At 46.0% G+C, this 144,179-nt stretch overlaps 2 protein-coding genes across 2 annotated transcripts; one reads left to right on the top strand and one right to left on the bottom strand.

Annotated features, from left to right (window-relative positions):
- Positions 1-73,487: 73,487 nt before the first annotated feature.
- NOP16 (NOP16 nucleolar protein) lies at positions 73,488-108,987 on the bottom strand. Its single transcript, XM_078652816.1, has 5 exons — positions 108,753-108,987; positions 83,936-84,044; positions 81,896-81,965; positions 81,147-81,253; positions 73,488-74,121 (listed from the first exon to the last, which is right to left on the bottom strand). Exons 1-5 carry the CDS (start codon positions 108,851-108,853, stop codon positions 73,978-73,980), a joined length of 531 nt encoding a protein of 176 aa, XP_078508942.1. The 5' UTR covers positions 108,854-108,987; the 3' UTR covers positions 73,488-73,977.
- A 348-nt stretch (positions 108,988-109,335) lies between these two features.
- HIGD2A (HIG1 hypoxia inducible domain family member 2A) lies at positions 109,336-135,971 on the top strand. Its single transcript, XM_078652815.1, has 2 exons — positions 109,336-109,518; positions 134,022-135,971. The coding sequence occupies exons 1-2, from the start codon at positions 109,398-109,400 to the stop codon at positions 134,186-134,188; spliced, it is 288 nt and encodes a 95-aa protein (XP_078508941.1). The 5' UTR covers positions 109,336-109,397; the 3' UTR covers positions 134,189-135,971.
- Positions 135,972-144,179: the final 8,208 nt, after the last annotated feature.

Below are 144,179 nucleotides of genomic sequence, written 5' to 3'. Positions count from 1 at the left end.
GATAACATGCTTCTGCAGACCCTAAACATCGCTTCGAGTGGTGCAGCCAGCAAAGCAAGATGGTACACTGCCCCAGCAGCCCTGAGCGGTCACCTCCGAAGCCTGGTAGAGGGTTTTCTCGCACCTCTGCACTCGGAGCGACGCGATCAGGCGGCCATCTCCGCTGCCGTCCAAGCGACGCCCCCTAGCCCCTTCTTTTCAACTTGTTTCACCAGCTTCTTTGAATGAACTAGATTCTGTAGCAGCACTGGCTTGTTTGCGCATTCCTTCCATCTGCCCTAGCCTGGCAGGAGGAGGCCACCGCATGCAGTAAGTAACACTCCAGAGGGGCCCATTGTCATATGGCCGGGATGCCCGCCACCCCCTCCCAACACATATCCCCAAGGATGGGAAGTCGGACAATAGTTGAACTTTTGGAAGACGGGAGGGAGTCACCCTCCCGGCCGTATTCATTAAAATATGAAACAAAATTTAAAACATTAAATAAAAGTTTCATCATTATGCATTATGTACAATTTGTCATTTATTACATTTCGATGCAGTCATGTACTTTTGGCTAACATCCTGAAAATGCATACACTCTAATTCAAATTGTACATCCTAGCATTAAGGGCCAACGGCAAGGTCTTAACTGGTGTCAGATCCCTACTCCCAAACTCCCGCCCTCACTGTGTGAGCGGCGCATGCGCAGAGGGCTCTACCCTCATTGCCAACTGTAACTTCCCTTGTCGTGGTGGGGGCCCCCTTTCTACTCGACGCCATCTTAAGGGTCGTCCGAGTTCCCGTATGAGGTCTCTGTAGGAAGGACAGCGTGGACTCTCCCCCCCAACCCCACACTCTCTATCCGCCGTCGCGGATATCCGGCCCCCGGGAAATTAGTAAGGAGGGGCATATAACCGCCTCCCCCCCTGGGAGGGGCCCATGGCCATCTCCCCCTAGGCGCCCCATCCTTAGTGGGTGCCGCCTCCCCATGGAAGGGGCCAATGGCCGTCTTCCACCGGGCGCTCCCATCCCTTGTGGGTGGCGCCCCACTCTAGGGACCTTTAAATTACTGCTCACCGATCATGACCTTACCGCCCGACAAATAAATACGACAGTTGTTTACCTACTAAAAAGAAAAAAATTCACATCATCTTACTGTTATCACTGATCTTTCCTGCAAGAAGAAATTTCTCCAATGCAAACCAAATCTTTATTCTCAAAGTTCCTTCATTCACTCTACCAAGGAAAAAAGGCCAATACTTTCATCACTCCAAAAAATTTTATTTCTCCCAAACTTTTGCTATCAGGGGCTGGTGGGTGGGTCAAAATTGCTGCTTGTTCCGTCGAGGGCTCACGAGCAACGAGTGGGTGCAGCCTTCCGATCCGAGGAACAAGAGGACGATCTTCTGGATTCCCGCTCCTTTATCCTTCTGCGGGAGGGCGTGTACCCGTCCCCGATACGCCTACCGGGCGTGGTCTTCCATCGAGGTGTCTAGGACAACCCCTCTCGGGCGGGGGAAGGCGCGCCCCGGCTACGCCGCTTTGGGAATACCAGCCGGGCTACGCCCACCCCGCCCAAAATGGTTTCCCGGGAGGTTCGGGCACCCATCCATACGTTCGGGGGGACCGAGCGGTCGCCCCTTTCCATATGGCCGGGATGCCCGCCACCCCCTCCCAACACATATCCCCAAGGATGGGAAGTCGGACAATAGTTAAACTTTTGGAAGACGGGAGGGAGTCACCCTCCCGGCCGTATTTATTAAAATATGAAACAAAATTTAAAACATTAAATAAAAGTTTCATCATTATGCATTATGTACAATTTGTCATTTATTACATTTCGATGCAGTCATGTACTTTTGGCTAACATCCTGAAAATGCATACACTCTAATTCAAATTGTACATCCTAGCATTAAGGACCAACGGCAAGGTCTTAACCGGTGTCAGATCCCTACTCCCGCCCTCACTGTGTGAGATGCGCAGAGGGCTCTACCCTCATTGCCAACTGTAACTTCCCTTGTCGTGGTGGGGGCCCCCTTTCTACTCGACGCCATCTTAAGGGTCGTCCGAGTTCCCGTATGAGGTCTCTGTAGGAAGGACAGCGTGGACTCTCCCCCCCAACCCCACACTCTCTATCCGCCGTCGCGGATATCCGGCCCCCGGGAAATTAGTAAGGAGGGGCATATAACCGCCTCCCCCCCTGGGAGGGGCCCATGGCCATCTCCCCCTAGGCGCCCCATCCTTAGTGGGTGCCGCCTCCCCATGGAAGGGGCCAATGGCCGTCTTCCCCCAGGCGCTCCCATCCATTGTGGGTGGCGCCCCACTCTAGGGACCTTTAAATTACTGCTCACCGATCATGACCTTACCGCCACAGACCGGATAGTTGACCGACTATCCGGTCCCCCCAACTCCTCCTATAGGTCATGCTTCCTCAAACCTCTTAACCATGCAACAAAGTCTCCTATGAGTAAATCATTCCCCTCCCTGGACAGGTGAACCCCATCGTTCAGATACATATGGTCACCCCGGATACACCCATGTGGAATGACATGCAACTGTGCAGAACGGAACAATCTACCAATCTTATTATTGACCCGTTTAACTGAATGGTTCAGAGCTGACACCGAAAGGCCCCCCTGCCACCTCCTTCTAGGAATCATGTGGGACCAGGCCATCGTGCACCCCGGGACTCTTTTAGCCAACCAGCTAACAGCCGACAAGATTCGTTCAAGTAACACTCGTCTACCCAATGTCACCAAATCGTTGCCTCCCAGGTGTACTATGACTACGGATGGCGGTGACCTATGCCGCCCTAAAAGTCCCTCGAAAAATGACTCAAATTTGTCAAAAACGAGCCCACCTTTCCCATGGAAAGCCACTCTGAACCCGTATTCCCCAGGTGCGTGAATCGCGTCACCTTCCTTGAATACGTCCCCGGCGCGCCTCACGTATGAGTGGCCCACGACCCATGCCATCCTCTCTCCAGTCGGTGATCTCTGACCGCTGGTCTCTTGATGCAGGGTCGACCTCCAATTCCGCCCTGCATGGCAGGCTCGCGAAACTGCAAAGTAAACAAAAGACAGAAAACGTGAGTGCATGTCAATTGATCACTTACAACATGTGCAAGCGCACATACCTCTTGAAGCAATTCGAGGACCAACGGCCCAATTGTTTCACTTCCTCAGCACTCTGACCCCTGGCTGTAGCCTCAGTAGCAGCCCCTATCCTAAAGGAGTGGGTCCCAAAATCGCACGGGTCCATGCCCGCGTCAGCGATTCCCAGTGCCAGCACCCTCTGAAACTGAAATCTCGTCAGTGGGGTGCCATCCTTGTGTCGAAGCAAGCTCCCCCCCCAAGCGGCCGCTCTTAGCGCCAAATAGTCTTCCACACATTTCAACGGGCAGACGGGGGACCCACGCTTGCGCTGTACGACCACACTATCTCCCATAGCCCCCTGGTCAGTCTTGGACCTGGCTATCATGATTACCATCGAATCACCCATTATCTGGATGTGATCCCTGCACAAACCTCCCTCCATATCTCTCTTGTTCTTTGCGACAAGCTCGCTCACCCTCATGGCCCCATGGAATGCCAATGTGAACGCTGCCCGGAACAGAACTGTTTCGTAATGGGAGGAACACGTCTCATCCAGCTTTGCTAAAAGCAGAGACAGTCTGTCTAAGCCAATCGGGTGCCTCGTATCTTTCTTGCAACCCTCAAGGCGCTGCCAGCCGCGAAGGGCTTTCTTCACCAAAAAAGAACCTGTAGGGTCTTTTATGCCGTGTACCTGGGCCATGAAGGAAATGGCCGCCCTATGCCTACCGGCCGTTGCCACTGATCGGCCCTCCCTGTGTAGTGCTACCAGGTACCCCAGGACGGATTCCTCCTGACCCCAATTCCGACTCCCTGCAGGACCCAAATATGTGCAATAGGAACGAAACGCTCCTTCGTATGCTTTCCTTGTCCTGGGGGCTAGACTCACTGCCACGAGGTCTTGTAATCCGAGGCACCGATTAACCACATTGCTTCTGGGAATGGTGCTGCCTCTGGGTCTGCTGTGGGCAGATAACCCCTGAATGCCTGCATATGCGAACGAGAGAGTGCATCAGCCGCATGATTCAGTACACCTGGCACATGTTTTGCCCTGAACAGTACATTCAGTCTCATGCAAAGCAGCACAATCTCTTTCAACAATCTCAAGATCATTTTGCAGCGTGCTGCCTGTTGGTTAATGCACTCAACAACCGTCATATTGTCGGACCAAAACACCACTGAGCGACCCCTGAAGTCGTCAGCCCATGTCATCAGAGCAACCCAGATGGGGAATAACTCCAGGAACCCAATGTTACCTGTGAGACCGTTGGAGTGCCACCATGTTGGCCATGTTTGTGCTGACCATCGATCACCTAAGATGGCGCCAAAACCCACGCTCCCTGCCGAGTCGGTCCATAGACCTAATTCCTCCGAAGACTCTGGCGGGGAGCTCCAGACGACTCGACTGTTGAAGTCCGCCAGAAATGCCAACCAAATACGCATATCCTGGCGAACCTCTCCAGACAGTCTCGTACGGTGATGAGCCTCTTTGAGACCCCCCATAGCTTGCGCGATAGAGCGCGAAAACGGGCGGGCCATGGGAATCACCCTCAAGGCAAAATTAAGCTGACCCACTGTTTGTTGTAACTGGTGCAGGGTCACTTTCTCCCCCCCAAGGCATTGCATCAAGGAAGCCTGGAACTTGATCACTTTGTCTACTGGTAGTCGGAAACACCCCTCCACAGAATCGAGCTCAATTCCCAGAAACTCCAGTGAAGTAGATGGTCCGACCGTCTTACCTGGTGCCAATGGGACACCAAATTCATTCATGAGGATGCAGAAATCATACAGCGCCTGCGCGCAATTCGTATCCCCGGCTGCTCCCAAAAACAGAAAGTCATCCAGATAATGCATAACATGTCTATGCCCTGTAGCCTCGGTAAATGCCCATTCCAAAAAACAGCTAAACATCTCAAAATATGCACACGAAATGGAACAACCCATGGGCATGCATTTATCCATGTAATAACTTCCCTGAAATGCAAAACCTAGCAGGCGCTGATCCTGCGGGTGCACCGGAAGCAACCGGAATGCTGATTCGATATCACATTTCGCCATCCGCGCCCCAGGGCCTAGGTGGTTCAATATGGCCACGGCATCGTCGAACGATGCGTATCGTACCGAACAAACTTCTGGGTCAACGGCATCATTCACTGAGGAACCCCTAGGAGCAGAAAGGTTATGTATGAGTCTAAACTCCCCCGGATCTTTCTTCGGGACAACCCCTAACGGGGAACAGATGAACTCGGCCACCGGCGGGCAGGAAAAGGGGCCAGCCACTCGTCCTAAACTGACCTCTTTAGCTATTCTCTTTTCTGCCACGCCTGGGTTGTGCCGTACCGATAACTGGTTTCTACAAAAGGAGTTCCCCCGAACCTCCCCCGCCGGGATGTGGAAGCCATGTAAGAATCCCTTCCTCAACACCCCAGCGGATACATGATCAGGGTATTTGTTTAACCACGGAATCAAAACCATGAGATCAACGGGTGTAGGCAATCGGTTACAAAGTAATTCGACAAGAATCCAGAGCACACTTAGTATATCAAATCAAATTTCAATCTTCAAGTGGTCAAATGGCGAAGATTCACAGCCACATGCTGTGATGAAACACGTGTAGGCTAGAGTGACAGGCACAGTGATTCTGAGAAAAGAACACTGTTGAACAATAAAACTTTTTGAAAACTTATGTCTGTTTGATCTATCCCATTGGTTTGGCCATTTGACCACTTGAAGATTGAAATTTGATTTGATATACTAAGTGTGCTCTGGATTCTTGTCGAATTACATTAGAGAGAGGTCCTTTATCCTTTTCTCTTACAGAGGTTAAGGTTTTCCTCTGCCAAGAAGCACCTAATTCTATACCATGACATTGTAATACTTACCGTGATAAGCTGAGCGCCACATTTCTGAACACTTAAAAACCTGTTCACAGATTGTATAAACAATCGGTTACAAAGGTCTACCTCACTCCTGCTTAGGTCCACCGTTTCCTCCCGTCCCACCATTTTTTGATCTACATGCACTTTCCGGGTGTGAGGAATTCCCACAGCCGGCACACACATGCTTAAACTTGCATGTCCCCTGAGGTCTGTTACAATTGCCTCGATTGAAACCCCAACAGACCCCTCCTTTTCCGCCATTCCCGCCAACTCTAGGCTGATAGCCCCCACCTGTGCCTGCTCGAAAGGGCACCCCGGGCTTTTGGCGGACCACTCCGGACCCGCTCCCGCCTGGCGAGGACGTACCTGTCGCCCCTGGCAGGAGTTGCTTGTGCCATGACACCGAGTCCAAACAATCCCAAGACAAAGAAGCATCATATTCTTTTGCTTTACGGAACTTCATGTCATAGCCTTTCCATTCTTCCCCCTCATACATTGAATACAAATCCATAATGCGATTCTGATAGCAAACCAACTCAGTCATAACCTCAGGTTTACGTTCCCCCATAACTGCGGTAAATATAGAGAAGGCCTTAACCCAGTTCGTCACTGTCTCTTCCACCCTAAACTCGGCCATCTTGGCGCGCCAGACACTAGGGTGCCACAAATCTTTCTGCGTTTTAGCATACTCCATCTCACGATGGTCCGTTAACAATGAAAACATGTTGACATACTTGTCTCCCCACATTAACTCTTTCGTGGCCAAGGGAATGTGCTGTGCAACCTTTTCCCGCCTTGAGGGTATCGAGCCCTCCCCCACCATCGGCAATGCGAGCTTACCCGGATCGGCTGTTGTTGCCGCCGTCTTATCTTGACCAGCTGCTGGTACTCCCGGCGCCACCTGTGGGGGAACAAGAGGAACACTCGCCTTCGCGACATCTCTCGATTGCCGCAACTGCTTCATTAACACTCTGGCTTCTTCAGCCGGATCTCCCGGGGTCGCTGTGCCCCCCACCTTTGTTTTGAGCCATGCCGTCAACTGTGCGGCCAATTCTGGGGGTATTTCATCGTCCTCGACAGAGGTGATCACCACCGGGATAGGCTGGCCTACATCAGGGGTCTGAACCGGGTTATCGACCGGTACGAGGGGGGCGATGAGAGGTACCTCTGGAACTGGGACCCCCCCCGAAACCGCCCTTTCCTTGACCCGCTTCCCTCTTCCCCCGGGGACTATTCCCGGCAAAGCCGGGCCTATAACCTTTTTTGGCTGACCTGGGTCGTTCAATGCGGCCAATTGCTTCTTTACCTCCGCTAAACCTCTCCCGAGCGATTGAACTTGTCCGAGCTTTCGGTCCATACAAGCCATCCGATTCGACAACAGGCGTAACATCCTCTCTGTCTCGGAACCCTTTCCTGCTGTCTTGCTAGGCATGGTTTCGAGTCTTCCGCCCTTGGTCGATCCACGAGGTCCTGAAATCTGTGGGCCCTCGAAACTGAAAGAGAAAAAACAAGATTACCACATTCAAAATTGCTGCTTGTTCCGTCGAGGGCTCACGAGCAACGAGTGGGTGCAGCCTTCCGATCCGAGGAACAAGAGGACGATCTTCTGGATTCCCGCTCCTTTATCCTTCTGCGGGAGGGCGTGTACCCGTCCCCGATACGCCTACCGGGCGTGGTCTTCCATCGAGGTGTCTAGGACAACCCCTCTCGGGCGGGGGAAGGCGCGCCCCGGCTACGCCGCTTTGGGCATACCAGCCGGGCTACGCCCACCCCGCCCAAAATGGTTTCCCGGGAGGTTCGGGCACCCATCCATACGTTCGGGGGGACCGAGCGGTCGCCCCTTTCCATTCTGTATGTGGCAATCAGCCCCATACAGAGTGACAATAGGCGGGTGGGGCTACTTGTGCTCCGAGGAGGAGTGAGAGGCGGCCCCATCCGGGAGCTGAGGCTTCATGCAGGGAACAGTGCTGTTCCCTGCAATACCCAAAATTACGGACAAAAGGCGTCTGTAAAAGGGATCCTCATGGATAAAAAAATCATATCAGACATTCAATGTTCCCTCTAATTTTTTTCCTCTGTGTGCGGCAGTGGAGAGTCTCTGTGCGCTGCAACCATGGCTATGTGCGCCAGGAACCGAACCTCGCGTGTCTGTGGTGCCAAATGCCACTCGTTTTTGGTGCCCTCCTGCCCTCTGTCCCACTTGTTTTTGGTGCCCACCTGCCCTCTGTCCCACTCGTTTTTGGTGCCCTTCTGCCCTCTGCCCCACTCGTTTTTGGTGCCCTTCTGCCCTCTGTCCCATCGTTTTTGGTGCCCTTCTGCCCTCTGCCCAACTCGTTGTTGTGCCTTTATGCCCTTTGTCCCACTCGTTGTTGTGCCTTTATGCCCTCTGTCCCACTCGTTGCTGTGCCTTTATGCCTTTATGCCCTTTGTCCCACTCGTTGTTGTGCCTTTATGCCTTCTGTCCCACTCGTTGTTGTGCCTTTATGCCCTTTGTCCCACTCGTTGTTGTGCCTTTATGCCCTTTGTCCCACTCGTTGTTGTGCCTTTATGCCCTTTGTCCCACTCGTTGTTGTGCCTTTATGCCGTCTGTTCCGCTCGTTCCCCAGCCGCTGTAGCCTCTCGTATAAGTATTGCTGATAATCAGAGCCCATTCACGGGCTCCGATTAACAGCAATACTTAAACAAAATGCCACAGTCTGCCTTGCGCTTTACTAACAAAAGCGTTGACACTTTCCAAACACAGCGTGTACTTTAGCACACGCTGTGTTTGGAAAGTGTCTACGCTTTTGTTAGTAAAGCGCGAGGCAGACTGTGGGATTTTCTTTAAGTATTGCTGTTGATCGGAGCCCGTGAAGGGGGCTCTGATTATCAGCAATACTTAAACAAAAGGCCACAGTCTGCCACGCCCCCACACAGCAGTAAGCGCCGCAAGCGCCGCAATCGCCACCAGCCCCCAAAAGTGCCTCATGATCGCGCCGCTCGCTTTTTAAAAGCGGCGGGCGGCGCGACTCTCTAGGGACTTCCTGTGTGTGCGCTCCACGCTAGGTGGTGCGCGCTGACGTCAGGGGAGGTGCGCGCGCGCGCGGCCTAGAGGGAACACTGCAGACATTGTTTTAGATCTCTTGATAATTTCAAATCGGACGCCGGACAAAATCTGTAAGATAATGAGCACTTGTAGGTTTTAAGCTTATTACATTTCTTTGGCTTGAGCAGCAGAGTGCCAGTGCTTCTTGTGGACCTGGAGCCCCCGGATAGTTACAGCTTGTTTGTTAGGTAGATTGGGGTGTTGAAGTGTAGTGCTCTATGGGTCATGCAAGCGATCTTTAGTTGGATCCTTGCTTCAAAGGGAAGCCAATTGAGCGAGTTCAGGTCCGGCGAAATGTGGTTGGTCTTCTTAGAGCCAGTGATGAGTCTAGTAGCAGCATTTAGAGATGCTCTGAGGATGGCTAAATTGAGTTTCGGGAGTCCGCATAGAGTAGCACTGCCGTATTCTAGTCTCGAGATGACAGGTGCTTGCACCGCCGATTTAAAGCAGTCTTGGGGAAGGTAGGGTTTGAGTTTTCTAAGGATGTAAAGTTGGAAGTTTGCTCCTTTGGTTGATGATCTGATGTGGTCTTGCATGTTTAGGTTCTTGTCTAGCACAACTCCCCAATGATTAAGGGGAATCAATGATGTGGGGAGTGCAGTTGAGGGCAGTGAGGTTGCAGAGAAAATTCACAACAGTGGTGGATTGTCTAGTGGGTGCAATGAGGAGGAATTCGGTCTTTAGGGCGTTTAATTTGAGATGGTTGGAGGTTAGCCAGTTTAGGGTTTTGAGAAGGGTTCCGTTGAGAGATTTGAGGTCATCAACTTGTAGAGTTGGGTGTCGTCTGTGTACATGTGATATTGGATGTTGGAGGCTTTCAGAATTACAGTCAGTGGTTCATGGAAGAGGTTAAAGAGTGTGGGGCAGAGTGAGGATCCTTGGGGGACACCCAGTGTGCAAGGACTAGTGTTAGATAAAGACTGGTTGGATTTGTCTCGGTGTTCTGTTGTTGAGGAAAGAGGAAAACCATTTAAGGACCGTGCCCGAGAGCCCCATCCTGCGTTCCATGAGGTAGAATAGATTGTCATGTGTGAAAGTGTCGTACGCAGATGAGAGATCAAGCAGAATTAAAAGGCAAGCGGACGTCCACTATGGGAGTGATGGCAGTTTCGGTGCTGTGGCCAGTGCGGAAGCCCGATTGGAATAGGTCGAGAAGCTGGAATTGTTCAATATGGTTGCAGCTGTTCATGAACACATTTCTCCAGCAGTTTTGCCAGGGTGGGTATGTTTGTGATAGGCCGGTAGTTGTTCAGGTCAATGGGGTCAGCCGAGGATTTTGGGGAAAATATGGAGCACCAGGCCAGCCTTCAGGCAGTCCGGGATCTCACCTTGAAAAAGTGAGGTGTTGATCTTGGAACCAAAGCGGTATAAGTGATCCTATTATATCTTTAAAGAAGTTGGGGGGGGGGGTCACTGAAGTCATTTGAGGGTTTAAGGGTCAAGAGAATGGTAATGTCATTGAGGGGAGTGAATTGACTCCAAGAAGCACTGTTTTGGAGGGAGAGGCAATGAGGCAAGGTATGGGGTGTGGAGACAGAGGAGTCAAGAGAGGGTGAAAGACTGAGTGCAGCAGACCTAAGATCTGCTTCAATTTTGATTGTCTTATCAAGGAAAAATTCAGCAACCGCATCACGTTTTGTTTGCGGGCGAGAGAGGTGCTGAGATTGGGTAGAGGTGTTGTTGGATTAAGATTTAATCAGCTCAAAAAGACGGTTCGGGCGATTTTGGGCTCTGTCCAGTTGGTTTTGAAGAAGTTGGCTTGGTCTGATCTAATGAGTTTGGTATACCTACTTCTTTTGAATCTTAGAGTTTTTAGACGATCCGATGAGGGAGTGGATCTCCAGGTGCGTTCCGCAAGTCTTAGACTGTGTCTGTCCACATTTAGTCTGTCATTGAACCAGGGTTGGGAGTCTTTTATGGGGATTCTTTTTAGCTGAAGGGGGGCTGTGGCATTTAAGGCAGAAAGCATGGCGTTATAGTGTTGAGTGAGGCCGTGAACGTCGCACATTTGCATGCGGTGGAAGGGAAGAATTGCAGGGCTCTATGAGCTCATTAACGCTTGTATTATGGAAAGATCTTTTCCAGTGTTTGTGTTTTAGTGGTTGTGCACTTTTTGTGGTTCCAACTTTCAAGAATCAGGAAGTTGATATAATGGTGGTCAGACCAGTCACAAGGGAGAATGGATTCGAGATGGATGGAGTTGGGGTTGGAGATGATTAGATCCAGTGTCGAGCCCAAGTTGTGTGTGGGACTGTCACAGAATTGGGTTAGGGAGAGGTTGGTTAAGACGTTTTTGAGGGTTGTAACCACCTGATCATGAGGGTCATTCCAGTGGAGATTGAAGTCCCCAAGGAAGATCTGAGGGGAGTGTCGGCCAAGGTTGGAGGAGATGGTTTCCATAGTTTGTTCAATAGAGGTAGGTTATCACCTGGGGGGTGGTAGAAGATGTGAAGACTGCATAAAAGTCTGAGCGTGCTAGTGATATCGATGCATAGGTATTCACAGGATGAGAGATTGGCAGAAGGGGACTGTTTTGCTCTGAGAGAGTTGTGGAAGATACAAGCTAAGCCCCCTCCCGTTTTCTTGACTCGGTCGAGTCTGATAACATTGTGAGTAGGAGGGACTAATACATCAAGGAAGGGGACAGAGGAGTTGTTGAGCCATGTTTCAGTGAGGATAAGGAGATCTAGATTATGAGCAAGGATGAGATCAGCAAGGTCCGTGGCATGTTCCACCGCTGATCTACAGTTAAGTTACATGCATTTCAGATGTGATTTATGCAGGGTGTCTGTGAGCGCTGGCTGTGTAGTGGGGATCTGCATGAGGTCGTTAGTGTTTATGGAATTGACGTGTAGTCTGAGCTCTGTGAGGGTTGGGTGTGATGCTTTGGATAGGTATCCCATTACCATGTTTAGGGAATGTCGAGCTAGGGGAAATTAGTGGGGCTGCTTGTGAGGATCCAGTAGGGGCTGAGATGGCCGAATGAGGAGAGGTGTACTCAAGGAGGAGGGAGAGAATATCAGGTTCTGAGAGTGGGTTTTTGGATCTGGCCGGTCTAGAGGAGGTGTTGGGGTAGAGGGTGGTATTCCAATTCTGGCCAGGGGGTTTCAGTAGGATCAGAGGAGGGATCTCCTGTGACGTTCTGATGGAAGGATGAGGGATCTCCTGTGTGGACATGTTGGAACAGAGGTCAAGGGCTAGCTCTTCGGTGGACTTGAGTTTTTGAATGACATTTTTATAGAAGTTCATGGGTAATTTTCATGAGCTTGGAAGCAATATCTGAGTGTGGCTCATGGGACACGTGGAGAGGAGGCGGAGGATTGGTTAGTAGGGAGGGCGGAGAGGAGACCAGGGCAGGGATGGGGTAAATACGCTAATGGAGAGTTGACTCTTCGATATACAGGCGTGCAAGGAAGGTAGGTGGGGGAGGGAAGGGAGGTTGGATGAGTTACTGTTGGAGTGGGCAGGCCAGCTGTCGAATTAGGGAGTTATGTAGGGAAGGGCCAGTGGGAGCGGGGGTGGGTGAAGTGTCGGAGAGGTGGTCGGAGCGCGGCATAACAACTAATCTGTGATTACTGGCACTAGTTTCAACAGGTCGTGGGACAATGGGTGAATTAGTGGAGCCTGGGGTTGGAGGATCTGAAGTACTGTGTGTGTTGATCAGGGTGGGTGAGGCAGACAACAAGATGTGGGCAGTTAGCGAGGATTCAGGGATCTCCTGAGACTGGGTAGGGGGAAGACCATACCTAGATTGAATAGGGGAACCGCTAGTGACCAAAGATCTTTTAAAGAGGGCAAATCTGTCATCAAAGATGATCAGATTGCGATTGGTGGCCTGAATTAGTAGTCCCATTGTTGTAGAGGAATATAGTGGCGTTTTCTATGAATATGGGAGATTTCGTAGCCACAAGTCGCAGACCGTGAGGGAATTTTGTTGGTGGAGTTGATTCTGAGCAGGGAGTGGAATGTCGATATCCGCTGAGTTTGAGAAGTTGGCCTGGTATATGATGTTCACTATTCTAGTGAGCACCTTGCACCAGTCCAAACAACCCTTATGGTGATGGTTGTAAAGTCAACCTTATAGACCAGCTATCCTAGTGGTAGCATGGGCAAAGCAGTCTTAGGCTAAAACTTCAGAGAGCATGTGAAGCAAGCTGTTTTACCATATGTAACCCCTTGAATACCAAATGAAAGGACACCACACAGGTTATATATAAAATATATATGTATTTAATAGTAACACAACCCCTCTGAACTCTTTATGAGGTCAGAGGACAAAGCACATAACAAGTTACTCAATTATCATACAATAAGTTGCACAAAATACAGTTGAGCCCTAGGGGCGTTGCAAACCATATACTAAAATAGTGGTATAAGTACCACGTCACGAACAGAGAGTAGGCCTAGGGAATCGCAGGGGCTACACTGAGCTAACGGGAGTTAGGAAGCAGGAGGCCCACGGGATGCGTGTGCAGTGTCTATACACACACACGAGTTACCATAGGGATACAATGGGAACGTAAGAGTTAGAAACTAGTTGATTTAGGACACTTCCGGATGTACTAGGCGAAAGCTACTGAAAACTAGGACACTAGGATAGTCAATATCCACAGGAGCACCGGAGTGCCCGCGTTACCTCACCCACAGGAGCCGGGTGCATAGGTGTCAAGTTGTGTCCGGTTTCGTCGCTGAATCCTATGGAGACCTGTAAAAAGATGCTGCAGGCGACCAGGAGAGAAGTGTCCGGTTGGATCCAAGGGCGGATCGAGGATGAAGAGTACCTGAAAGCAGAGGGGACAGAGTCTGGGTCACTAGCCAGTGACCAGGAAGGAACCAGGCGATGTCGCGAAGCAATCAGGTGATGTCGTGAAGCTTGACTCCGCAGCCACATGGACCAGGAGGCGTCGACGACGACCAGGAGCTGGATACGGACTGTCCCACGAAGGATCTCGCTGTTGCCGGCGGCGGCTTCCGGATTGGAGTCAACAGGCCTTGGCAAATGCAACCCACGCAGGAATCGAATATTCGCTTCGAGTTAGACCAGCAAGGTCTAGGGGACTTCTCCTTTGCAGGGGTTCGTCGTCACAGAGGCCACTAGCCAACGGGCAAGTGACCGGACAGACGCGTCGAGCACAAAAGTACTAGCAGGCCCCACGCGGCACTCGGTGAGTGTGGAGGGCTGTGCCTCGGTGCAAAAGGTGCTCGGGGCTGGGGCTTCTCAATCCCCAATGCACAACTTCTAGGGTGCCTCAGAGGCTGCACAAGTAGCAATGAGCAGGTTTTTGAAGATGTCCGGTCCCACGTCTCTCGTCGCCTCCACGGGTCTCAACTGTGGCTGTGGATCGGGCTCAAGAAAGTCTGGAAGTCCAGTTCTTGTCAGGCTCTGTGCTCGGGCTCCGGCGGGAGCATCGACAAAGCAAACCGCAAACCGCAGATCGCTGGATGGTGCCTGTTTGCACAGGGTGGTCACTCCTTGACCACAAGGGAGATTCTTCAGTCTTCTAGTTGCAATAGAATGTCGAAGGTCCAGAGTTTGGTTTCAAGTTTCAGTTCAGGATAAATCTAAAGTCTCTTGACTCAGCTCCTACCTTTATACCAACCAAAGGGGCTGGATTACCTGCTAGGTACACCCCTTTCCCTTTGTCCAGTTTCGCGCCAGAGCTGGGGCTGGAGTGCCCAAGCAACTGGTTTGAACTGGACTATGCATGGAGCACCTTGTGTGCCCCAGGCAGTGTCTCACTTCATTCAGCCCTCCCTGCCCCAATACACTATGGCCTGTCTGGGGTGGTACTAGCACCTCCCAAGACAGGAAACCTATTGTCCAAGCCTCCCTCGCTGGACGGGCTCCCAGCAGCAGGTGGTCAGACTTGTGTCTGTGGCGGCAGCATTCATTTTGTGATGCTGAGGCTCTGGTTAACTTTAACCAGGATTAACAGGAACAACATGTCTTCTCCCTCTAGAAGGGTGGAATGCTACCCCCGTCGCCAGAACTGGCGAGGGGGTAGTATTCCAAAGCGTATGACACCTTACACGACATGTTTTGATAAAGCCAAACCAAAGTTAGCAATAACCGCGAGGATTATAATGCACTTAAGAGTATATGGTATGGCTATATCATAGAAGAGCTATAAGGACATGGTTCCGAAAGCTGCAGACAGGCTCAGCTAATGCTAGAGCACAATCTCACATAAAACCAAGAACTCTGCCTCCAGGATTGTTAAGGCCTGCCATAGGCGTGACTTATAGGTGCATATGTGTCTATATATAAGGTTATATCGAATATGCTACTTACCAGTATGCATCTGTTCTTGGCATGTAGGGCTGCTGACATTCATATCTTGTGCATAGATTGCCGCCTAGTGTTGGGTCCGGATGATTGCACATTGTTGTCCTGGAAGAGTCTTCGAAGTATCACGAGATAGGTGGCTCCTCCCCTGGACTACAGTGCGCATGGGCATCGACTCCATCCCCAGATTGTTTTTAGCCATTGTGGCAAAGATGGAGTGTAACGCTGTGAGTGATGACCATGCTAAGAGTAAATGCAAGCGCTGCAGCCGCTACAGGCGCCGGGGAGGAGGGTGGGCGATATGAATGTCAGCAGCCCTACATGCCAAGAACAGATGCATACTGGTAAGTAGCATATTCGGTTCGAGGCATGTGGGCTGCTGAATTCATATCTATTGCATAGAATATATAGCAGTCCCTCCATTATCGGCGGCCGCCTGTGCCAGCTGCAGCAGTTTGAAAAAGTGTTTTTAGAACAGCCTGCCCTACAGCTGCCTGCTGTTTGGAGTGCACATCTACACAGTAGTGTTTAGTAAATGTGTGTGTGGTAGACCATGTGGCTGCTCAACCTATGTCTTCTAAAGGAATATTTCCAAGGAAAGCCATGGAGGCCCCCAACTTTCGCGTGGAGTGGGCCCTTGGAGGAACTGTTAATGTGCGCTTGGCTTTTTGATAGCAAATTTGAATGCACTTAACGATCCACTTGGCTATACCTGCTGTGGAAATGGGGTTGCCCTTGTGCTGTGGCGAAAAGGCAACAAACAGTTGTTTTGTTTTCCGAAAATCTTTGGTCCTATCTATGTAGTACATTAGAGCTCTCTTGACGTCTAGTGTGTGGAGCATTCTCTCCGCCACTGACTCAGGATTTTGGAAGAACACAGGCAGTTCAATAGTTTGATTGATATGGAACTGTGAAACCACCTTAGGAAGAAACTTAGGGTTGGTGCGAAGCACCACCCTGTTGGAGTGAATCTGTATGAATGGCTCTTGGATAGTTAGTGCCTGGAGTTCACTAACGCGTCGCAGCGATGTTATCGCTATTAGAAAAGCCACCTTCCACGTTAGGAACTGAATCTCGCATGAGTGCAGAGGCTCAAAAGGTGGACCCATCAGCCTGGTGAGGACCACATTAAGGTTCCATTCAGGAGCTGGTGGGGTCCGGGGAGGAATAACTCGTTTGAGTCCCTCCAGAAAAGCCTTAATGGCAGGCACCCTGAAGAGTGAGAGATGCTGCCTGTTTTGTAGATAAGCTGCTATTGCGGACAAGTGTATACGAATGGAAGCATAGGCTAGATTGCATTTGTATAGATGTAACAGATAACAAATGATGTCGTGAGTAGATGCGTCTAGCGGGTTGATATTGTGGCCTGCGCAATAAATGACAAACCGCTTCCATTTTGCCACATAACATGCTCTGGTGATGGGCTTCCTTGCCTCTTTTATGATATTCATACATTCGGGAGGCAAGTTGAGGTAGCCAAATTCTAAGACCTCAGGAGCCAGATCTCCAGGTTGAGCTGTTGCGGATCTGGATGCTGAACGTCGCCATGGCTCTGCGTCAAAAGCCTGGGTGTGAGGTGCAGCCTTTAATGCGGTACCATGGATAGTTCTAGAAACGTGGTGTACCATGGTTGGCATGCCCACGTTGGGGCAACCAGGATGAGTGTCATCGAGTGTTGCTTCAGTTTGCGTGCCACCAGCAGTATTAGAGGTGCTGGGGGAAAAGCGTATGCAAATATGCCTGACCAGTTCATCCATATTGCATTGCCCTGCGACTGTGGGTGTGGAAACCTGGCGACAAAGCTTTGGCATTTGGCGTTTTTCTTTGTGGCGAAGAGGTCTATATCTGGATGACCCCACTGCTGAAAGTACTGGTAGAGTACTGATGGATGTATCTCCCACTCGTGCATCTGGTGGCTGTACCTGCTGAGCAGGTCCGCCATCTGATTGTCCTTGCCCAGGAGGTGTTCCGCCATGAGGAAGATGTTCCTTTGAATGGCCCACTTCCACATGCTCTGAGCCAGATGAGACAACTGTGGAGAGTGTGTACCTCCCTGCTTCTGAATGTAGTACATGGCTGTCATGTTGTCCGTCCGGATCAACACGACCTTGTTGCACAGATGTACTTTGAATGCTTTCATCGCCATGAAGATAGCCATCAGTTCTAGGAGGTTGATGTGCATCTTCTTTTGCTGCGTCGTCCATAGTCCCTGCACTGTGTAGTGGAGTACATGAGCTCCCCATCCTTGGAGAGATGCGTCCGTTGTCAGAATAATCTGTAGTACAGGCTCCTGGAACGGTCGGCCCTTGCAAAGGTTTTGTGGATTCCACCAATGCAGAGAGTTGTATGCACGACCGGTCACCAACACTAGGTCTTTCAACTGTCTGTGAGCCTGATTCCACTGACGTGCTAAGCACTCCTGAAGCGGACGCATATGTAGTCTCGCGTGCGGGACTATGAAGATGCAGGAGGCCATCATGCCTATCAACTGCATGAACACTCTTGCCGGAAGCAAGTGTTGCGGTCTGAATTTTTGTAGTAGCAATTGAATGCTGTTGATCCTCACTGAATTTGGCTGTGCTTTGGCTGCCAGAGTGTCTATTGTCGCGCCCAGATACTGCCGTATGTGGGCGGGCTGAAGGTGGGACTTTGGGTAATTCAGTGAGAATCCCAGATCGTGAAGAAGGTGAATGGTGTGGGACATGTGTGCGGCACACTGCTGGGCCGACTTTGCTTGGATAAGCCAGTCGTCCAGATAAGGGTATACATGAATGTTTTGTCTCCGTAGGTGTGCAGCCACTGTCGCCAGGCATTTCGTAAACACCCTGGGCGCTGTTGTCACTACGAAAGGGAGGACTTTGAATTGGTAATGTTGATCCTGAATGGTGAACCTGAGGTATTTTTTGTGTGACGGGTGTAGCGGAATATGAAAGAATGCATCCTTCAGATCTAATGTTGCGAGGAAATCTCCCTGACTGAGCAACGGCAGAACCTGCTGCAATGTTAGCATGTGAAAGTGTTCTGATAGAATGTACTGGTTTAGGGGTCTTAGGTCCAGTATGGGTCTGAGGGACCCGTCCTTTTTTGGTATCAAGAAGTACAGTGAGTACACTCCTGTGCCCCTTTCCTCCATAGGCACGAGCTCGATTGCCCCTTTTTGCAGCATGACGAGTACCTCTTGCTGCAATAAGTGCAAATGCTCTGTGGACATAGGACGGTGTCTTGGGGGTATGTTGGGTGGAGTGGATAGTAACTCCAGACAATAACCGTACTGGATAAGCTTTGTGACCCACCTGTCTGTGGTGATGGACTTCCAGACCGGCAGGAACTGTTGGAGTCCCCCCCCGACTGGTGTTGTATGGTCTGGGGGCAGTGACAAGGCGTCACTGTTTGGTAGCAGCGGAGGATCGGGAGCTGTTGTTTCCACGACCTCTGCCCTTGGCGCTGTTCCAACGATATCCACCTCTACTTTGTTTGGTGTATGTGCTTTGCGCGCCACCTTTATTGTACTGTGTGTGCTGGGACAGCTGGCCTCTGGAAACTCCTCTATTGTGTGAGCGACGAAAAGAACCACCCCTGAACTGCTGCGACTGGAGAGCTCCCATAGATTTCGCAGTGTCAGTGTCTTTCTTGATTTTTTCTAAGGTGGTGTCCACCTCAGGTCCAAATAAGTGATCAGAGTTTACAGGCTGATTTAGTATGGTGGTTTGTATCTCTGGCTTGAACCCGGAGATTCGTAGCCAGGCATGTCGTCGTAACATCACACTTGTATTAATGGCTCTGGCAGCGGTGTCCGCTGCGTCCAATGCACACTTGATAGAAGCATTGGAAAGAAGCTTCCCTTTCTGTATGAGCATCTCTGCTGCTTCCTTATATTCATCAGGCAAGTGTTGTAACAGGGTCTCAAGTGTGTCGTAATGGGCCCTGGCATATCTGGCTATGAGTGCCTGAGTGTTTGAAATGCGCCAGACATTGGCCGCTTGAGCTGCTACCCTTTTCCCTGATGCTTCTAGCACTTTCGATTCTTTGTCAGGGGGAGGAGCATCACCCGTTGTTTGGGAATTTGCCCTCTTCCGGGCATTGGAAACAACTAGAGAGTCCAACGGCAACTGGCCCTTGATGTAAGTAGGGTCCCCAGGCGCCGGTTTGTACTTCTTCTCAATTCTGGGGTTTAACACCCTGGCCCTCGTCGCCTCCTTGAAGATGTCACCAGCATGTTTAACTAAATTGCGTAACCCTTCATTGAGCGACGTCCCCTGGTCACAGCATTGCCCCCTTTGGGGTTGTAAAGTTCCACAAAATGTTTCTGAATGTGAAATTCAAAAGTGTTTCAAAACTTCTTTATTCTCATTTGGTTTTTCAAAGTTAATTCTTCAAGGTAAACAGTCCAAACTCAAAGATACATTGATGATTTGTCCAATGCATTTCGGCTGGGTCATAGCCTTCGTCAGGGACCATGTTCTACAAATTAAATAATCACAATTAAGGATATGCCAGAGGCTATAAGTCCCACACATAGTACAAAATTAACATGTCTAACAATCAAATCTCCAATAATCCAGTGGTACGATTCAAAATTCCTAGTGAGGGCATTCGGGTAAATTACCAGTGAGAAAAAATACTGAACGTGCGTTCTAAGGTGCATATACAAGTGCGTATGAAAGTAAATGGTCTCCGTGAAAATTATCTCAGTGAAAATAACTGACAAAGTTCGAGTGCGACGTGTGTGCGCCCCTTCACCAATTCGATTACGGCAAGATTATCGCGAAAACTTTAAGTAGAATTAAACCCACCGCAAGTGTGGCTCATTCCATGAGTAAAAATCATGCAAAGTGAAGCGCGCGCTTACCAGTTAAGTGTAGGTACAGTTCCTAAACGCCATTCCCCTAAAGGTGCTGTTTCCCGATCTGTGCCGGGCGTGCCGGTTAAATCGCCATGTTAACTCATGGGTATAGAAAGCGGACTAAGTCCGTAACCATAGTGTAGAGCGGCCATGATAGACAGGGGTGAATACGGTGATCACGAGTGAGAAAAAGTGAAGAATCAAACAGGTTCCAAAATGCAAAATTAGTCAAATTACGTTACGCGCAAAAACGAATAATGTAGTTTGATGCTATAAGACTTGAATTGGTCTTTACCAAGCATATAAATGATAAGTAGTGTGGGATTTCAAAACGTAAACAGAACAATCAATTACCATTGCAGTTAATATAAGCAAATGTAAAAGAGATCAATCTCTACAAACTAATGAGGAAACTACGCCTTAGGCATTTTTTTGATAATGTCATAACTGAAAGAAGCGTTAGTCAAGAAGATCAATTATTGGGATTGACACCGCATAGCACGTATGAAGCACCCGTATCCCATAAAACCTTAGATACATTCGAAAATTTGGTCAAAGCGGAGTTATCAAAATTGAGCTTTAAGGCAAAATCCAGACAACACAATCTCACTCAGAAGCAGGCTGATGCTCTCCGGAGAATTGCGAATAACCCAAACATCATTTGTCAGAAAGCTGATAAAGGAGGAGCTATTGTTGTCATGAATGTTTCACATTATGAACATGAAGTGGAGAAACATCTAGGGGACAAACAAGTGTATTTACTTTTGGATTACAATCCCACCGAGCAATTCGCTAAGGTATTGAAGGATATCATCAACAAAGCCTTTGATGATGGAACGATAAATGAGAAAACCAAAAGATTTTTGAGTACAAACCATCCGAGAAGTCCGATGATACACATGTTGCCGAAGATACACAAAGATTTGGTACAGCCTCCTTTCCGACCCATAGTGTCTACGGTTGGGAGCATACATCAACCAGTAGGTCAATTGTTGGATAGACATTTACAACCAAACGTAATGAGGATGGAAACATTTGTAAAGGATACGACCCATTTCCTGGAAAAATTAGGATTGATCCAGATGGAAGAGAATGAACAAATCACACTGTGTAGTATGGATGTTAAATCTTTATATACATCCATCCCTCACCAAGATGGCATTGAAGCAATTGAGCACACGTTGCTCAACACTGAGATGGATCTGGATTTCAAAGTGTTCCTTATGGAACTATTGCAGTTCACACTGTTCCATAGCTACTTTAAATGGAAAGAACAATTTTATTTGCAGCTTACCGGAACTGCCATGGGAAATTCGGCAGCTCCTGTTTATGCGAATTTGTACATGGAATATTTTTAAATGAAACACATTCTTAATCAAGAACCTTGGAAATCCAAAACCAAAATAATATTAAGATATATCGATGATATGTTTGTAATATGGACTGGCTCAGAGTCTGAACTAAAAATTGCCATCAATGAACTAAATACACGCGATGAACGCATTCAGTTCACATCAGAGATAAATGCCACGAAGATAAAATTTTTGGATGTAGAGATACGTAGAAAAGGATCTCATTTTGAAACGGACATCTATCGCAAAATGACTGATCGCAATAACTTGTTGCACCATAACAGTTTTCATAATGACCCCTTGAAAAAGCATTTGCCATATTCGCAAATGTTGCGAGTAAAAAGAATTGTATCATCACCGGAAACATCAGAGATTAGAATTCGAGAAATGGAACTGAGATTCGGAGAAAGAGGATATCCTCAGAATGTATTGGATGATGCCAAATCTAGATGCGCCCACAAAGACAGAAAAGATTTATTGGTCCAAGCCACCAAAAAGGAGAACACAAGGGTTGTGGTAGTATCAAAATATTCAACGAAGAGTAAAGCATTTAAGAGGATCATCAAAAGACATTGGGTGATACTATCTCAAGAGACAGAATTCAATGATATTTTCAAAGAAACACCTTTATTTGCCTATCAAAGGGGTACAAATTTGGGCAACATGATTAAACCCAAAACAGAGAACATCAGTGAAACCTTTCAGGGAACATTACCTTGTCACAACTGCAGTCACTGCAATAGCATCATTAGAGGAGATACCATCACCCATCCAAGTAAAGGTTTCAAGATCAGACTACGTGTGTCAGCAACCTGTGATTCTATGAATGTTGTATATCTGTTGAAATGCCCATGTGGGCAAGGTTATGTGGGCAAGACTGAGAGAAAGATGAAAATCAGGCTCAACGAGCATAAGTCGAACATTCGGAATAGACACACTAAATCGACAGTTGCAAACCACTTTTGTGAAGCTTCACACAACATTAGTCAACTCACGTTTACCATCTTGGAAATTGTGAAAAAGCGTGAGGGTGTTGATAACCGCAAGGCCTTACTACAAAGAGAAAACTTTTGGATTTTTAAACTGGATACTTTGAAACCAACAGGGATGAATGATCGGACTGAATTCAGCTGTTATCTATGATCATGGTTTAATACCTGAATGTTACCATAATATGTGATTGCATGACGTCTTATATTGCTACTTTGTTGAATTACTTCAATAATCAATATCATTTTACATTTGCTTATATTAACTGCAATGGTAATTGATTGTTCTGTTTACGTTTTGAAATCCCACACTACTTATCATTTATATGCTTGGTAAAGACCAATTCAAGTCTTATAGCATCAAACTACATTATTAGTTTTTGCGCGTAACGTAATTTGACTAATTTTGCATTTCGGAACCTGTTTGATTCTTCACTTTTTCTCACTCGTGATCACCGTATTCACCCCTGTCTATCATGGCCGCTCTACACTATGGTTACGGACTTAGTCCGCTTTCTATACCCATGAGTTAACATGGCGATTTAACCGGCACGCCCGGCACAGATCGGGAAACAGCACCTTTAGGGGAATGGCGTTTAGGAACTGTACCTACACTTAACTGGTAAGCGCGCGCTTCACTTTGCATGATTTTTACTCATGGAATGAGCCACACTTGCGGTGGGTTTAATTCTACTTAAAGTTTTCGCGATAATCTTGCCGTAATCGAATTGGTGAAGGGGCGCACACACGTCGCACTCGAACTTTGTCAGTTATTTTCACTGAGATCATTTTCACGGAGACCATTTACTTTCATACGCACTTGTATATGCACCTTAGAACGCACGTTCAGTATTTTTTCTCACTGGTAATTTACCCGAATGCCCTCACTAGGAATTTTGAATCGTACCACTGGATTATTGGAGATTTGATTGTTAGACATGTTAATTTTGTACTTTGTGTGGGACTTATAGCCTCTGGCATATCCTTAATTGTGATTATTTAATTTGTAGAACATGGTCCCTGACGAAGGCTATGACCCAGCCGAAATGCATTGGACAAATAATCAATGTATCTTTGAGTTTGGACTGTTTACCTTGAAGAATTAACTTTGAAAAACCAAATGAGAATAAAGAAGTTTTCAAACACTTTTGAATTTCACATTCAGAAACATTTTGTGGAACTTTACAACCCCAAAGGGGGCAATGCTGTGACCAGGGGACGTCGCTCAATGAAGGGTTACGCAATTTAGTTATTTACCTGTACTCGGAAGGAGGGTACACCCTGGAGCACGCAACAACTTTTCATACAAAGGGCAATCCAGAGTGCAAGCGTGACATTACCAATTTTACCAGCATGTTTAAGACACCCTTTAGCATTGGAAGAGTCTTGACAGTTTTTTCAGAGGTGGAAAAGGTGTCAAACAGAAAATCCACTTCAATCGGGTCAGCATGGAGCTGGACATCATGATTTTTGGCTGCCCGTTCAATGAGCGCATTAAATGCTGCAGAGTCTTCAGTAGGCGAGGTTTTTACAGCATACACCTGACTGTCTGGGGCAGTGTGTGGATCTCCAGGGTCAGCAGCGTCTGCCCAGGGTTCATTGTGATCTTCAGGATCAGTGTCTATAGGGTAGTTGTACTCCTCATCGTCACCTCCCCCTGACTCCCCATCTGAATAAGTGGGCGAGATAGGAGCAGTGTCTTGGCCACGTGGAGATATCGGTTCGACAAGAACGGGTGAAGTAGTGGAATCCTTCTTTTTTAATGGGATCTTATAGGACTCCATAGGCCGTTCTGGGGTGATCTTTCGTTTGTAAATTGAAAGTCTACCAGTGTCGGCGTCCATGAACTGTTCCGGCTGCTCTTGAAGCGGGGGTTGTCGATGCTTTGCGACCACTAACCCAAGCCCGGTCTTCTGTCCCGCTGGCGCCTGCTTAGACCCTTCGATGACCGTCTTAGGGGCAAAGGCCTCAGGCACCACCTTCGGCGGCAGCGAGAACTGGATGGGCGCCGGCGACTTTAGAGGTTTAGCAGCCGGCGTCGATGGAGAAGTATCCTTCGGACCGACAGTAGAAGCCTTCTGCTTAATTCGCTTCAACGACTCCGACACCTGCGTCGAGAAGAAGGGAGCCGGCTGCGTCGACTTGACAGGTTCCTTCGATCCAACGCCAGGCGTGGACTCGAGGGTCGTAGCGCTTTTGGCCTTGTCCGTCCGACGTGTAGGATCGAGACCTTCTGCGGTCCGAGTCCTTTGTCTGTGTCGACGCTTTTCGGCGCCGATTTTTTCAGGTCGACGTCCTTGACCTGTTTTTTGTTTGTTACAGTCTTTGGGTTGATACCCGTTAGCGACCTCACCGGGTCGATGACACCTTTAAGCTTCTTCGGCGCCGATAGTTCCGAGGACTTCGAGCCGACCAACGCAATACGCACTTTCGGTTTCGATGCTGCCTCCAGTGCTTTCGATTGCGTAGACACCGACGCTTTCTCTTTCGGTTTCGATTTCCCAACTTGTGGCTCCTTAGAAGTGTCCGAAGCCGGGCCTTGAGGCGAGGCTGTGGATCCCATTACAAGATCTTGGGTAGGGCCATGTGGCGATCCCTCGACCTGAGCATTATTAAGTCTTTCGGCCCCTGTATCGACGGTTGGGCCTAGCTCCTCGCCTGAGCTATCTTCTCCGGCCCCAAAGACCACCTCGTCGATGACGTTAGTAATATCGACCATCTCGACATCTGCGTCATAGTTGGAGTCGTTCTCTGATGCAGGATCAGACTCTCGAACTTCCTGCTCGACTCCCTCATCCTCTTCGGTATCGAAAATGTTCACCGGGTCAGGTGCCGTCTGCTGGCCTCCTGGCGCGCTGCGCGCCGAAGTCGAATCGTCTTCTTGGATCGGAAACGAGAACAAGCCATACAGCTTGCTTCATCGTGATCCGGCGACAGGCACTTGTTGCACACCGGGTGGACGTCGATATGAGGATATTTCGAATTACATACGGGGCACCTCTTGAAGGGCTCCGTTCCATGATGTTGCGTCGATAAGCCTCTGGCGACTGGGCCTTCAGCGCCGAGAAGTCACACGACTCCTCTGGATGTTCGACTCGAGAATTGAGTTGAAACAGACTCGGGCACCGATCGCAAGACAATACCGACGATATACTAAAGGCCTTTTGGCCAAAAAGAAAGTTTTATATATTTGAGGGAACAAATATGCATCCGAACCCAATGGCGGAAAAAAACAATCTGGGGATGGAGTCGATGCCCATGCGCACTGTAGTCCAGGGGAGGAGCCACCTATCTCGTGATACTTCGAAGACTCTTCCAGGACAATCTGGGGATGGAGTCGATGCCCATGCGCACTGTAGTCCAGGGGAGGAGCCACCTATCTCGTGATACTTCGAAGACTCTTCCAGGACAACAATGTGCAATCATCCGGACCCAACACTAGGCGGCGATCTATGCAATAGATATGAATTCAGCAGCCCACATGCCTCGAACATAGGGATACTATATCTAAAGCAAAGGGTGATTACACCACCTTGCCCCAGCTGAGTGATCAGCCAGTTGTGTCAATTTGGATGGCCAGCCAGGGGTGGCATAATTCATGCTGCAGCCCCTGGTAGGCCTTGGATGCACCTATGCCCTGGTACCTATGGTACACTATACAGGGGCTCACAAGGTGACCCAACATCCAATCAGGTATGTACCTAAGGTACATGGAGTCCATTTTATAGAGAGCAGATTGCCTGGGGCCCTGAATAGCAGGATCCCAGGCCAACTAAGTCGAAACCCAGATAAACACTAGGCAAAAAGTTGGGGGTAACCATAGTCAGATATCCATCCTGCTACATTGAGCTCTTCTTTTCGTGTAGAAGATCATGTCACTCACAATAGTGCCTTTTTTGGGACATAGGTAGGGGTCGGAGATCAGGGTTTCTGTGTTGGCTTTGAGGAGTCTGTTTCAGGGTTTTAGTCGTATTTTTGGAGAGGTTGGTCGGATAGATAATTGTGTAGCTGTTAGTGCCAAGCTTTTCAAGTCTGAGGTCCCTGCTGCACTGTGTGAGGGTGAACATGGACGACAGAGCTTTGTTTACATAGATTGGCAGTGGGGTGTGAATGATCGGTGTCCACAGAGTGCTCCTCCCAGAGAGTGGGTCTTGAGAGTGCACCTTAAATTAGGCACGGTCAGATTAGCTAGGTCAAGTATAGAGGAATCCCAAGGAAATGACTTAAAAGCGTCACAGAGGAGGAGCTCAGTGGGAAATCTGCGGGGGCAGTCTGCTAGTATTGTCTGGGGTAGCACCTTTGGACTGTGCATGGGGATTAAAGCAGTTGTCCATTAAAGTAGTCCTGATTAGGGGATCATTTGATACATAAATAAGTGTGACGGGGTGGGTCCGGGGTGGCCTGAGTCACCTGTCTCCCCTCTCTTTGTGCAGCATACCGACGCCTGGAGGAGCGCAGAAGACTCCGACGGTCTGGATCCCGAGGAGGCCGGAGAGTCCTGCTTCTTTAATTGGGCGGAGCTGGACAGAGAAGACGTCACCACTCACGCCCCCTTTGTGCAGGTAAATGCCGCCCACGACGCCACACAGGTGTGTTACACACCCGGAGGTGAAGACGGAGAGGCGGACGGTTGGAGAGGCGAGGACGAAGGCGAGAGGAGCACGGAGGTGGAGGAGGGACGAGAACAACGGAGCGAGGGAGGCATCAGAGCAGCGCGGAGCCGGGAAACCAAAGAACATCTGAGACCCGAGGCCGAGGCAAGAGCGGGAGAACGGAGGAGAAGCGAAGAGGCGGACCCAGTCGAGGAGAAGGCAGGAAGCACGGAGGGTCGACGTCGGAGGGGAGAAACCGACAAGCCAGGAGGCCACCAGGAAGGCGCTTCGCCCAGCCACACTTCAACCAGGGAAGTGTGGCTCCCAGAGGTACGTGCACGGCTTCCAGGCTGGGCGGGCTTAAAGTGGTTTAAACCACGAAAGTAGTTACACACGCACATCCTGCTGCACTACCCCTCCCTCACCTTTCACCACCGTAGTCCTTAGGAGTTGTGCAAGTGTGAGCCCTCACCCCCTTACCCGTGATTGCGACACCTGCAGTCAGCTGACTCGCTGTTCTTCTTTTCTCCCTGGGGCGGCGGACGACTTGTCATCGTGGAGGACGACTCCAGGACTCCCAGTCCCAGAACCCACCGGGACGTGCGAAGAGCTGCTGCGGAGAAACGCCTACAGAGACTGACAGAGGAGGCGGAGACCGCGCTGCCCTACTACAGAAAGACTGCACCTCGCAAACGAACATTCAAAACAATAAAACCTGCGTTACCCCGCATACCGGTCTCTGTGAGTCTGTTTGAGGGGGTGGTAGACCCGACCCCGACCCCCCTAGCCCTTCACCCCGACCCCGAGGCGCCACAAGTGGTGGAGAATGCGGGCACTATAGCCATCTGGGACACAAAGATGGAGGAGCTACTACAGCGACTGGTGAAAGGGCAGGAGCAGCTGGGCTGGGCCGTGGAACAGCAGCTTGTCACCGCCCAGGCCGACAGGGTCGCCCTCCGGGAAAGCGTGGTGAAGACCATCGAGGAACTGCAACCGCTGAGGACCGACCCAGCCGGGAACCCCGTGAGGGAAGTGGTAAGACAACACCCCCCCACCCCCTCCGGCATCTCCTTGCAAAAATATGTGGCGGGGGAAGACCCGGATGCCTTCCTGATTAACTTTGAGAGAGTCGCCCTGGCGTGTGGTTGGCCATTGGAGAAGTGGCCGTTCTTCCTTGCTCCGCTCTTGACAGGAGAGGCCCAGGCCGCGTATCAAGTGGCCAACGGAACGGGACAGACCCCCTATGCACAGATAAAGACTATCATGCTGGATCACTTAGGGCTGGATGCAGAGGCATATCGCGCCCGCTTCCGCAAGGAGACCCACACCGGAGATGAGTAGAGCGTTTAACACCCTCAAAAAGACCATCACCTCCCGACCGGTTCTCATATCCCCCGATTTCTCCCGTCCCTTCGTGCTGCACACTGATGCCTCCGACTTCGGCATCGGGGCGGTCCTGTCACAAGCGACTGAGGACGGACATGAGCACCCTATCCTCTTCATCAGCCGGAAACTGTTCCCCAGGGAGGTGAGGTACCCAACCATAGAAAAGGAATGTCTAGCGATAAAATGGGCTGTAGACAAGCTGAGGTATTACCTGGAGGGTCACACATTCACTCTGTACACTGATCACGCCCCGCTCCTATGGATGAGCCGCAACGCCTCCAACAACCCGAGGGTCATGAGGTGGTTCCTGTCCTTGCAGCCCTTTTCCTTCCAAGTACTGCACCGCAGGGGGAAGGACAATGCCAATGCGGACTTTCTCTCCCGGTTTCCTCTCCCCGATCGGGAGAATCTAAGGGGGGAGGGGTGTGACGGGGTGGGTCCGGGGTGGCCTGAGTCACCTGTCTCCCCTCTCTTTGTGCAGCATACCGACGCCTGGAGGAGCGCAGAAGACTCCGACGGTCTGGATCCCGAGGAGGCCGGAGAGTCCTGCTTCTTTAATTGGGCGGAGCTGGACAGAGAAGACGTCACCACTCACGCCCCCTTTGTGCAGGTAAATGCCGCCCACGACGCCACACAGGTGTGTTACACACCCGGAGGTGAAGACGGAGAGGCGGACGGTTGGAGAGGCGAGGACGAAGGCGAGAGGAGCACGGAGGCGGAGGAGGGACGAGAACAACGGAGCGAGGGAGGCATCGGAGCAGAGCGGAGCCGGGAAACCAAAGAACATCTGAGACCCGAGGCCGAGGCAAGAGCGGGAGAACGGAGGAGAAGCGAAGAGGCGGACCCAGTCGAGGAGAAGGCAGGAAGCACGGAGGGTCGACGTCGGAGGGGAGAAACCGACAAGCCAGGAGGCCACCAGGAAGGCGCTTCGCCCAGCCACACTTCAACCAGGGAAGTGTGGCTCCCAGAGGTACGTGCACGGCTTCCAGGCTGGGCGGGCTTAAAGTGGTTTAAACCACGAAAGTAGTTACACACGCACATCCTGCTGCACTACCCCTCCCTCACCTTTCACCACCGTAGTCCTTAGGAGTTGTGCACGTGTGAGCCCTCACCCCCTTACCCGTGATTGCGACACCTGCAGTCAGCTGACTCGCTGTTCTTCTTTTCTCCCTGGGGCGGCGGACGACTTGTCATCGTGGAGGACGACTCCAGGACTCCCAGTCCCAGAACCCACCGGGACGTGCGAAGAGCTGCTGCGGAGAAACGCCTACAGAGACTGACAGAGGAGGCGGAGACCGCGCTGCCCTACTACAGAAAGACTGCACCTCGCAAACGAACATTCAAAACAATAAAACCTGCGTTACCCCGCATACCGGTCTCTGTGAGTCTGTTTGAGGGGGCGGTAGACCCGACCCCGACCCCCCTAGCCCTTCACCCAGACCCCGAGGCGCCACAATAAGTAAATGGGTTTTTCCATGAAATCTATTTTGAAACCCTGAACAGTTTCCAGTACCCAAGGATCGTGTGTGTAGTTTATTTCCAGATGTGTAGGAAATGTTTAAGGCGGCCCCCACTTTCCCTGTTGAAGAGGAAGGTTGAGGAGAAAAGGTACTTACTTGAGGTGTTGGAGGAGTTAACGCCTCTGGATCGGAAGCCTCTTGAGCGGGAAAATGGTCCTTGTGGAGGGTAGAAAAGTGGTTGGTTTGGTCGGGGCGACCAAAACCTTTTTGCCTGAAGAAGGGTCTTTGGTAGGGACGGCTGGCAGAGCGACCCCTTCTGCCAGCCCTAGCAAAAACCTTGGATTAAAGAGTCTGCGGATGTTAGTTTGCGCCTTATACAAAGCCGTGAAGGTTGCCACGTATTTACCCAATCCCTTCATCATATCCTCTCCAAAGAGGAGCCCATTGGGATTCCTCGATGATTCTTTCTCAGCTAAGTCAAAGAGCTTGAGGTCGATTTTCGATAAAACAACTTTCCTTCTCTCAGTAATAATTGTAGCATTGGCATTACCAAGCAGGATTAGTGTTCTCTGGTTCCATCCTCTTAAGAGTTCAATGTTGGGCGAAGAACCATTAATGTAACTCCCTTTAATTAGGTCGATCATTCAGCATGAAGGGCCAAGCATGTCAAGCATGCGATCTAGACAGTTTTTGAGGGAGCGCTCCATCCCTTTCCTAGGATCTTTGCCCAATTTAAATCAGAATTTGATAAGTTCAGGGTCCAAATTAGGGGTGCGCAGAATTTATCTTGGACCACAGGTCTTGGACATTCTGCCTTCAGGATATTCCTAGTCTCTTTGTCAAGGGGGTTCTTAATCTGCCTCTTGATAAACTTGGCCATGTGTTTTTGGGACCACCATTGGGAACTCCTAGGGTGTTGAATAATAGGGTAGAACAAGTCTCCGCCTACGGGATCAAAAATAATCTCTTTTGAGGAGGAGGGAGCTCCTATTCCGAGAGATCAAAATCGTCATTGTTATCCACTTGGTCCAAGTCAAAAATATATTCATCCAAGGATTCATTTTGTAACATTTTCATCATCAGTTAAGAGGGGATCAGTTCGATCACTTGCATACTGTGAGCCGCTTAGGGCATCCAAATAAGTAGTGCTGTTATGGACACATGGTCTTTTTGGGGCACGTAAGCCTCACTTAGTATTTGAGGCGCTTAGTCCTCCTTCAGTTCGTGAAGTGCGTAAACCTCCCAATAGGTTCGAGGTGCTTGGACCTCCCAGTGTGCTCTCCTCTTGCAAATTATTGATTTTTCGTAATCTTTTACCCCCACACTTAAGTTCGTGAATGTGGCCTCCGTGGAGAGCAGTGGAGTTATTAGGTAGCTCTTACCGGCAACCATTTTGCTTATAGTCTCCGTCAGACAAGAATGCATCTCCTTTTGGATTATTTTCTTACTGAGCTCCACATTAGTACTAGGAGCGGGTTTCTGGGTCCGAGAGTCGTCAGATATATTAGAATAGAGAAAGGAGATTAGGTAAAATCAAGGAAAAAGGATCACAACCTCAAGATATATATAGGGGTTAAAAGGTGAAGGGAAGATTAGTTCTACGCTAAATATATGTCTTTTTAAAATAAAATTAGATCAAGGGAATCAGTTGAATTTGGAATGGAGCCAGGAATTGGAAATTAAGGCAAAAATAGAGCCAGAAGTAAGCTAACCCTGTCAACGGTCGGGAAGGTGAACAGCTGTTGAGGGGAAAACGTTGCTGGGCAACAATACAATATATTGAAGTGCATGAAGGACGTTGCCAAGGGTCCCTCCTCTAATGGGGGAAGAGCCCATGGCAGAAATGACGTAGCGTGCTCTTTCTGCTTCTATTTTTTTTTATTTTTTATTATTGCTTGATGAACAAAGGGGCGAATGGAGGAAATACAAGGGACCAGAGGATGCTGGAAACGATAGCCGCTCAACGCAACCCGCACTCCATAAATTGTAGATGGGAGGGAGGGTCGCGTCATGCCGAGGTTTCAAACCATGAGCTCCAAGCAGTCAGCGGAGAAGATGGCATATGTAGTGGACGCAGAGAGAAAAGTCTGCCGGAGAAGACGAATGCAGAGTGCCCGCCGAGTAACCAACAGGGGTATGTGGCATCAAAGGCCATAGCGGATAAAGCTCAGTATGGTGTAAACTCGGTATGCAAACTAGTATTGCTGAAGATAAAGCATTTCACGAATGGCAAAATAAAAAGAAGCACAGTAAGCTTGGAATGCGACCCGTGTGTTATGAAGATTAAAGCATTACATAAGCAGCATTATTAAAATAAACGTGTTAGGTCAGGTATTGGACTGAAATGGCATAAAGAGGCATTTAAGGCAAAAACGTTAAATAACGATAGAAAAATGTAGAGAGTAAGGTAGAAGTAAACTTATCTGCTCAAAGACACATTTAAAAATGGCAGATCTGTGTGTTCCTTGTTGCCATCGTTACACATGTACATTCTAGAGCTTTGCTTTGTGATGTAACTTTAAAATGGCTGCTTGAAGTTGTATTAAAAGAATAATGCATAATGGTAGCCTCCGGTCTTGTAATGAAATCTCTCTAGTCTACAGACCGCATCCCAGGCTGCAAAACGCCCAAACATTGGTCACGGTTAGTTGTGTAACCCAGTAATATTTTTAATTGTCTGGGATGCCGATCCCTCCATCATACACTTGAATCATTGGTTTGGGGAGGACTATGTGCTGCAGGCTCGTGTTCCATAAAAGCAGGCGGGGAAGAGACTCTGCCTTACGGAAGAATTCCTTTGCTATGTGATATGGGGTATTTTGTAGCACCTAAAGCACCCGGGTCAGCGTCATCATTTTAAACGTCGCCCCGCCCTACCCAGTAGGGAGAGAAGCAAGGCCCTCCAGTGTCAGACATCCACAGCTAAACGTTCCAGGATAGGAACTAGGTTGGAATTGTAAAAAAGCTGTGGGGTCCAAAGTGGCATGGATCCCTGGGTTTTTAAAGCAACCCAGGGACATGGGTAAGTGGATGATTTTCTTTTCTTAATAGAGAGGTGTTCTGATGTTAGACCATACCTTAAAGGGAAATCTTTGATCACTTCTAATAACTTATTACAGGCGAGTGTTAAGTAAAACTCCAGAGTTGTAATCTGTTGAAGTTATGTTTAATGGTAGAAACCAACGGAGCTCCTTTCCTCAGTCCTTCTCTCTGGTCGTCAGCTTGACATTATACCGTATGACCAGTGAGAACAACCGACAAGCAAGAATGCTCATGACAAGCAATAACATTCTAAAATGACATATAAGCTCGTGTGGCAACACGAGAGCACATTACAAAAAACATTAATCAGATGAACTATCACAAACAAAATCTTTTAACCATACTGGCTTGGATCTAATCCTCACAGAACGATCCACATTGACAATATCCTGAGATGCATCAAGAGAAGGTGTTAAACCATCTGGAATAGAAATAGGAACAAAGGCATCACCATTGACATCATTGTTTTGACTACTATTGACATCATTGTTTTGACTATTAGAAACCTCTACATTTCCCAACTCTTTGTTTACATTTTCCAACTCTTTGTCAACACCAATATTGTCTGATCCCAAAGAAGTTGATTCTACATTCCCATCTAAAGATACAGATGTAGCAACACCAACAGATGTAGCAACACCACTTGTACCACACATTCTATCATCTTGATTTTTAATGATGTCATCCTCAATGATAAAATGTTGAAAACCTTTTCTTGACAAACCTGGATCCCCAGTATTTTTGTACAGATTAATATCGCTTTTGAGAACTGCAATGCGCTTTAAATTCCACACTTTTCCATCACTTAAGCGGACTGCATTTCTATAGATTTTTACAACCTTTAAAGGACCTGAAAATTGACTCTCACCTTTTCTAACTTTCCATGGTATTTTAACTTTGACCCAAGAACCTATATCAATATCACAAAATGTTACATTGTGCTTCAAATCATAAATCTTTTTGTTCCTTAAATGTTTATCCTGAATTCTCTCTCTTAATTCTTCTAAAGGAATCAAAGGTTTTTCACAAGAAATAATCCATTCTGGATTACACTTCGTACGTACAGCTCTTCCTCTCATAACTTCAAAAGGTGAAGTACCTAAAACTTCATGAGGTGAAGTTCTATACGTCCAAATGGTCTTAAATAACTGTAACTCCCAGTCACAATCATTACTTACAGCACCTTGAATGGCATTTTTAAGTACTCTATTGAATCTTTCAATCATACCATTACCACTTGGATTATATAAAGATGTTGTGCAATGTCTTATTCCAACCTTCTTAAAATAATCCTTGGCAATATTAGAAGTGAACTGTACACCGTTATCACTAATCAATAATGCAGGTAGACCTTCCCCAACAAAAACACAATCCAGAAAATTAATGACAACTTCTGAAGTAATTTTTTCAACCACTTTCAAAACTGGCCATCTAGAAAACAGATCAATAACACAAAGGACATACTTGTTGTGTGCTCCAATAGGCCCCATTATGTCAATAGCAACTGTGTGCCAAGGTGCTTTAGGAACAATGGGCTCCGCCATAGCTGGTTTCAGAGTTATTAGCGTCTTATCAGAATTAGCACACCACACACAATCTCTAATAATCTTTTCAACAAACAAATCCATTCCCGGCCACCAAAACCATTGTTTAATTTTCTGCTTAGTCTTCACTATACCACAGTGACCTTCGTGACACATTTCAACAATATCTTTTTTAAAAGGTGAAGGAGGAATAACCTTTCCATTTCTTATAATGTGGCCATTCAAGATAGAAAGTTCATCACGAATCTCCCATAAATGTTTCAATTCATCAGATAAATCCTGTTTATTTGGCCAACCCTTGGAAATGAAAGAAGATAAATCAGACAAAACAGAATCTTTCTCATAAGCTGAATCCCAATCACCCCTATCAAAACAAGGTAACCCATGATCGTGAACTAAAGCAACCTGAATATTCTCCCATTCATGATCCGAACTATCCAAAAGATTGATTGGCATCCGTGAAAGAAAATCTGCCACAACATTCTCCTTACCAGGAACGTAAATCACCTTATAAATATAATCCTGTAACCTTAAAGACATTCTGGCAATTCTCGGAGAAGCATTGAATAAACCTTCAGTAGTTAATAATCTAACTAAAGGTTTGTGGTCAGTTCTGAGAATGCAAGGTTTTCCCCAAACATAAGCTCTAAAATGCTCCAGAGACCAAATGCAGGCTAAAGATTCTTTTTCTATCACAGAAAATTTTTCCTCAGTAGGAGACAAGGAACGGGAAGCGTAAGCAATTATATGTCCCCTCCCATGACAATCCACCTGTGAAAGCACGCCACCCAACCCCTTATTACTTGCATCAACAGTTATTATGTTGTCCAAATTCGGGTCAAAGGCGCTTAAAGCTGGGGCTTTTGCAATTTCACTTTTAATGTTTTCAAATTCCTGTTTACACTCAGCAGACCACACAAACTTAGATTTGTTCTTTAACAATTGTCTGATATTGAAAATTTTACTCGAAAAATCTTTCACAAACTTCGAGTAAAATTCAACCAAACCTACAAAAGATCTTACTTCATCTTTATTACTAGGATTCGGAGCATTAATTACTGCATTCACCAGAGAAGGCTTAGTGGAAATTCCTTCCCCACTAATAACATGTCCAAGATAAGTAATTGATCTTACACCAAACTTGCACTTCGAATGCTCCAGTCAATCCTTTCTTTTCCAGAACACTTAAAACTTCTTTCAAGATGTTATCATGTATAGCTTTATCTTTTCCGAAAACCAGAATATCATCTTGGAAGCATTTTACATTATCGAATTTACTGAACAACTGGTGCATTAGTCTTTGAAAGATAGCAGCAGCAGATGCTAAACCGAATGGTAGTCTCTTGTATTGAAAACAACCCGATGGGGTAATAAATGCAGTAAAAGATTTACTTTCATCAGTGAGTGGTATTTGATGATAAGCGGCAGACAAGTCTATAGTTGAAAACCAACTTGCATCCTTAATTAAGCTTAACATTTCTGAAATCTTAGGCAATGGAAACTTATCAACAACAATATTGTTATTCAAATGCCTTAAATCGATGCAAAGTCTCAATTTTCCATTGTTGCGTCGAGCCACCACAATGGGAGAAATCCATTGTGATGACTCGATCGGTTCAATGATATCTGCTTGAACAAGTTTTTCAAGTTCAAGTTCCACTTATTTTCTTAACACAATAGGAATGTTCCTCACCTTGTGTACTTTTGGACATGCATCTGGTTTCAAAACAATTTGATATTTAAAATCATTAAGTCTTCCAATACTTTTTTTTAAAACTTTGGGGTAAACATTTAAAATTTCCTTACAAAGATCCGAATTATCATCTAGTAGCATCACAGGATCCTCACTATTAGGATTAAGTATTATCCCAAGGCTCCCTTGATCTATCCAACCCAAAACAGACGGACCCTTCTTGGAGATATACAATTTCCCATAGGCTTCTCTTTTTAAATCTGAAGAGAAGAGGTCTATACCCAAGTATATCAATTTTTTCATTAGAAAAACCTACTGGTCGAATATCAGATGGTAATAATTCATTACCCAGTTTCTTAACAAACATACTCTTCCAAATAGCTTCATTAACTATTGTATATGGAGAACCAGAATCTGCATATATTTGGACGTCAACACCACCTAAGGATAGTAAACAAAGGGGTTTCTTCCTATTATTTTCCTTGTCAATAATGTTTAGCAAAAAAAATTATTTTGGATTCCCATCCTTGTCTTCTAAAACAGTATTAAACGAGATTTTCTTAACTGAGTTATCATCTTCGCTTGAACTGGTAACATTTTCATCATCTAAACATTTCACCGTAACTGATTTTTTCCTGTAACAAACCTTTGCAAAATGACCAACAATATTACAATTAGAACATTTAAACTTTAAGGCAGGACAACTCTTGCTGTTAGCCAGGTGTGAACCACTTCCACAGCGAAAACATTTAAGACCATCCTTTTCTTTATGAGGTTCATGTTTAGTGTTTTTAAGATTCGACTTCTTAAATTTTCCAGACGAATTATCTTTAATTTTACTGACAACAACACTTTCACTTTTTCCCTCAGTCTTGTTATCTTTCTTTAGAGCTTTAGCACTTCTACTTGAAAGTTCTGCTTTTCTCACCAGTGCTAAAATATCTTTTAATTCAGAGTCACCATTAATCCACAAACGGTCTTGAATGGAAGTGTCACTAGCATGCATAACAACTTGATCTCTTATTAATTGATCTTCCAAGTGATCAAATTTGCAATCCTCAGCTATTAATCTTAAAGCTGAAACATACTCATCGATGGTTTCGTTAGACTCTTGAGTTCTATGAAAAAACTTGTATCTGGTTATACCAATGCAAACTTTTGGTGAGAAATGATTATCAAAATCTTTCAAAATAATTATGAATTGTAGTCTTTTGCATTTTTTCATAGGTTTTTAAACCAGCTGGGCCAAGAGAATAAAGAAAAAGAGTCTTTTTCCTTTCTGTACTCATTTTTTTATCAACATCAATAGCCTTTATGAAGTTTAAAAAATATTCCTTCCATTCTAACCACTTAATAGGAGGCTCACTACCAGAAGACCAAAAAGGAGATGGATTTTGAATGGTAAAGTTTTGTTGAGTAGCCATCTTATAATAAAATCACAATTCTCCTTTGTAATAAAATGAGTAAAATGTTTAAACTAAAGAAAGGAGAAATAATACCTTAAAATCCTCAAAATCTTGTTTCAGGAACTGAAGAAAGCAAAAAATATAGATAATTAAATGAAAAGGTAACTTATAATTTGTAAAGAAATGCTTCACTCTGCTTCCGATGACTAAATCCTTATAAATCGGCAAAATTCAAGATGGAGGCACGTCGTTTAACCTCGGCGTGACCTCACGTATGTAAGCACACGTCAGTAAGAAGCTTCCGTGCTCATGCGCGTAATCACTTGCTGAAGCTTCCGTGCACATGCGCGTAATCACTGGGTCGAGGGGACGTTCTAGAACAGCAGGGATTCAATGCCTCGAGCGCACACTTTCAAAAGATGCCGCAGTGCTTGGAAAGACCGATGAGGATCTAACTGTAAAGATTCAGAGTCTCGAGCGCGGCGCAGCGCTTGGGAAAGCCGGTGAGGATGCTCCTTTAAAATAGTAGCGAAAATTCATACGTTACCAAATCAATAACACGAGGGCAAAGAACGACGAACTTCAAAAACATTTCTTTTCACGAAATGGAATAAAAGAGTTCTTGTTCTTGTTCTTGTGGGTTCTTCCTCCGTTGGCAAGAAATCGTCGCCAATTTGTTAAGTAAAACTCCAGAGTAAGTAAAACTCCAGTGTAATCAAGTTTTGTAATGTGCTCTCGTGTTGCCACACGAGCTTATATGTCATTTTAGAATGTTATTGCTTGTCATGAGCATTCCTGCTTGTCGGTTGTTCTCACTGGTCATACGGCATAATGTCAAGCTGACGACCAGAGAGAAGGACTGAGGAAAGGAGCTCCGTTGGTATCATCACAAATCTTCAAACAAGAGACCCTAGCCTTAACTCAATCGTTGTTGTACTACAGACAGTGGAACCCCAAAGCACTGTTTGCTTGGCTGCTCAGTAATGGCGGTGCTTGCCTGCATGGATGTTTTGCTGGCACACTTTTAAAGGAATATATAGAGTGGTCAAAACTTTCAGAATAAGCTGGAAAAATGCTCCACTCATTATGATGTAGGACACTGCAGATGTTGTATGCGAAGATAATAGGGCCGAGATCACTGCAAGGCTTTTGGAACAGAGCCTGCTTGCACATGTGGAGACAGAGCTGTGAGTAGTTGTGAGAGGGATAGAGATCAGCCCAATCACTATCTCAGCTCGGAAAGGGGAATCTTGCACAGAGGCTGGGGGAGCAGGACAGATTAATAGTTTTGTTCAGAAATGTATCGGTTATAGTATATTATGTTACCTATTATGAGAGCCATAGACCTGCTTGGCGATGAACCGAGCGTTGGTGCAAAGCAAGTAATTCATTATAATCTCTACAATAAGTCAATTAAGGTATTTGAGAAGAGAGAGATCTTGGGAGCTCTATAAAAAAAAAAGACAGAAGGTCAGAAGAGAGTTCTACAATTTTGTTGTGTCTCCTGACAAAGCAAGTTGGCAAACCAAGAAGTGTTAAAAGTCATGATTTAAATACAGACATAAGCAGTTGCTCGAGCCTGTATCGTGGCTGATAGGTACATAGTTTCTACTAGAGATAAGAAGGACAGGTTCCTGCAGTGGGCAGTGCAGAGGACCCTAAAGCAGATAGCCCTGGTTACAAGAAGCAAGTGTGGCACTGACATGGTTGAATATATGGAAGCAGTCTTGTTGTGACACTCTCAATTAATTGGAGTCTTTGTAAAATATATTCAGGTACACCAAGGTAGAGAACATTGCCTTTGTTCAGAGAAGAAGGCACCACAGCAATATTAGTTTGGACTCCACGAGGGAGGCAGAGAAAAAAAGGCAGCTTTTTAAGGATTATTACCATGAAGTCAGGTCCTTACTAGTTTGTGCTACTACACAAGCCGAGCAGAAATGTGGCTAGGAGGAGCTCCTTGAAGACTGCCTGAGGGATCAAGTCTGAAAGGGAGCTCGTTGTCAGACACGAAACAACAAACTGGGACAACTCAGTGGTTAACAACTGAGTGTAGTGCAGCAGATGTGAGACTGGGTTTTAGTCAAGATTTACATTTGTAAGGCGAGTTTCAAGATCGTGTGATTTCTTCACAAAATGGTCTGTCAAGATATTGCATAATTGTTGATGTTATATCTTAACCCTGTTCTCCCCTGTGCCCTGGTCATCTCCCTGGCGCGAGAGCACCCATTGTCAGCTCCCCTTCCCATTGGATCCCCAACGTTCCACCTCTCCCTCCATCCCAAGGAACTGCCTAACTGTCATTATTGATAATCCTCCTGACCACGCACTGACCTGGTGTGGGGCTGTTATCTGAATAAACTTAATCTAAGCTTAACTTCCTGCTTCCTGAGTCTACTTTCAACAGTGGCGACGAGGTAAACCTACAGCCCCTCACCACGGATTTAATTAATTTCTACTAAAGTCGGAATCTTAAAAGGAATTCCACTTGTTACTGACACCTGCTTTCCTACCTGGGTTCCATGAAATGCTCATCGGGACACCCTGAACGAGGTATGGGCGCCTTTGAAGCTTCCCTGCTGTGACACCGGAGTTCTGAGCATCTACGTCTGCGGTGCACTGCATTTCCCTGAGGGTCTGCTGTCCTCCGCCTTGAGCTGCACAGTTGCCATCCGGTGTTGGCTGTGGATGTCGACCCGTCAGTGAACCTTGCCCAGAGGTCGTGTGAAGAGGTACCGAGCGTGAGCGACCTCGATCTGCCGTTCCGCTGGTAAGGGCCAAATCGGCTGAGTGTGGGAGCCTGAGCACGCAGTGTGCGCGTGTGTTTTGATCCGGCAGCAACGCCTGAGACTGCTGAAGCACAGTGACATTTCCTTGAGCAGTTTGTTTCGTGTGGGCATCTGGCGTTCTTGGAGGCGCGCAGTGACTTTTCCAGTCAGCTGCCTTCGCGCGTCATTTTCCTCTCAGCCAGTTCCATCTGCGCATGCTCCTGCACGTTCCACGTCACTGGAACGCAGCGTCTGGCGCCATCTTGAGGCAATTTCCTTCGAAAATCGCATACCATTGTTTCTAATTCTGGCACATACACGGTGATGTGCACACCTATGCAATTTAAATGGATCTATTTTCTTCTCTCGCATACTTGTGTCTGAAATTAATTCAATTACGAACAACATTGCTTGAAAGATAAGTCTGTACCACACTACCAACTAAACAGATGCCCCTGTGAAACATTCCTGTTCTAACAGAAGCCTACTTTCAGGCAATTAGACATTTATTAATGTTTCAATGCATCTCAAATTCTCAAATTAACTCTTTAAAGGCAAGTGGCAAGTGTTAATATACCAGGAACAACTGCAACGTAGAATTTCGCTTGCGCTTTTAACCCTGAATCTTTTTGTCTTTCTTCTTCAACGTATTCACAATGTGTGCCCTTAGTTCGTTGAATCTTGCGCAACCCCAAGCTTTCCTACCTCTTAAAGGTGCTACTTGTATGCCATGGAAGGAGTGGAAAGAGTATTTCACTAATTATATAGAAACTGTTGAAGATGAGGATTTCACTGCTGAAAAGAAAGTGCTTTTGTACTGCTTAGGTCCTGGGGGTGTCAAGACTTACAATAACATAGAGAAAAAAGTAAGAGAAGGTGGTGATGTTTATCAACATGCATTAGATGACTTGGATGCCCATTTTTCACCTATTGTATGTGTTGCTGTTGACCGGTACAAATTTTCAAGAAGAAAACAGGGCAAAGATGAGGGTATTGATGATTATGTTGCGGCCTTGAACAACTTGGCTTTAACCTGTAGATTTGGTCAATTGCAAGAAGAATTTGTTCGTGATCAAATCATCATGCATGCGAGTAACCCTAACATCCAAGACAAACTATGGGTTAATGGGGAATCTTCCCTAAAAGAAGTTGTTGCTCTAGTTAAAAAAGCTGAACTTACAGGCAGATGTGCCAAAGCAGTTTTAGATGAGCCAATTGTCGTTAAGGCTATTCATTCTTCAAACGCAAACAAACTAAGACAAAAAGCCAACAATAAAGAAGTTGCGCATGAGTATCATAAGAAAAGTGAACCTTACAAATCTAGGCACAAAAGTGAGAAAAGTCACAGCAGTAAATACAAAAATCCACCTGAACTCAAATGCTATCGATGTGGTTCTCCTAGCCATTTAGCAGATTCCACAAAGTGCCCTGCTAGATATCCGAAATGCTTATCATGTGGTTTGACTGGTCACATCGCCAAGGCCTGCAATAGGGCATCCTTTAAACAAAGCAGACATGTCAGATACATTCAGGATGAGAGTGACTCTTCAGAAGAAAATTCAGAGTACTCGGATTCAGATAGCATCAACTACGTGTTCTACATTGAGTATGATGTATTGGAGCTCACACCCACTAAAAAAAAGAAACCTATGTGCGATGTGAAATTGGGAGGGGTAACTGTGAACTTAATGGCTGATTCTGGCTCCCCTTTCACGATCATCAATGAGAATGTATGGAAACAATTGCTCACTGATAAAATTGGAACATCGCTAGAGAAGTCAAACATCATTGCTAGAAGTTACACTGGCAACAACATCGAATTTCTAGGAACACGTGAATTAGAATTCGAGTTCAAAAACAGGAAAGCTTGTTGTAAACTCTTCATTGCAAAAAAAGGACCTTCTGTACTTGGCTGGAGTGATCAAGCCGATCTGGGAATAATCCTCAACCCAAACAGTGCTGACCCTGTTTTGTCAGTTGATGAGTCATGCAAGAATACCATTCATAAAGATTTTCCTGAAGTGTTCTCTGGAAAAGTGGGTCTTCTTAACTGTTTTGAACATAAAATTGAACTTAAAGACTCAGCTGTTCCATGTATTCACAAGGTAAGACACTTACCTATGTCGGTAAGGTCTGATGTTCAAATAGAATTGAATAGACTGGTCAAAGAAGGAATAATTGAGGAGGTTGAATCCGCAGAGTGGGTTTCTCCCTTGGTTGTGGTCAAACGTCCCAATGAGAAAATTAGATTGTGCATTGACCTTAGGGATCTTTTTTTTTTTTTAAACCTTTTTTATTTGAACACAAAAAACAATACAGCAAACAAACAAGCAAGGCAGTACAGTAGTAATACAGTCAGTAGGTCTGTGCTCAAGGAGGACGGGAGAGCATAATAACAGGAGAAAAAAGACTTTGAATACAGATGGGGGGGGGGGGGAGAGGCAGAATAGCAGATGAGCAATACGATATACAACAGCTGGAAGGGATATAGGTCAGGGCGACGGGGAAGGGCTCTGGATGGCGGTGAACGGGGGTGTACAAATATCACCACGGTATGAGTTCCACGAATTCCAAATCTTCCCCCATTTTTTGGGCCTGCCTCTAGCAATGTATACTGTTTTCTCACGAAACATGTGTCAGAGCTCAGTACCTGAAATTCCTGAATTCCGTAGGGACGTCGGACTGAAGGTTCGAAGCTAATCTCCCAACTCCCTACTCCCCTGAACCAGATCACTCTAGTCTCAGAGGCGAGGGGGAAAGGGGAAGTGGAAGAAAAAACAGAGAGACTGCCCACACTGGTGTCTTCACTTCTTCTTCTTCTGAGAGGAAGGCTACACCTGAAATAACTAACACACAATTACTACATTCCTACAATTGTGACTTCTGGAAACATGCAAATCTCCCTTACTCTGCTCCTTCCTTTACCTGTAGGAGTGTGGACATTAGCCTCTCTCTAGATATTTATAAGGATGACTGATCCTGAAGCTGGAACTCACAAGGATTAGGATAACAGTTCTTAAGTAGTTCACTTCAGAAGACTAAAGGTGGTAAGCAAAAATATATATATATATATTTCTATCTACTTCTGGAAACAGAATGGCAGTTGTCCTCTGACACTGCCTGAATATCCAATAGAACAACAAGGAATACCTCTGACGTCAATCCAGGTAGGCGCTAAGGAATAAGTCTGGAATAAAGCGCCAAGAAATCAAAGTCTGATTCTAAATTTAAGTCTCTGCCTCTAAGACTTCAAAAGAATTGTTCTGGAAAGAGGCTCTGTAATTGCTTGGCTGAAGAATTCAAGAAACACTGCTGGTGTGTTGGTGCTTGTAAATACCCAGTCTCTGCCTCTCAGTCTCAAACGGAATAGTTCTGGAATGAGGCTCTGAAATTGCCTGACTGAAAAGTTCGAGAACACAGCTGGTGTACAGGTGCTTGTAAATACCTTCCTGCTGCTGACAAACTGTAACTGGAAAGCTCTTACCGGGGAGAATGACAAGGAGGAACTGGAGCCCATTAATATCTTTCAACAGCTGACACCTGCTGCATCCGCTGCCGCTGCTTGCAGAGGGGAATTCAAATGGGCTCGAGGGCAAGAGTATCTCGGGAACCGACTTGCTGCGGGGAAATTCAATGACACTAGGTTTAAGTGTCACTCGGGAGCTGACTGCGAGGCGGGAGCCAAAGGAGTGATAGGGAATACAGGGAGAGGACTAACAGGCCAGAATATTAGTTATTATCGCCAAGAAAAGCGATACCTCAAGGAAAGCGAGCACGGAGCTACCGTCTCTCAGAATTACCGGTTGAAGTGCGCAGTAGAACGCTCACTCGCGCTCCACATACACAAAGCAGCGCGAGGAGCGAAACACTAGCGCGCTAACCAGCAATGTGTTCTGCAAACCTGGGAATCGCTTCTGCCATCTTGGAGTGGAATCTCGCAACTAACTCCCTCCAACTGGCTGGGAATTCAAGAATTTTGGTAACCTTTTGAGTCTTGTTAAAGGATGCTGAGGGCGGGTTTTGGACTGCAAATACGCCATTCCTGACAGTACCCCCCTCCTTAGGTTTCTGTGGATGAGTCTTATGGAATTCCCTCACCAATCTTGGGGCATGAACGTTAGAACTGGGTTCCCAAGATCTTTCCTCAGGACCAAAACCCTTCCAATCAACCAAATAATACACCTGACCTCTCTTAATCTTGGAGTCTAGAATTCTCCTGACTTCAAATTCTTCAGCTGATTGAACCTGAATTGGGGCTGGGGGTAGGACCTTACGTAGATTTGGTGGAGATTGTCGGATCAAAGACACATGAAAGGTTGGGTGGATCCTTAAGGTTTTAGGCAAACTTAACCTAACACTCACTGGATTTATCATTCGAACCACTGGAAATGGACCCACAAATCTAGGTTGAAACTTTCGGTTTCCTCTCAATCGCATATGACGAGTTGAGACCCAAACTTGATCCCCAGGTTCAAAAACTGGTCCCTCCTTACGACTCTTGTCAGCCTGACTCTTGTACGCTGCCTTGGTCTTAGCAAGATTTTCAGAAGCTAACTGATATGCTAGTTGTAATTTCTGAACTATCTCCCCTGCTGCCGGAACCTCCACTTCTACTTGACCCACCAACATATTGGGATGCCTGCCATAGTTTAAAAAGAATGGGGAGAAACCTGTAGCTGAGTGTACAGAATTATTGTACGCCTTGCCCAATCAATCTTGGGATTGTGCTCAGTAAGCCAGGGCAGCCCTAAGATCAGTTGAAATTGCGGGGCATCAATTAGATTGAAACTAATGCTACTACGATGTTCTCCAGGACCCAAAACGGTGATTTCCTCAGTATCAAAAGAAATTGGGCCTGAAGAAAGGGGGTACCATCAACTGCTCGTACAGGTTCAGGTTTGGACTTCTTTACAAACTGGATGCCCAGACTTCTAGCAAACAAGAGGTCACAAAAGTTACCCGTGGCACCAGAATCGATCATGATTGCCACCGTAGCGAATTTTGCTTCTCCAAAAGAAATTTGACATGAAAGAATGAGATGAGGTGCAGAGGGCTGCAAGGTATTGGCTAAACTTTGCGGATTTGGAGTTGTCTTCAATTCAGCTTCCACCAGAGCAACTCCATCTACTGGTGGAGCCCGTCTTTTACCCATGGGGCAGTCTTAGGACGTCTTGGACACTCTTTCAAAAAATGGCCGGAACCACCATAATACATGCACAACTTCCCTACACGTCTCTTCTCTCTTTCTTCTTTGCTGAGTGGTCCTCGGACTGTGCCAATCTGCATTGGTTCTTCCACTGAAGCCTCATCCTTGGTCTTTCCAAAATCAGAACGCATTCGATCAAACCTAGGTGGAATTGTTCGGGTTTCCTTCCGACGCTCAGAACGTCTTTCAGATAGTCTCTGATCAATTTGAAGAACTAAATCAATCAATTCCGATACTTCAGTGGGCCTCTTTGGAATTTGAGCTAAACCATCCTTTAATTCGTCCCTCAACCCTCGATAGAAGATGGCAGCTCTTTTGGCCTCAGGCCATTTCGTTTCCACAATCAATTTATTATACTGAGCTAAATAGGCCACTAGCTCTCTGTTCCCTTGCTTCAAATCCAACAGCTCATTGTCAGTTGACTGGGCAATTGCTCTTCGATCAAAAATTCGCAAAAATTCAGTTTTGAAATTTTCAAAATTATATAACACAGGATCATTGGTGGACACCAAATGCATGGACCACGCCGCAGCATCTCCACTCAAGTAAGACAGCATGAACGCCACTTTTGATTGGTCCTCTTTGAAAATTATGGGCTTGCACAGGAAATGTAGGGAACATTGAGTGACAAATACCTGAGCCTTATTCGGATCTCCCAGGAACCTCTCAGGTGGGGCCAACGGAATGGTTGGTGACATGGCATGCACTACCTGAGTGGTAAGTTCAGAAGAAGACGGGGAAGGACTACAGGTTTGGGATCTCAGACCCCCAAAATTGGGACTAGGACTAGTGGAGAGTTCATTGAGGCGCTGACGCAAATAACTAGTTTCTTGATTGGATTTCCTAACCTCCTCCCTAGTCTCACTCAACTGTTTCTGTAAACCTTCCAAAACTGAACCCAAAGCCTTTAAATCTAAACCTTCAGCCATGACGCCCAGACGGAAGGCAACTGCTGGCACTTCAATCTGTCAGAGCTCAGTACCTGAAATTCCTGAATTCCGTAGGGACGTCAGACTGAAGGTTCGAAGCTAATCTCCCAACTCCCCTACTCCCCTGAACCAGATCACTCTAGTCTCAGAGGCGAGAGGGAAAGGGGAAGTGGAAGAAAAAACAGAGAGACTGCCCACACTGGTGTCTTCACTTCTTCTTCTTCTGAGAGGAAGGCTACACCTGAAATAACTAACACACAATTACTACATTCCTACAATTGTGACTTCTGGAAACATGCAAATCTCCCTTACTCTGCTCCTTCCTTTACCTGTATGAGTGTGGACATTAGCCTCTCTCTAGATATTTATAAGGATGACTGATCCTGAAGCTGGAACTCACAAGGATTAGGATAACAGTTCTTAAGTAGTTCACTTCAGAAGACTAAAGGTGGTAAGCAAAAAAAAATATATATATTTCTATCTACTTCTGGAAACAGAATGGCAGTTGTCCTCTGACACTGCCTGAATATCCAATAGAACAACAAGGAATACCTCTGACGTCAATCCAGGTAGGCGCTAAGGAATAAGTCTGGAATAAAGCGCCAAGAAATCAAAGTCTGATCCTAAATTTAAGTCTCTGCCTCTAAGACTTCAAAAGAATTGTTCTGGAAAGAGGCTCTGTAATTGCTTGGCTGAAGAATTCAAGAAACACTGCTGGTGTGTTGGTGCTTGTAAATACCCAGTCTCTGCCTCTCAGTCTCAAACGGAATAGTTCTGGAATGAGGCTCTGAAATTGCCTGACTGAAAAGTTCGATAACACAGCTGGTGTACAGGTGCTTGTAAATACCTTCCTGCTGCTGACAAACTGTAACTGGAAAGCTCTTACCGGGGAGAATGACAAGGAGGAACTGGAGCCCATTAATATCTTTCAACAGCTGACACCTGCTGCATCCGCTGCCGCTGCTTGCAGAGGGGAATTCAAATGGGCTCGAGGGCAAGAGTATCTCGGGAACCGACTTGCTGCGGGGAAATTCAATGACACTAGGTTTAAGTGTCACTCGGGAGCTGACTGCGAGGCGGGAGCCAAAGGAGTGATAGGGAATACAGGGAGAGGACTAACAGGCCAGAATATTAGTTATTATCGCCAAGAAAAGCGATACCTCAAGGAAAGAGAGCACGGAGCTACCGTCTCTCAGAATTACCCGTTGAAGTGCGCAGTAGAACGCTCACTCGCGCTCCACATACACAAAGCAGCGCGAGGAGCGAAACACTAGCGCGCTAACCAGCAATGTGTTCTGCAAACCTGGGAATCGCTTCTGCCATCTTGGAGTGGAATCTCGCAACTAACTCCCTCCAACTGGCTGGGAATTCAAGAATTTTGGTAACCTTTTGAGTCTTGTTAAAGGATGCGGAGGGCGGGTTTTGGACTGCAAATACGCCATTCCTGACAACATTCACCAGTCCAGACTCTCTTTCCAAGCAGTCACTGTAGGCGGTCTCGGGGATCCCCACAACTGGGCAATATCTCTCTTTGCAACCATATTGGCCAAAGTCACCCACCGAAGCTGCGACACGTCATAGTCATTCGGACCCCACATTCAATAGACATTGTCGGGCCTCCGGCATCATAACCACACCTGTGACATCATCCATAATCACATGTATACGTTTCCAGAAGCACACCACCTCAGGGCATTCCCATAGGATGTGGAGATAAGTGCCAAGGAGACCACACCCACTCCGACACATACCATCACTAGAGAAACCCATATGAATTAGACGGGGACCAGTGACATAGATTCTGTGGAGGATCTTGAGTTGGACCAGGCGGAGGCGGGCCGGAATCGCCACCTCCTTGGGAGAGGAGATCACGGACTGCCAGTCCTCATCATCCAGTTCAATACCATCAGCAATCCATGCCTCACGGAGGCGATCAAGCAGACCCGACCGGTCATTAATTATTTTCTTATAGAACAGTAAGATAGTACTATCCGGCACATAGCCATCCAGTATACGATCTTCGAGGGGGGAGGAACCCGGAACAGCACTGCCCGCTGGAAACACCGAATTCAGAGCATGACGTACCTGGATGTAACGAAATATTTCCCTGTCACTCAACTTATACTCCATTTGCAGTTCGGAGAAGGTCTTAACCTTTCCTTTAACCCAGAGATCCCGCACTTTACCAATACCGATCCCTTCGTCCTCCATAGGCCACCCAGCTTCGCAGAGGCATAGAGCGGTGTCACACCCGTTAATTTATCACTCCAGCCCATAGCCGCCGTCGCACAATGCCACACCCGCACAGCTATAGCAGTAGGTCCCGTAAGTTGTGAACGGGAAGGTCCAGAGTAAAGTGCCCTATAATAATCACCGCCCGGGAGCAGCCACTTGTCCATTTCGAATGCTGGATTCAACGCCGGGCCATACATTCCGTGGTTGATAGCAGCAAGCTGGGAAGCCCAGTAATACCTACGTATATCAGGGAGCGCTATACCGCCATCATACCAGGGTAGTGTCAATTTCGGAAGAGCTATGCGTGAACGTCCGTCCCATATTAGCTGCCTCTGCAACGACTCCACTTCCCGAAAATATGTCGACGGGATAACATCAAAACTATTCTATAGGGCATATAGGAACCGAGGTAAGGACATCATCTTAAAAAGGGCCGTGCGTCCCAGGGGAGACAACGGTAATTTAGATCAAATGATTTAATCAGTTCAGCACGTGTCTTGGGGTTGAGGAGATACCATGGGTTAATCGGAGCCACCCTGCCTTCAGCCCCGGTGCCAAGATTAAAATGAAACCAAATAGGGGAATGATCCGATATGCCCCGGGCCAGGTGTCTAATTTCTCCGATCGAGGGGGACAGCGCCGCCGGTATCAGGATATAATCTAATCTAGAAAGACTGCCATGGGCCCCCGAGTGAAAAGTAAACTGTCTGCTCTGGGTGCATTAATCTCCAGCAATCTATGAGGCCCAGTGTTTCCAGGAAGTCGCCCAATCAGGACTGCGCAGCAGGAAGATCTCAGGGGGGATAGCGGTCGCTCCTGCCAGAAATGACGGAGTTAAAATCACCACCCAGTATCAAAACACCCTCAGGGAGACCCAACACCATACGCCCCAGGTCCATGAATGTCGTGGATTGCAAGCCCGGGGGGGACACAAACTGACACCAACGAGATTGGTTTTCCCTCCCACCGCCCGACAAGTGCAACATATCGACCCCCGGCATCGAGGATCACATCGTCGACTTTGAGGGGGAAGGGAAACCCTAAGCAGAATACCCACTCCTCTGGAACTAGATGTAAAGCCAGAGTGGGCAACAAGACGATAACCCCTTCTATTAAGAGCGTGACAAGTGTTTCCTATCAAGTGTGTCTCCTGTAACAGAACAACATCAGGCGAAAGGCGCCGTAACAGCTCCATAACCACCCCTCTCTTTATGCGATCACCCAACCCATTCACATTCCAGCAGAATACCCTCAACCCCCTACCCCCATCCAAGTCCAAAATGAACTCCCATCGCGAAAGGAGCATCACACCAGTGTCAAAGATAATGAACATACCTTGCCTTGAAAAAGAAAGAACAAACAAACCCAAAACTCTCCCCCCCCTCCCCCCAAGGTTCTCAACACAACTCCCCCCCCCCCACCCTGCACCGACTCAAAAGCCACCCCAATTTGCAGTGTGCCTGTCGCCTAGCAATTACAAACATGAACTAATCTACACAAAGAAAACCCCAGAGGAGGAAAGGGTCCCGCCTATCCCGCTACCTCCGAGGACACAAACGGAATGATCAATGAAGGCAGTGAACTCCGGCCGATCACGCTGAAAATTGTTCCCGACACAGGCATCGAAGTCATTCTTGGTCCGTCAGTCCCCCCTCCGCGCCACCAGCATGTTCCTGGCCAGCGCGGCGAGTCGGCAAAGGGTCCAACCAGTCACTCGCTTCCTCAGGCCTGGTAAAGAAAAATGTTCGATTGTCATATTCAACCCGCAGTCGGGCCGGGAATAACATAGCGTATTTTAGTTCCACGTCTCTTAGTCGCCGTTTTACACCTTGAAATCCCATGCGTTGTTTCTGGACCGATTGAGAAATTTCTGGATAAAAATTCACAGCGGCATTCTCGAACTGCGTAGGGCCACTTGTCCGTGCCACCTGCAAAATGGCGTCGCGATCTCTGAAATTGAAGATCCGTGCAATGATCGGACGGGGGGGGGGGGGGGGGGGGGAGAAAACCAGGCTTCGCCTGACCCCCCCGGCACTCTATGCGCACGTTCGATGGCAAAGAATTTGCTCAGGCCCTTTGGTGCCAGATGATTGAGAATGAGGTCCTCCACTCTAAGATCAGTGGCGAGTGGACTAGAATCTTCCGGGACCCCAATAATACGCACGTTATTGCGCCGTGCACGGCCTTCAAAATCCTCCAAGCGACGAGCAAAAAAGTCATTAGCAGATCGAAGATTGCGCACTTCTGTTTGCAAGTCGGACACGTCCGTGGTAAGGCTGGATGTTTTCAGGTCTAATGACTTCACTTTCTCATTCGTCTTGGCCAAGTCAGTGCGAATGAGGTTGACATCGATAGCCACCGTGTCCAACTTCAAGGCCAAGGCCTCATACTGTTGGCCGATGGAAGACTGAATGCCAGCAATGGCGCCCATCACGTCTTGTAGTGTTAAGTCCGCCGACACTGCAGGATTGTCGACAACCTCCTCCCGGGTCTTAGGTGTGCCACCAGGGGATCCTTTAGAAAGTGTATAGCGATCCATGACGTTCGTCTGGGTAGAACCTCCACGGATTGTGGTCTTGACCTTCCGTTTCTCACCCTCAGGCTTGCCCGTCATGGTGGGTCGGGTGCCCCGAAGGGATGCTTGGGATCTGGTCCAAATGGCTCCTGAAAGTCACACACGGGAACACAGGAGGCAAAGTTGAGCCAAGTGGAGGCCACAGCCAAACAGTCGCTCGCCCGAAACTCAATGGGCTGGCATCGGGGCTCGTCCAATCAACAGACACACCGCATATATGAGGCAGTGCGCCGGAGAAACGAAACCGAAAGTGAAGTGAGGCTGTGGTCCGATCTCCGCAAGCTGTTGTTGAATTACGACCCGGGCACTGCCACCACTGAAGGTCCAGGCTGCTCCATGGAGACGGCCGCAAAGTTCAAGACGGCAAAGCTCGGGAACCCTGTGTCCGAATTCGACCCAAAAACCTGCTAGTACATCAGCCGGGTTGTGTCTTCAATGATCTTCCATTAAATCAGGATATTGTACAGGATAAATGCGGGAGGCAGCGAGGGTCCTCGGGAGCCCTGTGCTCACGCGGCCATCTCGGATGCGCGCGAAGCTCCTCCCTCGACCTTAGGGATCTTAACAAAAACATTGTTGACCAGTATCCCCTACCACATATTTGTGAAATGTTTAATGCCACCAATGATATGTGTATTTTCTCCATAATAGATTTAAAATCCGCGTATCACCAGATACCCCTACACGTGGGCAGCAAGAAATACACCACATTCATCACCCCTTTTGGTTGTTACCGTTTCACTAGGGTACCGTTTGGGTTAGCCTCTGCCGCAGCGCTTTTCCAAAGGGTCATGACTTCCATCTTGGAGGGTGTTGCAGGCATCAGGTTCTTCCAGGACGATATTCTGGTCATGGGCGGCAATCAACCGGAACATGACACACGCTTAAAGCAAGTTTTCAACAAACTTAAAATGCATGGTATTACTGTCGAACTAGATAAATGTAAAATCTCTCAGGACAAAGTGGTTTATTTGGGGCACACTATCCGCCACGAGGGTATCAAACCAAAACAAGGCTTAGTAGATGCAATTCTTAGTGCTCCCTGCCCATCCAGTAAAGAGGACATTAGAGCCTTTCTCGGATTAACGGAGTATTACTCCAAATTCATAAGGAATTTTTCAGAAAAAATGTACAGTCTAAGACAATTACTGAAAAATAAAACAAAATTTGAATGGTCACCAGAATGTCAGAACACCTTTGAAACGATCAAAAAAGAAATAGGTGAAGCACCTTTCCTCAAGGGATTTGATCCCAAAGCTGAAATCTATGTCACAACTGATGCTAGCAACAAGGGATTGGGTGCGGTGTTAGCACAGAAGGATAATTCAAACCAGGAATGGGTTGTGGCTTTCGCCTCCAGATCACTCGCCCCTGCGGAGGAGAAGTACTCTGTAATTGAACGTGAGATGCTTGCCTGTTCATGGGCGCTCAATCACTTCAGAGCATACATATGGGGTTACAATGTACATCTCCGCACAGACCACAAGCCATTGATCAAGATCTTATCAGCTTCTGGTTTGCAAAATGCCTCACCACGACTAAGTAAAATGTCAATAAAATTATTGGACTACAACTACATAGCAGAATATTGGCCAGGTATCAAGAACAAAGTCGCTGATTTTCTCAGCAGATTACCCCTGCCACATAAAGAGAATATGAACGCTCCAGAGGATGATGAAAGAGTGGCTCTACTCTTCAACACGAATTTTGAGGGAATCTCTACCGGAGAATGGGAGAATCACATGTCTCAGGATTCCACGCTAAAAGACGTATGTAAATTTGTCAACGCCTCTTGGCCAGAGAAACGCCATCTTCAGAACATTAAGGTGTTTTGGGAAATAAGGAATGAAATCAGCTATGAAAATGGTGTGTTATATAGAGTCGGAAAGGCCATAGCCCCCATCACTCTCAGAGACAAAATCCTGAAACTTTGCCACATAGGTCACCTTGGCATCACTAAAACGAAGCAAAGAGTCAGAACCTATTATTGGTGGCCCGGTATTGACAAACAAATTGAAATCCTCATAAGAAACTGTGTTGAATGCGGTGATTCAGATAAAACTCTCAAGACATCCAAAGTGTCTCTTTCTCCACTTCACCCTCCCCAAATGGCATGGGAAAAATTAGTCCTGGACATTGCTGGACCAATTGAAGGACACGATGGAGGGATCAAGTACATCATAGTGGTCATCGACCACTTCTCCAAATGGCCGGAAATAGAAATTGTTTCTGAAACAGACAGTTCAACAATCATATCCTTCCTGGATAAATTGTTCCTAAGTGAAGGTCTACCCAAATTCATTCTCACAGACAATGGTCCACAATTTTGCTCAATGACGTTCAAATCATTCCTTGAAAGGAACTGTATCACCCACCACACTACTTCATTATACCATCCAGAAGGTAATGGCCTTACGGAACGCTTCAACCGTGTCCTGAAGGGACACATACAATTGTCAAGAAATGCCAACCTTAACTGGGAAGAAGAAGTGTTCAAACTCATCTGGGCTTTCAGAATTTCTCCTTGTACCAGCACCCGCAATGCACCTTTCGTTCTCATGAGAAGCAGACAGCCCCTGAGCATTGACCTGGGATGGATGCCTGTTTCAAAGTAACTGGAATGGTCGCCAGATGTCATTAGGAACAACATAATCAAGGCGCAAAAATACTACAAAGAATGGTATGACTCTAAACATAAAGCAAAAGATCACTCATTCAAGGTTGGGAATCTTGTGACAGTTCGTTTAGAAAAAAAAGTAAGGAAAGGAGAAAGCAGATTCACCTCTCCTCTCCGCATCGATGAACTTTATAACAACGCCGCTAGGCTCAGCGATGGGAAAGTGTGACACATGAGTAGATTGGCAAAATGTCATTTTGAAGGCAAAGCTCCAAGTCAAATGCAACTTAATGTGCATAGCAAAGATTTGTGGGTTGATTATGATATGACTAGTTCTGAACATAGTTGCATGCCCAGTAATGAGTCTTCACATGTTCTCCCACCTGTCTCTGACTTTGCTGATTGTCACTCATCAGACCGGTCTGTTGAGGTCAGTCCTCACACTCCGATACCAATGCGGGGTTGTCATGGCGACTCACACTCTGACTCTGAAGTCATGTCTGACAGTCATAGCTTCAGTGGTAGGTCAGGCAGAACCAGTAATGATCCTCACTCTGACACCGATTGTGTTCCTGATCCTCACCGTGTCATGGGAAGGTTTGGTCGAACCATTCGTAAGCCAAAACGTTATGAAGACTTTGTATATGATTAATGTTCACAGTTCTTCCCGTATGACTGTATGTTTCACCGCCGAGTGTTTACTCCTTTAAAACTCTCAAGAGAGGAAGATGTGTTATATCTTAACCCTGTTCTCCCCTGTGCCCTGGTCATCTCCCTGGCGCGAGAGCACCCATTGTCATCTCCCCTTCCCATTGGATCCCCAACGTTCCACCTCTCCCTCCATCCCAAGGAACTGCCTAACTGTCATTATTGATAATCCTCCTGACCACGCACTGACCTGGTGTGGGGCTGTTATCTGAATAAACTTAATCTAAGCTTAACTTCCTGCTTCCTGAGTCTACTTTCAACAGTTGACAGGGCACATAATAGTCAGCACTTCGAATCGGAGATTAATTATTTAATCTAGAGCCGATTTACTCTTTCAATAGGAAGCCTGAGTGTGGGGCCTAGTATAACTTGTAATTGTTTACATGAAGGGTTTAAGATTTATGAACTGGGATAATGCGGATGCCATAAATGGGGCACAATCTTGGGTGGGGGAAAAAGCTAGGCAGGATTCATGTATGGATGGCAAAATACAGGATTAAGAGTTGGGAGCAACAGGCTTTTGGGGAACACCAAACAGATTGTAGCAATGTGGATTCTCTGGATACAAGCAAATGTGAGGGCTATTAACTTCCTAGAAGGTTGGCTTAGATATCATCAACCTACAGAAAAGGCAGAGCACAATCAGTTAATGTGCAGGGTCACAGAGAGGAAGTATTAAGTTGCGAGTAGCTACTGAAGGTAGGGCAGTTTCAGATTGGGAGGGTAGATAGACTGAGGTAGCCTAAGTACATCTATTTCACAAGCACTGTGCAACACTCCTGCTTCCTTCTAGAACCCGCTCAATGTTTTCTAACAATATCTGTGGGGAGGAGACAGCCCTACTACACTGGTATCCTGATCAACAGCAGTTCAGGACTGTATCACTGCTGCACAATAAGGCAATGTAACACTGGTCAGGAAATATACATAACATTCCCAAGGACAGCTGGACATTGGCCACAGGACTTAATAGTTCCAAGCTAAGCTCTAGAAATAAAAGGAGCAGGGAGTAAAGGAAAGTTATCAAAAACCAGAGAGGCATAAAACAAAATGTAAGAAATCAAAGAGGGGTTCAGGAGTACAAAGTATTTGGCAAAAGGAAACAGGGCTCAATAACATGGGAATGAAAATGCAAAACACAGCTGGAGATGGGAAAGGCAGAGCACATTAGAAACAAACCTCTGCATTCACCCAACTGTCACATCAGTTTGTGGTCACATAAAACCTACGCCATGGATTTCCTTGGACTTCATTGTACCATTAGCAGTACTTCGTCCCTCATACCCAAGAAAGTTTTCCAAGATGGTTGTCATTCAGCAGTAAAAACTGAGGAGTAATAATATTCTGGGGGGCATTCATAATTCATGCTGGCTTTCACCCAGTGAAGGAGAGTTGTGTGTCTTTTCCAATGACTTATTATTTTAGGATGAAGCTAGATGACTGGGTTATATAGCAGTAATACCACCGGCGAGAAATCACAGATTCCTATTGGAGTGGCAGGTTAGACAAAGGCCTATATCGGCATGACTACCAGGAAAGTCAAGCAGCGTATCTGTGAGCACCGCAGCACCATACGCTGCAAGAAAAATACAACAAAACTGACGGATCACTTTCTAGATGTAAATCACGCTCCATAGTAAATACATTTTGTGAGGGAGGGGCTGTTTGCCGAGCGAGAGGCGAAGGGGAGAGCTGTCAGCTGCAGCGGCTGCTTGCGTCAGCCGCCGCGCTGCCATTGGTTAAAGCGCCCCGACGTGTCACACAAAGGTCGCGTACCCATTGGCTGTTAACGCGTAGCGTCATACCAGGGCCGCGACCCTATTGGTTAAGGCTCGGTGAGCCCCGCTCTGATTGAGCGAGGCTCTATGAAATACGTGTAGATGCTTGAAAAAGAATATAAATCATCGTTTTGGCATTTTTTTTGACGCGTTAAACAAACTACACATAAAATAAAAGTAATTGCTCAATGAAATAAAAATTATACATAACAGCTAAGGGAGAGAGCTAGAACAGCAGCGACCGTGTAATTGAAAGCTGCAGCGCTCCCGTTCATCAGGCGGCCGTCGTGTCATGATTAACACTGCGCTCCCATTAGTTAGGAAGCTGCAGCATCTTGTCGAGGCCGCTCCCTGATTGTATGAAGGTGCTGAGGTGTCACAGCGATCTAGCGCTGTGATTGGTTCAGGTCCCGGCAAGTAGCGCACCCATTGGATATTGACGCGCAGCGTCATAGCAGGGCCGCCCCTTGATTGGTCTAGACGCCGTCGCGTCATAGACAGAGCCGCGCTCCTATTGGGCGAGGCTCTGTAATTGGTTATAGGTATCTTGTTATTGAATAAAATTTAAAACCCTGCGTTAGCCCTTTTCCTCAACGCTTTAATGAATTAAAAGAAAAGCGTGTTGTGGGTAAAGTGAATGAGCGAGTGCACGCTAAATAAATTTTGCATAAATAAAATATATTAAATGCGACTACGCGCTGTGTTCAAATTATATTCCCAAACACAGAGGCTTGAGCGCGAGGCGAGCGGGACAGTAGCAGCAGCGGTATATGGCCACAGTAACAGCCGCGCTGAGCTTGGACGAGTGTTGTCAAAGCCGCGTTTTGATTGGCTGAAGCATTTTCTGCCGCTGTGCTGTGATTGGCCAATGCGTCGTCGCGCTGTAATTGGCTGTAGTGGCGTAAGCAGTACTGTGGTTGGTTGAAATATCGCCAACAGCGCTGTGATTGGCTGAGGTGGGTTGCCCCTTTGAAATATTTGCGAGTGTATTTGTAAGTGTCCCAAAGTTACGATATTAAGAAAAGTGTCCTAGTGGATCGGCTGTTTGCTTGGGCTGATCGCTGGTACATAGCAGAAAAATAGTTGAGCATAGAATTAATCCCTTGTTTGGGTTTCCCTCTGTCGTGCAATAGTTAGAATGAAGGTGTGTCACAGCTGATTTGTATGATGAGCATCCTGCGTTGAATTATTAATACAGGAGAGACTGCTATTTGGAGTATGAAAAAGAGACTACAATAGCAGTGTTTGTGACAGAAAAGGGAGTGTCACAACTGATGTGTAATAGAGTCTGCAGCTTAGTAAACTTGTTTGGCCAGGCGTAAAGGGAAATATATTGTCTTTTTAGTTGTTTGTCTTTAGCCTGTTCGGTTGGGTGTGAGGGGTAAGACATTATTTCTGCATTTCTGTGGACTTGCAGAGTTACCTAAACAGCTGTGAGTGTGAGGCCTTCTGTGTGTGAATTTTAATGAAGGTATTTTGCATGAGGGTGATCGACAGGTGCTAGAGGGAGTGTTGGAATTCTATGTTGATAACTAAGAGTGAAGTATATATTGTGTAGTGTTTGGCTGAAGGTGCATTACTAATGCCTAGTGAGTTTGTGTACATTTGACCCTGGTTGCTTTCCTTGCTATAGTGGTGCTATATATCACAATTGATGGTGTGATAGAGATCATGAATGTTGCACGCTGTGTTTTGGACATATTTTACAAAGGAAGGGCTGAACACAGAGAACTAGAAACTGCAGAATAATAATTCAATATTAATAACAGAGTACAATTTAAAATTATTGTTAAAGAAGTTTAAAGGTTTTTGCAGCAAGAAATTATATGTAAATTAAAGGCAAACAGATTAGGTTTTCTTTTTCCACAGGTATATGTTGCAGAAGGTGTGTAAGTGAAAAATTAAGTACATTTAAAACACGTGATTATATGTTGATATTTACTGTTATAAAATAAAATTTTGCATTGCTACTATTTTTGCAAATTGATATTTTTCTTTCCAGGTTAATTATAATTAATGATACAGGTAAATTAGGAGATATATTAAATTGACCAAATTATAAAGTTTTCTACACCTGATAGTGTTAAGTTAAATTAATTAATTAATTGATCAGCAAACACTGCAAGGCAAATTAAAAGAGTACTTTTACCAAATTAATTAAAGAAAATGTCTTCCTTATATAAGAAAATGAAAAGGGTTGTAGCCAAATGCGAGAGTAAATTAAAGATTCCAAAATTAGTGAAAATAAATAATAAAAGTGTCAAAGTAGAAAATGTTGATCAGTGTACAATTGATATTGTAAATATGGATCAGAACAGAAATTCAAGAAGACCCCCAGAACAGGTTAATACAACGCCAAAAGTGTCAGATCAAACTGATAAAGTGCCAGTTCAGAATTTTATTAAAATTAATGCAACAGAAAAGCATGATGAAATGCTTAGTACTTCTGGAATTAATATTCCTGATCATGTAAATTCATCAAATGATTTAAAGGAGTCCATGAAAATTATGGAAAAAGAGATAGTCCATGTGCTGGGAAAAGATGAAATTAATTCCGCAGTTTTAAAAGTCCCATTAACTGAAAAGGTTTATTCTATTGTACTTGAGATTGAATTAGTAGGGATTGCAACTCAGCAAGAAACAGAGATGACTTCAGTTCTGGTAAGTGAGAAGTCTGATACTGATCTGATTAAATTGATACAGTCTGATAAGTCAAAATTATGGTCAATTAAAAAGGAAACTGAGATAAATGAGCTAAATAAAGAGCTACAAATACAGCGACAGATAATGGTCCAGCAGAATGACATGGCTTCATTGCCATTGCAAAATTTTGTTAATGAACAGATAGACAATGCAGATACAGGATTAAATAAAGAACAGGAAAACAGTCCAAAAGGATCAAATGCACTTCCAGAATGTTGGAATGAAAATAATGTTCTTTTGAGTGAAGACATTAAAATGAAGGACGCAATTGATCAACAGATTAAAACATTGACTTTTACAGGTTCACTTTTCAGAAATGCAAATTTAATTAAAAGATTGATTAATGATATTCAATTGGCAGAAAGGTTTGCTGTCATGATATGTGCAGCATACAAAATGAATGATGAACATGCTTTGAGTTCACTAATACTAACATCTGTAGTTGAAACATGGCAGGTAGTCAAAGACTTACAAGATGATGCAACTCATGAGGAGAAAAACACATGGTTGAGTGCAGATTTTAGACAGCGAGATGAGGATGAGATTTGGATACACAAAGATAGTAGAATAGTTTTACCAAATAGTATGATTACTGACATGAACAGAATGTACCATAAAATTGCAGAATTTCTTTACCAGAGATGTCTGACTTATCAGCAAGTGAACACAATTAAGAGATCAATTGTGAGATTGGGAAGAAATTGATCCAGCGCTCTCACCAAAATATTGCACAAATGACACTATTTACTACCACAAAACTTACACTACAACACTAGGCCCATAACAACAATAGAGCGCTTGAATCATGAGGCGATAAGATCTAAATATAGTTGTTTAAACCATCTGCAATAATCAAGACCAGCTTGTCATTTTAGAAAGTTTATTTTAACACATCTAGAAAAACTTAGGTTTTGGTATTTTATTAAACAAGCATTAGAAAATGTCATAAAGAAAGATTTATTCAGTATTAATAAAAAGAGCATAAATCAAGAATTATTATTCATTAGCAGGAATAAGTAAAATTAAGCATTTCCAAAATCCTAACTATATCTCTGTCTCTACCCTCATCACCTAGTAATAAAGTAATTAATAAAAACTCCTGTCCTCACGTGTAAAGTCCATCAGCATAACATCGTCCTCCAGAATTTCTCGAGCGTAAGCCAACTATGTGTTCTCTGAACCTATTCTTATACCCTAATTTTAGCTGAGCTAACTATTTTTCACATTCCAGCAGACGAATTCTAGTTCTCCATTGGCTGAGCCACCTCGTACCACAGTAAACTGTGACACCTCCTTCTTACATGCCCGGGCAAATTCACTAGTCCATTGTTCATTTAGAAGTCTTGGCAGCTCTTCCTTAGGCTGCTACATTTTGTAGCGACAGCTTCCTTTTTAACCTTGAGCTTAGTCAGCTCTGAACTCCCGTGGCACGTTAGCAACCGTTAGCAAATTTCTCCAAAAAGTCATCTTTTTAGCAGTTCAATCCAAAACCTTTCAAAATAAAAGCTCAGAGGCCTTTTCCATCCTTTCAGAATTATTTTCACTTGAGCCATTTTCATCATTAGGCCTCTTTCAGAAAGCGTCAATTTTCTGCGCCACCGTCCCTGCGTCACTTTTAAAAGGGAACTATTTTCCTGCAGCCATCTCTAAGCTTCATTTGTAAAACTATTATATAAACAAACACAAAGGATAATTAGTGAAAGAAATACAGTTTGTTCTGTTGCCTCCCATCATTGCTAATTATTAACCCATTAGTCTAAATTACCTAGCAGTAAAGCACAAATAAAGCAGCATTTTATATTTACCAGTCTTCATAAATCCATAAAGCCTTATGTGCACCTAGAATAGTAGAAATGACATCACATAGACAAGGGAAGCAAAATAAGCACATGCCATTATTTCAAAAACAGCTGCTATTAGTGCCATTATTTCAAAAACAGCTGCTATTAGTTATGACATGACAATAGACAAGATTAATTTATTATTTTCCACATACATAAGAATGCAACATAATGCACATTTATGAGCACACATGTTAATTTCCCACGTGTTCGGTAATGTAATGTAACTTTAAACTAGGTTGAATTATTATACACAGCACAAATTGTTAGCATTATTAATTTATTTATGGAAGTGTGACTTCACGGGTTTAAACAAATTTTTGTTTTCCATCCCGCTCCATCACCTCATACCCAAGAAAGTTTTCCAAGATGGTTGTCATTCAGCAGTAAAAACTGAGGAGTAATAATATTCTGGGGGGCATTCATAATTCATGCTGGCTTTCACCCAGTGAAGGAGAGTTGTGTGTCTTTTCCAATGACTTATTATTTTAGGATGAAGCTAGATGACTGGGTTATATAGCAGTAATACCACCGGCGAGAAATCACAGATTCCTATTGGAGTGGCAGGTTAGACAAAGGCCTATATCGGCATGACTACCAGGAAAGTCAAGCAGCGTATCTGTGAGCACCGCAGCACCATACGCTGCAAGAAAAATACAACAAAACTGACGGATCACTTTCTAGATGTAAATCACACTCCCAATGACATGAGGTGGACCGTCATTGAACAGATTCCAACAGGACCAAACTCGCAACAACTTTTGTATGAAAAAGAACAACGTTGGGTCTACAGATTATCTACCCATATAACAGGCCTTAATGATAATATCCCGTGGGCATCAGTACTAAAATGAAACCATTATATTCCTCTCCAGTACCAATACCCCAACATATGGCCCCCCACAGGGCAGTCCATCAAACGCCCAATAGAAACAAAAGTTATATGATGATCTCCATCATTAGTATGAAGTATTACTAATCCCTATTTGGAATATCAACAGTCCCTCCAAGTGCCCATCAGTATGTCCTCTATAGCAGTCTTTAAGAGTACTCAGAAATCATGCCATTGTTACATAGGCACCTCCAATTCATAAAGTTCTGAGAATGTACTCTCCCATTCCGACTCTGGCCTTCCCTCCCTTGTCTGACCACATCTGGTCACATTTCGAATATTCCTACTGTGCCTGTTAGATGTCTCCAAGACATTATTATATGTACTGACATCTGTTTTATTTAGTATTCCCTTATCACTTAATTTAATTCACGTCAGACATTTACAACTATCTCCCGTTTCCTATTCTTAATTCACTCCTTCCTGGCACCCAGACCGGGGACCGAACTCATACTGGTGAATTCCACTTTGTCCCAGTACAGCCACCGTAACTGTGGCTTTCCCCGGCTCTTGGCAACTGCACACGTGATCGGGACCAAAACCCCGCCCATCACGGAAGCGCGCTGGCAATAACTCTTACCTCGGACGCCCGGCTCAATACTAACGGGGCTGAGGACGGAAGTAGGTTACCGGCCAGAGACCTCGCAGTTAAACTGTAAGTAAAAAAAAAAACAGCCAGCCATGCCCACAACACAAGGGCATAACAAACTCATTGAGCGCCGTGGCGCGCCTCCTGGACACGGCTCTGAGCATTCAAAGCCGGTCTCCCTCGCACTAACGTCTTTTCTGGAAATACTTTCTTTTTCAGAATACGTTTCAATGCGAGGGTAACCTCCCCTGCCCTATGAAGTCCACAATCGCTCCATTGAGAGTGAGCCTTGGTCTATGTTTGTTTTCTGTATTGTTAGTGTGTTTGTTTTGTGTTTAGAAAACTAGCATGGCAGTGCATGCATCATCAAATTGATATGACCTCGTACACACTAGTCAGTATGCGAGATAGTACCACGCCACAAAAAATGCTGAGATGCGCGGTAGTTGTGTAGATATATATGAACACACAGCACTTTTAATTATAAAGTGTGCAAGTTGCGGTTAATATCCACCGCCCTCCAATGGCCATACACATTCACATCCTTCCACGAACTATGGTTTGAGTTGAATATTACCCCTGTCGCGCCACATTGATTGGTGTCACAAGACAATTCACAGTCTCATTGGGAGTGATAGCATGCAGGCACAATATTGAAGCACTGCACTACGTAACAGGCATGTACAATGTCCAATATCTGACAATTGTCTTCATCTTCCTTTACAGGTATTTTTGATTTTTTAAGCTCACCCACTGAGGTGCTAGCTGATACCACGGGCACACTTTTGCCATTCAGTGGTTCCAGAGAGTAGGATTGGGTGCGTCTTTTAGGGGACGTAGACGGTCCACTCTCCTGGTTTTGTGGTCCTGAAGAAAACCGGGTTAATCATAACCTTCATGGTTGAAACATGTAGACCAGACACATACAGAGATACACGGGCTTATTGTTGCCCTCACTTTATCTCGCCACGATTTTAACATTGTCCAGTTGCTTGCTAATAAAAATGTTATTTTCCTCAAGTTCAAACCAGGACAATTTTTAACACACTTACTTTTTCCCTTTTTCACGCACCTTCACTCACAACCTGCTCCACTGTAATCAGGTGTTGTAGCACACCCTGATGACGCTAGGTCATCAGGGTGGACCCCGATGATGAAGCATGTCATCACTAGGTGATGAGTGAGGGGTTTTTAACAAAAGGAGAAATTTTGCCTTTTGTCTAACCTGCCACTCCAATAGGAATCTGTGATTTCTCTCCGGTGGTACTCCTTGTTAGGTCTCGCCTGTCGATGCGCATGCGCATCGAGCTTGCGAGACTATTGCGGCTTAACCACTCTTTAACTAACAAGCAAGGAATCGTGGCGATTCCTTGCAGTGCCCGTGACTTAAGCTCAATGCGCATGTGCATTGAGCTTAAAAGCGCGTGCACATCAGTTCCCTCAGCCGCACTCCAGGCCCCTGCTGTTTTCACACCCTCTCCCCGCTCCGCCCCCTCCCCTGCCCGCCGTGTCGCAGATCACAGAAGCTGGTTTATTTACTTTCAAGCGCACGGCCGCTAGGCCGTGCCTCCCCTACTCTCCTCCCCCCTCCTCCTCCTACTCTCCTCCCCTGCCTGCCGTGTCGCACCTCTCCCCTCTCCCCGTCCGCCCCCTCCCCTGCCCGCCGTGTCGCAGATCACAGAAGCTTGTTATCAGCCTGTGTACATTCTTATCTCTGGCTTGTTTGTTGTGACTTCAAAACAATGGTAGCTGTGCCTATGTTTATCTGAATCCTACGCGCTCCGCTGTTTTCCAGCACTTCTCAAATGCAAGTAGGCACTCTGCTTTATGGTACTGCATGCCAGTTTTCCGTATGAACCATTGCACTCCTAGTGCCCGCGGACAAAACTTTTACCTCCGCTGTCTGGCCTGCGGCCGTAGTACCTTCATTTGATTATGTAATCCGAGTGACTGAGCGTGGACTCAAGCGCCCATCCGCTTACTCGTTTAACGTTGTGAAATACATTTCTTTTTGGGGAAAATTCACTTTCTGTGAGGTTTGCCATTTATGTGCCGTCTGGTTATTAAATCATTCGAGTAGGCACTGCAGCCTGACTCCTTGTGTTTTTGTTGAAAGTAAAACACGTTGTACGGTCCTTGTAAACTTCTTTTTTTTTCTTTGTGTGTTTTTGCTAGTTGCGCGTCCTGGCTGTCAGATTGCGATCCGACAGGGCTGTTAAACAAGGGATTGGAGTTTTAGTCAGAGGTGCCCTGCGGTGATGCCCAGGGGAGCCCGCCAGCCCGCTTCCCGGAAGAGCCACGTGACCGACATCTCTCTTTCACCGTGACCCACAGTACTGCTGCTGTTCAGGGCTGGTTGTTCTCCGAATGCAATTATTTATAGTCAACAACACGTTCCTCTCGTCTCTCATCCATCCGTGCCCTCAAGAGATACGCATCTTATTTTCGAACGCATGTTTAAAGTGGCGGGTTCTCCGCAAACGGGTTGTTGGTGTTGCATGGGTACTCTCTGATCGAATTGTTGAGCAACTGGGGGTATATGTATTCTGCTGGTGAGCTTTAAGCTGGCTTGGCACTTCTGAGGATATGTTGAAGGTATTACTGGATTTTCCTGCCAATTGCTACTCTTAGTGTTTGAGTGCCTGATCCTTTGACACCCAGGCTGATTCCCACTTCTTTACTTGCCCTTAATTATCCGATTCACCGTTTCTCTAGGGTGCTGTGCCTATTGGTGTCAAAGCTTCTATGTTAAATAAGTGCACTTTTTTTAAATTTGAGGAGACTTTATCATATTTTCAATAATTATCACGGAAGGAAGCCTATCCTTGGGTGTCTGTGATCGTTCACCAGTGGCACCCTCACCCTCACTCCCCCTCACCCACACTCACCCTCACTCACCCTCAACGCCTCACCCTCACTCACTCTCAACCCCTCACCCTCACTCAACCTCACCCTCACTCCCCCTCAACCGTTCACCCTCAACCCCTCACTCACCCTCACCCTCACTCACCCTCAACGCCTCAGCCTCACCCTCACCCTCAACCTCACTCACCCTCAACCCCTCACACTCACACTCACTCACCCTCAACACCTCACCCTCACTCACCCTCAACCGTTCACCCTCGACCCCTCACTCACCCTCACTCTCTCACCCTCAACCCCTCACCCTCACTCACCCTCGCCCTCACTCACCCTCACTCACCCTCAACCCCTAACCCTCACTCACCCTCACCCTCACCCTCACTCACCCTCACCCTCCCTCACCCTCACCCTCATCCCCTCAGCCTCCCCCTCACTCACCCTCAACCCCTCACCCCCTCAGCCTCCCCCTCACTCACCCTCAACCCCTCACCCTCAACACCTCACTCACCCTCACCCTCAGTCACCCTCAACCCCTCACCCTCCCTCAATCACCCTCACTCACCCTCACCCACCCTCAACCCCTCACCCTCAATCACCCTCACCCTCAACCCCTCACCCTCCCTCACTCACCCTCACTCACCCTCATCCCCTCAGCCTCCCCCTCACCCTCAACACCTCACTCACCCTCAGTCACCCCTCACCCCCCCTCACTCACCCTCAACCCCTCACCCTCACTCACCCTCACTCACCCTCACTCACCCTCACCTTCACCCTCTCACCCTCAACCCCTCACCCACCCTCAACCCCTCACCCACCCTCAACCCCTCAACCACCCTCAACCCCTCAACCACCCTCAACCCCTCAACCACCCTCAACCCCTCAACCACCCTCAACCCCTCACCCTCACTCACACTCCCTCACCCCCACCCTCACTCACACTCCCTCACCCTCACTCACACTCCCTCACCCTCACCCACACGCACCCACACTCACCCTCACCCCCTCACTCACCCTCAACCCCTTACCCTCAATCACCCTCACTCACCCTCACTCACCCTCAACCCCTCACTCACCCTCAACCCCTCACCCACACTCACCCACACTCACCCTCACTCACCCTCACTCACCCTCACTCACCCTCAACGCCTCACCCTCACTCACTCTCAACCCCTCACCCTCAACACCTCACCCTCACTCACCCTCAACCGTTCACCCTCAACCCCTCACTCACCCTCACTTACCCTCAACCCCTCAGCCTCACCCTCACTCACCCTCCCTCACTCACCCTCACTCACCCTCAACCCCTCACCCTCACTCAACTCCTCACCCTCACTCACCCTCAACACCTCAGCCTCACCCTCACTCACCCTCAACGCCTCACCCTCAACCCCTCACCCTCACTCACCCTCAACCCCTCACCCTCAACACCTCACCCTCAACACCTCACCCTCACAACACATATTGTGTTACAATAGGTGTCACATTTGCGGAAGATAAAACTATCTAGAGATGTAGCATAACGACCAGAGCTGCCATATAAGTCACGTAAATACAAAACATGTTGCATTCCAAATGCTATAGGTGTCACATTTGCAAACGTTATAACTATTGGCATTGTAAATGACAAAGCCATCAATATAGCAATTTTAACATCGCAAAAATAAATAAATTATGTCATTTACAAGACCAATAACTACAACTTTTCTAATGCGAGACCTATTGCATTCCAACCCCACTCATCCACGCTACGCCACTCACACGCGCAACGCCACTCACACACGCAACGCCACTCACACACGCAACGCCACTCACACACGCAACACCACTCACCCACGCAACGCCACTCACCCACGCAACGCCACTCACCCACGCAACGCCACTCACCCACGCAACGCCACTCACCCACGCAACACCACTCATCCACGCAACACCACTCATCCACGCAACACCACTCATCCACGCAACACCACTCATCCACGCAACACCACTCATCCACGCAACACCACTCTTCCATTTGCAAAACGAAAAATTTCGAACTATTCTATTGCGAGACCTATTGCATTTTCAATGCTTGTTTGTTTCTACAGATACACCCAGGGGTACAGGAGTACTCCCCGTTCACCTCGGTGAACATAACCCTTGCTCTCCTTTTTGTTCCTTTATGCCCTGGCAGCGCACAGCTGTGAGAGTAAATACCCAGCAGCACTGTCCATCTGACTGCTTGCATAAAATACGGGACACACTAATTGATCATGGCAGACACCCAAGGCTTAACTTACTCGACAGAGGAAATTGACTCGATCATGGGCAATCTAGCGGTTTTTGCGGATGCAAACATAAGCAGCACAATTTCCCAGACATCAGATTGGGATAAATTAACAGAGATGAAACGGAACAGAATTAGAACCATTTTGCATGGCACTATACTCAAGGAATATGTGACGAATCAGATGGCACCCAAAGGATTGCTGGTTTCCAATGCTCCACGCATTTTTCTAGACGATCAGGAGTTTAGAAGAGACTGGGCACGCATAGCATGGCACTGCACGCATGACTGGATCATGCTCATCCTCAAAACAGCCCTACGCCTCTCCGAAAAAATACAGATTGAAATACAAATAACGGAAGCACAAATAAAAACAAGCATCACGGGATATAAAAAGAAACTCGATGACCTCAACAAAGAGATGAACGAGTATAGGGACAACCTCACACAGCAAAAGGTATTAAAATTTCAGAAGGACCTGAAACGCTTCTCCTTTGTGAAGGCATATCCCTATTCGGATGCGGATTACAAAGCCACACCAGGACCGGATCCCGACTCGGATGCATCTAGCAATACTTCCAACAGTTCCAACAACAGCGGGGGATCTGGAAATGGCAACCAAAGACCAAGACAAAGAGGTGGATTTAGAGGACACTACCAATGGCCACAATACAGCCAGCCTCCATTCCCTACACCATTTATGGCAGACCAACCATTCCCCATGTATGGATGGCAACCACCATTCCAACCCCAATTCCTCCAACCCAACCAATACCGCCCTCCTTTTCTAAACAGAGGCAGGCGCGGAAGGGGCCGGAAAAAAAACGGAACAATGTGCAATGGGAGGAAGAGGACCCAGTGGGCAACAACACCAGAAGCAGAGCAGGAACGAGCAAAGCGGGTCCCAGCAACACGAGGAACTAGTGACCAATCTCTCCTCTAAAAATCTTACTGAGACAGAAACCAAAGTGCTAAATAAAGGCCTAGGCTTCGTACCTACGACACGCTTAGACAAATTCAAACTTCACTGCGAACTGGCGAATTTCTTCCGGAAACTTAAACTCAAAGCCTTCTTTGAAAAACACCCAAGTAATGAGACAGAGGAGACACCTAACGAAACAGGACTAAAAATCAAGTCCAAGTTCATACCACCACCTCATACTATTCCTGTGGAAATCCACACATTTGAACAAGCAGTGTTCAATGATATCGAACAAATGAGAGAAACCAAGCAATTCCAAAACAGTAGCAGGGAAGAGCAGGATGCCATCATGAACCTGAAGAATGACAACTCTGTCATAATAAAACCAGCAGACAAAGGAGGAGGCCTGGTCGTTATGAACAAGACTGACTACAACACTGAATGTAGAAGATTACTAGGCGACATCAGAAATTACCAACCCCTACCAAGAGACCCCACAGAAGATCTAAGAGCGGAAATCCTACAACTTGTAGAGATGACAGAGGCCACTGGCGGGAAGCAGACTACCCAAGTAAAACGGAAGGAAAAATCCCATATTTCTACACAGTGCCTAAAATGCACAAAGGGAAAATCCCCCCTCCGGGGAGACCCATCGTCTCAGGAATTGGCTCATTGTTAGAACCACTGTCAAGGTTTTGCGACTTTTTTCAAAAACCCATCGTGCAATCAACACCCACATATCTAAAAGACACAAAAAACCTGCTGACTCTCCTGAATGACAGAGTAGACGATGAAACCATCCTACTCAGCTTTGACATAGAGAGTCTGTATACTAGCATACCGCAAGATGCCACCCTGAATGTCCTTCAAACCATCTTGGATAAGAACAACTGGGAGCACCAAACGCCAAAACCATTTATTTTACAATGTGCCACTCTAGCACTAAAAAGAAACTATTTCGAATATGAGGGTTCACTGTACCTCCAAATAGGTGGCACATCCATGGGCAGCGTCTTTGCTCCAAGTGTAGCCGGACTATATGTCCATGATTTTGAACAAAATTATATCCTGACAGAGGAGAATCCCTACATTGAGCATATCAAGTTCTGGCGCCAGTACATTGATGACGTCATTGCAATCTGGCAAGGACCCGAAGAAATACTTAAAGATTATCATATGGATCAACACCTGCGATCCACACCTCAGATTTACCCACAGTTACGATGGACAACACATGATCTTCCTTGATATAGAAATTTCTAAGGAGGAGAATGGATTGATAACCAAAACACATTTCAAGCCGACAGCCAAGAACAATTTGCTCAGATACGAAAGTTTTCATCCTCGCCCACTCAGAGAAAACCTGCCCTACGGGCAATATCTAAGACTACGGCGGAATTGCAGCAAACTATCGGACTACAAAGCACAAGCACAGGACCTCACTTGCAAACTAAAACAGCGAGGATACCCTAACAAGATAATTGAGAAATGCCAAAAAAGAGCCAGGAATCAACCTAGAGATGCGCTCCTAGAAGACAAATTGGCACACAATGACCCAGTTCCCCTCACTTGTGTCACGACATACAATACTATATCCAACAAAGTGAGTAAAAGCATCAACAAACATTGGTCAATATTGAACACAGGCGTGCTAAAATGGGACAAACCGCTCTTCTCCTACAAAAAGGCACCAAGCATAAAAGACAGCCTAGTCAACACTAGACCAAAAACCAAACCCACCAATCTGAACCCTAGCGTCACAGAACTGTGGAATCTGCCACCAGTCACAGGACACTTCAAATGCGGGGACTGTAGTGTGTGCCACCTGACGGAGAATACAAAGACATTGAACTTAGAAGAAGGAAAAATATGGGAACAGCGTAAACATACGAACTGTAACAGTACAAATGTCGTATATATGATAACATGCACATGCGGGAAGGCCTATATCGGCATGACTACCAGGAAAGTCAAGCAGCGTATCTGTGAGCACCGCAGCACCATACGCTGCAAGAAAAATGCAACAAAACTGACGGATCACTTTCTAGATGTAAACCACACTCCCAATGACATGAGGTGGACCGTCATTGAACAGATTCCAACAGGACCAAACTCGCAACAACTTTTGTATGAAAAAGAACAACGTTGGGTCTACAGATTATCTACCCATATAACAGGCCTTAATGATAATATCCCGTGGGCATCAGTACTAAAATGAAACCATTATATTCCTCTCCAGTACCAATACCCCAACATATGGCCCCCCCCCACAGGGCAGTCCATCAAACGCCCAATAGAAACAAAAGTTATATGATGATCTCCATCATTAGTATGAAGTATTACTAATCCCTATTTGGAATACCAACAGTCCCTCCAAGTGCCCATCAGTATGTCCTCTATAGCAGTCTTTAAGAGTACTCAGATATCATGCCATTGTTACATATGCACCTCCAATTCATAAAGTTCTGAGAATGTACTCTCCCATTCCGACTCTGGCCTTCCCTCCCTTGTCTGACCACATCTGGTCACATTTCGAATATTCCTACTGTGCCTGTTAGATGTCTCCAAGACATTATTATATGTACTGACATCTGTTTTATTTAGTATTTCCTTATCACTTAATTTAATTCACGTCAGACATTTACAACTATCTCCGTTTCCTATTCTTAATTCACTCCTTCCTGGCACCCAGACCGGGGATCGAACTCATACTGGTGAATTCCACTTTGTCCCAGTACAGCCACCGTAACTCCGTAACTGTGGCTTTCCCCAGCTCTTGGCAACTGCACACGTGATCGGGACCAAAACCCCGCCCATCACGGAAGCGCGCTGGCAATAACTCTTACCTCGGACGCCCGGCTCAATACTAACGGGGCTGAGGACGGAAGTAGGTTACCGGCCAGAGACCTCGCAGTTAAACTGTGTAAAAAAAAAACAGCCAGCCATGCCCACAACACAAGGGCATAACAAACTCATTGAGCACCGTGGCGCGCCTCCTGGACACGCCTCTGAGCATTCAAAGCCGGTCTCCCTCGCACTAACGTCTTTTCTGGAAATACTTTCTTTTTCAGAATACGTTTCAATGCAAGGGTAACCTCCACTGCCCTATGAAGTCCACAATCGCTCCATTGAGAGTGAGCCTTAGTCTAGGTTTGTTTTCTGTATTGTTAGTGTGTTTGTTTTGTGTTTAGCAAACTAGCATGGCAGTGCATGCATCATCAAATTGATATGACCTCGTACACACTAGTCGGTATGCGAGATAGTACCACGCCACCAAAATTGCTGAGATGCGCGGTAGTTGTGTAGATATATATGAACACACAGCACTTAATTATAAAGTGTGCAAGTTGCGGTTAATATCCACCGCCCTCCAATGGCCATACACATTCACATCCTTCCACGAACTATGGTTTGAGTTGAATATTACCCCTGTTGCGCCACATTGATTGGTGTCACAAGACAATTCACAGTCTCATTGGGAGTGATAGCATGCAGGCACAATATTGAAGCACTGCACTACGTAACAGGCATGTACAATGTCCAATATCTGACAATTGTCTTCATCTTCCTTTACAGGTATTTTTGATTTTTTAAGCTCACCCACGGAGGTGCTAGCTGATACCACGGGCACACTTTTGCCATTCAGTGGTTCCAGAGAGTAGGATTGGGTGCGTCTTTTAGGGGACGTAGACCGTCCACTCTCCTGGTTTTGTGGTCCTGAAGAAAACCGGGTTAATCATAACCTTCATGGTTGAAACATGTAGACCAGACACATACAGAGATACACGGGCTCATTGTTGCCCTCACTTTATCTCGCCACGATTTTAACATTGTCCAGTTGCTTGCTAATAAAAATGTTATTTTCCTCAAGTTCAAACCAGGACAATTTTTAACACACTTACTTTTTCCCTTTTTCACGCACCTTCACTCACAACCTGCTCCACTGTCATCAGGTGTTGTAGCACACCCTGATGACGCTAGGTCATCAGGGTGGACCCCGATGATGAAGCATGTCATCACTAGGTGAGGAGTGAGGGGTTTTTAACAAAAGGAGAACTCTTGCCTTTTGTCTAACCTGCCACTCCAATAGGAATCTGTGATTTCTCGCCGGTGGTACTCCTTTTTTGTTTCTACAGATACACCCAGGGGTACAGGAGTACTCCCCGTTCACCTCGGTGAACATAACCCTTGCTCTCCTTTTTGTTCCTTTATATATAGCAGTAATCCCAACTGATTTTTCAGCCGTTTTAGCACATGTGCTATATTGTTGTCCTTCGGGGTGTATCCCAAGAAGCAAGTGGACAAAGCTCTGTGTTGCTGTACCCATCCCTCAGTTCACGGAGCCTAATCTACTAATGCATATACACTTAAGAGTTCAGCACGGTCGCATTTCTGATCTACAAATTAGCTTCAAGCACCTGAATAACTATTTCTCTATTGTGACTTGTGAGCAGGCAACCATCCTCATAGGACATTGATCTTGGTGCCCAATTACAAGAAACCTACAGGGGAAGAGGCAGGTAGAGGAAAGAGTGATATAAGGCTGGTAAAGGAAGGGGGGAAAAATACAATGTGGTGGCCGTAGAATCCCGTCACTGCTTTGCAATTGCCCACGGTGCTATACATTGCCAAATCCAATATTTAAACAATGGTCTTAAGCATCTACACCAAAATCTTTTTGCACTGCAGTTCAATATGTTAGGCTTCTCCAAAACATTAAGGACATAAAAAGCAGCAATTAACCCTGCAAAACTCCACACTAAATTTCACATTAGATTATCTTTTTTTTTTGCAGAGCCTAATTAAATGCCCGCTATACTGGAAGGTGCAGTGAGAAGGAGGTCAGCTAGGTATGAGAAATTTATTGGTAGAAGTGTAAACGAAAAACAAAAGAAAACCTAAAGCTTACGTAAGAAAAAACACTGCACTCTCCTCAAAGGAGGGAAAGTGGGTGACAAATAGAATAGATTGCGTCAGAAGTTTACTTTGTTACATAATTGAGACATTTTGCTCACAGAGCAAGGTAGTATGTTAAACCTGTTCAGCACAACCACCGGGACACTGGAGAAATCTGCGAACAATACCCATGCACAGTTTTTAATGTACTGAAGCAGAAATGTGCTTCGGGTCTGCATAAAAAGACAATCTGACAAAGGCATCTCCACTCCAGACCATTTTGATGAAGTCCCAACCTCCTTGTCCAAGAGATCTGAAAGGAGACGGAAGGACTAAGGGTAGTTTGCAGTCATTAGATGTCAGAAGAGCGAAAGGCACATCGCACTATCACTTGGCTGCATTGAATGGGGTGCAACATCAGATCTGTAGTTTTACAGGAAGCCAACTGTAGTGCTTCCAATTTCCCACCAGTATCCAGATGTGCCCAGCTGGGGTTCTCCCTCTATAATGGCTTGAGGAGTTCCTGTAGAGGTACGCTTGGTGGCAAGAAGACGTCAGTCACTGCAAGTCCATTTTGTTCTCCTGCACAGAGGCAATCAGAGCATTGCACTCAATGGGGTGATAGCGTTGATACATATCAATCTTCCTCTTGATCTGCTTTGGAGTGTCCTGGTAATAGTTCTTCTCGTCCCTGGCCATCGCCTGCAGGAAAAGAGGCAATGTTTAGATACTTCTTCCCTGTGTCTACAGCGTCCTTTAACACTATGGACACAGTCACGTTGTTTTTTAATGCACATAGATTGAAACATAAAAATATCAGATTAGTTCTCTCAATTCCCTCAGTCAAGGCTGTAGAACATAAGTGAAGAGTCCTACTGGAGGTCTAAAACAGTCAAAGCCCCTGCGCGAGTGAAGGGCAACACAGAAACAGCATGTGCAACTGACATAGGCAGACAGTGGAGAGCCATTTTATTTATTTATTTATTTATTTAGAAAGTTTTATATAGCGCGAACAAGATCTTTGCACATAACAGAGCGCTTTACAAAGGCAAGGGGTAAGTGAGTGGTAGGGTGGGTACACGAGGGAGCATAGTTAGGAAGGTAGGACATCAATGCAAGTAGTACAAATAAGAGGGAGCATGGACAATCAGGTAGGTCGATAATACAAGTAATACACATGTGCAAAGGGATCAAACAAGTAGTACAGATCGACGCAGAGTCTTAAAAGATCAAAAGTAGTAGTTCAAGTGAATTTAGCCATGAGGATAGTTTTTACTTCTTTCTTAAAAAGAAGAGTGGAGGAGATGAGCCTGGTTTCAGGAGGGAGTGAGTTCCAGATCCTAGGTGCCATTCCAGAGAAGGAGCGTTTGTAAGTTTTTTCCTTCCGGAATCTTCGAGGCTTCAGCAGAAGATTGTTTGTGCTTCTGGTGGTTCTGGACCCGCCCAGCATTAGCACCAAAGCCACAGTCAACACAAATTTCATCTAGCTACATAAGAACAAGCATGCCAATAGGTCGCGCCTGTGAGCGAGTGATTACTGGCTCTGGCAATAGGGTGGGTAACATGGGGCGGGGATAGGTGATTGTGAATAAAGGGATGGAGGGTGCAATGTTGGTTTTGTTTTTTTACTCCAGGGAGGGGAAAAGAAACACGGACCGAAGGGAGAGATGGTGTTGGGACAGAAGAAACAGGCAGGGGGACAAATACGCAGGAGTGGGGCATGTGGGGGTAAGGTAAATGCTGCCAGTGCCCTCTGCATTGGCCCTGCCCATTCTCGTAAAGAGCGCTATAAACCTATATTAAAAAAATAAGTACATGGGCACATACGGAGAACAAGTGTACTTGTGGACACTGGTACCTGTGCAAAGTTCACAGAAACTCCTGGTTAGAAGCAAAGGGCAGGTGTTAAATAATTTCCCCCCCCCCCAGGTCTCGGGAGACAAGAGCCAGAAAATGTAATATCAAATTGTACTCATAAGAAATGTCTCAATGTACTTAGCTGACAAATCTTTGGACAGCAAAAGTTCCTACATTTGCCTTTCAAAAGTAATTCTTAACGAACAAGTATTTTATGATGTAAGATTCTTTATAATCTTCCCATTTACTAAAAAATGGCGTAAACGGCATGCAATGCCCATGACTGACCGAATGCTTGATAAGCTTTTGAAGCACACATGTATACGACTGAGCAGCCAGGCAATACAGAACCATTTTAATTCTTTGGGGCACGAACAAGCAGAGAAACACTCACAGAAACTTAACTTTGCTTGTCTCAGCACTGTATCACACAACTACAGCAAATGGTATCACTTTATTTTCAAAGATTGAATAATTGAGTTACCAATAGCCAGAAGGTACACATGATCAGCGGAAATGTTTGAACCCTTCTCGTGTGCAATCCTCTGATAGAGTAATGAGGGCTAATGAGATCTCGGTCTGTCATTCTTCAAATAGATACAGAAGTGGAGAACGACAGAGATAAGGTAGGTGATGGAGGAGAAAGCCAGAGTGCACAAGAGGAATGGAAAGAGGGGGCACAGGGAAGGGTGAGGATTAGCAGGAGATAGAAAGGCTCAGATTATAAAATAGTGAAAGTAACAAGAGACTATCTTTTAACAGAGGTCCTGAAGATGCACATGTGGATACACAACACACTGCAGTGAGTGCTGTTCTGAGCACCCAGGGACGTACTGTAGGAAGGTAAATATCTGACTATATGGTTACCCCAACTTTTTTCCTGGTGGTTTGCTGGTTTTCGACTTAGTTGGCCTGCGACCCTGCTATTCAGGGCCTCAGACTATCTGCTTTCTCTATAAAATGGACTCTATGTACTTTAGGTACATACCAGATTGGTTACTGGGTCACTCTTGTGAGCCCCTGTATAGTGTACCATAGGTACCCAGGGCATAGGTGTACCCTAGGCCTACCAGGTGCTGCAGCATGTATTGTGCCACCCCTGGTTTGCCTTCCAAACTGACACCACAGGTCTGTTCACACAGCCTTGTTAAGGTGGTGTAATCACCCCTTACTTAGGTATAGTATACCTATATCTACCTTTATATATAGACACATATACACCTATAGGCCTCTCCTGTGGTAGGCCTCGACAATCCTGGAGGCAGAGTGCTTGGTTCTATGTGAGACGGTGCCCTAGCATGAGCTGAGCCCCTCTGCAGCTTTCGGAACCATCTCCTTATAGCTGTTGTATGACATAGCCATACCATATACTCTTAAGTGCATTATAATCCTCGCGGTTAATGCCAACTTTGGTTTGGCTTTATCAAAACATGTCGTGTAAGGTGTCAAACACTTTGGAAAACTACCCCCCCCCCCCGCCAATTCTGGCAGCGGGGGTAGCATTCCACCCTTCTAGAGGTAAAAGACATGTAAGTTACTGCTTTACCCGGTTAAAGTTACAAAATGGATGCTGCTGCCACAGGCACAAGTCTGACCTGCTGTTGCTGGGGAAACTCCAGCAAGGGCGGCCTGGACAATAGGTTTCTTGTCCAGGACGGTGCCAGCACCTCCCCAGACAGGGGTTTTGTGTATTGGGGCAGGGAGGGCTGCATTCAGTGAATGCATCTAGACACTGCCTGGGGCACACAAGGTGCTCCATGCATAGCCCGGTTCAAACCAGTTGCTGGGGCACTCCAGCTCTGGTGCGAAACTTGACAAAGGGAAAGGGGTGTAACCACCCCCTTCTCAGGTCCACCCATAGGAAGGACCTAGTCAGGTAATCCAGCCCCCATCCTTAGTATAAGTATAGGAGCTGTGTCCCCAGGACTTTAGATTATTCTGGAACGAAACTTTGATACAGAACTCTTGGACCTTCGACATTCTATTCTGACTAGAAGATAGAAGACATCTGCCTTGTGGTCAAGGAGTGACCAACCTGTTCAAACAGGCACCAACAGCAACTTCACCGGTCTGCAGTTTCAAGGCTCCCGTCAGAACCCAAAGACTCTGCGACACAAGAACTGGACTTCCAGACTTCTCTGACCCCGATCCACATCCACAGCAAAGCTGAGACCCGTGGCAGACACAAGAGACCGGACATCTTTGACATCCTGCATTTTGCTACCTGCACTCCTTTCCTGAAGACTCAGTAAGTTGTGCATTGGGGTACGAGAAGCCCCAGCCCCGAGCATCATTTGAACCGAAGCTCAGGCCCCCACACTCCGCGAGTGTCCCGTGGGCCCCGCCTTTACATTTGTGCTCGATGCGTCTTCCCGGTTCCTTGCCCGTTGGCTAGTGAGCCCCCTGAAGACGCCATCTTGAATCTAACTTGCGATCCTGGTTGCTCCAGCTTCCCTAAAAAGGAGAAGCGCCACAGACCTTGCTGGTCTGCAACAGAGCCAATCTCGACATCCTGAGTGGGTTGCGGTTGCCAAGGCTTGTTGGGTCCAATCCGGATACCGACGCTGCAGTCATCTAGATCCATCGTGGGACAGCTCGAATCCAGCTCCTGGTCATCGTCGATGCCTCCTGGACCTCGTGGCTGAAGAGACAAACTCACCTTCTTCACCTTAAAGCACCCGACATCGCCTGGTTCCTTCCTGGTCACTGGCTAGTGACCCAGACTCTGTCCCCTCTGCTTTCAGGTTTTTCACATCTCCGATCCACCCTTGGATCCACCCGGACACTTTTCCTCTGGTCGCCTACAGCACTTCTTTGTAGCTCTCCATAGAAAACGACGAAACCCGACATCAAAAGACACCTATGCAACCGGCTTCCGTGGGTGAGGTAACACAAGTACTCTGGTAGTCTCGAGGGTATTGGCCCTCCTAGTGTCTAAGTCTAAAAGGGTTCCGTCCTGGTCCATCCGGAAGTGTCCTTAAACTGTAACTTTGAAACTTTTACGAACTCCATAGAAAGTCAATGGGAACCCGCGCCTGTGTTTAGACACTGCACGCGGCTCCCGTGGGTCTCCTACTTCCTAACCTTTGGTTGCTTAGTGTAGCCCCAGCGATTCTACATTCCCTAGGCCTGCTTTCTAACTCTCGCATGGTACTTATACCACTTTCTTAGTATATGGTTTGTGAGGCCCCTAGGGCATAACGTATACTGTGCAACTTACCGTATATTAACTGTGTGACTTGTATTGTATTTTTTCCTCTGACCTAATAAAGAGTGCAGAGGGGTTGTGTTTAGATTAAATACATATATATTTGATATATACCTTGTGTGGTGTCCTTTCATTTGGTATTCAAGGGATTATATATGGTAAAACAACTTGCTTAACTCGCCTACTGAAGTCTTAGCCTGAAGACTGCTGGTTCATGCTACCACTAGGATAGCTTTCCATAAGGTTGACTTTACAACCACCATCAATAAGGGTGGATTAGACTGGTACAAGGTGCCCACTAGAACTAGTGGACTCATATGCCAGGCTAACTTCTCACACATACGATGGGGTGCGAGTAAAACAGGATGGGCTTATTATATAGGTCATGGGCTGCCTTCAGACCAAAACAAATGCAGCTAGATGTCATAAACCTGTCTATTGTGTACATGATGGATGGCGCTCGGCGGTCCAAAGCACCAAAGATGCCGCTCTGCTTCAACGCACCTGAAGTTTCAGCTGTAGCACCCCAAAAAGAATAAGATAAAAAAAAAAGTGTGAAAAGATTTATAGGGCCGTAGGAGCCCAGAAACATGAGCACTTACTACAAAAATGGTTAAAGAAGGGTCGGGGGAGGAGAGGTTTAGCGTGGCAAACAGACAGCAGAGGTGGTGGGACAGCATGGGGAAGTTTAAGATGTAATAAAATGAAAGCAGTGATGAGCGAGAGGTGGTGATATGAGGAACGGCACAGGGTGATAAAGTGATTTACGAATATAATAAAAAATAAGTAACTCTGCAGGTAAGCAGGGGAGGAGGGCGACACCAAGCTTGGAGGAGACAACAACATAGCCTCTGACTCAAACAGCGCTTTGAACAACAAGGAAAAAGCACTCCCTGAGCTACTAACTAAAATAGGACAGGTGGAATGCTACAAGTAATGGAGGCCTGCTCCATGGGAAGGAACAAACAAAAAAAATGGAGGTACACATAGCAAAAATAACCACTTCGAAGCAAGGATTTTTAAATGACACTGAAATGAACAAACGAAAATCAGTGGTGCGGGCTGTAATCTCCTAAAGTATATACAGCATGTCTCGACCTAAAACGCACTTATTTCTACTCTTGCATTGTCAAAAAATCTTTTTTTATATCATCCCTTTCATAGAACACACATGCTAATTAGTTATTGTACAGTTGTTGGTGCTTGAACTTCATTATTGTGCAAAGAAATTTCATTAGAAAGTTCAGGACAGGAAAAATAGGCCTTTTTTTGCAGCTATAATTACTGACATAGCCACCTTAGTAAGGTTTCAGAAGCCTTTATCTGTGTTGGCTACACTCTTTCTATTTAATCCAGTCCCAGCATGCTGAAGCTGCAGGTTCCAGTCTACTTTTTATTTTTCAGTAATGACGACAGTGCTGAATTTTTCTTTCGAAGAGGGGTGAAGCCAAATCACAAGGCTCTGTTTATTGGCACTAATAGGGAGGCCTGGGGACTTGGGGCACATTCCTTAAAGGGCAGCCCTTCTATGACGGAAGAGTGGGGATGAAGAGCTGCAGTACTTGTCATGCAGGCTCAATTCGTTTTTATTATCAAGAGACACTTTTGCACAACTAGAGATATGGGCCATTACTACTGTCCTGTCACACGTCACCTTAGCAGGCCCTTGTGATAAACAAAGGTCTACCTATGGTATAAGAAGCAAGTCCTCAGCGAACCCATGCTCCAGAAATGTCAGCATGTGCATTGAAAAGCAGCGAATGCCACACCATGGTCAGAGCTAATTTGTCTCACAGAGAATTGTTAGGGTGGTAATAAACTTAATGCCAATACATTTGAGCAATAAATGCAGTACATTATCCCTCCACTTCTTTATGGAGTCCTCTCCTGCAGTTCGGACACATATTTAACAGCTGTTACTGACAGAGTACTTTGTGTTGATAGCAGAATAAGAGTGGAGGCCGGAGCTGGCCTCCCTCCATCGTACATATACCTGGCCTTTAAACTAAGAGTAGTCCCACCCGGCTGGCTCGCGCATAATATCAAGAGATTGGTCTCGTACCATTCAGATAAAGCTTGGACGCCTGATTCTAACAAAACATTGTCTGAATTCACACCATTAGACATATCAATATAAATACAAATTCACCTTGTTCGACAATAGGCTCCTCGCTGATTTAATACTCAATCACTTTTGTCCAGGCACAAAGTTCAGATTTCTTGTGCATATATAATTTGATCAAAATGATTACTCTCCTTAATACTTTTATATGTGATGAGTGAATGCACAAAACAGTTACTGAATCAATCTCAGCAAAAAACAATCGCTACACTCCATGGCCCTCACCAGAGACATGCACTTATTATTTATATTTAATTGCGAAAAAAACTGCTGAGGGCTAAATGGCATGGGAGGTGCTGAAACTGCTGTGCTCACTCAAGACTCCCTTCTATTGGGTGGAGATAGGCTAGATGGTTGTTTGGGCGGCATCTGTTTCTGTTTAGACCTAAAGCACTACACCTTGGTATCCCCAGTCTATGAAGCATCAACATTTCACATAAAAGGATCACCCTGAGCTCTACAGTATTGACGTCCCACTCAGTACAGGCCGGTGGCACTTTTTTGTACCTCTTCTCGCATGAGCGCCTGTGTTTCACAAACCTTGTAATTCAGGCCGTGGTTCTCTATCATGTGCTTCACATACTCTATCATGTCCGAGGAGATTCCCTTGGAGCTCTTCTCAGGGAGACTGGCCACCTCCTGCAGACCTGCATGAACAAACAAAGAGGATATAAGCAGAAATTAGATGTGTCAAAAACATGTAAGATCCTGGACCGACTACAGAAAGCAATGCCATTGAATGTCACAGACACTACAAACTAGATGCTTCTGAAAGGAGATGCACCGTGACAATGATGATAATGACATTCCCCATAGGAGCCCTCAAGGTCAGCAGCCTCAGGGCACAATGAAAAAACATCTTCTGCCCCTACGCCCAGACCGAATTCGAAGCCTGTGATAGAGTGGCACACTAAAAACAAAAATGGCACAGGCCTCTTCACACCCAGAATCAACATGAACAGTCTTTGGGTGCAAATGAACAAGATCTGCTTGTCCACACCCAGACCTCAACATCAGAGCGTCTGGCAAACCATGTGTACTAGGTTAGGAATTGAGCCTGCTCTTTTACACTATTAAACAGCAGCAATGGAATCTACCAATCCCACCAGCCCCCTTCCCCACATCCTTTGTCAGCAGAAACAGAGAGCGAGGAAAAAAACAGAAATGGCATATCACCCCTTCACCCCTCCTCCCCCACATGCACTCAAGACACCGATCAGCGACCTCTGGGAAGAATCCTTAAAGCACAATATAAATGCAGACGTATAAGTGCCAAACAGGCCACAGACCTTTTAAAACGTAGGGCTTTCGGACAAGTTGACTCTGTCCTGGTTTCAAGTCCACATCCATTTGCAACATCTGCATTAATAGAAAAGACATTACTGTTCGTAAACAGAGGCTTGAAGAACTATAGGCTGGGAAAATATATTTAGACAACAACACAGACAAGGCATCATCAAAACAGCAGTGCCTTATACCACATTTCAATTTCTTAAAACGCAGACTCAATGATTTGCGGTGTTGAGCAAATGTATCTGGTAACATTTATTATGTAACAATTTGAACTACTGCAGATATTGTACTTCTAGGTATATTTTACAAAAAGTTAACAAGAGCAAACAACTTTATCTATGAAAGCACAAGTCTAAAAAATTATTCAGAAACCCTAGCCTAGATTATGGACTCTCCATCACATGCACTGCCACCCACTGCTCTACAGCATCTTTTTTAAACACACTTTCCACAAATCACTCCCTCTCTACCACATCATAGCAAAACTCCTCTAAAAAACTATGACGAAGGGTACATAGTCAGCTTAACCTTAGCCCAAAGTGGGGAGCAAGAGACCGTGCATAGGCCACTAGGTGGCTGGTTCTCGAGGCCCTCCAGCAAAAGTAAGAATTAAGCCATGGATTATCCTTGCAAATAAGGGAGTTGTGTGTCAAGTCATACGGCTAGCCATCTAAACTATAATCATAATAATAATGAATCATAATCATCAGCGAGGGATCCTGATTAAGTGAAATGTGTTGTATTCAAGTCTTCGTAGTACAGGGTTTGCAACTTATTTCCTGTACAGGTATTGCTCCCAATCTAGGTTCTGTTGTAATATCTTTATTCGGCAATTTATCACCATAAAAGAATACATATACATATACAATTCCAGATTACCAATAAAAGATTATAAAATACATAAAAAACAAGGGAATCTCCTTCGATAAGTTATTACACATCAAGTTCAGATCAGCCTATAGGGCCCCCCAGGCGCGATTTTAGTAAACGGGAGCGTATCAACCATGCATTTCCCAGAAATTTGGCCACCCCACAGATCATAATGGCAGATGAAGAATCTGTAGAGAGGACACGAAGTGCCTGGCTGTGGCACCTCAACCCTAGTTCCCTACAGACGGGTTTCAACCAGAATTTCCGCGCCCCTTTGTAGGCTGGACATGCGAAAAACAGATGAGCCACCGATTCCTTTGGGGCCGCGCAACCAGGGCATGTACGCAAGAGGGCATCAGAATTCGACCATCTCGCCGTGAAATCGTGCACCGGGAGCGTCCCATAACGCAATTTTAGGTACAGCGCTCGATCCAACGGTTTAGTTATCAGGTCTAGAAAGGGTTCCAATTTCTTCACACACTTGGTTAACAAAAATTGGTCAGTAAGAGAACCCACATTCATAGCCCTCGTGGCCTTACTCTGTACCCAGTCCCAGTAAAGTTTTTTAATAACAGCTTTGGGTGGCGGAGATTGCGACTCCCATGCCTCTCTTAGACCCAAATTAAAGGCCAGTTCTTTCAATTTATTTAGCCATCCTATTTTATTACATGTGTCCAGCAAAAGCAGATCGTCCAGCCCTTCTGCATACTTTGCAAGCTCCTCAGTTCTTCTTAGTCGGTACAGGTATTGCTCCCAATCTAGGTTCTTATCAATTCATCTCCTTGTCTCCCTACAGTTGGGAGAGCTCCCATTTCTGTTATCAAGTACTTTATCCCAATCGCCGGTATTGTCTGCCCGAATGTCCATATACAAGAGTCCCTCGGTCTCCTATTCCTACCTCACCTAATTTAACATCTCTGGAGTTAACTTACCACAAAGCTGCCTGGCTCCCCATCTCTTGGGAGCCCCTGTTATTGGCAGAATAGACAGTCGGACAGGTCTGCAACGAGCCCACAATAAATCAGAGGATTAAGACACAACACTGTGGCACATAAGACATCTGAAGTCTATTCTATTTGCCACCCCCACTGTCCACAAAGTTTATGCCTTGTACCCGTGCTCATTTCGGCCCACCAAAACGGATACACAAAAAAATGGCTACATACCTTTCCTTTTCTGGTGGACTGTGTCTGGTTTGGATCTACAGCCAAGCCCATTTCTGCCAAATTACGACCCACAGATTTTGTGTCATCCCAGGCATTGCGGATCTGTTCACTGCGTACAAATAAAAGGGAAGGTGCTTAGCTTCAGTCACTTGTATGGCAAGGCAATAGGAGCATCTGATAAATACTTTCCCTCTCCAGACAGTGGAAATGTGTAGCAATGGAGAGGGCAGATCTTTGGCCCGAGTTTTGGCAGAATGCAAAGAAACTGCAAGCTCAAGTCTGACTGGGAACAAGGAGTGGCTAGCTGGCATCTGCAGTTGGATGGACTCACTAACCTGGGATTGCCAACCCAGTCCCTGCACAAAACAGAGTAGTTGAAAAAACAGAAACACCTTTAGCCATCCGCTTCCCAATGAACATAGCCTTTCTTGCTCTTGGAACTGAGAACAAGAAGAAGCAAAGTTTCCTTTGCTGGGGCATGAGAGGAAGTCACTGCAACAATTTGAAATAACAAACATTCAAAATTCAGGACATTACCTCAGGAAGCGTGCATCTCAGGACTGTGTCAGAACAAGCGCATAAGTGTCCAACACATACTAGGGTCATCCCCAGGAGGTTCTGAAAGCCCACAACCAAACTCAACATGAATCCACTCTTTAGGTTCTCCCCTGAAGCATGTTCCCCCGCCAGTCCAGCCCATGTTCGCACAATCTGCTAGGTCCCTGTGGTCTATAATGCCTTGGTTCAGGAAGAAGAGATGGGGAAAACACAGAAACAAACTAAAAGAAAAACCAAAACTAACTGTTTCAGAGTGCATGTAAGCGGCCAGTAGTGAGTAGCATCAGAGGATGGGGGCCAGGAAGATACCAGCCGGTCAAAAATGCTACAAAGTGCATGGGTTATGTCACCACTTCAGAGGGGAGAGTATGTTCTGTCACCACTTCAGAGGGGAGAGTATGAACAGTCAGTGAGATGGATAGCTGAGGGGGCATATTATCATAGGGATTAAGAGGCAAGTGTCTCCTAATGTGGACTCGCTGCTTCCCTATCTCCCGGGTCACTGTGCAGGTGCCCATCGCCAGGGCCATTCTGGTCATCAGTTTTTGTCCTCTCTTCACACCCAGGATGTTCCCAGGCCTCCAACACCTCCATCTACAATCCAGCTACTAGGCGTTTTTTTTTTAGAGTTTTATATAGCGCGAACTTGAACCGAACCGAATCAGTTATCAGAGCGCTTTACATAGCACCAGTTACGTTACATGAGGACACATTTTTTTCATTTTTTTTTTTTTTTAGGCACGGGGAGATTAAGTGATTTGCCCAGAATCACAGGGGGTTTTTGGCGTCGTTACCGAGACTCGAACCAAGTTCCCCAGGTCCGAGGTCGAGCGCCTTAGCCGTTAGGCCAACCCCTCTCCCGCGTTGTCTCACCTCCTTAGCGTCTTCCACTCTGGCGCTCATGGTGACATCTCTCAGCCAAGTTTCCACAATAGGCCCCACTGCAGACTTGCATGCCATTGCAATTCAGCTCTTGGCTAGTGCTAGTATAAGAGCCATGTCTAGGAATATGGTAACCAGTAGGGGCTAACAGTTTAGGCTTAGACTAAGAATCATTACAGCACAGTAGAGAACACTTTATAATTTCAATGTATAGTTCTTTACTTTAATAATGAATATGAATTTAATAATAGCAAAGTAAGAATCATAAAAACAAGTTACAGATCGAAAACAGAAAGGCCCTAAAACCTTTTATTGTCCACATATGGACCTGCTGCGTTTGCCACATAATCCACCAACTGCTGCATAATCTGCAGATTCTAACAAAAAAAGATTTTTTGCATCTGATAAAGGCTTCTAGCTGCAGATTCCTTACCTCAGAATATTCCACAAGCATCAGACTGGATCTGGAAATTTTTCGTGAGCAGTATACCTGCATGCTGGTACGTGGTGTAATTCGGCTCCATGTGGTGTCGGAAGTGACGTGCGCGGTGCCTATATAGACACTAGACCAACGCGCGGATATTAGTTCTTTCCTTTCTGCGCCAGTCAGCGCAGATTCGGAGAAGAGCTACCTCCAGTCTCCTTTTGATTAATGTTTTTTCTGAGACAATGTCTCCTGGTGGGGCAGGGATGTCTGAGAGGAAGGCTGGTTTCAAGCCCTGTAACACCTGTCCACTGAAAATGTCTGTGAGGGATCCACACCTACTCTGCCTGCGGTGTCTCCAGTGCTCCACAACACCAAGCCTTGCATAGATTGCCGGGTCCTGCACCCATGGCCTTGAAGGTCCCGGGATCAGTTGTGGAGCCATTCCAAGCGCTTGTTATCGCAGTCAAAGTAATCAGGGTGTTTGGGTAAGTCCCACAAACATAAGAAGAAAAAGAAGTCAAAGAGGTCTTCGACTTTGCCCCAGCCATTTGAGTCATCCAAAGATACAAGGAAATGCCTGCATTTGAAGCCGGACTCTGCAGTCGAGACTGCGCCAGTACCACCTCTGCGCTTCCAGGAGTTTTCTGGAGCCGGAGCTACCTTGCCCAACTCTGATTTTTATGAGGCCATGCACCTCATATAGGAGTGGCCCGACCAGGCTGGCACACCCTCGGGCCCAAAGGTTTGGGAAGGGTTCCTATTGGTTTTCTGCCAGCAGGCTCACACCTGGCGCCAGTCAAGCCTCTTGGATCAAAGGATAGATCTAGATCGATGAAAGTCGAAACACCTCAACCTTCCCCTGCGACGGTTCCACTGCTGATGTCCTTGTCCGGTCCCACTCTCACCCCCGACTCCCACACGGAGCCCGATGGGCATAACCCGATGCAGACTCTGGTACCAACTGGAGGCATTCCTGTGCCTTATTCCTATGGACTAGGACTAGACAAACGTCTTGACTGAGGTGCTTGAACCGGGGGTGACCACATCCGAACAGATTCTCTCATTTAACAAAGCCCTCATGGACGTCCTACTCGGGGCCTGGCCCAAACCCTGCACAGGAGCTCCTGAGAATAAGACAATTGCCCCGCCCCAGGGGACCCCAACTTCCTCTGCCAGCATCCTACCCCAGAGTGCTTGGTGGTCCAAGCCTCCACTTCCAGAGTAAATCCTGGCGCATTCCCTACCATTCCACCGGATTGGGACTGTGTTGTGCAGGTGCGGTCTATGGTTTTAGAGGAGGCCCAAGCCATACTCTCCCAAGCTACTGTTGATGGGAGGAATGCCGCCAAGTTCACCTTTATGCTGTGGGCTGGATACGACAGACTCACCAGGCAGAGCAGTTTCACAGTAGGTGGCCCTTAAGCACTACACCTGGTTGAGGACTACTGGCTTTTCAGGATTTTCTCATGGACATGCCCTTTGATGATTCCCATCTTTTCGGAGACAAGTCGAACTCAGCACCAGAGCACTTCAATGACAGCAGAAATATAGCCAGGTCCTTGGGCTTTTCCATGGCCCCTTGCCAAGCCCAGTCCACCTTTCACTTCTTTTGAGGTCTTCCAGGTGAATCTCTACCTGCCCACCACCCATGGCCTGTGCGTGGCAGAGGATGCAGTACCCATAGACCTCATGGGCCAGGTAGCCAAAGGTCAGACCAATCCACCCCCCCTCCTCACCCCACCCAAGCCTCTTTAGTTTGCTCTCCAAACATCATGGGCATTCAGTGGGAGGCGGAATAGGTCATCAATTGCACCACTGGAGATCTATAACATCTGACCGCTGGGTTCTCCAGATTCTCCAATGGGCTACTCCCTCCCCTTCATGATTACTCATCCACTTATGCCACCCTCTTGCGAAAGGCTGATAGAGGACCACATCTCCTTACTCCGCCAGTAAGTGGTGTCACTCTTGGCCAAGGGAGCCATAGAGGCTGTGCCGGCATCAGAAGTAGGTCATTGTTGTTATTCCCACTACTTTCTAGTGCCCAAGAATGACGGAGGCTTTCATCCTATCCTAGACCTGCGCCGTCTCAATTTCTTACTGAAAAAGGAGAAATTAAAAAGGCTTGTACTCGATCATGTTCTGTCTGCCCTCGACCCGGGAGACTGAATGGTAGCGTAGGACTTGCTAGATGCATACTTGCACATTCCAGTCTTGCCTGCACACAGTTCTACAGTTCATGGTAGGTCACAAGCATTTTCAGTTCACTGTGCTCCCATTTGGCCTTACTAGTGCTCCTCAGGTGTGCATCAAGGTGATGGCGGTAGTAGCGGCTCATCTGCTGAGATCAGGGGTACCAGTCATCCCCGATCGATGTTTCAGACCCTATCCTAGATTTCAGTGAGACTGACTGAGGCTGCTTGGCCTCCTGCTTGTGACATATGCAGACTCCAGTGGGGCCTGAATTTCAGTTGGAGCAGCATCAGGGGAATCTCTCGACATTAAGATCTTGGAGGGCACTGCAAAAGATCTGCAGTGGTGGCTAAAAAACCTTGATTGGGTCAACAGCAGACCCCTCTCCTTTCCCCAACCAGATCTGACAGCAGTAATAGAAGCTTCGCTTCTGGGCTGGTGTGACCATCTGAGAGAGGTAAATATCAGAGGCCTCTGGTCTGCGGTGGAATCTAGACTCCACATCAACTTGTTGGAGCTCAGAGCGATCTAACTAGCATTGAAAGTCTTTCTACCCTTCATCAAGGAAAGGCTAGTGCAGGTGTTCAAGAACACCACCGCCAAGTGTTACTGCAACAAACAGGGTGGGGTTGTGGACTCTGTCAAGAAGCCCACAGTCTCTGGACATGGCTGGAACCTCAGGGCATTTCCAAGTAGGCTCAACACCTCACTGGGGCTCTGAACGCCAGAGCAGATGAACTCAGCAGAAGGTGCCAAGCGGATTACAAATGGCATCTCCAACCGGAGATGGTGAAAGGTTTCTTTCAGCAACAGGGGAGAGCCTTGGTTAGATCTGTTCGCCACCACCAAGAAGCGCAATGTCAGCTGTTCAACTCTGAAGTTTCCAAGGCGGCTCTCACTGGAAGACATCTCAAGTGGAGTGCCAGCCTCCTCTAAGCCTTTCTGCCCACACCACTCCTGCCAAGAAGATCAGGAACGATCGGACAAAAGCCATGCTTGTGGCTCCGGCCCAGGCTTGGACAGTGTGGTATACTGAGCTGTTGAGCATGGCCATCAGTCTTCTTATTAGGCTGCTCCTTCGGGAGGATCTCTGACGCAGGAGAGTGTCCGCCATCCAAACCAGTCAATGCTCTGCCTTCAGGCGTGGAGATTGAGCTGCGACAGTTGACGGCTTTTGACATTCCTTCCAAAGCCTGCAATGTTATCTTGGCATCACTCCATCAAGACAGTATAAACGGGCTCTGAAGCAAGTTTGTGGCATTGTGCATATTTAAACCGGTTGACACTTAACTGCACCCCTTTTCCAAACTCTTTTGTTTATCCTTACCCTAGCAAAGGAGGTCTCTGCACTGAGCACGTTGAATGGTTATTTATTTGCCATCTCCTCCTTCCTACGGCTGCCAGATCAGCCTTCCTTTTTCAATCCCCTATTGTAAGTAGGTTCCTTTGTGGTTTGCAGCACTTATTTCCTTTGGTACAAAAGGGGGTGGTGATGGACGGAGCATCTGAACCAATCAAACACTCACACCCAGTCAAAAGATCTGGGTTTGATCCATCACCGTTCTTTATCCCACTCTGCCACCCCAGTTCAGACATGGCTATATGCAAATCAGTCTGACCCTGTGCCTCATGGGAACAGTCCAGCCCGAACTGCCAAGCCATGCCTTTCCTGAACCGGAAACAAGCTTCCGAGGACCGGTTTCTGGCATTACAGCCGTCTTCAGCCCGGCTTGCTTGAATCCAGTGGCAAAGTGAGCAAGGGACTCACGTCTGAGCATACCCTGCCTTTGTGGTTTGCAGCACTTATTTCCTTCAGCTCCCTTCATTATGCCTCAATGGGAATGCAATTCCGTCCTTACCTTTCTAATGTGAGCTCTCTTTGAGCCGCTTCATACCTGCGTCTTAGACTTCTCACCATCGAGACGACCTTTCTGGTGGCATTTACATCAGCCCGGAAGGTCGGTGAACTGCAGGCATCGTCATCTCAGCCTCCATACATCTCTTTCTTTCTGGACAAACTCATCCTTCGGACCACAGCATCCTTTTCTTCCCGAAGGGGATTACCCCATTCCATATAAGCCAGACCATCACTCTGGCTACCTTTTACTCTCCGCCTCATCCCTTGAAGAAAGAGGAGAGACTCCTCCAGCTGGATGCAAAAATAGCATTGTTATTCTACCCCGACAGCACAAAACCATTTTGGGTGGATGGTCAACTCTTCGTGGGATATGTCGGGGCCAAAAAAAGGGAAGGCTGTGCAGAAACAAACCATCTTCTGATGGATTGTACCCTGCATTAAGATTGGTTACGCACTGGCCAAGAAGCAACCCTGAGGTGGTTTGCGTACTCATTCCACCAGAGCATAGCAGCTACCACAAAATTTCTGTACCCAGTCTGACACCTAGGCAATACTCTAAGGTAAGAAATGTTAAGCTAGATAAGGTCTGTACCAGTTAAGGCGTTACCGAAGACAAGTAACTTGTTCTTCGAGCTCAAACGGTTCAAAAATTACTATAAAATACAGCCACATGTGTTGCTGCGCAGATGAAAGGCCCTTTGCAAAGGTGCACTGGTCATCGTTCTGCTGCTTATTGTTGTTTGGGTGTTAAACGGGTACGAATGAGGTGCAACCCATCCCCAGACAGTGTGAATATGTTTCTTACTGCATAATATAGTCCATACTGCTGCAGCCAATTCCAGTGGCCCTGGTCAAACCCCTGTTATTGTGTCATGTATGTGCCTGCTTTATGTGCCATCCCTCGTCTTTGTGCAGTCTGCCATGGACTTAGGATGTTTCATCGACATATGCTTCATATCCAGGCCCCCAATTTAGCAGAGATACCATGATCCAAATCATGCAATCAGCACCACACCTCCTGGGCAGAAGACAGTCAGTAAAGCCCTTGGTAACTGATGTCTCGTCCTTGAAGTCATCATGTGCACTTCTACCCATTCATGCCAGTTATCCTCCAACAATAAACTAACTAAGCACTGCGTGCCAGAGCAACTAATTCCTTATGTTCCATCTGTCCCAGAAGAACCTCGGGAAAGAAAGATCAAGCCTAAATATGTTTTCAAAGAAAAATTATGCTTTGGATGAAGGTGCACCACCAAGGTTTATGTCGTAGACCAAGGGGATCCTTTTCTGAAAGCACGCCGCATTCCTGCTTACCGCCATAGGGCCTTGTGGCGCTTTGAACTCTTTCTGCTGCCGTCGCATTTCCTCTCCGCAGCCTGCCCATTGAGGAACACAGGGCCCAGGAACCAGCGCGCGCTGCGGCAGGAGCCGCATGCGCCATGCCCCCTGCGACAGACTGCCCATAAAGCGTGGTCGGGCCTCTGCGTAGCGGGAACCTTTTCTGAAAGCATGCCACATTCCTGCTTACCGCCATTGCGCCTTGCGGCGCTTTCAACTCTTTCTGCTTCCGCCGCATTTCCTCTCCGCAGCCTTCCCATTGAGGACCACAGGGCCCAGGAACCAGCGTGCACTGCGGCAGGAGCTGCATTTGTCACGCCCCCGTGACAGACTGCCCATAAAGTGAGCTCAGCCCCCCGCTACGTGGGACGCGAGCACCGGGAGAAGCCAGTCAGACCGAAGAGGCTGGGCTGGGCTGGGCCCATCCCACTAACGTTTGAACTGTAAGCCTCCATCGTATGAAATAGAAATAGAGATTTCGTGTGTATACTGGTTGTCAGGGACTGGCAATATGAGTAAACGTAAGGCGGGAGTGGCTGCGGGGGGTGTGGGTACACTTGACACTTTTCTTTCTAGGGCAGAATCAGCTTAATGCACAATATCCAATTACCTGAGCGTAAGTTATCGCTGGAACCACAAACATCTTTTGGCACCCTTAGTACCAATGCATTTTCTTCCCAACCCCGCTAAATTACACAGATGATACCACACTGCATTCTAGCCGGGCTCCCACAGTACAATCAGATTTAGAGCTACCCATTTCACCTAGCCCGGTTCGTTCTCCCAGCATCACCATGGTCGCCACAAGGGTCAGAAGTCCAGTCAGGCTACAGGCGGTGAACCGCCCATAAAAATAGGAAAGCTCGTGGGCCACAGAAGTCCAACCTTTTGCCTTCCAGAGCAACCAAACGTAAGGTAGTTGTAAATGGAAATAATGATAGTCAATTCAAAAACACGTCAACTAATATATGCCCTCCCACTGGTACTATTGATCCAATTCTCCCGTCCAATGTGAATGAGCTCTGTAAATGGATAGAATTGAAATGTTCTGTTCTGATTGATCCCCTACTCAAGAAGTTGACCTCAATTGAAGAAAGATTTAACAAAATAGAGCAGGGTATTTTTGGTAGTCCTCCAACTAATATTAATGGGCAGAAGGGTGGTGGGATTTCAATACAATCTGTGAGAGGAGTTGAAACACTGCCAAGGGAACCCCTAATCAATGTATGCTGTCCCCCACCTCCAAAAGTAATAACCCCAGAGGTAATCCAACCAACTAATCCACCCCAAGGAAGTACATCTTTTCTACCGACATCGCAGCAAGGGAAGAGTGGCATTAGTACACGGTCCTCTCAGCTTCATGTCAGCATTCAGAATCCACATACCTTATTACATCTCCCCCCAGAAGCTACACCACACACAGTTCTGGTTAATGTTCCAGTGCTCTCTCCTAATGCACGGGAGCACTGGTCAGCGTTAAGGAACAAGGCTCTACATTTATTGAGTAATAGGACTGGCATAAAAGATCATCTTTTTTCTGAATTTAAAATGGTTCGCCGAGTAGTCTGGGTTGGGAAATCATACAAGTCTCTACCTGGTGACTGTGTGGTCCTAAGCTTTAGGTCGCCAACCCTGGTCCAGCACATATTGGAGAAGGCCTCGGAACTGCTTCACTAAGGTGGATGATATTAACATCTTTCCTTTGGGTCAACCAGACAGTGTTCTTAGGTGCAGTGAGAGTAGGGGGGGCACCCCAAACAGATGGCCAATACAATTATCCGGTCACCACTAGTAATCGTTTTGAAATCTTCACCTCCTTGGAAGACAGATTGACTTGGAACATCTGCTTGTCCCTTTTTAAATCTAAACCAGAAGTCCCTAAGGTCCAGCTAGGGTCGGCATTAGGATTGTCCACTCTTGATCCTGCTGGACCTAGGGTCGTCTCAAAGGAGAAGGCTGCATATGCCTGTGGTCCAGCTATTTCAGGGGGTGTAGTCGAATAGAGGTGGAAACGAGCATTGAGGTGGGGATGAAAGGTCTAACTAAATTTCCTCTTGTAAAAACTCCTATACCATCTAGCACTCCTAGCGTGGTAGCTTTGGCTAACGATCATATGCCTAACCCACAAACAAATTATAGTAATACAACTCAAGGGCATTTAAAACCACACATGTCCATAGTTTCATGGAATATGGCGGGCTTATCCTCTAAAACCATCTCAACCGAATGGTCAGCTTATATTGACAACTATGATGTTTGGGTATTTCAGGAAACCTGGTCCTTGGACCACATCTATCATCGTGGATTAAAAAAAAATTCTAAAGCTGCACTTAGGTGGACTTACCTGTTGGGTCAGACAGCAAGCGGGTTACGTGGTAGAGGAAATATACATTGATAGTCCGGACATCATGGCCAAGCGGCTTCGGATGGCGCACAAACCTGATGTTCTGATTATTAATGTCTATGCAAGGGGACTGCCGTGTGGCAGGGGATCCAACGTAGTTACCATCCTTGATAGCTTCTTAGAAAGCCTGCGGGGAAGTTGTAACTTGATAATAGCAGGCGACTAACTGCTTATTTGAGCCATTGGACTATGACGATGGTAACCTTAGTGCAGAGGAGTATGCACAGTGGAATAATCCGCAATTAGATTTATGCCCCCTCAAAAAATAGACTGCGGCCGCACTACAGTTAAAAGGGTTGTGTTTAGAAAGGGGACTAAGGGCAAATAACGGGAGGTCGCAGTCTGACAGAAAGGGCGCTCATACCTTTAACAACGGTTGAGAAGTAGCCGTATAGATTATACATTCCTTAAAGTAGAATTCTGGACATCCCTTTTGGACATGTCGGTGCAGGAGCGGGTCGAAAGTGACCCTAACCCGCTGGCACTACTATTGCAGGAACCAGGTTTATCTACTTTTAATAATAGGGATACTGAGCATGCAACAGCAGAGGTCATGCTCACAAATGACATGAGGAGAGTTAGATGGGCCAGGATCATTGACTATGATGAGGATCTGGAACAGATGAAGACAATGGTTGCTCGCGCAATAACCACTCTCCATAATTGAGATTCCCAGGAGGACATTCATTTTATCGTCCTCCAGGTTCACAATGATCTGTTTAAGAAATTTAAAAAACGTCTTCATCAAAACTAACAAACGTAGGAAAAAACCCTGCATAAAGGCAGCTTCCTGGTAGAACAAATCCTGTAGAGAGGCATAAGTTATTATCAAGGGCCATTAGATCAAAAGTCATGGGTGATATTAAAAAGACATGGGCCAGGTGTAGGAAAACCCAACTACAGGCAAAGAGGACTGGGATGAGAATCGCTGGCAAGATCTGCTTGCAGCCAGTAAAGGGAAAAACATGGTCCAATTTTGGCAGCTTGTAAAATGGGGCATTGGCGAATAAACCCAGATACCAACTAATCATGTAGCTCCCGAACTGTGGGCTTTATATTATCAAGTACAGTTTACCACCAATAATTGTAGCACAGATTTACCCGAATGACCTACTCCAATCACCACTCTATGTTTTACAAATCTTGAGGTAGAATCTGTTTTACAATCAATCCCAAGAGGTAGGATCCAAGGTCCGGACTGTATACCGGCGGACTTGTTCGTGTTTGACAAAAAACACTAGGTAACCTACATTAAGATACTCGCCAATGCTATAGTCAATGGTGCTCCTATTCCAGACACATGGTCAGGTGCTGAAATCTTACCTATATTTAAAAAGGGAGATCGTTCACTACCAGGCAACGATAGGCCAATAAGCCTTATAGACTCTATTCAGAAGGCTGTTGCCAGGCTAGTCTTAGGTAGAATTCAGACCTGGATAGAAGAGACAGATATGCTGACACCACTGCAGGCGTGGTTTTGACCTCACACTAGCACCATAGATCAGGTTTTTAGGTTTGTGCTCATCTATTGGTGGGTAGTTATTATTGGAGGGGGCTCAATGTATGCGGCTTTTATTGACCTTAAATCCGCATTCGATTTAGTCCCTTGTACCAAAATGTGGAGAGCTTTTATGGATCTGGGGATGCCATTGCAACGGTCGGCCATTTTGGCAAAACTGCATGATTCAAATTACTCACAGGTTCGCTGGGGAACGCAGGGGAATGTCACAGATAGGTTCCATGTACTAAGGGGGTTCGACAAGAGTGCGTTTTAGCACCGACCCCGTTTTCTCTATTCATTAACAGGGTTGTCCAGTACTTTTCCACTCACCCCAAAGATGCTCCAGCACTAGCTGGTATGAAGATCCCCTGCTCATGTTCGCGGATGATACCTTGATAATATCAAAGACTCAAAAGGGTTAGCAGGTTGCTTTGTCCCGCTTCGAGGTGTTTTGCCGCGACCATGAGCTAGTGGTAAATGTTGAGAAAAAGTTTATGGTGCTCCACAAACAAAGTTATAAAAGGGATAGTGTATATGAATAATGTCCCCTTGGATCAGACCAACGTATTTACATAACATTAGGTAGGAAACTAAATTGGAAACCCCAGATTGATATGATGGTCCTCAAACATGTACATTAGCTGGTGTATTGATAAAAAGGCAGAGCCTCTTGCAGACCAAGCCTATTGCCCTAGCCCTAAAGATCTACAATTCTAAAATCAGCACCTCAATACTATATGGTGCTGAACTTTGGGGCTTTGAGAACTTCTCATCCTTGGCACTAGCGCAAAATAAGTTTGTGAGAACATTAATAGGCCTCCCGCAATCTACACCACTCACCCCCTTATACCTAGATTTGGGTTGCTACAGCATAGAAGACTTGAATCGTTTTAGATACAAAAGGGGATGATGGACGGAGCATCTGAACTAATCAAACACTCACCCCCAGTCAACTGATCTGGGTTTAATCCATCACCATTCTTTAGTTCACTCAGCCACCCCAGTTCAGACATGGCTATATGCAAATCAGTATGACCCTGTGCCTCATGGGAACAGTACAGCCCGAACTACCAAGCCATGTCTTCCCTGGACCGGAAACAAGCATCCTGGGACCGGTTTCGGATTCATAATCCTCATCAGCCAGGCTATCTTGAATCCAGTGGCCAAGTGAACAAGGGACTCATGTCTGAGCATACCCTGCCACACTTAGGGCGAACAAAGCGATACAAAAGGGGAATAGTTTTAGACCCATAGCATTCTGGAGAAGGCTCTGGACCACTCCTGAGCTTTCGCTGTATGCCAAGGCTCTCCCTGAAGTTAGGGTATTGGGTTGCTTACGTAAGATCTCTTGGTTAAACAACATAAAAAACACTTTGATTAATATGGGGATGGGCATTTTGTGGGAGGACCCAGCTGACAACTTATTTCTATCGAAAAAGAACTTTAAGACAGCATATTGGAATATGGTTAAAACCAAGCACTTTGCATCCCTTGTGAAGCCCACTATGGTAAGGGATTTTTTGGAGGTTAAACATGAGATCAAGTTTGAAACATATTGGGACCTCATCACCAGACCGAATGATAGGAAGTTGTACCACCAGTTTAGGGTTAACATTTCCAATAAAAGCACTTACTAGTCGATGGCACCCCCTAACGAATGACAAATGTTTTTTTATTTCCAGCCTAAACTGAGATACTAGCACATAATTTGTGTGTTTGCTCAGCCTATATGTCACCTAGGAACAAATTGCTCAAACCTGTTTGTATGAACCTGGGCACAAGAATAGCTATGGAGGCACTAAGGATTTTAAAGACAAACACCCAGGAATCCATTATGATTGCCATGGCGAAATTTTTTAGCTGGATGGGAGTCATCCGAGCTAATAAGATGAGTACATTAATTTTGCCAGTTTTTTTGTATGAGGCTTTAAACATTATGGCCTGCTGTCTTTACCCCAGCATTTGTTTAGGCTTTGGCAATCGTCATCCAGGAATGACTTACTGTCTGTCCCCTGCCGAAATATGGGCACAGTAGTATTGACAAAAGACAGGAAGTATTTGTCTGCTACTTATTTCTTGTTTTTAAGTATTTTATACATCCTTATCAAATCATTTTAATAATGTTATAGCACCATGTGTTTTACATTATTGTGGATGTATTGTAATCATGTATTTTTTTTTAAATACTTGTTCATATAACTGCAGTTTCTATAAAGTCTAGAAGGACGTGGAAATATAGGAAAGCTTTTGTATTACAAATTTTCCAAGTTACTTTTAATTGTAGATGTATTTTGTCTTTTATGATTGAGATAATCGAAATAAAGACTATATTGACTTGACCAAGACCTGAAATAATTTGGGTTGGTCCGAGCAATATCTATGAATCCCAATAAACCCATGTAAGACAGTATATGTGTTCAGGGTGACTGAAAAGATTTTGAGAATATCCAGTGAGACTATGAAATGCTTTCAAATGTTCGATCTGGGTTTCCAACAGAGCACCGTATAATTCTGAAGGGAGCTGCACAGCCAGTAAGGTAGAATATAAGCAGCACATCTTTCATCTGTGTTCAAGGATGCAAAAGAGGTATCTTGACACACGGCAAGTTGATGGCATCATTGAACCATTTCAGCATTCCAATAATTGTCTCCAGTTGTAGTTGCAAAGAAAAGGAATGGCAAAATAAGGTTATGCATGGATCTTCGTGAAATGAGTTGCCAAGTAGTGGTAGAGAATCAACCACAAAATGACAACTATTCTGGGTGAGCCAAAAGTCTTTACCAAACTCTGATTCACAGCTATGTATAAGCAGATCAGTTTTCATTAAGACTTAAGGAGCCCCATTGCATTAATAAAATCCTATGGTGCATTCGGGTACTGCTACATGCCTTTCAGTCTAAATTCTGCCTGAATATTCCAAAAAGCAAACTGTTTGAATGAATGGAAGGTGGGCATGCACTCCAAGAGGACAATTTGATTTCTTCCGTCACTGAGGAGGAATATGTGATCGGGCAAGGTGAGATGCTTCTGAGAATTCCTAGTACCAGATGCACACACAGAGAGGAGAGGTTCAAATTCGTTAATCAGAGTGTGGCATTCTTGGGAAATATTTTCTATCTTCAAGACAGCTTCCAAACCACTTTTGGGGTCCGCTACAAAAGAAACTCCAAAACCAAGCAACAAGGAAGATTTATTCAAATTTTATGCAAGATGTATAAAGAACCATCCAGAGTTGCTGGCGTCAATGAGGAACATGATCATGGAGCATGCGGACTTTAGTTAGCGAAAAGAATGTGAAAGGAATATGCAAGAACTGAAAAAATAACTACATAAGGGGCCCTCCTTAAAATATTTCGGTGAAACATTAAAGTCTTTAGTAACTTTTAATGCAAGCCAAACTGGACATGGTTATTCTAAAAGCCTAGCTGACCAGGGCAAAAACCAAATACGCAAGTAAAGGGGTCCAGAGATGAGATATTCTGTCATTGAACCTGTGCTCCTAGGATAGGTGTGGGCTGTGGCAAAAATAAAGAGTTTAATGTGGGGTAGACCCTTCCTCATTCACACAGACCACAAACTATTGGTGAACATGTTGGAAAAAGGGGGACTTGAGAAAGTGACACACTGCATAGCAAAGTTGGCACATAAACTACACATGTATGTCTTTGTCAAGCCCAGATTTGGGAGCCACATTGCAAACAGGGGCTACTCGGTCGCACACATGGGGCGGGGTTGGTTTTCCTCTGATGGCCAGGGTCAGTCCTACTATGGCTATGCAAGCTGGTCCAAATACAACCCATTCAACACTGGGCTCTCAGTGATATCGATGGCAAGTGGTCACAGGTTTCTTAAAGTAGTTGCGTGGTGGTGCAGTAATTGATTGTTTAATTCAGTGCTAGTCTTTTGTTAAACATTACGGTATTACACTAAAATACTACATACTATGACATACAAGGAAGAATATCTACTGGTGCTGGTCATGGCCCCCACCTTCCAATAAAGTGGTATAAGATAAGGTAGGTCAGGTTTCATGCACAGCTGCAGTGCTACCACGCTGTTTCAGAATTTGTGCACTCAATGAAAATGTCTTAGTCCCAAAATGTAAATCTCACTAACTACCCTTCATCACCATCGTATAGGAAACTGCTAAGTTAAGGATAAATCAACAACAGCGTCTTGCAGCTAACGGACTAAATACAATTTCTGAAGTCAGCCCTCTCTGCTCCTCCTCCTTGACTCTCTAGGTCTCCTCCCCCCAACTCCAGGAATGTCAGCAGTACACTTCCACTGTCTGGGAAAATAATAACCCCTCCATCTAGTGCACATTAACATGCAAGAGGCTTTCAAAGTGAAACCCATAGGCCTCAATGACTCTAATTTATGCATACTTACAACGTTTACACAATGCAGGCCATGTACTCGCATACCTACTTGCAAACAAGCACTGGGATGCTGAAACGCTAGGACCAGGGGTAGGGTGTACCCAAACTCAGAATTTTACATCAGTGGGCCAGCAGGCCTCCACTTCTGGGCCAGATACAAAAGGTCTGGTAACAATTACTAATTCACATATCTCGGTAAGCTGCCACCACTACTCTACATACTAAACCTATGACAGGGACGGTGGTATACTTCTAAACAAATGAGGGCACCATTGGTGCGTCCCTCCATATCCAGGCCCTCCTGTCAATGGACAGTCCTTCACCTACATACAAAGTTAGCATTAGGCTGGGGCTCAAATAGAACAGGCATTGGCATACCCAATAGGTCTCTGACCTTATAATGAAGCGAAGCGTGGAAACAGAGGAAGACGTTTCCATGCTTCGCTTCATTACACGGACTGAGAGTGTTATAAAACCAGAAAACAGTATAGCTGTTTCCCTCGAGTGCCAGAACTCTCCAGAATTGGATTTATTCAGAGGATTTGCCGGGCAGATTTTCCAGTACATTTTCTCATACGAGTGCCCTCACTGCGCCTTGTTTTGGAGCCTATGCGCCAACACCCATCCCTCCAACATTTGTGGAGTTTTTTTCCAATGGAACCTGCCCCTTTCCCCTTGACCCTGTCCTGATAAAGACCCCGCTGTAAGGTATATACTAACCTACCAACCAGGGGTCAAAAAGTCGACATCTTTTATTTTTAGCCAGTTTGATCAACAGCGATCCATCACCATGTCAATGTCAAAAAATCATGGCTATTTAAAGTTTTCATATATTGCAAATTTGTTGGGTTTTAGATATAAGCCCATGTTTTTTGTAAATAATATATGTGTATGATTTACACTTCCTACTCGCCTTTCTATCCTCACTTTAAACGGGTCACTCCGTCTCCCCTCTCTGCCCTAGGGGCCCTTTTGAAAACAATTGAATAATACTATTAACGTATATACGCCCAGTGTGATTAAATAACACCGTGTTAAACAAAAATGTGTTTTTGAATAATTGCTTTTGATTGATATACTTTGTGCGTTTACTTATTGTTTACTGGGTCCATTGTTCCCATGTACTGCCATATACCCAGGTCCCAGTGACACATTTTGTGTTTACCCTTTTAGGTAACTAACCAACCCTTCCAACCATGCATGTTATGTAGCTTATAGGGCGCACAGCTGCCCCAGCAAAGGGGCGTCCCGGCGCTAATAACAGTCAGAAGGAGAAGACCACCGGAAAAGGCACAGGAGCCTACAATGAAGGGAAAAGAGGAATCTTAGTTGCCTTATGGAATGCCAAGTATTGGTTTAGGCTGTGGATGGACAGCGGGAGAGAGTTCCAAAGTTTGGCTGCCAGTGTGCGGAAGGCACATCCCCCAGCTCAAGCTCTCCTTACCCTAGGAACCACTGCCAAATGTTGGCTCATAGAACGATGTTGGGGAATGTAGGGCGAGAGCAGGGTGGCCAGAGAAGAGGAATTCAGGATCTTAAAAGTGATGCAAAGGACCTTAAATTCTACACGTCTGGCCACAGGCAACCAATGTAGTCGGCGGAGGCAGCAGAGGTAGAGCAAGTCCTCGGGAGGCCATGGAGAGTTCTGACCCCTCTGTAATCTTAAGATCTGACTTGTTGGTCCCAAAGTAGAGCGAGTTGGCATAATCGAATCTCAACAGGACGGCGGCCTGGGTGATGACCTGCCGAGTGGACGGGTCAAAGTAACCCAACATTGGTTTAAGCCCCCGCAGAATACCCATACAGGTCCCCGCCACTTTCTTGGTTGGGTGTACTCCGCGCTCAGCTTTCAGGCCCAAAACACCCAGATTCTTTACCATCTGTTTGGGGGTATGGATACAGCCCATGGTTGTGGGCCACCAATGCTCACTCCACAGCTACCACTTCCCGAGGTTGACGAACAGATTGAACAGCGTAGGGCTCAATGCGGAGACCTGAGGCACTCCTTGTTGAATGGTATGGATCCGAAAGCAAAAAGGGGGAGCCGACACCTGAAAGGTCCTCTCAGAGAGGAAGGAGGCGAACCAGCCGAGGGCCGAACCCGAAATCCCTGCCTCCTCCAGCCGCTGTAGCAGAATCTGGTGGCAGACCGTATCAAACGCGGCACTGAAGTCTAATAATTTCAGTGCCAACGTACGACCCTCATTCAGTGCCGGCCCTCGGATGTTCAGTCACTGCTAGGAAGGCTGATTCCGTGCTGTGGTCAGGGCGGAAACAGTTCTGAAAGATGTCCAAGATGTTATTATCTTCCAGGTAGCCTGTCAGAATGAAGTTGACATGGGACTCAGCAATCTTAGATATCCATGGCAGGAGAGATATGGGACGGAAATGCTCCAATTTGGTACTGTCCAGGAAAGGCTTAACAGAGGAGTCACACTCGCTTGCTTCCATGTCCTGGGGACACCAGCCCTGGACAGGGACAAATTAATCACCTGACACACAGGAGACAGAAGCATGGGTAGGGAGTTCATAAATTGCTCTGGTTTAAGGGGGTCAGCAGGAGAATCCGATTTCACCTTGCTGCATAGCACACGCAGTTCGTCCTGAGAGATTGATGGAAAGGACGCCAGAGTGTAGGTGGTACAGGGACTGAATGCTGAGCCCAAAGGTGGGGCAGCTGGCAAGAAGGAGTTGTAGATTTTCTCCACCTTTTCCACGAAGAAGGTGGCAAGAGCCTCACATTGCTCATCTGATGTTATGCGGGGTGCTGGGGGTAAACCTGCCCGTTTAAGATCCTTGAGTATACCAAAGATACATTTAGAAGGGTTTTTACTGCCCTTGATCTCAGCTGCGTTATAGGCTGCCCGCTCTGACTGCATGGCCCTGTGGTTGTCCATAATCGATGCCTGATAGTGCTCCTTCGAGATCAAATCATAGTCGCGTCTCCACACCCATTCCAACCTTTTGCAGAATTTAAGCATGCTGGCAAGCTCGTCACTGTACCATGGACTAGACTTGGTGTTACGGCACTTGGACCGCCTAGCTGGAATAAGCACGTCTAGTGGCTGACGGATCCAGTGTGATCCCAATGTTTGTGACAAGTGAAATGAGGATGACAGTTGATTAGTTGATGGATGAGGGGAGTTCCAAGCATGCAACGAACCACAGGTAATGGATAGAAGTGATTCAGTAGGAGTACGGGTATGCCAGTGTTGAATTGAATAGTGAATAGTTGAAAAAGAGTGTCTAGAAGGTAATCTGCGTCCATATTGAACAATTAAAGGTTGACTCGCTGTAGAAGATCCTATTATCAGGAATGTTTTAGTTGTTCCAATCAAACTGAAATCCCATATTACTGCCCTAGCGCATGGTCACCTTGGGATAACTGATACCAAAAAGACTTATAATGTATTATTTGTGGCCTGCTTTGGTATGCAGAGAATTAGACAAAATATACCAGGTGATAACAAGTAACTCACACCCGCAACCTCGCCTTAAGGACCATTGCAGAGAGTGGATACAAATCTTACTGGAGCTATGAAAAAATTACCTACTTCCCAGCGCTGTGGTCATACTACTAGACTACCATAGCAAACTGATTGAGCTGAAGTTTCTAAAACACCCCATGAAAGAGGAGATGTTCGAAGTCTTCAAAGAAATGTTCTTGAGAGAAGGCTTCCCCAAATTGTGAGTGACAATGGGACTCCATTTGTATCCGCCAAAGTTACCACCTTTTTGTTGTTAATGGTGTTTCCCATAACAAGGCATCCCTGTATCACCCACATGGCCAAAAGCAAGTTGAATGTGGCAACTGATTGAGAACGGCCAGTGGTGGAACGGCTCCTGTTCTGCAATTACAACACTCCAAGCCATCGGGAACAAAAAACAAACTCGAGTGTGGAGATGGAAGGAGTGCATGTGATACTACTCTGATTCAATTGGCAAAGAATGTCTTTCTCTTGCGAGTGACAATGCATGCTGCAACTCTCACTTTGATGCAGGTTCTGTGGAGGTTATGAGCAATACGAATGTGGGCCTGCCAGTTAGTCAATGCTGCAGGTTGGTTGGTTGCAATTCTTGCAATGTAGAGTTTCCTACCAATTCAGAGACTGCCCCCAATGCATTAACGTTTCCAAAGAAGAGAAAAGATACAATATACTGGAGCTGTATATATGGACCAATGTGGTGCGCATGCGCCTTTTGATGGTTCATCTCCAACCTTCCATGTGCATGAGTTGCCTCAAGCGCAGTCTTTAGAATGTTGGCAGCAACCGTTTTGGGATCGGACACCTTGGTTTAAAGGCTATACGTTTTGGGGTTGTACATTTGTGAGGAATATAGCGTTGCACCCGCTATATTGTGCCAGGCGTTCTTACAGTTACTGTATTTTGGTTTTGAGTCTCTTTACCAATCCAGGGTCAACCAACTGCCACTTCTCCTCAGCACTCTAGCATGAAAATGCTTTCCCTTGCAGTGCTACATTAAAAGCCTGCTACATCTCGAGTTCCAATATGCAGTGACTGTTATCTCTTCCTCATCACTGCATCAAAACCATTCACCCTGTCTCTCACCACCGTACACAAGGAGGGTGTACCTATTCCTCCCAGTGCTTAATTTGTGCTGGTGGTTTCCGACGCTTAGCACCAGCCCTTATTTTACAGGGCTAATGCTCTAGTTTTTCTTTATGCAGGCTACGGCAGTGCTGATAATTTTTCAAAGAAGAATGCCGCACCCGTGGTGTGCAGAGGTGACTACAAGTGTGTGCATCTCGCTGCCTGGGACAGCCTCTTGCGCACTCTGTTGCTGGGTGCAGAGCTGGACAGGACCACTGGACTTCAGTGTAAATCTGTCAGTGGGTGTCTCTTTCTGCCTCCTCTAGTACTGGGCCTTGTTGGTCAAAGCATTTTTCTCCAATGCTTATTTTTGGTGACCAGACGAAGGGCTGGTTAAGTGAACAATTGTTTTTCTCCAAACAGGAGGGCCCCTTGAAAAAAGTTCTGCACATTAAAAGGGTAGTGTGTGTTTGTTAGCCAGCGCAAACTTTTTATTAATCTATTTTTAAAGTGTTGCCAGTAGATATACGTCTATTCACAGGTAACATTGTTTTGGTAAACGCATTAGAGCAAGAAGTTTTTTTCCCTGAAACTTTTCGTACTTTGCAAGGAAGTGTCTAGTGGTAGATAAATCAAATGTCAACCCTGCATTCGGCAGCGCTGGTAACGTGATTCTGTGATAAAACTGTGAAGCCGGCCCTTTTTTTATTTTATTTTATACACATTTTGTACCGATCTCGCCATTACCACAACGGGCTTGCCATTAACATGCACCCATCTCACCACTGTTGCTTTGGATTTCTCCATTATATCCTCACAATGCTCCGCCCTCACAACCCTCACTACTGTCCCCAGCTTTCCACATTCACTACAATGCCCCTCTCGACACTTTATGATGGCCATGACCACTCTCTCTGTTTAGCCTTGGGACTCTTGAATGCAAAAGTCTTCCTATGAATGGGGGCATCCGCCACCAAAGATTATAGTGGGGTTGTATCAAGATTCATGCAAGAGGGACCCACGTGAACAGGAGGTACAGAAAAATGGGTCAATGAAGGCAGAAAAAGAACACTAGAAAGCTCAATGTTAGTGTCTTATTCACACACCTCCTGGGTTTGGGCAATTTCTAGGTCATTTGGGGTCGTTTTTTTTTAAAGTCATCTTGAGAACTCGAAATCAAAGCCACCAAAGATCATTGCGAAGAAATCGCCAGCTCCTTCACAGATAAAGTCACAAAAATTGATCAATCCTTCATCCAAACCTCAAATCCTCCCTCCCTCTTAACTTCTCCCCCTTTAAGCACCTTGGACCAAGCAGAAAGAGATCATACCAAGAACAACCAGGTCTGCCTCCAACTTAAAATAATGCTTATTGGTCAGACTTAGAACTCTTGTCGGATTTGTGATAATATAGCTCCCTCGAGCTGCTGGCTGACGAGCCTGGGACCCCGCACCTGCGCGCCAGTGTGGTACTTAACCTGGAAATTTTTGGCAGCCACCGGCAACCCCAGAAGATGGCCTAATCCCTGCTGATGAGGGTAAATACCCCGAAACACGTGTACAGGGATGGCGAAGACAGCGAAGATAGCAGGGAATCGAAAGACGACGGAACACGAACTACACTTACCACAGTCCTTAGGGGCGATCCCGCCGGTGTGTGAGTAGTGTGCGACCCCATCCAGATTTGTAACGATAAGAATGTGATGCTGGGCAGAGTTTTGCAGACCCACATTCACTAGTAACTCTGTCTCCCTCGCTCTGCCTCTCTCTCCCTTCCTCCCCCTCCCTCCCTCTGTCACCTCACCTGGCGTGCCTGCGTGTCAGCCGGGGCTGAGACAGCTTCCCGGCCGCACCAGAGTACTTCACAGGTCTTTAAAAGACCACTTACTTGTTAATGAGGCGTTGTTGATTTCACCTCTTCCGAGCGCCCGTGCATCTCCACTGCGACCTTCGCTGGAACCGCCCGGCCCCCATAGAGCGCTGCTGCAACCGCAGTGTTTGTGGACAATCTTATTTTTTATATTTATTTTTTTTAAAACACAGGTAGGATGTCTGCAAGGTCCGCGGGCCGCCAAGGAAGGCTTGCCGGGCCGCCAAGGAAGGCTTGCCGGGCCGCTGGCGGCCTGCGGGCCGTACTATGAGTACCCCTGCTCTAGACCAACACAAGTCACACTTGGGGTCCCGCAAGGATCGATCCTATCACCATCCCTCTTCAATCTCTTCATAGAACCCCTGACAATCATTCTGAAACACCTTTATACAGATGACACACAAATCTACTACAAAATCTAAACTTCCAGCGACATCCTTCACCTCAATGTCACACTAACCAAGATCCAAACTTGGTTCAACGCAAACCACTTAAAGCTGAACCCAGTCAAAAGGGAATGAATACTGTTCTCTCCAAAAAGTAACCACCGACCAATCCAAGACTGGCTCAAGAATCTTGATGCCCTAAACTCCTCCCTCGTCCTATGCGCCTCGGTTAAGTCGGTAGGCATTACCCTGGACAAGAACCTATTAATGAAGGACAACATCAAAAACTCTGCAAAAGGTGCGCTTTACTCACTAAAACACCTCAAGAAAATTAACCCTTTCATTCTCCAAGATCTCAAGACAATAGTACAATCCATAGTCCTCTCCAAACTGGACTATAGGAACGCCATCCTTTTTTGTAAACATATTTTATCATTTTCAAACAAAATGAGCATCATATACAGTGGTACACCATGCCTTTCAGTGACAATCGTCACAGCACAATGATACTCATGTCCCTTTAATAAAACCAACTATGGTCCCCTTCCTCTGTGCCCTCCCCTCTGTCAGTGCGCCTGTGATTAATACATAATAAGCACATTATTCATGAGTACTTCTCCTTATAGCTTTAAGCCCTCTGCACCCGGTAATATGGAGGGGATGTCTCCTCGAGACACACTCGTCGCTTTAACCCTCTTCTTTCCTTACTTCTCTGTTATCGGACCCAACTGGTTGCTACTTCCTTATCCATATCCTTATCTCCCTCACTTGAACTATAGGAACGCCATCCTAATAGCAGAAAAATCCAGGACTCTGAGAAGCTCTAACTCACTTCTTCTCATCCCTCCGAAATTGAAAAAGAAAACAACTCAGTGCCGATCCTTTTATGGGAACGTACCCAGGATGTGGAACTCACTCCCCAGAGTCCTCTGATGAAACCCCTCCTTCTACTGCTCCAAAAGGGACCTGAAACTCCATCTCCCCAAATACTTTACTGACCAATGTCAACTAACCGAGAATAATAACCTAGTTGACTCCCCTCTCACTTGAGCTTCAAGGATAGGTGGTTACTGGATTGAGTCAAAACACCTACTTTTTTGTCTCCCTCGCCCTCAATGTTTGCGTAATTATTATGTTTTTGCTTATATTTTTTGCTTCCTTAGATCAGGCTATGCAATGAATTGCGTTGTTGTTTTTTTTGTCCCATTTAGTGTGGTCTTACCAATGTGTGTTAAGCAGTGTTCAGTGGCATTGTGGAAAATTAGTACGGTTTGGTAAACATTATCTGCGCCATCTTGCCTTTTCCCCTGAAGCCACACTTTTTGTCGTGCACACCCGCCATTTCAGGTGCCTCGATCAGAACCGCCCCTTTGCATGCCACTGGCCCCCAGCATAGCCCTTCGCCCTCACAAAAGCCCGCACGCTGACAACCCCCGCTCGCACATGCCTTGGGTCATAAACCCCCCTTCAGCGCAGCTCTGCTTCAGAACCCCATCCTGTTCCCAGCGCGACACCTCCTTTCATTCCTTTCATGGCCCCAGGCCCTTTTGATACAAACCCCCTTTTTCCTGTGTGCCCGTCTGTCTCCCCCGTTCCCAGGCCGACACCTAGCTCTGCCGATACTGTTTATTGCCCCTCCCCGTACAGTAGAAAGCTTCCCTCATCAAAGGACCCTCGAGTTGATCAAAGCCCCCACCCTATGAGATCCGATCAAACCCCCCACATTCCGTGAATCGGCAGAATGTCCAGCTGCGCGATAATCATCACCTGTTGTGATCGGGGTGGGGACTTCTGCTGTATATGTGTGTGGGAACGGGCTTGGAGCGGGGACTCCGAGAATGTCTTTCCGTACATCAAAGCATTGCCAAGAATGTGTTGTATGTAATAAAGCAATAAACCTGTGTATAAGAGGCCAGGCCTCAGAGATGCAGTTAGAGCACCTCATGACGATACCTGCTGTCTGAACGGATGTGTTCTCCTCCGGAGAGAATAAACCTTGTTTCCTGCCTTCCCGTCTCCAGCGCCTGCCTCTTCATTGATTAATATTTCGTGGGTTAAAGAGGCGATACCGCCGGGCAAATATCGATTGTCCATGAATTTTATTTAACAGCATGAGCAGGATTAAATAGCGGCTCCCGGCTCATCACACCACCATCTGCTGCTGAAACCGCTAGGCAGATCTACCACCTATCATAATATCCAGGCAATAATGGTCAATCCCTAGAAGCAGACAAAACCTTTGAGAGTGGGCTCCAGTCAAGCTATTCTCTCTTACTCTCTTCCGTGTTTCTCCCCTAGTTTCTATGTCTGGTGACACGTTCCATCAATTTCACCAACAGAGATATCAAAAGACCACAGGAGCGTTCAGTGGGTCCATAATATCAAAAACCATTCTTTATGAAAAACACCAGCTATACTGAACCTACGTTAGAATGTAATCTACCCTCGCCCCCACCGCTCCTTACCACTGTATCCTAGGCTTTTTCTGGCTCTTCCTCTTCAGTTTCTTCCGGTTCACATTGTAGTTAAACTTTTTTCTGCGATTTTTTCCCTTAGCTTTCGGCATGCTGAGAGTAGGGACGAAAACGGAAATCTATATAAGCCGCTCTTTCCTAACTGCAGCCGCAACAGACACGAGGGACGAGATCTCGAGTACGCACGCTACAGCTGAGGACGGTGCGTACGTAAAACGAGTTACCCTCTGACCCCCAACTTGTGCCCGCGCAAGGAATACTAGGTAATGTATTTCTTTAACAGAACGCTGTAGCGATGACTCATGTGATACCCTCATGGATCGTAACTGGGGCAGCCATCTTGAATTGGTCGCTTAGATAGCTATTAAACCTGAAAGAACGCCAATTTACTGTAACATGGTACTATAAAATAATCGATTTTTAAATGCTACTATTCGAAAATATATAACAAGATGATTTTAATCTGTGCTATATATCAGTGAAGATTTCACCGCTCCAAATGAGCTTCCCACCAATACACCCAGTGTCTGTCTTCTTTGTCTATGAAAACGTGTTCATCGTGACGTCAGAGAAGCTATTCTGTAGGTGACCCCTGATAGACACTGAAGAAAGACGGAACTATCTCCAATTTTAATCATGTCCGACTCTGGATCGCCCCCTGATATCCCGGGCTTCCTGCGCCTTGAGCACCCGGAGGCGGAGACCTTCCGTGGTAAATTTATGAGGAAAGTGCAGCAGAATCCCTTCGTACCCATTGGTGAGACCTGAAGGGTACCGGGGTTAGGTTGACAGCTATCCAACATGTAGTATTATTACAGCTTTTTCAAGTTGTTGCAAGTCGACCATCAGTAGGGTAACAAGTCCTGGTTAGGTTTTTACCATGTGGCAGGTTGTAATTAACTTGTATTATTGTCACGCGCTCCTGCCAGCTTGTGACAGTAACTGCCTTTATTCCTCCTTAGCCTAACTGAAGGTCTGTATTGTATACAACTTGGAACCTGATTACCGCATACTTTTCATTACCACATGGCAGTGGCACCAGGAAAATAAATTCCATAAAAACAAGCACTGGCGTTGCCAATAGGTCTCGCAGTAGGAAAGTTGGAGCTATTTGTTTTGTAAATGACAAAGCCCTTTATGTTTTTAAAATGAAAACAAAAATAAAAGGCATTGTTATTTGCAATTGTAATAGCTCACTTGCTCTAGTATTACTAAACAGCTGATACAATTGATCTGCATGGCAGTAGAAGCCACCTTTTTAAAATACAGGTGACGTGTTGATCGTTTTTATACAGGAGCACTTCTTACCTTAGTGCACCAATCTTTTTTTAATTTTCAGTCCTGTACTTTCCTTCCACACATCATTGTCATCCCTGCTTACTCCATGGCTCTCAAATCAGAATTATGTCAGATATTTAGCACTTTTGCTGCTAGGCCTTTTAGCCCAAGAATGCTAAGCCCCGTTTTGGGCTATTTGGGGTAGTTTGAACTTAGGCCTCCATATTTTTCCCCATAGAAAGTATCCATGCCAAATTTGCTTCCTTTTTTCCATCAACCTGGGGGTTCCAAAGGAACCTAGGGCTTGCAGATTCCCCTGGAGCAGACTGAGAAAACAGCTAGAATAAAGCAAAAGATGTTTTTTTGTTGGGACAAATTGGAAAAAAGTACTCCACAAAAAGCTTTGTTTTTTTCCCTCCTAAAAATGGCATAAATGACAGGTTTGACATTTGTCAAAGTGGTAGCCATTTTTAGGTCTCGGTAACGAGAACTATTGTCGCCTAGTAAGCTAGCAAGGGACTACAGAGAGGTGGACGAGCCGACCAGGGTCTGTGGACGCGCACAAAGGCAGGCAGGCAGGCAGGCATACGCCAGACACACAGACAGACAGACAGACACACGCACGCACGCACGCATGCATGCACACACACACTCTCACACTCTCTCTCTCTCTCTGCCGCCCCCCCCCCCACTCACCGGGCTCTTTCCCTCCGCATCGGGTCAGTCACGGCAGAAGGCAGACTCGTGTCTTCTCCGGCGATCTTCAGCTGATGTGCACGCCCACGCTGCGTCGTGCGCGCCCACCACGCTGTATCGCGCCCGTTGATCCTCAGCTTGTTTACAATAGCGATCGTTTCTTCCGCTAGCACTCCGTGGCATCTCAGACGCACAGCAGGTAGCATTAGCACCTCTTGTTTTAAAATGCGTTTGTTTATCTAGGACGGACACGTTTACTGGTTGCTTGTTTTTTACCCTCCTCCTGCTTTAATTCAGCCGCTTCAAAGCCGAGCCAGTGACAGTCTGGTGTCTGGCAGCAGCGAGGATTGGATGCAGCAGGCAAGCCGGGGCTGGATACTTTCTTGGTTGGTTGGTTTTGTTTCCTCTGCTGGGAGTTTGGCGAGCAGTGAGCACGTTAGGGATTGTTTCTGCAGCAGGAGTAGCCCCAGAGAGGTAAGCGGCGCCCGCCTGCCTTCTCTGCACACACTCACTGAGACAGCGCCTGCACTGCCTTTTACTCCCTTCCAGGATGGTTGGGAATCATCTCTCCTGATCTTTTACAAGCACCAGTATATCTTCTTTCAGAGGCGTGTGGCGAAGCACCTCTCGATCCACATAGGCTTCAACTTGGCATCCAAATGTCTATATGTACATATATATTCCGCACACTTCTTGTTTTGATGTCTATTCCAATGAAGATTCCTCAAGTCATTATGGAGCTGTGTAGCAATAAATATAAATGTCCATGCAAGAGTGTTAAGCTTGTATAATGATTTGTGAATTAAGATGTTTTACTACAGCTGTGCTTACTGCAATGATCCGCGATGTCAGTGCAGGTCTGCGCTGTACTATGTACCCAGACTGCATATGCATATATTCAGCATTTTTGTGCATATGCTGTAAACGTGTGGTCAATGTTTAATGCAGTAGTTGCATACATTCTGTATTTTCGCAATGTGTATGCTGCATGAAGTAGCAGATGTTGTTTGCAGCAGTGTCTGCATACCATGTTATTTGTCTGATGCTGCGTGCACTGACTGGACGCTTCTTCAGGTCAGTGAGTATTTTCCTGATCTGAGGTTGAGTGCTCGCTGTGGGTTTACTAGTCAGCTGTTGCATTCCAGTTTAGCGTTTGAGATTGTGTAGTGGTTTTGCATTTGCTCTTTACGAAGATCTGACATGCAGTCGGTACTTTTTTGAAAGAGCACGCCGAAAATGCCTCTAAATATCCGATATTCAATCTAATAAAATATTGGTTTATTGACACATCTAAAAGCATACCCATATTTCTATGTTTACACCATGCGTTCTATAAGCAGTCTGTTATTGCAATCGGCTGTTGTATGCGTTAGGTATGATGAAGAGGATGCTATTTATTTATTGTAAATTGGATAATTCTTCCCGTAGTTACTGCACGCTGCTGAATGTATAGGTGCTCCCAGTCAGATGTTATGCATTTTATTTTTTTGTTTCAGATGTTCCATGCACTGGGCGATTTTATTTCTATTTTGAATGCTATTTTCTTTTCTGGTCGTGCATTTATTTTGTGCTGTGGGCGTTTTCTAGCGCGAGCAATGCTTGCACTGGCTGTGGTTAGAGCGGACATGGCATGCATTTCTAGTGTGAGTAGTGAGTAGTGAGTGCAGAGTAGTGAGTGCAGAGTGAGTGTGCATAGTGAGTGTGCAGAGTGCAGAGTGCAAAGTGCAGAGTGTGAAGTGTGTGTATGTGTAGGATGAGCAGTGTGTGAGCGTGCAGGGTTTACAGTCTGTGAGCGTGTAGGGTGAGCAGTCTGTGAGCCTGTAGGGTGAGCAGTGTGTGAGCGTGCAGGGTGAACAATGTGTGAGCGTGCAGGGTGAACAGTTTGTGAGTGTGCAAGGTGAACAGTTTGTGAGTGTGCAGGGTGAACAGTTTGTGAGTGTGCAGGCTGAACAATTCCAATCCAAACCACATTACACACCACATGCATACACTCCATAATACATGGCTAAAAGACATTGCCATTCACAATGCCATTAGCTCTAACTCAAATAAATCCGAGACCTATTGCATTTCCAATGCTTGTTTCCTAATGTTTGTGCTTTCAACCTACTTGCAGTTTGTGATGTAAACCAGGGAGCAGCCCATTGGTGATACGGAAAGCTGTAGATTAATGAAAAATGGACAAAATTCTAAATTCAGCAAGTAGTCATTTGTGCAGATCTCTCAAGGTTTTCCAAAGAAACTAACTGCTGAAATAAAGAAATATTGACTAAAAGTAGGAAAAAATTGCCACTTGTGACAACATTTTCATTTGTAACTTCTTGTCACAATGGTAGATTTACAAAAGCAATATGCCTTTACATTATATACCCTTCTGGTTGCAGGGATGTATAGGGTTTGTAGGTACTCCAAGAACGTGAGGTACCCGGAGCCAACAACTAAATTGCACCTTTCAATGTTTTTGTGTATGTACAGGTATAGAGCAATTCAAATGGTAAAATGTAAAGAGTGAAAACAAGCATTTGCAATGCAATTGGTCTCGCATTAGGACATTTTGAGCTATTGGTATTGTAAATGAATTTTTTTTTATTTCTGTGTTGGTTTTGAAAATAGTTAAATTAATAGCTTTGTCATTTACAATGCCAATAGTTATAACTTTCGCAAATGTGACACCTATAGCATTTGTAATGCAATATGTGTTGTATTTACGTGACTTAGATGTATTGCTATTACAAATAACAATGGGTTTTAATTTTTTTAAATAATTAATACTTAAACAAAAGTTAATGTAATTTATAATAGCAATAGCTTAAACTTTTGTAAATAACTTTTGTGAAGATTGTGTTAAGTGTATTTTATTGTGACGAAAATCCAAGAACAGAAGTGAAATATTAACATCTTTTTGTGACATTTGTAATAAAGTTTGAGACATTGAGAGAACATATTTGAACCAGTTGTTGTTGAATGGTTGCACAGATTGATGCTGTAGTGCCCCTGAGTGATGGTGCTGAGTGAGTGCGATAGATAGATAGATAGAGTGAGTGCGATAGATAGAGTGAGTGCGATAGATAGAGTGAGTGCGATAGATAGAGTGAGTGCGATGGATAGATAGAGTGAGTGCGATGGATAGATAGAGTGAGTGCGATGGATAGATAGAGTTAGGGCGATAGATAGTTAGATAGATAGAAAGTGCCTATAAATAAACCCATCAAAAACATAAACACCTAATAAACAAAAATGCCTGATTATTGAAAAGGAATAGACCAAGATATTAGATTTGTGCAAATACAATAAACAGAAGCAAGACAGTGAAGGGGCAGGAGAGAGTGAGACGGAAATAGAGGAAGAGTGGAGAGGCCAAGACAGTGAAGGGGCAGGAGAGAGTGAGGCGGAAACAGAGGAAGAGTGGAGAGGCCAAGACAGGGAAGGGGCAGGAGAGAGTGAGACAGAAATAGAGGAAGAGTGGAGAGGCCAAGACAGTGAAGGGGCAGGAGAGAGTGAGACAGAAATAGAGGAAGAGTGGAGAGGCCAAGACAGTGAAGGGGCAGGAGAGAGTGAGACAGAAATAGAGGCCATAGCAATGTTGCTAACATGGCTTACGTTTTCCAACTAATTTTAATTGCAAAAAAAGCACTCGCGTTCCAACAGTAACATCCTTTATGTACAACCATTACTTCACCAAAACCATGGGAGTAGTGTAGGTGACACCAACCACGCTTTGCCCCGCCCCCACACATGGCATCACAGGAGGTGGCATCATTCAGTAATGGTTTCACAAGTGTGCTTTATGAAGTTTAACAAATCATTGAATACTTTAATTCAGGTTTATGTTGTTATACCAACAGTGACTGCTGCTCACACAACACAGTTCTGGACTTTACACAATAAAGAACAGTAAATGTTCTGGCACCCAGGATAATGTGCTGCAAGGCTAAATACTTACAAGGTCCCAAAGGCAGGACCTATTGGCTATGCTTGATAGGTTACAACTTTGATAGATTGATAGGTTACAAAAGTAGTGTTTTGTAGAGATCATACAGGTGGATTAATGTAAAAGGAATGACCGCCTCGCTTTTGGGAATGCGTGATTCTTTGAAGCAGGAGGAGGCGTCATTTTGTGTTTCGCCACTGCTGGGCACAGGCCTACCACCCTTAAACGTAGACCATGTGACCAATGCACAAGAAAAGTACAGTCCTACACTCTGCACCACCCTCCAGTGCACCAGGGCAGCACTGCTTTGGTGAGGTGCCCTTCGGCTCACCACAGATTGGATGGCCTGTGCACAAGGACAGAATAGTCGATGCATTGCTCCTATCACCAAATCCTCCACGGACTGCATGGTCTGTGCACAGGAACAGCACGGCAAGTAAATATGATCGGCATAGAACAATCCCTTTTTTTGTGTAGCCATACAAGTGACTATTAAACCGTTTCTAAGATCGTCTGTCACCGCCTAGCAAAGTTTCAGTTGTTGCCGGGAGGCAGGTGAGTGGAGGGGGAGGGGGGCTTCGCCGGGGGACCTTTTCAAGCAAAACCACTGAAAGAGTATCCAGGGTTATCAGCAAAGCCATTCCTTCAAGGACAAGCAACCGCCAAAGGAGGATGAAGAGAGCGTGCAGTGCTGCAAACCGGAGAGGAGGAGCAGGCACTACACGGGGCACAACAGAGGTGGGCAGATTCATGTGGCAGAGGGTTACTCAGCCGACCTCGAGACAGAGGGGCACCTCCTCTACCGAACCCCTGCAGCGATAGACTAAGGGGGTCACAAGGAGCCTACACCACTTAAGAGGGGGCATAAGTGGGCACAGAGCAACCCTGCCTACCAAGAGAGGGATGGGTTCCTTGGACAGGATGAATACTTGTGGGGAATTCACTCACCCTGAAGCAAAGCAGAATAGGCAGATTAAAAATATCTAAAAAAAAACCAAAAAAAACACAGAACTCACCCAAGGAATTCGCCGACTCCAGCCATGATAGACACACTGAAGCGGCAGAGAAACCACCCCCTCCGACTCCTTGAGACGGGCGCACTAGCACATGGATGGGGGAGTAGGTAAAATGGTAGATGGGGGGGAGAGCACCAACCCCGATGCATTCGTAAAGGTTTGAGTTCACGTGAATGGCAAAAACCTTGTAAGAAATGCTAAGAAGAAGAGCAGGGGGCCAGGAGCTAGGAGTCTTTAGACAGAAGCGAGCAGGACTTGAGGTTCAGCCCAGCTCTGTCTGACATGTGCACTGAAGGGGGTTGCAAATTCCGAATAAGCTGCTGGGCCTGAGGACAGCAACCCCGCCCAGCAGCAGTCATTATGTACTTTTGTTACAATCACAGCATTCGCACGGGTGATGCGATTGTAACAAAAGTAATGAAAACGAAAATACGTTTTCATTACTTTTTGTTACAATCAAGTCACCCGCGCGGGGTGCTGTGATTGTAACAAAAGTACATAATGACTGCTGCTGAGCGGGCCTGCTGTCCTCAGGCCCAGCAGCTTAGTCGGAATTTGCAACCCCCTTTAGTGCACATGTCTGGGTTCGAGTCTCGGTAACGACGCCAAAACCTCCTGTGATTCTGGGCAAATGCTTAATCTCCCCGTGCCTAAAAATGAAAGTGTGTCCTCATGTAACGTAACTGGAAAAATATGTAAAGCGCTCCGATACCTGATTCGGTTCGGGTCTAGTTCGCGCTATATAAAACTCTGCAAAAAAAAAAAAAATAGAAATCAATGTTCCCCCTATTTCTTTACTTTTAATGCAATCGCGGCACCCACGTGTTTGACGCGATTGTAACCACAGTAACGAAAATGAAAAGAAATAATGAGCGACCGCTTTCAGCATGTACTGCCCCTCGCCTCCGCGTCTCTGCACGCGGACAAACCTACCTGGTGGTGTCCTTGTGTGTCCTCTTCCCAGGAGACGCGAAACTCAGGATAAAAAAAAGAAAGTGAAAGCGCACACACTGTAGCAGGAGACAGTGCCTGGGGCCTCTGGCAGCCTGACGGGCGGCAGGAAATATGATTAATGAGCAAGGTATAATGATAAAAGGAACCTGATTAGCACCTCAAAAAGGTCATAGATCAAAGTAGCATGCATTTCATGAGTCCGCAATCACTGCATGCAATCTGTGGACTGGGAGAGGTAAACTGAAAGTCAGGAAGAACAAGACATGCAGCCGCAAGACGCGCTCTGTGGTGGGGGAGGGGGTGAATGTTGAAGGCGAGCAAGACTGAGAGGCGGATCTGTATACACTGTCCCTTGAAGGTTCATAAGGAGCGTTCAGCCTGAGCGAATGGTAGTCAATAAAGTTAAAACAAGCTTCTCGGCAGTGGCCGCAGGCTGCCAGTGGGAGGGAACAAGCGAGCATATGGCGAGCGGCGGGGGAGTCTGGTGCGAGGCGTGGGGGGCAGGGGGAGGGGGAGCAGGCATATGGGGTGTGAGTGAGGCCAAGCGCACGCCTGGGGAAGCTTTTACGCTCCAGTAAACAACATGCATTGTAGGAAATCCGGCTGGTACAAGAGACTTTGGTTCAGATGTAATAGGTTTCGAGTAATTAAAATTAATCGACCTAAAAATGGGTATCATAGAAACCTATGTATTTCTGAAGTAGACACCAGATACAGAGTTTGTGAGCAGTGGTTATTTGTACATAGCTAATCTTGTTGGTATCCATATTACCATGTGATTTCAAAGGGAATTTATCAAAACATTTTCTTTCTAACACACTGCCTTACATTTGGAAGGCACAAATGCACAGAAATAGAATTGGTAATAAAAAAGTTCTACTATTCTGTTGTCCCACGTCTCCTGGTAAAAATGGTACCTCGCTTGTGTGGGTAGGCCTAGTGCCTGCAACAGGAAAGGGCCAATACAGCATGTATATTCAAGCCCTTCAGATCTTAGTGACGGTGTTTCTCTGCTCATTATGCAATATACTGATGTTTCCCCCACTATGTAGTGCTTGAATGTACATGCTGTAGTGGTGGCCAGACTATGCAAAAGAAACACTCCTCTCGTGGTGATCACACTCCGCCAGCCAGTCGGAGCAAATTGGAACCTATTTAAGAACACATCATCTGTTATGCTGTTCGATACCAGGATTGAAAAAGGCAGGGATGCCGAAACGTGTCTTTGACTGCAATAAATTGCTACATTAAAATACCCACAGAGTGATCCTCGATGTTCCTTTGATGGGAGCCTTGTTTTACAATATACATAGTTATCTCTAAATGAGTTAATGAATAACCTTGCCCACCTCGGTAATACCCACAATTAAGCGTATCCATTTCCTGGCGTCAGAAAATGCTCGCCAAATTGAGTTGGACTTTGTGTACTTTCGGATCTATGTTGCTATTTACTTGTGAAGTTCCACACCAGCACCAGCATCATCATAAAATCGAAATAAACCAAGGGAGAAAACATTCTTCCATGAAAATACAACCTCACCACCATCTTCCTTGCATTGTGTGATGCTAATGGAGTCACAGTAGCCAAATATGTCGCCCATCTTCAGCCCAAACAATCAATTTTAATCTTTATTCAGTTGAAAAGATTAGAACAACTATCTTGCACTGAGGTGGTTGCAGAATCGTCACTTGATTCTTCAGTTGTGCCAGTAGATGCCTTTTGTCACATCAATAATGATCTGACCCAACCTGATGTAAACATGACGTATAAAAGAAGTCCATATAAGAATAGGGTTATGCACAAGCAACAATGACCATGCAATCTAAATTGATCTAAGCTAAGGCAGCTTTCGTAATATCGTTGTGTACAAACACTGTGGCTTAAATTATATTGTTAGTCAACTCATTCAAGGAACTAACCCACTCATTTTCCTTGCCTGTAAATAATATCAGCACATGGGCTTATCCAGGGTCAACTGATGAAAAACATTATCTTTAATAATTCAAAGTTTAAGCCCACGAGTTGTTTACCCTTCCAAAAATCAAACCAATAAACAGGTCGCAACAATACAATAGACAGATCAGCTTAGCACACAAATTAAGTGTTTACTGTGATCACATTGGTCAAAGCACCCATTACTATAATAAGTCAAAACAAGCTCAGGTGTATTACAATACAGCAAGGGAACAACACCATTCCACTACTGTATTCAAGCCTCACTTTCCAGTTCCATTCATTTTCTTTAAATGATGAACCCTTTCCAATATTTAACCTATTCCTGGATGGACTCACAGAGTCAATAACGAACCAAAATAAATCAGTTTCCCGATGTTGTTTATACAACAACAGAGCATTGGCAAATCTGCACCTAATTCTCGATTGTTTCAACAAAATACAGCGTCTCATTTCCTGAATAGTTTTTCCCTTGCATATCGAAGACCACATGGGCAATCAATACAATATCCCATTTTTTTGCTACTACATGATCAATAACTAAAAACCGCTTTAAATCAGCAGTTGTACTACAAGAAGCACTAAGGTCGCATTCAAAATATTTACAGTCGTTACTTTTCCCACAAGGCCGTAATAGCAGTCTTCGCAGATGGTTGAATAAATTCCTTTGCAACCTTGTCACAAATGTTCAATCTTTTACATTTAAACAACGGTTCTGGTACTTAAAAGTTATTGGAATTAAATGGCATTTTATTTTTTTTAAATCCGTCCAAAATGACTCAAATTCCCATAGGTAGTCATGCCAACTTCTTTGTATTCATTTTCTTATTCTTTGTAGCAAACAATGAGTCTCTTTTATTGTGCCATGTTCTTTTAAGTGCTCTATGAACCAGTCTCCTAAGATCAAATTGATGTTACAAAATATCCACCTTTGTGAAGTAATCTGCACTCTTAGGACTGTTCCATTTTATTCTGAGGCATTGACCATATAGCAAGTGATCACATAGATTACACAGATGTGCATTACTCTAATTCGAGTATATTTCCATCTCTAGCTTTTCTAAACAGAGTGGTGTTGAGCATACTACCTTTAGCCCCTGCTAATAACTCGAAAAAACAAATACTTATTTTATTGTAGTTAATAATGAATTTTAGATCCTCACAGCTAGGATTCAATCATCCATGGAATACTTAGATTGCATCCACCACACCTCACCAAATCAGCACAAACCTGTTGATAAAACACGGTTAAAGCCTTATAGACTAAATGGATTCTCTTTATCGTAAATGGCTTCCTCAGGAAACTGTGCCACATACAAAATGGCTAAATTCAGGAAGCAAGCCTGGATTATTCATTTATCTTTTACTAAATGCCAGATCTTGTAGGGTGTGTATTTTTTTTCTTAATCCGGTTAGTCGTATTGGTTTGCAATAAGCGATAACATTGGGCATCAGATAACTGGAGGTTAATCTAAGCCATATAATTTGCCTTATTTTGAACCATAAATCCTCCTCCTTTGTTAGTTGGCTTTATTAGTGCATCTCTGTGCTATGACATTTTCTTTATGACTTGGGTCTCGTTAGTTGACTAACTAAATTTACATACTTAATTTTCTCAAAAAAAGTACATCAACCTCAGCCACATCTCAGCAAATCACCACAAACCTATTGATAAAGCACAGCTGAAGCCTTATAGACTAAATGGATTCTCCTCATCGTAAATGGCTTCCTCAGCAAACTGTGCAACATACAAAATGGCTACATTCAGGGTGCATGCCTGGATTATTATTATTTTTTTGTAATTCTTTATATAAGTATATAGTATAATACAAGTGCTCAAGACACCATACAGTACAAAAACAGTTCCGTAAAGAGACCACAGATATCAATAGCACTATATTCATGAGGGAACAGCGATGGCAATAGAAAAAATACCCATCCAGCACACATCTATGTAAACACCCCAAATTCCCTGTATTTTCGCCAGGGCGCCCACACTCTTTCCCATTTTTTAGCACATCCCCTGCTTTTATACACAGTTTCTTCGGCCCGTTGGCACCAGTCAAGATCATGTTTCATTCCTCCAGTTGCGGAGGTGTTGGCGATCCCCACCCCCTAGCAATGTTGTGTTTCGCGATTCCCGCAGCCAGGGCCAACCATATTCCCTTGTATCTAGACCAGTCCGTGTCTCCTTTGATCATCAGCAATAGCCATTTCGGCTCCATCGGGACCGTCTCCCCCACCACCCAGAGCATGGTATCAGTAACTTGCTTCCAAAAGCAAACTATCTCTAGGCACTCCCATAGGATATGCAGGAAGGTACCCTCTTGCTGGTATCCCCTAACACACAGCGCTGACGGAATCCTGCCCCATGAGTAAAGGTGTGTGCAGGGATAGTAGCTGTGGTGTAGAATCTTCATCTGTACTAATCAGAATCTAGCACGTATTGCGATCTCCCTTGGGGTCTGTAGTGCCTCCTGCCAGTCCTCATCATCTATGCTGCCAAGGTCTTTAGCCCAGGCTTGCAAACCTGGATTATTCATTCATCCCTTACTAAATGGCAGATCTCTTAGGGCGTGTATTTTTTTCTTAATCCGGTTAGTTGAGTGAAGAAGTGTGGCTCAATGGTTAGAGCGGCAGACCCTGATGCAGAGGTCTGGCCCCGGACCAGGGTTCAATTCCCGCCTCGTCGGGTCTTGGGCTCAATTTCCTAGGACCTGATAATTCTCGCCTCGGTGCCTATTCTAATCATGGGTCCCACTCTGCTGCAACTCTGGGCAATAGCTTGCTTAATCTCCACAACGGCCCCAAAAGCGCTAGGATGCCTGGCTGCACCTTGGGGGTGCCCAGGAGTGGGCGCCTCACAGGGAAAAGCCAGGAAGGGTTCCACAGCGGTATTCGTACAAGCGCCGGAGAGACCCCATGTGGGGTGATTCGGGCGCTATACAAGTACTACAACATTTACATTTAGTTGGATCGGTTTGCTTCAGATGACTGGAGGTTAATCTCAGCCATGTAATTTGTCTTATTTTGAACCACAATTCCTCCTCCATTGTCAGTCTGCTTGATTATCGCATCTCTATGCTTTGACATTTTCTTTATGATTTGGGACTCGTTAGTTGACAGAATAAATGTACTTATTTATTTTTTCAAAATGCACATCAACCTCAGCCAAACAAAATCTTAAACAGAGCGACTTCATTGCTAACGACGCTCTATTTTTTAGAAGAAGTTTTTTTAAATATAATAATTCTTAAAAATGATAAAACAAAATTGTTATGTGTAGGAACAAAAAAAAGTCTTTCGCTTAACACATTAATCTCTTGTCCATTCAGAATAAATGGAAATAGATTGAAAATCTGAATATTTGTGTTCTGTTTTATAATCATATTTACATTTTTAACAACTCCTAGTTTTAGTTCCTTGTTTGTCATTTTCTGGGGTTTTAATTGGTTGCAATACCACCCTCTCTGTCGCTTTTGTCCTCCCTGTCTTTGGCATCCCCAGGGCTGTCCCCTTAAGAACAAGCATTTGTAATGCAATAGGTCTCGCATTACCCGAATTTGAGCTATTTGCATTGTAAATCACAATGCCTTTTAATTTTGTTTTTGTTTTTAAAACATACATGAAAAAAATGGTCATTTACCATGCCAATAGCTTCAACTCGCGTTAATGCGAGACCTATTGCATTGCAAATGCTTGTTTCTGCCTGTTGGCACCTGTCTAGGTCATTTACCCAGTCTGTAATTCTCGGAGAGGTTATGGAAATTCTTGGTCTGTAAAAAGTAAATCATACAATGAAGCTTGGGACATATATTAAGGGAATTAAACATTTTCTAATTTGGCATTGGGTTTGTGAATTCGTTTTCGAACATGATCATTTGTTTTCCGGTGACACCCGGCATTTTTTGTGTGTAGCCTATTACTGTTTAATTACTGTTTTATTTTAACATCAACTGTGTTTCTCCTTTGGCATATTGTGTCTTTCTCTGATTTGTCTTTCTGATGGGGTTAACGTGCGGCATAAACCGGCATCTCAAAACTTCTTTTGGTGTTCGTGCGATTTACAGACTTTTTTTTAGCAAGTGTTAATTTGCTGTCCGATAGTTCTAGCAATTGTTAATTTGCTGACCTGTAGTGAAACTGTAACGTCGCTATAGGATGAACGTCGGAGCATTATTGCAAGCTTACATGTCATCCCTGGTCATGAGTTGTAAATGAGTAAAAATGCATGTTAGATGTCTGTACAGAGTAACTGAATATGCATAGTTTAACACTGTGTCTTCAATCTTTGTTTTATAGAATGTATTAAACCAAGAAGGGGGACTTACGAGGGTGTCCTCATGCGAAGACGAGAGTCGTCCTATAATGCAGCAGAAGAGTAGAACTTCTGAAGGGGAAGACGGGCTCTGACTGATGGAAACGTAAATAGCACGCTTGACACCGTTGTCAGTGGGACTCCTTCAGAGGGCAGTGAGAAAGGGGGCTGCAGTCGCTGTGAGAGCAGCGTGGATGCGGACAGTGAGGCCTCGAAGTGCGAAAGCTCACTGAAGCCGGTACCAGGAAAAGCCAGTGGTGTGTCCGTCCCGCCCTGCGTCGACACAGACCAGGCCTCTGAAAAAATAAATAAACCAAGTGCACTGTCCCTGAAGCGGGTGCCTCGCTCAGTGTTGTCCGGGCACGTGCACTAGGAAAGTGAAAGCGCGACGGGAGTCGTACACGTGCACATTGCCTGTCCGGGCGTGTGCACATCTCCTGTCTCCCTTCCGCCGAAAAACCCACAACAATAGATCTCGCCAAGGCGGGCAGCACATGTGCTGCATCGCTGGTCGAGACCTAAAAATGAGGATTGTTGATTAGAATCAATACTAGGGGCCTGTCTAGATGTATTAGGCTACTGGTCATTATATCAGAGTCTGTAGGAATTTGGATTCTCTTCGTTATGTGAAAAGCCTGGTATATAAAGTAAACAGATCTATTCATGAATTCAGGAAATAAATAGCTCCAAAAGGTCTGAAAAACTGCAACAGAATATGCAGTTTTACAGTAAATAGAGGTTGGACCTGACCTACTCGGGTATTTTTCCAACTAGACAGGAAGAGTGAGAAATAAAACAGTTTTTTCTTTATAAAATAGTGACATATTTGGATTCAAGATCTTCTTTTCTAACTCATGTAGTTGTGCTTGTATCAGTTTCATATTAGAAAGTATCGTTTCAGTATTAAGCACAACCTAATTTCTGCTGCACTTCTTTGAGCTTTCCAGACAAAAGGATGGGAACAGGAAGGAGCTACGCTCGTAGCCAAGATGGCCGCATAAGCTCCCGGCTCCGCCAGAGGCTCATGAATCCTGATTCCCATCCTGATTTCCCGCCGGACTCCCGTGCTGGTGAACTGCGCCTGACTCGAAAGGTGCAATCCCGACATTTCCAGCTGCTCGGACGACAAAGATATGTCGTGTGCCATTTTTGGCCTACCCCAGACTTGAAGCCGGGGCCTCGAGTTCTACCCCGGCCTGGTTGGAGTTGAACAACATCGGCCACAGACCGAGGGCGGTTCCGGTCTCCCGAAGTGGCGTTTTTCATCTCCCGTTCTGGATGGTGATTTGGTGACAGCTCTACCCAGTAACTTCGGTGGCCTATTGTACCGATTATTTGCTCGGGGTTCCGTTGCCCAGAGGCCCCGTTGAGCTCCCGGGGTTTTCTGGGCTCGGTTCCTCGTGGGCGGCGACGGTACGCTATCGTGCTCTGGACGTGTTAACAGTGGTTTCTACGCTGCTTTTGCCCTGTGCCCCGGAGTAGTCGACCTCCGAGGCTCGGACACCCACCCGGTCGCTCATTGAGGGGCGATGGAGCGGGCTGAAACTACACCGTCGCTACGCACTGTAATGGCCGCCATTTTGGAGCTCCACACACGGTTCACCGCCACCTTCCAGGAGATTATCACAACTGTTGACCATATAGGCTCGGGATCGGAGTCCGGCCCCTTGTTCCTGGAGAGCCGAGATCTTTCTTCCGCCGAGACCGCCTTGCTTGTTACCGAGCACCCTGTGCGGAATACCGACACGGAAATCCACTGCGACCCTAAAATAGCGGCGATCGAGCTCGAAAGAACTGGACGTTTATTTAGCCCTATGTCGACCCCGCCCGAGATGGATTTGATTATCTTCGTAAGCCATTGTGACTTCCCCAACATCTGTCGGATTACATCCTTTCCTCTTTCTGTGAGTGATCAAAATCGCTTTGCTGATTTATCGCTGGTGGGCAGTGGACTTGCATTGACTTTTGGACTTTGTGGCCGTCTATCCTGTTTTCCCTCCTATCGACTTGTTTTTGCCAAACTACTATCTTCTATTATTTTTGTCGCGATGGCGGTTCGGATGGACAGAGCCCACGTGGAGAAACGCAGCGGCCTATTTGTATTGGACGGGGTCATCGTGATGGATCGTGAGGGTTTGGGCTGAACTTGATTGGACTCTGATGTACTGTTTCTTTTGTCTTTGCTGGATGATATCTGTGGGAGTGAGGGCCAGATGTGAATCTGATTGTCTGATTATTGTTGGTCTGATATGCTCGGGACGGGATTTGCTGCCTCTGTGGTGCCGGGGGTCGGGCGGGATGGTCCCTTTTTGGGTTTCGCCTGCCGAAAGGCTGCGCTCTGCGCAGCCTTTCAGCGCAGGTGAAATCCTATGTCGACACTAAGCACTTCGGGAACGTCCCCCGGCTCTCATTGGCTAGCTCCATAAATGGAGGCTAGCCATTGAGTGCCGGATCTGTCCGTCAAGGCCGGACCAGATTCGGGGGCGTTCCCGAGATTTTTTCCCAGGGCGGAGTTACGTTTTTTCCCGTTCCCTCCCCTTTCACTGAAAGTGAATTCAGATGCGCTGTCCATTCCCGCCCCCTCCGTGTCCTCTCCCGCCCCCTCCCGCCGTCCGTCCCGCCCCCTCCGTGTGCCTTTCCGCCCCCCCCCTCGCTGTCCTGTGCACGTTTCCCGCCCCCTCCCGCCGTCCGTGTCCCCTCCCGCCCCCTCCCGCCGTCCGTGTCCCCTCCCGCCCCCTCCCGCCGTCCGTGTCCCCTCCCGCCCGCCGTCCGTGTCCCCTCCCGCCGACCGTGTCCCCTCCCGCCCCCTCCCGCCCACTCCCGCCGTCCGTGTCCTCTGAGGCAGAAGTGGTGGTCGGTTTAAGTGAAGGAGTCTGTGATGGGAACCTATGGACAAGGTTGCGTTTGGAGAAGCTGAAGCGCATACCATAACTCGCATCTAGCAATCCAAGACAACGCCACCCGTCACCGCTCAGAAGTCGAGGCATTATGTGGGCCAGCAGTCACGCGGGAGAAAGGGCCATTTCCTGCAACAGAGTCCAATCCACGGTCAATGCAAACTACATTATTGCGTTTCACTTAGCTTGTTAAGGTACGCTTATAATTTCATATCCGATTCATTTTTATGTAATTAAGAAAACTGGAATCTGGTGGTACAATAGGAACGGAGGGTGAGATTTTGTACATTTTGCTCAGTCATCTAAGCACGTTTAATCTTGTTTTTCTTAATATGGGTTATAAATACTTTATGTACTATTACTAGTAAAAAGAATCTCAATGATAAATTTGTTCAAAACGAGAGCAGTAGATTAATTTATCATTTTTAGTGTTCTCTTTTCTCAAAAGAACACGCCGGTATGTTTTTACTCAGCAGCTGTTCCACTTTTACTATTTTTATGCATCTCCGAAAATGGCACCTGCTTATTATGCACGGCCCACTTACCCTCAATATGTTCTGCATACACTCAGCTACAGTGAGCAAAAGAATGTTGAAAACGCTCGGAAAATGTTGCTGGCCTTATATTATATGCGCTCTATTTCTTAAAGGGTAAGACTGACTGCAATATTCAGTTGTGAGCTTCATTCACTATCCTACTATTCCCGCCCCCTCCGTGTCCTCTCCCGCCCCCTCCCGCCGTCCGTCCCGCCCCCTCCGTGTGCCTTTCCGCCCCCCCCCCTCGCTGTCCTGTGCACGTTTCCCGCCCCCTCCCGCCGTCCGTGTCCCCTCCCGCCCCCTCCCGCCGTCCGTGTCCCCTCCCGCCCCCTCCCGCCGTCCGTGTCCCCTCCCGCCCACTCCCGCCGTCCGTGTCCTCTCCCTTCAAGAATGCTTCGAAGGGCTCAGGTGCCGCGGCGTCAGGCAAGTCAGCAGAGTCCTGTGGGGCAAGGGAGGGGAAACGGGGGTTAGGGTGAAGCACCGTTGGCATGGTGCGTGGGAGAGAAGGCCGGAAGTCCCGCCCCCGCCCGGAGACGCATGGAGCCCCGGAGGAGAAGTGCTGGATGGTGCGGGGCTCCCGTGTGCTGAGGGAGCCCCGGGGGAAGAGACGGCAGGAGCGGAGTGGTGTTCCTCCAGCTGACGGAAGTCCCGCCCGGAGACGCATGGAGCCCGGGAGTTGGGCTCAGCTGCCACACGAAGCCATTGGTCATCAGAATGAAGTATGTACCAGAGAGAGAGAGTGCCGGTATGTTTTAAAATTAAGACTTCTGTGCCATATGTGTGTTTTTAGACAGCCTGCATGACACGCACTGGTGCAAGTACTCTTAGGTAGAGGCGGTGACATACCAGTAAACCATGGCCAGGGCTGACGGGCGTGCAACTATTTATGAATATAACTGCTCACTCTCTCAAAAAGTGTATTTTTTTTTGAGAATACAGCTTACAGTCGGGCTCTGAACTAGGCCATGTGTACTTCAGTCAGCCTCTCTTCCTGAGGCTTGCCCTGCCCCACCCCCCTCCCTCCGATGCCTTACTGTGTCGTATGGTAATGGCTTAGAATAGCAATAACATGTATTTTCAGCCTCGGGTAAATAATAAATAATGAGCGGGGCTGCGAACCCTGCTATAATCCGCAAATTGATTTTTTATTAAACTGCTCATTGTGTCTTTTTGAAATAAAGTACAGTCTGTGTCCGGGTTGTGACCCCTATGGGTGTAATGTCTGATATTTATGTTTCCCTCGTTCTAATTCCATGGTTTTGATTTGCGGAAAAAGTGTCACACCTAGTTTTTGAAATGTCACTCATAATTACGCTGAAATTATGAAAATGTCACACAAAGCAATCTGAAACCTTGGCAGCTATGAACCACTACTTTAAAATCCCTTAGTTAGGCATCGTCCACTTTACCACAGAGGGGGGAGAGAAGTAATATACCCATAATCCCTCCTATGCAGGCAACTTTTCTATTCACGAGGAAGGGTGGAAATATTGACACAATCTGGATCTCAGTGGTGGGCTTTTATGAGCTAGATTTGTGCAAGTCGTTCCCTGTCACCCTCCCTTTATATCTTAAAGGGCATAGTAATATTGTAGCTCATTCCAAAATCGCTTCACCTTACACCCTAGTTAGTGAACTCCGTGTGCCTATAAAACAGGACTGACTCATGGAAAGGTTACCAGTGTCACAATAACATCAGTCATCCAATCAAGGCTGCAACACTGCTTCCTGGTCTGTTGTTCTTTAATAATAAGATGGCTGGCACACAATGGCGGGGCCTGTTATTTTGTCTCTTAATTGTGCTCACCGTCCTTTTTCCCCAGCACCCTCCCCTCTTCCAAGGGGCGGCAACCTGAGGGATAGCCCCGGGCGCCACAAGCTCTAGCTACGCCCCTGACAGGTCTTGATGGTAATAGATATGAAGCTTGTAATCTAATAATCTAGGAGAATATTAGTATGAATATTTACCCCTTTGGTCATTTCAGAACCTGATTTTCGATCAAGTAATACAGATTCTCACATTACCTTGTACATAAATCGGAATCCTGGTTATGGTAAATACATTCTTTTTAGTCCTTAAAAGCCAAATATTAATATTCTGAGTGGGTGTGTGTGGCTCTGGGTGGGTGTGTGTGTGTGTGTGGCTCTGGGTGTGTGTGTGTGGTAGTAATTGCTGTCTGCTGAGCTCGTCCGTAGGGTACAATAGGTCTCACATTTGCAAGAGATTAAGCTAATGGCAATGTAAATGACAATGCCATTTATTTATCTGTTTTCAAAACCAACACATAAATACAAAATTTGTCATTTACAATGCCAATAGCTCTAACTTTTCCAAAGGCGAAACCATTGCATTGTAAATGCTTGTTTCTGTTTGCGGCTCCCCTACGAACTGTCTCTTGATTTGCTACAATTTGCTTAACATTACGGTAGGGCGTGTCTGCTTTTGGCGGGGGGATGGGAGTCCGGGAGCTCGTATCGCTTTGCAACATTCTCCTCCTCCAACTTTTTCCCTTCCTTGGGGTGTAGTTTAGGGGGCGACAGGCACGCTGCTAGTGGGGTTAGGTCGTAGCCATCTGCAGGGGTGTAGGGTGGGGGGTTGTGGGGGGGTTTCTTATTTTTCCTTTATTTTCTATGACCATTCTATTTCCCTTTTCCCTTCTTCACAAGAGATGTGGCGTATTCTCCTGATTTTTGCCTAACCGTATCTGGGTGTCATATGTCTGCTTCGTATATCCTGTACTCCTGGTGGGCGGGTGCTGTGGGGGGGGGGTGCCTGCGGTCATTGCTATCTAATTGTCTTGCTACTGCTTTACGCTGGTATTGATTTCTTTGCCGATTCTGACTGTACGGTATTTCTCCATTTCATTTGCCCGTCCACAGCTGTGTTGTATTTCGTTTAATGACATCTGATATGTATATTTCTCCTCTTGTGTTATAATAATAAAAAGTTTAAAAAAAAAAAAAAAAGGATGGGAACAGAAGGGTTCTGGTCCAGCAGAAGTCTTCCCTAGAAATAAGAATCCGTAAATAGTTATGCCGTTCCATAGTGAAGGACCAGTATGTCCGCTTTTGGTAGTTGGACCAATCAAGGTCTTCAGAGGCGTCCTTTTTATGAAGCATAAACCCTCACTCGCCAAAAAGTGGCATGCTTTATCATTGGCCTGCGCTCCTCATCTGGCGGGCTCTGTAATGGCCCCGCAAAGGGTCTCTTTGCCATAGATCTTTTTCTATGAGATCAGCAACAAAAATAATCATTTTGCACCTGCAAGCCTACAGGGATAATGTTGGCTTGGATATAGTCAGTTAAGGCTCATAGATCTGGGCAAATTCATGTTTTTAATTTTAATTTTTCGATTCTTCAAATTTGTGTAGCCATAAGCATATGATTTACTTATGTTCTTACCAAGAAAAAATGTCCCATCTGTGATTTTTGGTTTTTTAATGAATTCCTCTGTGTAATACGAAGTGTTGCTTGAAGACATACTTAAGACAACTTGGAAAAGAAAGTAATAATACATTGTCTAGTTAAATTAGCCATCAAAAATGTTTTCAACAAAATTGTTTAGTGTGAAGGCAGTTAATGTCATTATAGCCACCGTTTTAGTTTGTTGGGCACACTTGGACGAGTGCCACAGCTTCACAGGCCTCTTCTTCAGCAAGGCAGATCTCTAGCGCACACACAGACAAGTGCCAGGCTGTGACTGCAGCGTTGGCAATAGAATTTGCTTGGGCACACTTGGGCGTCTTTGACTGACTCTGTCTGGATCACGCCATTCACATTTTTCATGATCCTCCGATGAACGGACCTACACCTCCGGGGTCACCTGCTCTTATCCACACCAGATGTTAGCTCCTCGTCAAGTGAGGGATTGCTCCAGTCCCCCCTTTTTTCAGACAGGACTCTCTAGGTAGTCTAGGAGAGTGAAACCAGTTCTTCTAGAATAGCTTTTAGGTGATGTCTCCTCACCTACAGTAAGCTTGCTTTCAGCCTCAGACAGACACCAGCTGTGTTCACATACTAACCCCCTGGGTGCTCTGTAGAGCACCCAGCAGCGCTGCCAGGGGATGATCATTCTCTGTCTGCACTTTCCTTTCAGAATTGGTTTAGGTTGGTTCTTCATTCATGTGCCCATCTCAGGCTGTCTCCAGACTCTGGCTTTGTTTAGCATGATGCTCCTCATAGTGGGAAACATCCACAACAGAGAGACAAATAGGTATGAGCAGTCTGCATCTCACTATCAATAACAGCACCCAGCAGTAATCAGGAAGAGAGACTTAAGGCTGACCCACTTCCAAAGGACCCTTCGCACTTTTGACAACAGGAACTACAGTGACACCTTTCATTCCTACAATCCACCAACTGGTATTTTCAGACAAACTAATCAGCAACACTCTTAATCAAAATGACAACATTTTATTTCTTAAGGGAAACATAGCTCCTCTTTCCGCACTCCTCTGCGTTCCCTCCCTCCAGTGTCAGGAATGTCAGCAATACATTTCCACTGTAAGGGAAAGTATCTCATCTCCACCTTGTCAAAAATGAACGGGCCAGGGGTTTCCAAGTGGATCCACAGGCCACTCTGGGCTCACTCCGTCAATCATTTGGTGTGTAAGATGCTTATCATGTGCAACACACATACATACATGAGCCTGGGTACTTGGCACTAGACACATGTTAATCTGTAATTGCAAAATGTTTCCCAAGTGGGCCAGAAGGTCACCCAACAAGTTCTAAAACATGGTAGTGTTGCCACCACCTCATTGCATGCATGACTGTGTGGCAGTAGTCAGGTTGCTATTGAAGTTGTGGTTTGTGCACTCCTCCAGGTTCAGGACTGGTCCGGGACCGGCCTTTTGTTAAAGCACAGACCTAGGCTTTCTTGCACAGGTTGATTAGTAGGAGGCTGGGCCACAATACAAATAGCAGGATGCCAGATACTCTCAGTTTGACACTTGGAGGACACTACTGTACTCCAAGCAGGTGACATTCCTGTTACAACAGTGAGGAAGGTGGCAGAGAAGTCCTAACTGAAGTAAGAAGTTTTCTCACTGAAAGAGGGCATTGTTGATAATTGTTATTTGATTCTGTCAGTGGGGACATATGTAGTACGACTGTACTGTTTTGTACAATAGTTGTTGGGTGCTTCAACATACTTAGCATTCCATTGGTCCTAGGTAAGTACATTAAATAATATTAGAATATTGAAATGTCGACAGCTCCATTGAAGATAGTGGAGTGCTCTGGGCTTCTAATGGATGGTAGAATCCCGGAGCATCAGTATTCCAATGTTTGTTCACAGCAACAGCTGTGAACGAGTGGGTTTCAACCCCCTCGGGCTCCGTGAGGCCTTGGTTTTACAAATTAGAATATTCTGTCCTCTAGGGCGGAATGTTCCAGTAGCGTTGAAGCCCTCCGTAGAGGGCTCTACCGCCCATTAAAGGCCTGCTGCTTTTTAAAGGCTTTAACGCAGGAGCGGGCCTTTAATGGCCTTAGAGTCTGTTACGGAGGACTCTAAGGCTATATTAAATTGGGTAATAATATGTGCTAGAATGTTTAGAAATTCCAGAAGGGCGTAATTAAGAGCTATATAAGAACCTAGTTGTTATTATTCTTAAACCGTGTTTGAGAGCTGTTGTGACCTATTGGAAGTATTTAGTATTGGTATAGCCTGGATTTTATATGTTACAGTAACTGTTTTTCAAGTCCGCTGCATTTTGCAAATAATATGTGTATGTGATACCTATTCTATGTGTCCATGAGGGATGCTTGTGCAGTTGATGTGTGCTGCTCTTGCGTGCTTTTGGTGTGTTAGATTGACGCATGCACTTCACATACCCATCCAGTACCTGCTTTGTGTGTGCAAGTTAAGCTTGTCTTTTTGATATTCATTTAGTACCTGTTTTTTTGTATTTGTGTGTGCTGTTTGCACACCTGATGCTTTTGTGGTATTAGTTCTTTGTAAGCGAGGTAAGCTTGCAATTCAAATGTCCATTTAGTGTCTGTTTGTGTATGGGCTTGCATCTCTGCTTCTTAAACTATGACTCTTCTACGTTTGTGGAAGGCTTCTACTGCTGAGATCCATGTATTATTTGTGCTATATGTACCAAAAGACCTTGCACTTTTTGTTCATCATGCACTCCTACCCTTGCATCATGGGCTCTCCACCCCCCAGTCCTCTGTGCCCTGAACACTCCTGAGCTCCCCTTTACTTCACCAATACAGACAATTGATTTACTTAATCTGTGGTTTAAAGGTGTTTACGAAGATTTATTAACATACACCACAGGTAGAACATGGGCAGCAGTGTAAGATTTTCCTAACTGTGTAACCAGTTATACTATAGCGGACAACAACGTGTGGGTTCTTTCACACATGGAACAGATAAAACGAAGCGCATGATTTCCTCTCTATTGGAAATCCGCATCCGCTACTGCTGCCCAAGCCTGTATATGACTCTAACTTAAAAAAGTGATTGAATCAAGCAAAAACAAAAAAGATTGAATTATCGGTGCATATTTTGCCCGGGTTTTGTCTTACAAAAATCACTACTTCCTTACTTATTGATTTAGACAGACCACTGACTTAATGAACAGTTTGAGTTGGAATAGTATACCATGGTACGGCAACTCTCGCACCTTTTGACAAGTTGAGGAAAAGGACAGACCGAGAACCAAAAGCAACCCTGGCAAATGGATGCTGACCCACATCCTGCTTCCACCCACGAAAAGGCTTTTAGAAATATGGAAGCAAATATTTTGTTTGGCATATTTTCGAATCATTATGATTGTTCTCAGCCTCGAGGACAATTGACCTATAATATGTAGAATACCATTGCTATATCCGTTTCCATACTTACTGTATGTAAACCATGGCACCATTGTCCTGCCACATTATGTGTGTAACATACCAATGGCATGCACATTTCCTCTTTTCCCTGTATATAAACTACATAGTGCTCTATATACAGGGAAAGATTAAACACAGCATCCCTTTGCCTTCCTAAGTCAGTAAAAGTATTTTTCATGTTGTGGTCCTCTCCTCCAGAGCAATGGCTTGCTGATGATAAGGCACATCCTACAGCGACGGCTGGGAGGGTCTTTAGTTGTGATGTGCTAGGCCCACTGGCACTGGCTTACTTCCGTTGCTTTCAGGTCGCACTGACAAGCCAGAAGAAGGTGACGGATGTCAAAACGCTGGTGGTGCTTTTGCCGCCATTTCATTGACTGCCCAGTCAACAATACTATTCTTCGACGTTAACTATCTTACACAGTTGCATTTTTGCCCCAACAAAACATATCTACACGTAGAAGCACAAAAAAGTGACGCATTTTATATATAACATTTCATTATAAGCAAAGCCTCTTGTAGTTGGTAGTTACTTTTAATATTGGTTCACCTTTTTGCACACAAAGATAAGGTGGCTCAGTCTAACTGACCTATAGCAGGTAATGTCTGCGCGCAGGCTGTTGCCATATCTCCAGTGGCGTAACAAACGTTGAGGGGATCCCCCTGCAAAGCACAATGAGAGGCTTCCTCTGGACTAACTCAGGAGATCTCAGGACAGGGCTGAGGGGGCACCCCTGGAGCTCGGTGGGGGGCACTGTTGGGGCTGCGAGGCCTTTGTTACGCCACTGCTCCAGTGTAACAGTTGTTTTTACTTCTCCGATATCTCTCCACAGGTTGTTTGGCCACAGCAGGCGCCCTGACGTATGGACTCATCGCTTTCCGACAGGGAAAGACCCGGCAATCCCAACTTTCAATGCGGGCCCGCATCCTGGCCCAGGGCTTCACAGTGGCAGCCATTATGGTGGGAGTGGTCACTGCGGCAATGAAACCTCGCCAATGATGCCAATTGTACCGAGGTCCCAGCTGCAGCCTTCAGGAAAGGACCATGTCATAGCACAGCCTTTGAAAGGGAAGAGCCTTTTCTGCCTTTTCAGCCCCTCCCGTGTTTACTTCTGCCACCTCGACCTTCTTTGGACATTTAAACAAGGAACACTTTTAAATGCTCATTGTTTACTGTATTGAAATGTTATGCATAAAAATGTAATATTAAAAAAAGGCACTCTGTAAATTTGATAATTAGTACTTTCAAGTGGACGTGTATATATTTTGTTTCTTTAATCCAAGTGACTGCCTTCCTTTCAGGTAGCAGAGACTTGTAAATGTAGTAATTGTGAGTTTATTGGATGGGACTGCAGTGCTGTAGATCAAAAATGTTGGCAAATGTACCTTAACTTGCCATTACGGGACACCATTTAAAAATAAAAATGGACTCCGTTTGAAAATTGAAACAGTGATTTTGCATATTCCTAATGTCGTAGTAGGAGGAAGTCTAATCTACCCTGTGCAATAAACCATTTTCATATTTTTGGACATTAATCTTTACGAAGATTACGTGAAATATTTAGCTGTGTAATTATTTAATCTCTTTCCCCATTTAGATGAGCCTTTTCAGGGTCCCAGAGTTTTAGTGGCACTAGATGTGCACTTCTCTCCTGACAAAAGTTAACCAGAATCTCATACAGGGCAATGAAGCTGCTGGGAACAAAGTGTGTTGAAATGCTATGATGTAGGTACTCTTATGATGGTGCTAATGTAATCTTATATAATGATAGGTAGTTATTCCAGCTGATTTTCTTCATCTTTGCAGCTGTACCACGAGCCAAGGTAGTATTGTCCTGATATTATCAATGCTAATTTAAAAGCTGGACATCAGTCTGTGTGTCCTTACACAGCAGAGAGCTTTCGTGGATAATGTTATCTTTATTAGTAGAAATGTCATCGGGGAAAATGGTTTGGGGGGTTAGAAAAACTGATGGTAATTTTGGTATTGGTAGGCCATATTCAGTGGCTTACCTATCAATGATGAAATTTCCCACACAAGCATTCTGCTTCCTAAGGGCTCCTTGCCTATTGTGCACACCAAGACAATAATACATTACGCTGGTATTGTATTATTATTTATGAATGGTGCACCAATAAGTACCATGTTTTGTCTTATTGTATTTAACTATGTTCCAGGACGTATAGACCAGCTTTGTATCTTCTGTATTATGTGAACCGTTCTGGGCTTGCTATACTTGTTTGTCTTTCCAGAGAGATCCCACAATTGCCTCCTTTAATGTGCTCTAAGGTTCCTAATAATTTTGCACATGAAACTTAGTACACCACGGTTTAATATTACTTCCTTTCTCGGTGTGCACATCTTCTGTGCCCTGACGTAGCTATAAGGCGTGCATGGTTATCTTCAAGCTTTGACGACGAGACGTTTTTGGGAGCAGTCCTAGAACATTGGTAAAACGTTGTATTTGAAAGACGGGTGTGGGCTTCCTTCAGGGGACAGCCTCTGGGACTTGCACACAAGTTGGAGGCCTGTAACTGCCTGAGAAGTCTTCTTGGTTTAGAAAATTATTTCATCGTTTTCAAGGGAACTACATTTATGATGTATGGCTCATTGATTTAGATGTCCCAAATAAAAACTAGCATTGGTAAAGCCAGTAGGTCTTCCTGCATTTAAGTCATGACAAAAAAAGTTATGAAAAAAAATCGTTGCAATGAAAAACAAAGCAACATGTGATTACTGCCTTTATAAGTTGTATCTATGAGATAAATAATTACTTCCATGATTTTTCAGAGTCTTTTTTACATCTAATATTGTCCATTCGCATTGCAATGCAAGACCTCCCAAGTGAAATTATCCAGCAGAAAGCCAATAGCAATGATTGAGAGAGAAGTTCTCCTCTGGTATGTCTATATTTTAAATAATTGGTAAAAAAAAAAAAAAAAAATAGGTCTTGCATGCGTCTGTACTGTTAAGTCAGGTGTACAAAAGAAGCCTTCAGATGATGCAGTCGATTTTACTTATGATGATTAGTGAGAAAAAAATCCCTGAGACAGACAAAAGAAAGCAGCTTGACTACGACAGAGTATTGCTCTCTTCTATAAGTTCTTGTCCACGTGGAAGGGGCCATCAGATTTCCTCCCGATTGTGACTGTGATGATAAACAAGGGCCTTCCGATGAATAACTGTAGAACGTTATTTCACCTTGCAGGTAACATTTGTTTAGAGTTTCTGGCTGCTTCTTGTGACTGGTCATTTGTTTGTTCTCCTAATTCCCAAGCACATGGCCTAAAATCCACCAAGTTCTTGGCGTCGAGCTTTCTGTCCCCTAGAGTTCCTACTGCCCTTTCATCGTAACTTGATTTGTTTTGCTTGCTATTATATTTACGCCAACGTGTAAAAATATTTCTTTTTAGGATATGGGGGAAATGGTGGTTATATTCCAGTCTGGAGAGTGCAAATTCCTTGTTTTTGTTGTCCTCGTACTACCTCGGATAAGTAAGCACCCTCTTGATCAGTCTGCCCCTCCTTCTTATTTTGGGGTCCATTTTCAGTTAATGTCAGAGCCGAGGCACCACCTGACACCATACATCTGAATCTGACCAAGAGGTATAATCATCGGCCATCATAAACATCTATCTGATTCCACAATAACCCAGATTCTTCATTACTCCTATTCCAACTGGCCTTATTATGCAATTCCCTAAAAGTATCTCACTGAGTTCCACCACTCCTGTCCACTTGGTGGTAAAGGTTGGCACCATACTTTACATATTTCCCTCCTTGCCAGATCAACAGACAACAGATGAGAATAAAATGTAAAAGAAAACGACTTACCTTGCGCTTGCCACATCGCCAAGTGATTTTCTGTTTTTTTTATTTATATATATTCTACTTCGTTGTCTATTGAAATTCTGCCTTGCCCCTCATCTAAAAAGAAATAGTCAATCCTCGAGTAATGACCATTCTTCTTACTCTAAAAAGAAGAATTCCTGCATATTCCACTTACCTTGCGCCACACATCGCAGAGGTTCAGATTTTCAAACTGTAGGAGAGTAGGATCTGCTTACTATGGTTACCCCCACTTTTTGCTGATGTTTCACTGTTTTTCGACCTTAGTCTGGCTGGGGCCCTGCTAACCAGGACCCCAGCCTAGCTGCTTCCTCTCTAAATTGATTACAAGTACTTTAGGGTACCCTTGTGAGTCTCTAGTATATGGTACACCAGGTACTAAGGGCATAAGTACTCCAGGGGCTGCAGCATGTATTGGGGGCTGGGTGGGTACACTCTGCGAGTGCTTCGTCAAACCGGTTGCAGGGGCTACCAGCCCCTGCTCTGGCGCGAAACTGGACAAAGGAAATGGGTGTAGCCACCCCTCTTTCCAGGCCCTCCCCTAGGTGGGACCCCAGAGTATGTCCAGCCCCTTCCTTTAGTATACGTAAGGAACCCCTGGCAACAGGACTTTAGATTACACGTGGACGAAAGTCTGAAACTGAATCCTGGAACTTCGACGCTCTACTCAAGACTAGAGGACGGAAGGATCTCCCTTGGGGTCAAGGAGTGACTCTCCTGCTTGGCAGGCACCAATGAAGCATTTGCCGGTCTGTATCTCCGAAGCTCCTGCCAGACTCTGAAGTATTTGCAGCCCAGGAAAAGAATTTCCAGACTTCTCAGAGGCCGACCCGAGTCCCCAGCAAAGCTGAGACCCGCAGCCCTCGTGAGTGACGTGGAACCAGAACTCCTGGACACCGTGCACATTTGCAAGTGCATTGACTTCTCAACGTCTCTTGAATTTGTGCTTTGGGTTACTTTTAGCCCAAGCCCTAAGCACCTTTTGCACCGAAGATTGTGGGCCTACACTCCACGAATGTACCGTGAGCCCGCTTCTTGCATTTCAGCTCGAGGCTCCTTCGCGATCCCTGGTCCGTCGACTGGTGGGTCCCTACGAAGGCCACTCTGATTTTCCTTGGGCTTCCCTGGTTGCTCCATACGTGCCCTGACTCTCCACCGCCTGGTGAGTCCCTCGGACCTTGCTGGTCCACACCATAGCATTTCTTTGATTCTTGCGTGGCTTGCTGTTGCCAAGGCTTGTTGGGTCCAATCCGGGCACCGACACTGCAGCACTCGACATCCTTCGTAGGACAGCTCGATTTCAGATCCTGGTCGTCGTCGATGCCTCCTGGTCCTCGTGGCTTAAGAGTCAAGCTTCGCCTCTTTCACCTGAAATCACCGGCATCGGTGGGCATTCGACTATCGTGCCCCTGGTCACTGGCAAGTGACCCAGACTCTGTCCCCTCTTCTTTCAGGTTCTTCTCATCTTCAATCCAGGCTTGGATCACACTGGACACTTTCCACTTGGACGGCAGCATCACTTTGCAGCAGATCGCCATTGAAATCAACGACGATTCCCGACACCAAAAGACACTTTTGCACCCGGCTTCCATGGGTGAGGTAACTCGGGCACTCCGGTGCTCCCGTGGGTATTGGCCCTAGAACCCCTTAAGTCTAAAGGGGTTTGCACAAAATACTCTCCTAAGTGCCCTTAATCTTTAAATGTCCAACTGCGACTTTCCTCATAGAAGCTAACGGTGATTCACGGCTGTGTTCTCACGCTGGACGCATCCCCCGTGTATCCCCTGTGTCACTACCTTGGGTGGTTCCTTGTGGTCCCAGCGATTCTACAGGCTCTAGACCAGAGGTCTTCAAACTTTTGTTAGCTGAGCCCCCCTATCTGACCCTTTTTACACATCGAGCCCCCCCACCACCTTCTGACAAAAATGTTCTGGAAGCTGGTACTCTGCATCATTGAGGGCCATTCCCTCCAGCAGAGCCCAAGTCATATAGGGCAAATAATATTAAATAAAGTAAGTGTTTAGTAAACTAAAGTTTTTGTAGTGCTTGTGCATAATATAAAGTTCAAGCTATAAAGTCTCCAAGAAAATATTTGCACAAAAAATTACATTGGTGTTTTATTTTTCATATAAAACACAACATTTAGGATAGATTAGTAAAAACACTCCCAAAACACAGGTGAAGAGTGTGCCTGTTTTTCTCCACAGAGACGGACAATGTGTGGATGTATTCTTGTTTTTGCCTTCCTCAGGTTGTGCTCCACTTCCAGTCTTGAGCAGTACCTGGAAACGGGAGTGCTCACAACATTTTGTAATATATTTTCTTCAGTTTTATATAGAGCGAACATGACCCAAAGGTATTGGAGCGCTTTACAGGAGCATTTTTTACATTACACAGACACACATTCATTTTTTTGTAAACACGGGGAGATTTGGGGCATATGTATCATCATCACCATTTGCGATTTCTAAATAGCGATTTTTAAGGAATCGCTATTTAGAAATCGCAAAATGGTATGTATGTAGCAAATCGCTATTTTCTAGCGATTTCCAATTATTCCTTATTCGCAAATAAGGAATATTTACCCATTCATTCCTATGGGCCAGGAGGCCGATAGGAATGAATGTGAAATGCATTTCATTTTGCGAATCGCAATTTGTGAATTCGCAGAATAAGATTGATTTCAAGGGTGCAGGGGTGTCTCAAGGACACCCTGCTGCACCCCTGAAATCAGCATGTGTGTGCATATGGCGCACATACATGCCCTATGGGCATGTATGTGCGTCACATGCCACATTTAAAAATGCCAATTTGTGCATTTTTATGAGAAATTGCAATTTACCACCAATTGAAAGTTGGTGGTAAATTGCGATTTCTTAAGCTAAAATCGCTATTGAAAATTGCATCATACATAGCATTTAAGGAATCGCAAAATTGCGATTCCTTAAATGCTATAGCAAAATAAGGAATCGCACCTTTTTGCGATTCCTTATGATACGAATTTTACATACATAGCAAAAAATGCTAAACAGCCTTTTGCGATTTGCAAAGGCCGGAATTAGCCGAATTCCGGCCTTTGCGAATCCAAAAAGGCTTGATACATATGGCCCTAAGTGATTTGCCCAGAATCACAGGATGTTGAGCAAACACCAAGAATTGGTTCCACAGCTCCACGGTCATCGGCTCTGGCTGTTGCACCACATCCTTGCCCCTTGACAAGATATCAGAAAAAGTGGTTCCACAAAACATGCTTTCAGACACAATTGAAAAATCTGTGATCTTGTGGAGTATGGCCAGGTGTTGGCTTGCCAGTAGGAGGCCAGCCACAGTTCTCCAAGAAGGCCTAGGAGACATTTATGTCAGGCTGCGTCTTCCGGTCTCTTCAGAATTGTGCCGATGCTATTAAGGGTTCCACCTCTTGATGGCCCCGGAGTCTGAAGTGATATACACGGACTACCAGGATAATCAAGCGAGGGAAGGAAAGGAAGGGGACAGCGGGGAGGGAGATCTGAAATGACAACAACAGATATTCAAGACACAATAAATAGTAAGCGGCTTTAAACATTCAGTTATCTCCTTTCCCTATTACACTACGTAGAACCTCCCTCTTCTTACCTGTAAAGGAAAATACGGTTGGTCTCTCTCTATTTGGAGAGTTTAAGGGTGGAACCAGGACTTTGGCTGACTAGGAGATGGAAACAAGAAGAAGGAGTTTGAGCAGCACACATCAAGCTATTATGCAATGGAATCAACTCGGTCCATCAACATACCTTAGATAAAGCTTCTCTTTGCGTAACCAAACCCACTGACAGTTCCCCCCATAGATCCTCTCTCCTATATAGATAAACAAAGAAGGTTGCGTGGAAAACAAGTTATAACGACAGCCAAGTTAATGCTTCTTAACGTAGTCTGCCTTCACTGGATTGATTGTGAGCCAGGATGATATCCCACTTCTCCGTGGGTTATACAGAATAAGGTTATGGGTTCAAATGCCACTAGAAACGGTCACTGGCTAAGAAACCCTCTAAGGGGTTTAGCTGTTCACCAATCACTGTTCGGCTCTTAACCCCAGAGCCAACAGTACGCTGCTCCGTAGGAGCCGATTTCTCCTCGCAAGGGTCGTTGTTCAGGATCGACTCAGCCAACGGGGAAAATAATAAGGTACACAACACACTAGACTTGAGGCCAGGACTCGGTAACAACGAGTTCAAGACTGGCCCCAGTTTCAAACATACAATGTCAATTTGAAGAGCGGGACGCTCTTCCCCAAAGTTACATCCGATACCAAAACGGGATGTATTCCAATCATCCAGGATAATGAATCAGAACGGTCTTACCGGTTCTAGCGCTGGCCCAAACACAACCTCCGTTGAAGAATTATCAGCAGCGCCCTCTTCCTAGCACCGGTTTTTGCTTCCGGGCTTACGCGAGCGTGGAGGCGTCGGACGTGACGTGCTGCTTGCGTATGCTGGGCATGCCGGGAAATGTAGTTCCCTCGGCGGCGCACAGGCAGCGCCTTCCAAGGACGTCGAATCATGACAGTACATCCCCCTTTACAAGGGGCGCTGACCAGCAGCAGGCCGATCTGGATGCAACCGGTGGAACTTGTCCACCAGACGAGGTGCATGCACCGCTCCGGCCGGCTCCCATGAGTCCTCCTCAGGGCCATAGCCCTTCCAAGCCAACAGGTACTGCAATTTCCCTCTCACTATCCTGGAGTCCAACACCTCCTTCACCTCGTATTCCTGATCCTGCTGAACCCATATGGGAAGAGGAGCCCGTTTCACCGGGCACTGCGAGGGTTTCAGCAGTGACACGTGAAACACCAGATGTATCCTAAAGTGAGCGGGGAGGCGCACCTTCACAGCCACAGGATTGATGTGCTTCACCACACGGTAAGGACCAATATACCTCAGGTTGAAAACACTGTACTTCCTGAACTTGATGTTTTTTGTTGACACCCAAACCCTGTCTCCCTTCTTGTATACAGGACCAGGCCTACGATGCTTGTCAGCCTGCCTCTTATACCTGGCTTTGGCAGTCAATAGATTACTCCGTGTGGCAAGGAGTATCCTGCGAACACGCAACAATCTCTCCTTCACTTCAGGTAGCTTGACGTTGGCCCCGGGGAGCAACAAAGGAGTGAACCTAGGGTGATGCCCATAAGAACAGAAAAAGGGTGTATGCTTTGTGGAGGAATGTTGTGTGCTATTGTATGCGATCTCCGCCACCCACAGCCAGTCTACCCATGAGCCGGTGTTACCTTGTACATAACAGCGTAGATACTGCTTAAGGGTCTAGTTTAGCCTCTCAGTTTGCCCGTCTGTTTGGGGGTGGAAACTAGTGGACAACGAAGATTTTATCTTCAACTCAGAACACCAGGTTTTCCAGAAGCGAGCGGTGAACTGAGCCCCCCTATCTGACACTATAACCCGGGGAAGGCCATGTAAGCGTACAACGTGTACCATCAACAGGTGTGCCAACTGCCCCGCAGTGGGGACTTGGTTACAGGCGATGAAGTGTCCCATTTTGGTGAGATAGTTCACCACTATGATTATTGCTGTTTTACCTTGATCTTTAGGAACACCAACTATGAAGTCGACTGAAAAGCTTTCCCACGGATTTTCGGGTGTAGGCAAAGGTTGTAACAAGCCTTGGGGCTCCTGTCGGTCGGACTTCATCTGAGCACAGGTGACACACTCACTCACCCAAGGTCTGGACGAATAGAAGGCCACCAAAATTGTCTCAACGCCTTCTCCAACGTTTTTGCATATCCCATGTGACCGGCGCTGGGTCCGTCGTGACACCAAGAAAAAACGGTTTTCCTTAGGGTTCTGGTAGGTACCAATACCTGTGGCCTTTCATCGGTATTCCTTGTACCATTTTCCACTCCATATGATGACGAAGCCAGGTTCTCCACATACAGGTTTTGGCTCCTGCTCTCACCCCCATCACGAAGTCCCCTGTTTGAACAGTACACACGACTTTGGCAGGCTCAATAATTGCTCGGTTCGGGGTTATGGTGTGCATGACTGGGTTCTCCTGTCGGGTTAGCGCATCGGCCTTTTTGTTCTCGACACCAGGACGATATGTTACTATGAACTGGTACTCCTCAAAAAACAACATCCACCGCAATTGTCTTGGGGAGAGGTTCTGGGCTGCTCGCATAAACTGCAGGTTGCGATGGCCTGTGTAGACCTTTACTGTGTGCTTTGCCCCCAACAGTCAGTGTCTCCACTCCAGGAATGCATCTCGAATGGCTAGAAGTTCCTTTCCAGCAATCGTGTAATTAACCTCGTCTGTGCTCAGCTTCCTAGACATAAAGGCAATGGGATGTAAACAGCCGGTTTGGCCATTCCTTTGGGAGAGAACAGCACCCAAAGCGACTTCAGACGCGTCGGCTTCCACAATGAAAGGTTCTTCCGGGTTGGTGTGCGTGAGCACCGGGGTGGTAGAGAAGGCGGTTTTCAGGCGATCGAACACGGTTTGTGCCGTTGTGTTCCACACAAAAGGGACATTCCTCCGAGTGAGACGGGTCAACGGAGTGACCATGGCAGAAAAGCTGTGGATAAATCGCCTGTAAAAGTTGGCAATGCCCAACAGGCTCTGGACATCTTTAACGTTACAAGGTAGTGGCCACTCCTTCACTGCTGTTACTTTCCTTTCAGCCATCACTTGTCCGGCTGGTGTGAGCATCTCTCCCAAGAATTCCACCGTGGTGACATGGAACTCACACTTGGTGATTTTGCAGTACAGGTGGTTGTCTCGTAGTACTTGCAGCATCTGACGTACGTGTATTACGTGTTCTTCAGTGGTGGCGGGATATATTAAAATATCATCGATGTAGACCACCACGTAAAGGTCCAGATGTTCCCGTAAACCCTCATTCAGAAAAAATTGAAACGCGGCTGGGGCGTTGCAGAGCCCGAAGGGCATAACGAGATATTTGAAAAGCCCGTACCGCGTCTTAAAGGCAGTCTTCCACTCGTCGCCCTTCCTTATTCTCACCAAGTGATAAACCCCCCTTAGGTCCAGCTTTGTATAGATCTTCGCTGCACGGACTTGCTCTAGCAACACTGGAATTAGCGGCAGAGGGTACTGGTTTTTTATTGTTATGGTGTTGAGGGCTCTGTAATCGATG

This window comes from Lissotriton helveticus, chromosome 7 (genome assembly GCF_964261635.1).
Source record: "Lissotriton helveticus chromosome 7, aLisHel1.1, whole genome shotgun sequence".
NCBI classification, from domain to species: Eukaryota; Metazoa; Chordata; class Amphibia; order Caudata; family Salamandridae; genus Lissotriton; species Lissotriton helveticus.
Note: the sequence above shows the minus strand (reverse complement) of the source record. Positions and strands in the feature narration are given on the sequence as shown.

Excerpts from the sequence above, each read along its gene's own strand:
- NOP16 (XM_078652816.1), bottom strand. The coding sequence starts at position 108,853 with ATGCCGAAAGCTAAGGGAAAAAATCGCAGAAAAAAGTTTAACTACAAT. Across the intron at positions 81,966-83,935 it reads AGTCCACCAGAAAAGGAAAG|ATGTTGCAAATGGATGTGGA; the intron begins GTATGTAGCCAT and ends CTATTAATGCAG. Across the intron at positions 81,254-81,895 it reads AAAGCCCTACGTTTTAAAAG|GTCTGCAGGAGGTGGCCAGT; the intron begins GTCTGTGGCCTG and ends TTGTTCATGCAG.
- HIGD2A (XM_078652815.1), top strand. The coding sequence starts at position 109,398 with ATGTCCGACTCTGGATCGCCCCCTGATATCCCGGGCTTCCTGCGCCTT. Across the intron at positions 109,519-134,021 it reads GAATCCCTTCGTACCCATTG|GTTGTTTGGCCACAGCAGGC; the intron begins GTGAGACCTGAA and ends ATCTCTCCACAG.